Below are 142,692 nucleotides of genomic sequence, written 5' to 3' on the forward strand. Positions count from 1 at the left end.
TTTGGGCAAGTAATTCAATGATCAAGATATTTATTTATTTATGTTTGCATTTTTAATCCTGACAGAAATGGTTTATCGTACAACCAGAGAAGATTTTTTAACCTTTCTGTAAGAAAATTAGATTCATTTAGATAAAAGAGGATTTCAGATATATATTACAATATTTTTATCCTTTTTCTTATTCTCTACAATCAAGCACAATAAAAAAGGTTGTAGCTGTAATATTAAAAATAGTAATAATTCAAAGAACTTGATTGAATGTCCTGATTGGCTGAAATCATGTCTTACATTTGTTCAGATTTTTACCTGTTATGTGTTTTTATTTTCAATCTCTGCTCATCAAAAACTCATATTTAAGCTGCGATAAACGAAGCAGAAGCTAAAGAACCAAATCTACAGTAAACAAGCAGAGAAAACGTCTTTGTAGAGGAAGAATCCTGATATTTATTTGTTTTCCAGGTGAAACTGGACCCATGGACCGACTGCCGACCTTTACGATGATTCCTGACATCAGTCCTGGAAATCTGAAATTATTTCTCACTTTTTGATGCTTCATCATCTCATATATTGAGAGGAAATTGATTTTTAGTGCAGTTAATGTGGGGACTGGGTGAAAGTCAACCTGAGCTTAATCCTGAAATGTCATAGTTTTGATTTAATTAGCTGAAGGGAAGCATTTGATTAATGAAACTGAATTGCCTTCTTTAAAATAAAATACAGATATGAATCTTTTTTCTTTCACTTTTCTAGCAATAAAAATACAACAAAAAAAATAAAATGTGGTATAAAAATGTTGTTTTTCATCTTTTCTTTCGACTAAACTGGTCTGATGTTGTTGATTTTTCTTGATCTAGATTACAGATCAACAAACACAACAGGTGCATATTTAACCTGTAATTTATACAATAAGGTTCTTCAGTGAAATTCACCTTAATGTCTGAAAAGTTGTACTAAATGTTTTCAGTTTTTGAAATCTGTTTGTGGATTACCAGGCACATCTACAAATACTCAGCTATGTTTTAACAAATAACATTTATTTATAAACACACACTTAATAAATGATGTAATGCACATCTGTGACCAGTAGGAGTCCAAATTCTCCCTTCAGCATCAGATATGTAATTATAATGGCAATGAAAACAGCTGCAGCCTGATTTCACATTTTTACACTGTCAAACAGTCAAGTTATTATTACCACCATATAAATATAATATGTGCTTCATTTTAATAAACCTAATGATCCATTATGAATATCAGAATATAGAGAAATACATATAGTAGGGATTGATTATGTGCTATTAAGATGAGTTTAGAGCACAGGTGACCTGCAGTGTTTAGATGAGCCACAGGTACAAAACACTGGAATGAAATCACCATAATTACCTCCTCCTTGTGTGGATCAGATAATTATGACCTAATTACTCTTATCAGGTGGTGCAGCAGAGGCTCAGCTAAAGGTTGCAGGTCATCGACCCTCCAGAGTTTGACTCTCCTGGTTTAGAAGTTTAGATTCCTGCTGTTTCTTTGCAGTTGGTTTCACAAGTTCAGTTTTTAACTCTGTGTTTGGACTGGAAACTTTCAACTCTACCAACAACGGCGAATGGCACCATTTTTTGTTATTAATGAGCGTCATGCTAGATAGAAATATGAAGCAACTGTTTCTAATTGTGTGAACAACCAAACAGATTGTATGGAGTCATTAATTCTGGCAGTTGCTCCTTCTGACCAGCAGAGGGCGACAGTTAAAAACTTGTGTTGAGTTGTTGACTGTACAGCAGTCCCTCATGCAGAGTATGCATGGAGTGACAGTGGAGAAGAAGAACTCTCTTCTAACAGGACGAAGCCTCCAGCAGAACCAGAACCGGGCTCAGTACCAGCAGCCATCTGCCACGATGGACTGGAGCTGAAAGAGCACCAGAGACACGACGGGTCGACTGATCAGGAGAACTTTCTGTGTTTGTGGAAGTGAAAAGGAGAGGGAGAACGGTTAGACGATGGCAGCATCATGTCAGCCAATCCCCGCCTCCAGGAAGCAACCGCAGCCAATCAGAACACCGGGTCAGATCAGGTGTAGCGTCTACAGAGAGAAAAATAACTGAGGACGAAAAGTTTAGTTTCTAATTAAACAAGAACTAAACTTCTAGTTTAGTTATTGACACCAGAGCGCCACCTTCTGGCCTCTCCAGATCAGTTCAGGTCAGAGAATGGAACCGTTTCTGGTTTTGTTTTTCCCCTCTGTGGGCTGCCACCTCATCGTGGTGGAGGGTTTGAGTGTCCCAGTGACCCGGCTGTCAGAGGCTTCATGCCTCTATTTGGGTCGGGTCTGCCGGGGCAAACGGGTCCTAGGTGAGGGATGAGACAAAGAGTGGCCCAAAGACACTGCTACTGTTACCACCTTTGACCTTGAACAATTTCCATTTGCCTGATTGTTTCTGTTGCTACCAAAACCTGATTGAGTAAAGTCTTCAGTCTGGTGCTTTGTAAACTTCATTTTTCATTTTATTTTGTAGTTTCTGTTTATTTATTTAGGATATTTTAATGCCTTACAGTTCCAGTGTTAAATGTTCTCCATTCAGCTGCTTCCTTCTTTTCAGTTGGGTTTTTATTTTCCATCACAACATAATAAATGTTGATGAACATAATTTATCTGAGTTCCTGTTTCCTCTTTCTGTTTGTCTGAGTATTGGGAGAGTTTCATCAGGCGTCAGACTCCGGTACCGTCAGTACTGAGCCGAACGGGTCGCTGGACCTGCTCATCTGAGGCGCCATTGATCAGACGGCCTGAAACTGGCCTCACACTCTGAGTTTGAGTCGCCAGTGATGTCACACTGAGCCGATGGAGGCCGGAAGAGACGGAGCTAGCTCCTCCTGCTGGGCAGGTCTGAGAGACAAAAACGAGGATTTAACTATACCGTTCTGACGAGAAGCTGCTTTCAGACCCACATGAACTCCATTCATCCATTCCTGGGAATTTTATGACCGTTTTCATTTCTTCACAGGGAGGTTCTCACAATCTGTTAAAATAAAAATAAAACCAGAAAATCCTTGGAGTTTGAATGTGGGGACTGGAGTGCACAGTCAGCAACTTATCCAACAAGAACATCATTTAAAATTAAAGTTTCATTTTTGTGGTTTGACTCCTGAATTTTTTAAACCTGCTTAACTGAAACTGAATGTCATTCAGCTGTGAAGAGAAGTATAACTCTGAAAAAGTTATGTTCATTTCCTATTCTAATTTAACATTTTGTGAATTTTGCCATCATGGGTCCTCCATAGAAAAGCTGAAGATGATATTTGTGGTCAGTAGTTTCACAGCAACCACTGGTGTGAAAGATTGAAGACAAATTATTTACTTTTACTGCCTAACATATCAAACATTTTCTAAAGTTAAGTAGATATTTTATGAAAAATAAGTTTTGTTTTTCTTTTTGCTTGCGTTGGCATTTATCTGACACATAACAGTTTTATGGCTTCATTTAATCGGACAACTTCTTGATAATGTCATATTGTCTCGTTAGCAGTGAGTCATGAAAGCAAAACTTAAAGCTGTCAGACAGGAAATGGACTCTGATGATGATCAGCCCCATAATTAACTAGTTATGTGGTTTAAATGTACATATTAAATGTCTGAATACCGTTCTGATCAGTCAGAAGCAGATCGGTTTAAAGATTCTCACGTTTGAGAGCAAAAAAAAAAAAAAATCTACGTCAAATAAAATGGACTAAATAATTCAATAACTTACAGTTTTTGACTGGTAATTTACTTAGCAACTTTATTTCTGAAATGTTTGCAGATTCAGATGCACGGCGCTCTGCAGTTGCAGTTTTAGATTCACTTTAGGATGAACTGGCCTGTCATTATTAAAAGGATTTAAGCAATTAGACAGTTTTTTTCTATACAATTGCTGCACTTATAACTTTAAATTTGAATGAATAGGATCACCAGAGTAAAATGCAAATGATGTGGCATAAAGTTTATCCAAGTTGCAAAAATGCATCACATTTTTTGATAATTATTAGCTTAAAAGACTCAAAAACAGCAGCCATCTTGAAATTTCAGTGTCTAATGGGAAATATGGGAAAAAAGGGGCGACACATGTCCGGAGGGGCAAGAATGCAAATTTTTATGCTTGTTTCCACATTTGAAATATTTCACAGCAACATCTGCAGCACAATTTTCATAACTTCTTTGAACTGTCAGTCATTTCTGCAGAAACGTCCGACTCTTCTCTCCTTGTAAGACGAGACTTCATGCCAAAGACTCAAGTTTACAGGTTTTCAGTGGACATGCTAAGTTACAGATTTAAATTACCACTCATAGAAATTCTGCTCTCTGAAACATTGATACTGTTTTTTACAAGCCGGTGTGAGTCACGAGGATCAGTGAATATCCGGTTATGACAGATTTTCTGATGGGAAAACAGACAGATGGACGTTCACAGGTTAGTTTGACCCACTTTAACCAACATCTTCTGCAAAACATCATTCACAATCTGAAAAAAAGAAATAATAATAGAAATACTAAACACAGCAAGTGGGACAACAGTGAGCTGATATACAAAAATAAATTAAAAGTATTTTTTTTTCTGCAAACTCCTAAAAGAAAATGGTGCAAAGACTTTGATAGTCATTATCTGTATGGTAATGTCCAGTTTTATCTAATGTTAGCTTTAAATTTGTGTATTTCTATGTATAGATACATAATGGCACCATGTATCTGTCATAGATCAGATAATAAAATATTCCACCTGTTGGATGTTTTTTTAATAAATTCTTCTTTTTTGAAAAATTTGCACTTTCTCTCTCATTCTGTCCAAAATTTAAAACATTTTTGCCAAAAAGCGTGTGAATGTGATGTTTGACGATTTAAAGGAACCGATTAAACACGGTAATAACTTGCATTTCTGTGTGTCTTTGAACGTCACGCGATATTGTTCATGTATAGGTGTTTCCAGGGGTCTGTTGTTGTAATAAGATGCTAAGGAGGCTTTCAGGGAGAGATTGTCATCAGGAAGTGTCATCTTTCCTGCACCGCTTTCTTTATTTCAGGGTGTGGACGGCACTGAGGATGGATATAAAAAGACACAGAAACGCACCGAGGGACAGAGCAGAGACGACGCGTCTGGAGAGCCGCCATCGCTGTCATCCTTCACTGCAGCTGGAAAGAGTAACTTAAATCTTTAAATTTCTTTTACAATTAAAAAACAGATTTTAGCAGAGAAGAAGTGAATTGTGCTGAAAAACTTTTGTTTGTTTCCAGGAGGACGAGGAGCAACGTTTTGACCCACAGCTCAGGTCAGTTTCACACAGAAAATGTATTTACTCAGGATCAGAACTGCAGACCTGCAGCTTTTAGTTGCATCTTTACTCCAACCAGACCAGGATCGGCTCTGATCAGACCAGGATCGGCTCTGATCAGACCAGGATCGGCTCTGATCAGACCAGGATCGGCTCTGATCAGACCAGGATCAGGATCGGCTCTGATCAGACCAGGATCGGGATCAGCTCTGATCAGACCTGGATCGGCTCTGATCAGACCTGGATCGGCTCTGATCAGACCTGGATCGGCTCTGATCAGACCAGGATCGGCTCTGATCAGACCTGGATCGGCTCTGATCAGACCTGGATCGGCTCTGATCAGACCTGGATTGGCTCTGATCAGACCAGGATCAGGATCGGCTCTGATCAGACCAGGATCGGGATCAGCTCTGATCAGACCAGGATCAGGATCGGCTCTGATCAGACCAGGATCAGCTCTGATCAGACCAGGATCAGGATCGGCTCTGATCAGACCAGGATCAGCGCTGATCAGAGCTGATAACGATTATCAGGTGTGTTGGAGCAGGAAGCATCTGAAACGTAGCATCCAGCACTGCACTGATTTACAGAATCGTTTTATGTGTTGCACGGATTTAGCAAAAGAAGAATATGAGCTAAAGGTTACATGACATCTACAGACAGAACCATGTGACCCAGACTCTGATTTTTATTTTATTTCCTGAAGGTAAAACAAAGCAACTGAACCTTCTTCTTACTTTTAGCTTTGTCAGCTGTTTCTCCACTTTCCAAGATGCTCCGCCCCCTGCTGTTCCTGTGCACCATCATGGCACTGACAGGTAAATCAGACCTCAATGTTTACAATATTGCAGTTTATAAGTTCTGTGTGGAAAATAACCAATAAAACATTTAATCACGGAAAAATATTCAAACATTTTAGATCCCTACAGTTAAACCAATTCTTTAAAAAAAAAAAAAAAGATCTTTAGAGTTATGTGAAATAAATTAAAATTTACATTGAAAATTTAGATTGAACTTTTTATAGAATTGAAATCCTAAATGATAATGACATTTTTATGAAGGAGCTGCATGGTGGTGGTTTTGTTTAGTTGCACGTTTTTCTGCACAGCAAATAGTTTTGCATTGAAAAACTCATTTAAAGTCGTTTATTTAGCTTCTCTGCCCAAACAAATCGTCCATACATACAGAAATAGAAATAACTAGATGTACAAATGGCCTTTCATAAAGTAAACTTTAACTTTTCTTTGCTCTCCGGCTACGTTTTGTGTCTCCATACCTGCAGGTGCTGCTGAAGTCGACATCTGCACTGTGACCGGCCCCGCCGTCATCGACTTTCAAGGCCGATTCGCTCCTGTGACGGATCGGTGTGTGTACTCCATGCTCTCAGATCCATCAGCGGGCTTGGAAGTGTTTGCCACCTTCAGGGAGCGCCGTCGCAGAGACGTGAGCTTTCTGGACAGCGTCACCCTGAAGCTGCAGGATCCAGCTGTTCAGTTTCACCTGGAGCAGGGAGGGAGAGTCCAGGTGAGCCAACCTGACAACAGCTGTGTTTGCATTGCAAACGTCTCCAAAACTTCAATATTTTGCTAATGTTTTGCTTCCATTTGTTAAGAAACGCAGGTAAAATCACACATTTGTTCATGCGATTAGTCATAAAGTCACTTCCTGTCGTCTTCTTTGTGGTTTGCACCAGCAGCAACATCCAGTTGTTGATCTGATGCAAAACAAACTAATTTCAATATGGCCAAAAAAGATCCACCAAAACTTTATCAGTTTTTTGAAATTGGTGTTTCTATTAAGCAGATTTATTCTTGAAATGTCAAATTGCTGTAAACTCAGATTGTGATGATTGATTTGTCGTTACCACCAACGTTTCTGTTCTCGGCTGCAGGTGAACGACACGCAGCTGAACCTCAGCAGCTCAGGCCAGAAGCTTCACAGCGTTTGGATTTCCAAAGACAAAACCGGAGTCATGGCGAACGTCACAACCTCCAACCACACAGTTTATTTGTTCTTTGACGGCTCCACAGCACAGATCCACGTAGAAAGTGAGATTAGGATGACAAGTTTTGCATTTCAGCAGAAGAGAGAGAAACTATCTGACCCGCGTTCTGTCCTGCATGTTTTCAGCTCCAGTTTGGTCGTCTGCTGCTGGTCTGTGTGCAAACGCCAGCAGTATCTCGACCCAGAGGCTGAATCACTACAGCTCCTCCAGGTAGATGCTCAACAAACACTTTTTTTTTTTTTTTTTTTGAGAAACATTTCAGAAATTTTCTGGAAAAGAAGAAAGAGTGGGGAATATGGCAGACAAACCTCAGACATTTTGACAATAACCTCAGACATAGAGCAGAAAAATGTCTGAGTTTCAGGAGTAAAAGATTTTTGAAACAAGAAGATTTCATGTTTTTTCTAGTCAATTTGAAATTAATATTAATTTCTGAACTTTTTGGTGGAAATTTACACTTTTTTTCTCCTATGCATAATCCTCCTAATACACCATCGTGGAGGTAGTATTACTCTTACTTTAGTAAAACCTTTGGGTTGTTACTCATATCTGCCCAAATGTCATAAATTTGTTCAAGGACAAGTCAAAGAAAGAAAAGCATATTTTATAATCATGTGGTTTGTCTCCCCCTAGCTGTCAAATTCAGTACAACGACTCTATTGACACTTCAATCAACTGCAGCGTGATAACAGACCAGTGAGTAGATTTAATCACACTAAAGAAAATATTTACATGTGTTTCTTTACAGTTTATTTTATTAAAACAAAATTAGACAAATCTAATGCATTTTTAATCCTTCATTTTCTTCCGTCTGATGAGAAGCTGCAACATCCTGAAGGAATCTCCCTTCTCCACTTGTAACCCTGACGTTGCCCCGACTCCCTACATCAACGCCTGCAGTGACACTTTGTGCAAATATCCCTCAGTGGACGGTGTGAGGTGTCACTTCCTGTGGGCGTACGCCAGAGCCTGCAGCCTGAACAGCAGAGCCTCACTGGGAGCCTGGAGACCTGCTGACTGCTGTAAGAACTCATCCACTTTGTATAAAACTTTCATGTATTTATGCTGATTTTCCACCATGTTTCTCTGCAGCCTCAGCTGAAGCTTTTTGCCAGGATAAAGTTTGCAGCGATCATGAGTTTTGTGGAGAGACGTTCAGTGGGGGAACCGGCTGCCTCTGCAGAGCCGTGTTTGCCCACGACTACAGACAGTCAAACACTCTGAGTGAGACAGCTGTCGTCCACAGTAAGACTGAATCACTGCAAGATGAAAACCATGAAACTCATTTTCCTTTTGCAATTCAACTTTTAGGTGAGCCAACAGTCTGCAGGCAGAACTCTGGTTCAATCACTCTGATCGGATGCCTGCTGGAGGAAAAAGGCATCGACTTCTCTACTTTACATCTGAACAACCGGAGCTGCAGGGGCGAGATGGACGAGCAGAACCACATGGTGACCTTCAGCTTCGACAGCAGCAACACCTGCGGGACGGAGATCACAGTGGGTTCATCGCTCCACCTCCACCGCAAAAACACTAAATATTAACAAGCACTTTGGTTCAGTTTCTGGTGCAAATATTCTATCACACTGGAATTAAAACGACTAACTTATTAGCAAGATATAGAAGCTTGTTTTAAGTAAATTATTTCTTTAATATTGATGAAAAAGTTCTAGTTCCACTGCCAGTTTATTTCACTTATAACTTGGGAAAAAAGTTAATCTAGAACTTGTTCAGCAATAATAGTGAATTGACTTAAAACAAGCTGAAAAATCATTTTTGTCTTATTTTAAGTGTAATAAAATATTTTCGACCGAAAATATTTGGTGAGGTTTTGAACCCACGCGTTCCCACAGGATAACGAAGATGAGGTCTCATTTTTGTACTTTACCTGCAGAATAATGGAAGCCAAATCACCTACAAGAACACCATCAGGTACCAGAACAGCTCTGACGTCATCACCCGCCAGGACCAGTTCTACATCGACTTCTCCTGCCAGCACAGCCAACCCCAAACGAAGGTTGTTGCCTTCAACATCAAGGACAGGTGTGAGCTGCCATCCGTCTCTTCCAGTGGGAAGCTTGTCGAGGCCTTGAGTCTGAATTATATTACTGTAAAAATCTGTCAGGTTTTGAGACAAGCAGGAAAAAATTGCCCTTTCGCCGCTTCAGTATCAGGATGAAGTCTATTTTTCAAGATGGCCGCTGGTTTTGAGCCTTTTAAACAATGTGTTACCTGTTTGCATGAGGAGATCAGAATGTGTGTGTTTCACTTTGGTCGTCCTATTTATACAGCTTTAAAGTATTAATATGTAGCAACGTCAGAAACTGGGGAGTTTTCTGTTTCCAGTCGTCAACTGGAAGGAGATGAAGATGTGAGATGCAGATTCTCAGTGGTTAGCGTTAGCTTCTGCTAATTTTTAAAATCTGTTAAGCATTTCAGTGTTAGCGTCTGCTCCATTCTGTATGTCTTTAGCAATTTAGCGTTAGCTTCTGTTATTTTTTGTACTTGTTTAGCAATAGTTTCATATATTTATCCATTTAATGTTTGTTTCTGTTAATATTTGTTTCTCTTTAGTGGTTTTTAGTGTTAGCTTCTGCTACATTTTTATCTATTTAGCGGATTAGTGTTAGCTTCTGCTAAATTTTGCACTTGCTTCATGTTATAGCGTTAGCTTCTGCTAATTATTATTTATACATTCAGTGGTTTCATATGTTGGTTAGTTGTGACCGTCAATGGCAACAATTATTGCTGATTTTAGTACCAACTATTCTCTGTTACAATCATGGCGGCCATCTTGGAAAATCATAATAATTATCAGTAAATGTGATTTTTTTTTGTGTGTGAATCCAATTATGTGTGATCAGACGCAAAAGTATTTTATCTGGATAAATGTTGACAAATTTAGTGCAGAACAAATTTAGTGCCAAGTTACATTCCAGTGAAAGGTTCTGCTGCCATGTTGCGCTAACGGCGCCGTCGGCGTTTCTGCGTCCGAAGCTCTGTGGTCGTCATCGTGAAGTCTGGAGAGTGGAATTACTCCGTGGCCATGAAGGCCTACACCGACCCGGGCCTCACACACGCTGTGGACTCAACCGTCGGCGTGGTTCTCAACCAGAAGATCTGGGTGGAGCTGACCACCACCGGACTGGACGCAGACGTGATCGCTGTGGAGACGGAGTCATGCTGGGCGACCAGTCGAGATTCTCCCAGCAGCCAGCCGAGATACGACCTGATCAAGAACGGGTGAGCTGATGTTCCCAGCTACTTAAGAAAGAAAACCAGAAACGTATTTTTGAGTGTAAAAATGTTTCCTCTTGTTCTGCAGCTGTGCCGACCCCGGCGACCAGACGGTGCAGGTGGAAGGAAACGGAGAAGGAACCTCCAACCACTTCTCCTTCAACATGTTCCAGTTCACTGGGAGCTCTGGGGACGTTTACCTGCACTGCAAGCTGCAGCTGTGTGTCAAACAGGGGAACCGCTGCGTTCCGGTACGCCTGTGTATTCACAGTGATCTCTGAGGATCTGAATAATTATTTTATATTTTTGCTGCTGTGGTTGCATCCTTAGAAGTTCTATAAAATAAATAATCCTCTCCATCTTTAATGAACCTCCCAGGACTGCAGTGGCGGCTCCAACAGGCGACGCAGATCCACCGGGTTCGGACGTGCAGCCGTCATCAGCCTGGCCTGGACTCAGTAGGTGAGACTGTTTATTTCAACGTTTAACAGTTTAATAACTATCAGCTGTCCGTTTCAAGAATAATGGTCACATCTCTTCAAGATGATTTCAGTGAATTGCAGCAGCCATGTATATAATTGGTTTTAAATACTTTGAGTGAAACAATGTTATGAATGACCAAAACTCTGCAAACCAGAAATTAGAGCTAAAACTTATCCAAGAAACAACTAAAGGGTAAAAATGAACTTCAGGAACAGAAAACATCACAACTTCATCTTAACGTTCCTCCAGATGGTTTCCACAGCGACTCGGATGGATTACAGATTATCGTAATCTGAATCCTGAACATGGAGATAAATCACTGCTGAAATCTTTTGTCTTGTTTCTTCACAGTTTGAAGGAGGAATGTTTTAGTTACAGACGTGAAGAAGAAGAAGAAAAACTGGACTAAACTGTTCCAACATTTTTAATTTTATTGAGTTTGGGGGAAATGATGTGGGTTACATCTTCTTTAATAAAACCTATAAATGTAATCAGATATCCTGAAGTTTATAATCTAAATGAATAATTTCCTTAACAAATGTTCATTTATGTTTTATCATTTGAGATTTCAATGATTTTTTCAGCTAATAAGAGTCAACAATATAATTAACTTTGTGTAAAAGAAGATGAATAAAAAACTGATGAGATTATTTTTATGGTCAGTCTGTGAAGCTGTAATATCTCAGGCTTTTGATGGTTTCATGTTATTGTTGTTTTCAGGGAACTTTTCTTTACATATCAGTGATTATGTTCTTTTTTTCACCAACTCTTATACAAGCATATAAAAGACAAAAAAACTGTGTGAATAAATGATGTGGGTTTAAAGGATCGTGACTGTGAGTTAATTTTGGTTTCAAAACAACAACCTCAATCTGTTGTTGAAGATGAAGATGTATTTTAATCTAAGTGAAAAGTATTTTTATCACGAGAATGCAAAGATAATATGAATCAAAGATGCTTTTTTGTTTTGTTTTGTATTTTCATATTCCAAAAGTAATAAAATATTAATGTTGTTTCTTGATAGATCACCAGAGGGCGCTAATTTTCAATATTTTCTATAGTGTGAAAACTTTGATTTTTGTTTTAAAGATTAAAAAAAGAAAAAATCTGAAAAACAAAGAACTTTAATAACTTAAAGCTTGTGAAACTTTGATTATAATTGTAATAAATATTTAATTATTCATGCATTAATACTCGGAAATCTGGGAATTCAGCTTTAAATCAAATTAAAATGTCACATTTTCTTGTGCTGATGTTTATTTATGTTCCTCAGTGGAAATCTCACAAAATTAATAAATTAGCTTTAACTTTTGCCATCTAGTCAAATAAAAGATTTCTACAGGTTATTTTATTCACACTGAAGCTGATTCTCATAAATCATGACACCAATATAAATTCTGCTACTGCAGCAAATCTGGGGAATAATTAATATATTTTTTTTAAGTCTGGCAGCATCATGTTGGGTTTCACTGCCAGGTTAATTGATTCACCACAAAAAGACGCATCAAATTATTAAAACAGGAAACAGAAATACAAAGGATGTCATAAAATAACATTAAAATATAAAATCGTTTCTCTTCCACTGACTGAACCAAGCAGAAAAAAATTAATAAATCAACCAAAGACAATATGATACATTTCTGTTTTATCTGAAGCTTTTTAATACTGTTTAGGATACCAGTTAAAAATTACATATTTAAATCACAGAAAATAAGAATAGATATTATCAATATTAAATACTGAGAAATGATTGGGAGTCAGTCATAAAAAGAGGAAGCTAACGATTTCAGAGAACATCTAATCTTCACGATGGAGAAGATTTCTGCTGAAGAATTTTATCTTGATGAAATCAAAATTCCCCAGAAAATCCAGAAGGATAAACGATGTGAAGAAAGATCTGATCTGGAGCAGCGAACGATTCACTGATTCAGTTCACTGATTCAGTTCACTGATTCAGTTCAGGTTCCAGTTCAGTTCAGGTCCAAATACTCAGACGTCACAGCAGGAAGTCGCCCAGAAGACGATACCAACTCCAGGAAGCGACAGCCGGTCGTCATCCTTCATGCTGACAGTGGAGGTCATGAGGTCAACGGAGCCTAGAAATGAAGTCAAATCCACATTTAAATAAAACCAAGCAGCATTCAGCTTCTATGCACCACAAATCTGGAATAAACATCCAGAAAACTGCAAAACAGCCGAAACACTGAGTTCCTCTAAATCCAGACCAATAACCTGATCAGAGCTGATTTAGAAACATAATCAATGAAATGTAATAAATATCGTCAGCATGAGACGTTTGGAGATTGAACTCATCAGGATGCGATGTTTATTTCTGTTCTTCTCAATTGTTAAATGTTTCTTATTACTTCTTTGTATTTCTGTGTTGCTGAAATGCGCTAAACCAATAAAATGAATGTGAAGCTGCAGGAAATAAATGATTTAAAATGAATTTAGAATCTTGAAGGTTTTTAGACTGAGAATAAAACCTTAAAAAGTTTAACTAAATCAAACCTCTTTTGCTGATAAACTGTTGAAATGTTATTTAATATTTCTGTGTGAATTTTGACATTCTGTTTACTCTTGTTTCAGAGGCGTCCATCGTCACTCTGGTCTCGTCCTGTGCATTGTTCCTCCAGAATCTTTGTAACAGTTGGTTAAAGTGTATTTTTTGTTTTTTACAGTACATAGCTGCTCCTGCTGCTGCTGCTGCTAACAGCAGCAGAACGAAGAAAGCAATCAATCCTCCATTTTCTCTTGGAGGATTCGCAGTTGGACTCTCAGGTTGTTTGTCATCAGCTGATGGAAAGAAGAATAAAAAAAAGACAATCATTCATAGAAATATAAATGATGACAAGTCATTTACAATCCATCCTTTATCTGGATATAAAACTGATTTTCCTGGTGCATTTTTGAAAAAACATAATTACTATTAAATAATTACTTTCACATAAATAGTGGACACATTTTTACCATATTTTTACCATATTTTAACACCCTAATATATAGCCTTATATTAGTGTGTATTTGTGTGAAATAAAACAGTTCAATGTGTTTTGTAAACTCACCTCTGACTATCAGCCGACATGCTGCAGAGCCGAAGCCACAATCTGCCTGGATTTCACACAAATACAGTCCAGAGTCGTTGATCCTCAGCCTGGACACATGCAGTTTAATCCGACCGTCTTTGAGGAGTTCTTTATCACTCTGGACTCGTCCTGCAAAGCGTTGATCCTGAGACTGCGACACCTCCTCTCCACCGTGCTCATGGAACAAGACGGACACTTTTTTGTTGTCGTTTATAAATGTGAAGATCATGAACTCGAAGCTCAAGCAGGAGTCGGGTTCGGTGGTGAAGGTCCACTCCAGAGTGATGCTCTGCTTCTCCTCTGCCTGATAGCTGCTCTGTGTCACATTCACTACAAATGTTGCTGCTGAGGAGACAGAGAGGGAAAGAGAGGAGCAGACACACTGAGAACTGGAACATGGGAGTCTTTCAGCTCCATCTAGAGAGCTTTCTGTCACAAAGACAAGATGGAGACTGACCACAGAGACATGAGCTGAGGATGAGGAGCAGCAGGATGCTGGACATCATCTTCATCCTGAGAGAGGAAGAGGAGGAGAGACAGCTGAACAATGTCTCTGTTTAGATAAATCACTTCATTTTACCAATATAATATCTGAAGATGTTCATTAATGTGAGAAAAAATCCTAGAATCTACAACAGAAATATTAAACTTTCTTTAATCTCTTAGGTTAGATGTTAATCTGGCGCTGCAGAAATGTTAATTATTTAAAACCTGACATATTATTAACTGTAATTTTATAAATGTCTTGGAGGGACTTTAGGTTAATATCTAGCAGGAAAGTCTCAATAAATAATATTTCCATCCTTTTTCTGTACAACTTTCCTGTTGCCTTGTTTTTGTTTTTCACTTGTTAAGTTTTCAGTCTGAATCCTTTCAGCAGAAAACAGATTTACAGACAAAACTCATGGAAAACAGGGAAAAAAATATCAAATAATTAACGAAGGTTTTATTTTGTCTCCCTTAATGTTTAATTTATGCCTCAGTTCCAGTGCAGTTCAGCCTCTTCTTGATAATTAATAGGAGGAATAATTAAGATACCGAGACTATTAAAAGCAAAACACAACAACAAGGAACAAAACAATTACAATGAGAATATTTTAGATTCGCTTTCATAAACTTCCCCTGGATTTCCCCACGATTATTTTTATACTTTATGTTCTGCTTTAAGGAACAACCTGCTTGGGGGAAAAAGACGGGAAGGATGTCAAAGGAAAATAAAAATAAAAATATGTAAATGTGGTTTTGGTGTCAGATGACGCGTTTGGATCCGATTCTCAGCCTGTTTCCATCTTCAGTGGATCATCATGAATTAAAGCGTCTAAAACGTATTTATTTACAGTAACAGTCGATCAAAATGTGAACCGTCTGAGATGAGAACGTCTCAGGATAAAGGATTTATTTCTATTATTAAATAAACTGAACAGATATATAACTATATGTGCATAAAGAGATGGTGAAAATGTTAATTACTTTAACGTTAAATCTCTCAGGGTTATGAATAATTATGTTGTTTTTCCTGCTGCTGAAAAGAAAACAAAGCAGGGCAGGAAGAGCGACGCAGAACGAAGGTTTGTTTTGTTCCTTTAAGTTCCTCAAAGAAAACATTAAAAACCACAAACCTGGAACCTTCAGGCTTGTTGTTCGCTTCCATCCGTTTCCCTCAAGAAGCGGGAAAACAAAGTTATGAAATCTTCAACAAATCAGATTCAATTTCACTTCAGGAGGAACAAGGTTGAAGAAATGACATAAATTCACAGCTGATCTGTAAATATCAGATGCAAAAAGGTTTTAATTATTCATCCAGTTGAATTGAGATCACAAAATATTAATGCTGACAAAAACAGAAAGTAAAGATTTAAGATCAGAAGAGTAAAAATCTGATATTTACTCACATGGTTTTCGCAGGTTGCCTGATTGTTTCACGCAGACAGAAAAACAGACTGACTGACTGACTGACTGACTGACGCACCGACTGTTGTTCAGTTTCTTTCGACTTTCTGACGCAACAAGCCTCTTCCCTCAGGCTTAAAGAATCTGAACTCTTTGTTGTCTTTGAGCCAGAAGTCTCACGCGTCTGAATCTGATCAGGTTTTTATTCTCACTGAACAAAAAGAAACATGTAATGAACCTTTGACTCTGATTTTACATCTGCAGTCATGTTCATCAGAAACCTTCATCTGACTGATAATGATCCATTTGTTTATTCTAAAGAGATTTAATCCAGATTTAAATCTTGATTTAATCCAGCCAGAACTCTGTTTGTTGTTGGGAATATTGGCTGGGATTGAGCCAACACAGATTATACAATCTGAAAAGATATGTTGCATTTTACTAAAAAGGCATCAGCTCTGCAACGTCAAAAAACAAATTATATGTTCATAGAAATCATGAATTATACAAATGTGTACCCAATCAAAGAACAGATAGATTAATCAGGGATTAAGATTAGAGGATCATCACATGGATGAACAGTGAATAAAGCAGCTGCAGGTCGGGACTTTCTGAGCAAACTGTCAGAAATATTTTGGTGAGGCGGGAACCGAGTCAGAGAAGAAAACTTGTCAGACAAGTTTAACTCACAACAGCTAATTAGAAACAGTCTGACTCGTTAACCAAGGATTATCTGAGTTTATTTTTAACTGAAGCTGCGTTACAGAATCACTGGCTTAACGCAGGAACTTTCTTATTTCAAACATGTTTTATGTTGCATATTTTGAATTAAATGATGAATGATTCTTCTGTTCATCAGCAGTTAGTCATGAGGTTCTCATGTCACAGATAAACAACCTGGTTCTGTGCTGCAGCATAAATAATAGAAGATGATCAATGAGAGAAAATATGGATCATTTGAGACGTGGCTGCAGATCTCAAATGTCTTTATCGTGACTAAAATGTCATTATGTTTCTATCACTGAGGAGGTTAAGAGTCTGAAATCTAAAACATAAATAACACAATATATTTAAAACAAATATACATATGTTAGCATGTCAACACTTCCACAGAAAGAACATGAGAAAGGAAGACGAGATTTAAAACTCAAGCATTTTATTTTACAAACACAGCAAACATCTGGCAGAAAGTGCTTTTCATTTTTAGCTTATATATGCAGATAAACTTCAAACAGCCTGGAGGAACCATGAAGGTAATGTGTTCACATCAAAATATCTATCGAACCGTTTCACATTTTACCACATCACAACTCCAAACTTCTTGTTTCACTGGGATTTTATGTGTCAAACCAAAACAAAGTGGCTTATAAAGCTTTATAATACAGTCAGATCCATAATGGACCAGATTTATGGCACAAAGGTCTTGAAAATCCCTTTTATTCCGTATTTGAGTTTACGTAAAGACGGGAATATTTTAATGAAAGAGTCAGACAAGGTCCGTCTGAGGAGGAAGTGCTAGTGCCAGACTCCCCCTGCTGGTTGCATCCGGCCACTACATCAATCAAATCACACCAGACATATTTAGCCCAAACTGCCCTCAAAACATTGAAAATGTGAATAATAACATTAGCAAAAGGAGTAAATGTTCATCTGAAGGGTAAAGAAACATCCATGTCATGTGCAGTGACTCGGTTTGAGCTGCTCTGTTCAGAACAAAGGGCAGAAAGGTCAGAGTCTGGGTGTGGATCTCAAACATACCGTAAAACCTCAGCAACAACAAAGTATCCACTCAGGGGAGCTAAACACAAAACCCGGCCACACTTTTCAGATTCCTTTTTTAATTTACAACCACATGTCCCTTTGTGTTGACCTAAAACATAAAGAAAATAAAAAATTAGTATGAATATTTTTACAGGCACTAAACCTACATTAAAACTGGTTTGGTTAGATTGAAACTTGATTAATAGACTGTGGTAAACTCGATTTTTGACCAGTGTGTTTCCTTCTCCACATGAGTAAAGATGCTGCTGCTGCTGCTGCTGCTGCTATCAGCATCAGGACGACATAAAGACCGAATCTACTTCGATTTTCGGTTTGGCGTTTCAGTCTCGTTCTCTGAACCTGCAGAGGCTCAGGAGCCGCTGCAAAACACAAGAAATTAAGATTTTATGCAGTCATATTTATTTCACCAGAACTATTTTTATATCCAGGAGTGATTTAAGAGCAACAAAAATTACAGCAGAAATTATAATTACAGATGATGAGAATTGTGTATTTGAGGAAAGTGATGTAAATAATGTAAAAGAAGGATAAAAATCGTGATGAAATCTAACATTTTAAAGACAATTTCAAGCTTAAAGCAGCTAAACAAATAAATTACAATAAATTCTAAAATAAATAAAGTTTGTCTTAAAAGATATATTAGCTTTTTTTAATATAAATTAAAATAGCACAGAAAAAACATTTCACTCATTATCAGAAGCTTCATGTTTGCCCTCTGAGAAATTTCTCCTGATTTTGCTTGTGATCTCAGGTTGAAACATTTCTCTTTATATAATCAGTTGTAAAAATAAAACGGCTGATTCTCAAGTGTTGTTTTGTTTTTCACAGATGCTGATTGATCTGTTAGAGGAGCTGAAATCTGCTTACCAGATACGACCAGTTCAGCTGCTGCAGAGCTGAAGTCATCAAACGTTTTCATTTCACACAGATACAGACCAGAGTCCTCAGTCCTCAGTCCGGACACACGGAGTCTGGTCCGTCCCTCTGGGAGGACGTCTTTGTCGCTCTGGACTCGACCTACAAACTTTACATCCTGAGACATTGGCACCTCGACTCCGTCATGTTCGTGGAACAAGACTGACAATTTGTCATCGGTGATCAGAGTATAAATTATAAACTTGAACTTTATGCAGGAGTCGGGTCTGCAGGTGAAGGTCCACTCCAGAGTGATGTTCTGCTTCTCCTCTGCCTGATAGCTGCTCTGTGTCACATTCACTACAAATGTTGCTGCTGAGGAGACAGAGAGGGAAAGAGAGGAGCAGACACACTGAGAACTGGAACATGGGAGTCTTTCAGCTCCATCTAGAGAGCTTTCTGTCACAAAGACAAGATGGAGACTGACCACAGAGACATGAGCTGAGGATGAGGAGCAGCAGGATGCTGGACATCATCTTCATCCTGAGAGAGGAAGAGGAGGAGAGGCAGCAGAACGTCAATAAACATCCACAGCATCTGATGCTGATCATTATCTTACATATTCTACTTCATTACCTGCAGCTTGTCTGTAACTGAGGACATCAAACATGTTGGATCAAAGATGGAAGACATTTTGTCAAAGTGACCCTTGACCTGGAGAAGCTTGACTTTAACTCTGCTTTAAAGGGGCGGTATTATGTGTTTTCCAGGCACAAATGCAGTATATATCAAATATGATTTAAGATCAATTTTATTTCTTAATTTAACACATTAATATTTGGCCTAATATTAGTTATGCCTAATACTAATTAGGCTAATTATCATTAAGTGTGGCATTAAATAATCAAAGTAACACTCCAGGTATGTTTTTAATAAAAATGATGAGAAAAGGTCAAAAAGTTGATTTTACATATTTCTGCCCCTTTAATTCTATATATATACAGAGTTCAGTTTAAGTCAAACTTCTTTGATTCACTTATTTCCTACACTTAATAAATCCATTGTTTCTATCACACCAATTACATAAACCAGGAAGCTGTTTCTCCATCTAAAACAAAGAACCATGACCGATCGGTTCTGATTCTGTTGATAATTATCTCCTCCCTCCTGTTTATTCCTCCAACTCCAATAACATCAACTGGATTTTACATCCTATATAAATGAACAGGTGTTTCATGTATATTTAGCATCCTGATCCACACTCTGTAACAGTACATGGCGGTTATGTACATCTGAAGGAATAAGGAAATAGATCCAAAAGAAAAACAAAAACGGGGGAAATCCTGAAACTAACATGAACAGCAACATAAAACAATAATCAAAAGGAGCTTAAGCCCAAATGAATCAAATGAATTTGTTCCCTCACCAGCATTTAGTCATGTCAGGTTTTTATTTGACTTATGTGGGTTGAAAAGAAAAGCAACTTTTGAAAAAGAAGCAAACTAAAGAAATCAAATATTTTTTTTGTTCTCTTCCTGAAAGACCAAACCGTCTGGATTCCTTTCTCTGCAAATCTGAAACCGAACTTCAATCACATCCACTTTGCATGAAAGTCTCTGTGTTGAACATCAACTTTTATGTGACTGTGTCAATAAATACATGAAAGAGTTTTTACTAATTACAGAACAAGAAGTAAATAAAAGAAAAGTCTAATTTGAGAAGTTTATTAAGCAAACGTTTTACTCATTTGATCACATGAGGATTTACTTGGATTACATTTTTATAACTGATTAGATGTAACTATTTTTGCAGCTTTTACAATACTTTGTCACACTGTGTAAAACCAGCTATAATATTGGTCAAAATGATTATGAAAGCAAACAATCTTCATAAAATCAGACTATCAAAATGCAGTAAAAATGGCCAAAAGACAAGAAGTTAACATAGAAATATAAAAGCAGAATTTCAGTTGCATGTAATAAAAGACAGCAGACCTGCTCAGGTGTTTGTGTCTCTTGGAGTCCAGATGAACTCAGAGCTCCTTGCAGGTGCAGAGCTTTTCTGACTGACAGAAAATCAGGACAGTCGGGTTTTACAAACTCCTTCCTCTAAACACTCACGTAATCTTTCATGCATACGTATTCCCCGGACTGTAAAGCGCATCTCACTAGAAGCTGCATAAAAACAAAACTGGAAACGTAAATATATTGGACTGTATTCTGAAATCAAATATTTGCACCACCAAAGGTAAAAAAAAAAAAAACTCTCCTCTGGCTGTTTTGAGTGACAATATTCATTTAAAGTTTTTGTTCAAATCATAATTCCCACATTTAAAAATGCTGATTAGTGGTTCCATCTGGTTTGCTGCAGATTATAAAAATACTTTTATTGCATTTAATTGAGCCTGACAGACATCATAACCAAACACAAACGAGTTTAAAAGTTATGCAACTGGACTCAAAGCTGATAGAAAACAAATCTATTCATTTTCACTTTTCACCAGATGGTGGCGCTCTAAGATCATTGGAGGAAATCTGCTGGTCCTCCATCAAACATCTCAGATCAGTTGAAATGTTTTCATGGATGTGTGGTAACATTTCAGAACAACTGGCTGAACTGGTTAAACTGGTTAAACTGGCGCTCTCCATAAAAACAGGAATGGTTGAACGATGCTGATCATGAGGAAAATAATTTTAACGCTGTGAATGTTCCTGTCAGTGGTTTGATCACAAAGTTCCACACATCTATTGATCCATGATCAGTCGTACCTCCTGGTTGGCCGAAGTGTTTCCCTGGACATTAACGTCGTCTGCAGAGGGAGCCACGGTGTTTTTGTCACCTTGGGTTGTGACATTGCAGGTTTCTGTCACTAATAATTTAAGAGCTCTGGTCTGGTCTACCGTTGGTCTCCATACAATCCACAGGAGAATAGTTTGCGTTTCACAGGTCATTAGAAGTTGTGCTCCTTCCTGCTTTGACCAGTGGAAACCGAGCAGAACGTCTCTTTGGTCTTCGGTTCCATGGCTAAAGTTTATTCTGCCTGCTTCACATTTTTTCACATAATGCATTTTGGTTGATGCTTTTAGATTACTTTCTCTTTACTCCTTAAAAATATGTTTCTTTTCTAAAACTAAAAAAAAAAAATTAGACCTTGATTGGTGAATGATTCTATTGAAATAAGCAACAATTTCAATCGTTGCTTATTGAAATAGCAACTATTGATTTATCATGTGATTAAATGAGGTATTGTTTATCGCGACAGGCCTATGAGTGGAAAGTAAAGGAAAATACTGGCTTAGATACAAGACAGATGCTTGGGAGAGATGATGAGAGAAACTTTTACGTGGGTCCCAATCCACCGCTGAACAGAAAAAATGACAAAGACCATCATTAGTATAAAAAACAAACTTTAAGAATGAAATAGAAACAGTTTTTGCAAATCACATTTTGATCTGAAATTGAATCGATATCCAAAACATTTTCTAATATAAAATTTTTTTTAAAAAACTTCTCAAAAAAAAAAAAACTTCTCAAAAGTAAAAATAACTTCAGTATAGAATAAAATTAACAACAATAAAGTCAATGCAGCTGTATTAGCAAAAAAAAGGGAAAACATCAGGTTTCCTTTAACTTAGAAAATTCAGCAACATCTGTATTGTTCCCATCATACAGAGAACAGTATTTTCTTCCTGAATCAGAAATTCAGGGGAAAAAAATGAAAAAGTATATTAATATTTCACTTAAAAACATTTTACATGAAAGGGCAAAACTGACAGAATAAAATGAAAGTTTGGTGTTTTATTTATTTTTCTTCTCCAAGCTGCTACATTATAGAAATGTTACCCAGCCGTAATTACTCTGCTGAAATGTGCTTTACAAATAAAATTTGATCGATTGATTGATTGACTGATGGTCAGATTATGCTGTTCCTCCTGTATGAGTCTTCATGTGACCAAATAAACCACTCCTATAACAGAAACTTTTTCCACAAGTCCCACAAATGAAAGACCTCGCATCGGTATGACTTATCATGTGAGATGTTAAAGATTCTCTCCTGCTAAATTTGTTTTCACAACTCTGACATGAGAAAGGCTTCTCACCAGTGTGAATTCTCATGTGACAAACTAACATACTTTTGGTTCTGAAACGTCTTCCACATGTCACACATGAGAAAGGTTTCTCATTAGTGTGAATCTTCATGTGAACACGAAAATATCTTTGGCATTTGAAGCTTTTTCCACAGGTCACACATGTGAAAGGTTTCTCATCTGTGTGAATATTCATATGTTGGAGCAAATCATATTTTTTTGGAAGCCATTTCCACAGGTCACACATGAGAAAGGTTTCTCAGCTGTGTGAATCTTCATGTGACCACGAAAATATCTTTGGCATTTGAAGCTTTTTCCACAGGTCACACATGAGAAAGGTTTCTCATCTGTGTGAATCTTCATGTGACAACGGAAAGATGATTGGCATTTGAAGCTCTTTCCACAGGTCGCACATGAGAAAGGCTTCTCACTTGTGTGAATCTTCATGTGGCGGTGCAAATCAGATTTGAATTTGAAGCTTTTTGCACAGGTCACACATGAGAAAGGCTTCTCACCAGTGTGAATTCTCATGTGACCAACTAAAATACTTTTGATTCTGAAACGTTTTCCACATGTCACACATGAGAAAGGTTTCTCACCTGTGTGAATATTCATATGTTGGAGCAAATCGTATTTTTTTTGGAAGCCATTTCCACAGGTCACACATGAGAAAGGTTTCTCACCTGTGTGGATCTTCATGTGACGACAGAAATATGATTGGCATTTGAAGCTCTTTCCACAGGTCGGACATGAGAAAGGCTTCTCATCTGTGTGAATCTTCATGTGACAACGGAAATTTGATTGGCGTTTGAAGCTCTTTCCACAGGTTGCACATGAGAAAGGCTTTTCACCTGTGTGAATTCTCATGTGACAAAGCAAGACATTTTTTATTTTAAAGCTTTTTCCACAGGTCACACACGAGAAAGGTCTCTCATCTGTGTGAATCTTCATGTGACGACGGAAATATGATTGGCATTTGAAGCTCTTTCCACAGGTCGCACATGAGAAAGGCTTCTCACTTGTGTGAATCTTCATGTGGCGGTGCAACTCAGATTTGACTTTGAAGCTTTTTGCACAGGTCACACATGAGAAAGGCTTCTCACTTGTGTGAATTCTCATGTGACAAAGCAAGTCATTTTTTCTTTTAAAGCTTTTTCCACAGGTCACACACGAGAAAGGCTTCTCACCTGTGTGAATTCTCATGTGACAAAGCAAGACATTTTTTATTTTAAAGCTTTTTCCACAGGTCACACACGAGAAAGGTCTCTCATCTGTGTGAATTTTTATGTGACGACGGAAATATGATTGGCATTTGAAGCTCTTTCCACAGGTCGCACATGAGAAAGGCTTCTCACTTGTGTGAATCTTCATGTGGCGGTGCAACTCAGATTTGACTTTGAAGCTTTTTGCACAGGTCGCACATGAGAAAGGCTTCTCACTTGTGTGAATCTTCATGTGGCGGTGCAACTCAGATTTGACTTTGAAGCTTTTTGCACAGGTCACACATGAGAAAGGCTTCTCACTTGTGTGAATTCTCATGTGACAAAGCAAGTCATTTTTTCTTTTAAAGCTTTTTCCACAGGTCACACGCGAGAAAGGCTTCTCACCTGTGTGAATTCTCATGTGACAAATCAATTTATATTTGCGATTGTAGCTTTTTCCACAGGTCACACATGAGAAAAGTTTCTCACCTCTGTGAATTCTCATGTGACGAAGTAATTCAGACTTGCATCCGACACTTTTTCCACAAGCTGAACATGTTAGAGGGTTCTCCTCAGTGTGAATTCTCGTGTGTGTGGTCAACAAACCACTTTGAGAAAAGGCTTCATCACAGATTTTACAAGAGAATTGTTTCTGGTGTGTTTTTTGTTTTGAACTCTCAGTTCTACCGTTATGCTGTTTGGTTTTCTGATATTTCTGACGTTTCTGTTTTTCATCTCTCTTTTCTCCTGAGTCCTCAGAATTGCTTCCTTCCTGATCCTGGTTCTCATCCTCAGCAGAGCCATGAGAGATGAGTTGGTTCCTCTGTGGTTCTGTTTCATTGTGGATTATTTGCACATTAAGAGGATTCACCAAAATGTCATCAGTCTCCTGTTTCAGCACCAGATGCTCTTCATCCTGACTGATGCAGAGTTGCTTCTCTTCCTCTTTGAGCTGTTGATGTTCTGGTTCTGGTTCCAGTTTCATCTGCAGAGGTTCTGGTTCCTGTTTCATCTGCAGAGGTTCTGGTTCCTGTTTTATCTGCTGAGGTTCGGGCTCCTCTTGTTTTAAAGTGGAGTTGCCCTCCTGGTTGCTGAGGTCATTGAGAACCCCGTCCTCTTTCCACACGCAGCACTGACGGAGATCTAGACAAAAATACAAAACAAAAACTTTAAATTTTGAGCCCAATAATCAATCTTTAACTTTAATCCGTTGATGCATCTAAGTAGCTTTTTCTTGGATTATTCTAAAATGTGAATTTTTTAATTTTGTCAAATTTTATTTGTATAGTACATTTCAGCAACAAGCATTTCAAAGTGCTTCAGATCATAAAAACACAAAAAACACAAAGTCAGGTAACAGAATCACCGATTCGAATGACATTTTGTCAAATTCCATCGTCATATTTTTTGTTGATCACGTTTCGAGAGCAACTCCACACAGCTGGGTTTTCAGTCTAGATTTGAAAGCACAGATTTTTTAGGCAGAGCTGTGAAGATACTGTTGCAGTAATTAATGCGACCAAAGACAAACAGCATGGCTGAGTTTTTCTAGCTCTTTTTGAGACAGACACTAATCCTCTAATTCTGGAAATGTTCTCCAGGTGATGGAAGGCCAACTTTGTAACTGTCTCTGTGTGGCTCTGAAGGTTCAGGTCAGAGTCCAGCACTAATCCCAGATTCCAGGCCTGTAATAGTACCGGCAGTCAATTTTTTCCTTCAGTTTCTTAGTACTCCAAATGCATTTTTCTACTCAGTGTGTTGCCAGAAAAGAGCAGAGAAAATTTAATCTCATTATGGATAAATGTAGCTCACCACAAATCCACCTTTGAATAGAAAAGGATGGGGTTTTTGAAAGCCAGTTCCTCAAAAGAATGACACTTAAATGTAATTGCATTCTTCAAATATATAGAAAATATATTGCAAAATAAGAAAGTGCATACCATAAATAGCTTACTTTTAAAATGAACATTCTATTAAAAAAATACTTTTTTCAAATAAAACAAATTTCAATATTGATCCTAAATGCAAACATGGCATTTGTGGGATACCATATTTAAAAAATATGTTGGAAGCAAATCCCAAAAGCCATTTCCCCAGCCTGATATGTGATCTTAAGTAATTTACTTTGTAGATTTTAAAGTTTAGTGATGGTAGAAGGTAATAATAAAAACTGGAAGAATTTTTTCTGGACTCTAAGTTCGTTCTAACTCCTTTCTGGGTTGCAGCAATAGGAGTCTATCAGCATTATAATACAAAACATATAATATTGGTCTACATATTAGACACTGTGTTTCCCAGTTTCATTGAGTTTCAGTGCTATGAATGGCATATAACAGAACTGTCTTTGTGCCCTAAAGCGTTGTCTGCATGCGTGAAATTTCCTCATGTAAACATGGAGGAGGTCTACATGTATACATCTGATAATGATTAAGTCAGTCCCTTGCCTCACCCAATATTCCTGAGCCTCTGCCCTCCATAACCTCCCAAAGTCCAACCACTCCTCTGTTCCTGTCATTTTTATCTATTTCTTTAATTTTGTAGAACATTCATCCCATTCCGTCTCACTCGCGTTTCAAACGGTCCCACACATTGATTCCTCTAATCCGGGGCTTCTTATCCGTTTCGTGGCCCAATTTCTCCAGTCCAAAGGGACCCAGGATATAGTTAGAGATTAACCATTTAACCTCCTGACTTCTGTTCAATATGACAATCAAATCAATGGATGGTTTACCAAACAAATTACAAATTATATTATCACACAATTACATTAGAATGTGATAATCACAAGTAGATTTATTAATCATTTACACGCATGCCTGCACATAAAGCAACTTTCTGAACAGCCCAGCAATTCATTGAATGGTTCAAACTGCAACAAGAGTAAAATGAAAGATTTTGTGAGGCCTATAACCACCAGACCCTGGCGCTATCATGGCTGGGGTACAATCCCAGACATTGTGACTGGGTTTGTGAACCAGTTACCCAATGACTGGATCACACTTGAAATCTCTCGTGCATTTCATCCAGCTTCATATCATCAGTGAAGGTGAAGCTGTTTCGTACCTATCCGCCGTAGGATGATCTTCGGGATCCGGGTGAAACCCAGCAGTCTGCGCTGATCCTCCATCTCTTCCTCCATCTTGACGCTCATGTCTTCACACTCTGTGAATGTTGATATTTCAGCAGGAGTTACCAGCTGGTTGATAAACTCTCTCTGAGGCTCAACTGAACACATTTTACAGCAAATATTCACATATTGACCTAAAGCTATCGACGTGTTTCTGTCGCTGGTTTACATGTGTCCAGTAAACCAAGTTTTATAAGGATTCTTATAAAACTTCTGTTTGTGGAGCAGGAAGTGACGTTTTAAAGCCGAGCTAGCGAGCCGAACCACGTGACCGATACCGGAAGTGATTCCTCTGTTTGCAGTAGATATGGCACTAAAATGTTGCTGTTTCACCCGCGTTACATTTACTTGTTTTAGGATTTTATTTCGTGTTTGCAATTTATCTGAGCTCCTTTTTAAGACCATAAATCACATATAATGTAAAAAACCAACACAGTGGATCCGGTGTTGTAATGTCTAATGTTTTAAAAGGTTAAGATTGTTGTCCAAATGAACTTATAAACACACTGAGCCTCCTGGACTGAGTAATTATTTAGTTCTGCAGAGCTCTATATATCTTAAAGACATATTTTGCCTTGTCAAAATCAGTATTATATTGTTTAAACATATCTAGTAGGAAACTAATTTCGGCCCATTTAATGACAGAACGGCCTGCCATGTCGATGCTGATGCACTTTGTTTGCTTCAATTGTCTCGTGCATTTCCTGCAGCTTTTATCTGTTTCGCGCCTCATATCATCAGTAAACCGTGAAGCTGTTTCGTACCTATGCTGTGTAAGATGATGCTCGGCATCCGGGTGAAACCCAGCGGTCTGCGCTGATCCTCCATCTTGACGCTCATTTCTTCCAACCCTGTGAATGTTTGGTCAGCAGGAATCAACAGCTGGTTGATAAATTCTCTCTTTGGCGGAACTGAAGACATTTTACTGTAAACATCACATATTTACCTGATATTAGCGACACGTTTCTGTCCCGAGGCCCCGTAGCGTGAGGAGAAAACCAGGAAAGTTTTTGAGAAGAGAGCATGGAGGCTTTTGTTGCTGGAGCAGGATGTGACGTCAGAACCCGGTTCCTCAGTTTGCTTCCGGATCAAAGTTCATGTGGGCAAAACGCTGCTGTTTAAAAACCTTCACATTTTTTTTGTCACCTGGGTAAAACTGACATCTTAAAAACACTTTTTTGATTCTAAAGGAAAATTAAATGTTGTAACTCAAATCAATTCAGATTCATCAAAGATACTGAAGTTACTGTTCTTGTTGCAAACCTTAAAGAATCTCATCGTCCTCGAAATGGATTTTAAATGTTTTTTGAGACACTTATCCTTTTTTTCATGTTGTTGTATCATTTATGTGCACATATGTGTACATAGATGTATATATGCAGGTTTCATAATAATGCACACTTTTAAAAAAAGAATGTTGAAAAAAAGAAAGTTGCTTGAGAGAAATTATGAGAAAAAAGACTCAAGAAGCTGGAACTTTTACATGGGTCCCAATCCACTAGTGAACTGAAGAAAGACAAACCATCATTATGGTTAAAAAAAAACTTTATTATATAAAAATGATTTAGAAACAGTTTTTGCTAGTCACATTTCTATCTGAAATTGAGTCTATATCAACAATACATTTTCTAACATTCTAAATAATAAAAACCTTCTCAAACAAATACTGTTACAGATTTTTTAAAAAGTCAAATGAATGAAAAAAATAATTTCAATTTACAGTATGCTTAGCAAGAATAAAGTCGATGCAGATGTTTTAACAAAAAGGAAAATATCTCAGGTTTCATCATAACTTGGCAAAACGTAGAAACGTCAGGATTGTTGCCATCATATGATCAACAGTATGAATCAAAAACTCAAGAGTGAGTAATGAAAAAGTAAAGTATATTTAGATTCAACTTTAGAATGAACAATTTAATCTAAATATACCTACACCAACAGTTCTTTTAGTGACAGCTAACATGCATCCTCTGAACAAAATTAATGAAATAAAACAAAGTATAAGTACAAAGAAAAGACATAATAGGGTAAAAGCTTTTCAAGTCTAAATCTGAAGACATTCAAATCCATTGTTCCTTTAAGATACTGACTATTAACATCTCACTAGACAAAGAAAAAACATTAAAAATGCAGGCATAACTTTGTCAGACTTAATATCTCACTTAAAAATCACTTTAAATGAAAAGATAAAACTGACAGAATAAACTGAAAGTCTTGTGTTTTGGATAAACTTCCTATTTTAAATGCTTTTCTTCTCCAGGCAGCTATATTATAAAAATGTTACCCAAATGTAATTACTCTGCTTCCAAACTGTGAGTTATTGTGTCTTGGTATCCTCAAGTACCAAGTCACTTGAGGGTACCAAAGGTACCAAGTCACTTGAGGGTACCAAAGGTACCAAGCCACTTGAGGGTACCAAAGGTACCAAGCCACTTGAGGGTACCAAACCACTTGAGGGTACCAAAGGTACCAAACCACTTGAGGGTACCAAACCACTTGAGGGTACCAAAGGTACCAAGCCACTTGAGGGTACCAAAGGTACCAAGCCACTTGAGGGTACAAAAGGTACCAAGGCATGATAATTGAGTCGGTCCTCCCTCAAGGCATTGGTACTCACACAGGCCGTTCTTCTTTTATGAGTGTGATGAGTTAAATTACTTTTGTAACGAAAACTTTTGCCACAGGTCGCACATGAGAAAGGCCTTTCATCTGTATGAGTCTTCATGTGATCAGTTAAACTACTTTTGTAACGAAAACTTTTGCCACAGGTCGCACATGAGAAAGGCCTTTCATCTGTGTGAGTCTTCATGTGATGAGTTAAACTACGTTTACAACGGAAACTTTTGGCACAGGTCGCACATGAGAAAGGCCTTTCATCTGTATGAGTCTTCATGTGATCAGTTAAACTACGTTTACAACGGAAACTTTTGGCACAGGTCGCACATGAGAAAGGCCTTTCATCTGTATGAGTCTTCATGTGATGAGTTAAATTGATTTTACAACGGAAACTTTTGCCACAGGTTGCACATGAGAAAGACCTTTCATCTGTATGAGTCTTCATGTGAGAAATTAAATTGCTCTGATCACTGAAGCCTTTTCCACAAGTCCCACATAAAAAAGGTTTCTGACCTGTGTGAGTCCTCATGTGACCAGTTAAATTGCTTTGCCAATGGAAACGTTTTCCACAAGTCTCACAAGAAAATGCTTTCTCATTTGTATGAATCCTCATGTGAGAAGTTAAATACTGTTTCTGGATGAACCTTTTTCCACAGGTCCCACAAGTGAAAAGTTTCTCATTTGTATGTGTCCATATGTGGCCAATTAAATTTGTTTTGTCTTTGTAACTTTTTCCACAGGTCTCACATGAGAAAGGTTTCTCATCTGTATGAATTCTCATGTGTCTAGTTAAATTGCTTTGAAAATGGAAACTTTTTCCACAACTCTCACAAGAAAACGCCTTCTCATTTGTATGAATCCTCATGTGAAAAGTGAAATCATTTTTTTGACTGAACATTTTTTCACAGGTCCTACATGAGAAAGGCTTCTCACCTGTGTGAATCATCATGTGACAAAGCAAAACAGATTTCAATCGAAAGCTTTTCCCACAGGTCCCACATGAGAAAGGCTTCTCACCTGTGTGAATCCTCATGTGAACAAGTAAATGAGATTTAGTCATAAAAAATTTTCCACAGGTCACACATGAGAAAGGCTTCTCACCAGTGTGAATCATCGTGTGAACAAGTAACTTAGATTTAGTTATAAAACCTTTTCCACAAGTTTCACATGAAAAAGGCTTCTCACCTGTGTGAATCCTCATGTGAACAAGTAACTGCGATTTAGTCATAAAAACTTTTCCACAGGTCACACATGAGAAAGGCTTCTCACCTGTGTGAATCATCATGTGAACAAGTAACTGACATTTAGTTCTAAAATCTTTTCCACAGGTTTCACATGAGAAAGGTTTTTCACCTGTGTGAATCTTCATGTGAACAAGCAAATCACGTTTGGCTCGAAAGCTTTTTCCACAGGTCTCACATGGGAAAGGTTTCTCACCTGTGTGAATCATCATGTGAACAAGCAAAACAGATTTCTTTCGAAATCTTTTTCCACAGGTTTCACATGAGAAAGGCTTCTCACCTGTGTGAATCATCGTGTGAACAAGTAACTTATATTTAGTTATAAAACCTTTTCCACAGGTTTCACATGAAAAAGGCTTTTCACCTGTGTGAATCTTCATGTGAACAAGCAAATCACGTTTGGCTCGAAAGCTTTTTCCACAGGTCTCACATGAGAAAGGCTTCCCACCTGTGTGAATCCTCATGTGAATAAGTAACTGAGATTTGGTCATAAAAACTTTTCCACAGGTCACACATGAGAAAGGCTTCTCACCTGTGTGAATTCTCATGTGTGTCATCAAGGGACTGCTTTGAGAAAAGGCTTCATCACAGATTTTACAAAAATATTGTTTTTGGTCTGAATGAGCGTCCCTGTGTGTTTTTTGTTTTGAACTGACAGTTTTACCTTTCCGTTGTTTGGTTTTCTGATATCTCTGTTTCTGTTTTTCATCTCTCTCTTTTCCTGAGTCCTCAGAATTGCTTCCTTCCGGATCCTGGTTCTCATCTTCAGAAGAGATGAGTTGGTTCCTCTGTGGTTCTGTTTCATTGTAGATTCTTTGCACATTTAGAGGATTCACCAAAATGTCATCAGTCTCCTGTTTCAGCACAAGATGCTCTTCATCCTGCCTCATGCCGAGTTGCTTCTCTTCCTCTTTGAACTGTTGATGTTCTGGTCCTTCTTGCTCCTGTTTTATCTGCAAAAGTTCTGGTTCCTCTTGTTTTAAGGTGGAATTTCCCTCCTTGTTGCTGAGGTCATTTAAAATCCCGTCGTCTTTACACACAGAAAAATGTTGGCGATCTGGATAAAAACACAAAACAAAAACTTTCCATTTTGAGTAAGACAATGAATCCTTCACTTCAATCCCTTGAGGCATCTAATCAGACTTTTATTAGATTATTCTAAAAATAAATTGTTTTGTGTGAAAATCAGTAAAAATATTATTTTTATGGAGAAATTTAAAGGTGCCTTAACTCATGGGATATATAAACAAAGAAATACACGAGACTCTGACTTCCTTCTGTTCATAGCCAAACAGGAAGAGATTTTAATCTGCAGAACCAAAACATTACATTCACATCAATACAGAAATCCAAAATCTCTTGCCTTCTGACATCAGTTTTTAATACCAGCTCTACTGGTGTGCATTGAGAAGCTTCGAGCAATGGTGTTACTCCCCTTCATTTACGTAGCACTTAAATGCTACGTAAATTTTACACTGGATGTGTATTGGAAATTCCGAGAATTAGGAGTTGACTTCCTGGAATAATTTGAGACCTCTTGACTTCAACATCTGCTCCACTTCAGACGAACTATTAGTCAACTTGTTTGTTCCTTATCTGTCCAAACAGTGATCCTTTCCCAAGTCTTGGGCTCCGGCCCAGTTCCTTTGCAGGCGAGCAGGAGAAAAGTCAGGCACCAGAACTTTCCTGCACAACAGCCCAACACTAACAATTTTCTCTCTTTAATGATTGTTACTCCACATCTCTCCACATCTGAATTCCTTCCTGACTTCTAGGTCAGATTAACCCAGTTCATTTGACACAGTACATTTCTTTTAGGTAAAAACATATTTTTTAACTATTAACATAATTATATTTTGCTACAATTTCTGGGATTCAACACATAAAAGATGTTGGTAATTCTAAGTCCAGCTCCAATTTATCTTCAGATCATGAGAAAAAATGTGCTTGTGTTTTTCCCCTAATCCCTCATATGTAGATATCTCACTTTAACTCCAAGTTTGGGAAAATAACTCAACAAAACTGTTATTCTGACCAGAATGAACATAGCATTGATTTTTGGGTGAGCAGATAAAATGGCAATAGCTTAACCTAATGGCTCCCTGACAAACACAGCAGCTTGATTTGAGGCTGTTGCAGTTTCCTTAGGTCAGGGGTCACCAACACGGTGCGCAGGCACCCCAGCCCGAAGGGATCAAGTTCTAAAAACAGACATCGTCATTAGGGAGCACTGCCAAAAAAATATTTAATTAAATGTTTTTACCTTGAAATAATTGTTTATTTTTAAAAAATAAAAATATAAACAAATATATAAAATAATTTAAAATAAATTGCTTTGTGTATAAAACTCTTTTCTAGGGTTAAAGTTCAGAATTTATTGCAGACGCTTACAGGATGTTTTCAGAGGGCAGCAGCACCTGCAGCTGTACGGCTGAAAAAAGAAAATAATAATTTCTGGAATTTTTATTATTGAACCTTTTTTACTATTAACAAAATTGTGCAGAAAAAATATATATTTTGTGTCGAAACATCTTGTAAGTAGGGCACATCAGTGTGAGTCTGTGGGGGTCAAAGGGCACGCCAAAGCTCATTGGTCAGTTTGCTTTTGTTTATTTTGAATCTTAGAACTGGGGGGATTCAAACTCTGCTCATTCAGTTTTAGGGCTTCGATTAAAGTCTAGAAAGTAGATCCACCCTTATGCCGCATGGAGGTTTGAATTCAAGACATCTAAAGTGAATTACTGCCTGAAACATATTGCAGATAATTAATCGAACATTTTATTCATAGGCACATTTCTTAAGGCTCAAGGACATTTAGCTAAAATAGATAAAATCAATTAAAAGATGTGTTAGAAAAACTCATGGTCAAAAAGAATCACTGAGATAAGAGTGAATTGAAACCACCATACATGTCCATGGTAAATCTGATGTCATTTATAATAGTTAGGATGTAATAAAATATTAGTCTTGTCAAAACATAATAATACTGTTTAAACATATCTAGTAGGAAACTAATTTCAGATATAAATCAGAATGAAACTGACAGAACGACCTGCCATAGAAATGTGATGCACTTTATGGAATAATAATATTTGCTGTAATCGATCTGCCCTCTCCAAGCAGCTGTTTCTGTCTTATCAAATCATTTAATCCTGTAAAACGTTCATCCTAATTCCGACTCTCACATCGTTTCCTTTAATCCGTTTCGTGCTTTTCATCCAGCTTCATATTATCAGTGAAGGTGAAGCTGTTTCGTACCTATCCGCCGTAGGATGATCTTCGGGATCCGGGTGAAACCCAGCAGTCTGCGCTGATCCTCCATCTCTTCCTCCATCTTGACGCTCATGTCTTCACACTCTGTGAATGTTGATATTTCAGCAGGAGTTACCAGCTGGTTGATAAACTCTCTCTGAGGCTCAACTGAACACATTTTACAGCAAATATTCACATGTTGACCTGAAACTAGGGACGTGTTTCTGTCGCTGGTTTACATGTGTCCAATAAACCAGGAGGATTCTTATAAAACTTCTGTTTGTGGAGCAGGAAGTGACGTTTAAAGCCGCGCTAGCGAGCCGAACCACGTGACCGATACCGGAAGTGATTCCTCTGTTTGCAGTAGATATGGCACTAAAATGTTGCTGTTTCACCCGCGTTACATTTACTTGTTTTAGGATTTTATTGCGTGGGTTTGTAATTCATCTGAGCTCCTTTTTAAGACCATAAATTATATATAATGTAAAAAACCAACACAGTGGATCCGGTGCTGTAATGTCTAATGTTTTAAAAGGTTAAGATTGTTGTCCAAATGAACTTATAAACACACTGAGCCTCCTGGACTGAGTAATTATTTAGTTCTGCAGAGCTCTATATATCTTAAAGACATATTTTGCCTGGTCAAAATCATAATTATATTGTTTATGTTGTAAAACATTCATCCTAATTCCGTCTCTCACATTGTTTCCTTTAATCTGTTTCGTGCATTTCATCCAGTTTGTAGGTTATTACGCAATAGCCAGCCCCGCCCTAATCCTCCCAACTCCTCTGGGCTGATACTGACCAGCTCTCGGTCTAACGGGTCCGGAAAGTTCCTGAAACCTGAAACCCTGCAGAAGGTCTGAGAGGAACAATCTGTCTAAGCTGGTGTCGAGAGAGACGAGTCTAGCTCTAACTACCTACTATCCAGAAGTTATGACCCTTTTCAGCTAAGAAGCAACCAGCTGAGTAGCCCTCGCAGCATAACTCCAATAACCACTCCTGTTAACGGCAGCCCCCTCTCTAAGAATAACCAGCACTTGTTATCGGCTAGAATATTTTTAGTGACTTTATGAGTCCCAGGGTCATTATTTTATGTCAACTAAAGGAAAGTCAGAAGCCACCACTTTTCTAGAACCATGTACATAGATTTTACATTAAGTAGAAGAACCAATATTAATAAGATGACTCAATTAATTTCAATGTCCACAAATCTCATTAGAATTTTTATATATATATATATTTATTTGAGTAAGCTTTAAGCAGGGGTAAATGGCAAACAGATTAATATTCAATGATTGTAAGTTTTAAAGATTAAAATTTAAAATTTGTATAAAGTCAACATAAACCTCTCCTAACACCTCTCTCTAACATTGCCATCAATTTACTAAAAAGACTTTTTGGGTGCAGGCAACTCATACCCAGATGACAGGGGAGCTCAGCAACAGAAGTGTTAATGTTCTTGGGCAGAATCTTGTCTTGACATGACAAATCCTCATCCGAACAGGAACAAAGCAGAGTTGGTAGTTATCTTTCAAACATCCCAAATCTTCATCACTTTTGTGATCTTTGTCCAGTCCCCAAGTCCGTTGTAGTGATTCTTGAGATCTTTTGGGTTGAGTGTGGAGCTTCAGTCAAATTAGGAACCAGAGTTGTTGGGCGTCGGGTCCCGTCTTTCTTCCAGCGAAGTGCAGATTGTCCTCCCTCTGGGTCTGGGGTGAAGCTCCCTCGTTGATTCCTTGGCCCGCTGTTGCTCGTTCCACTTGCTGAAGATGAAGAACCCCCAGCTCTGTTTCTCAGTTTATTTATACTCTTTTCTTCCACAGTTGTGTATGGGGAGCAGATTACATGATTTCCCAAGCATGTGATTACCTCATACCAGACTCCTTGCCCCTCCATATTTGGTCATCAGTTGCTCCCTTTGCTCTGGTGTGATTACATTAAAGGTTCCTGGCTGATTTCCCAGAATACATTCAGACCAGGCCTCTCCTCCCATTACCAGAACATGTCGGTTTGTCTCTGCACCCAAAGATTGTCCCTATACTCTTTACTTATTTGCTTATATGCTTATACAGACATACAACTCATCAACATAATTATTTTTTATATATTTCTTCAATCATTACTTCTTAGTACTCATTACTTTTGATTCAGTGTGATTATACTTCATTGTTTAACTGGTTTATATATTTTTCAACAATCAACTTCAGAACTTACTTCATAATCATTAATACTTTGATATGATACATTTTTCCATAATCAACAAGATCACTTCAGTCTCTCAGGCCCATTATGATCTGTTTTCTGCGTGAACCTGGACAGATCTCACCTCCTCAGACCAGTTTTCACGACAAGCTTCATATTATCAGTGAAGGTGAAGCTGTTTCGTACCTATCCGCTGTAAGATGATCTTCGGGATCCGAGTGAAACCCAGCAGTCTGCGCTGATCCTCCATCTCTCCCTCCATCTTGACGCTCATGTCTTCACACCCTGAATGTTTCTTGTTACCAGCTGGTTTCTAACTGTGTCTCGACGATTTCGCTGCTGGAGCAGGATGTGACGTACAGCGTGTCTGAGTCAGGAGCTGTTTCCTCAGTTTGCTGGTTCTCTATGCAGCAGTTATGTTGAATTGATTCCAACATTTCTAGATGCATTTGGTAAATGTGAATAGGGTGCCATCTGCTGGCCAATCTGCAACATTACATCAGATTACAACAATAAAGGAAAAGTAGTTATTAATCACACATACCTTCACAAAATAGTGCAATGCACTTGATGAATTATTTTCTACTTCTGCTTGATCCTTGCAGAGCTGCAGCAACGCTTCGTCTCTCCATCGTTCACTGAGAGCCGGTTGGAGAAAACCTGGACTGGTCAGACTCAACTTTCAGCTTCAAATTGAACTCTTCTGAAAACTGCTGCACTCAAACATGTAAATTTAAACTAACCTTCGATTCAGATTCTTTCTTGACATTTGTTCCAAACATAAAATACCAGCTTTAAAACAACCACAGGCGAAACAAAGGCCTGAATACAATTACCATCTAGAAACATAAATTTAAAATGTAACATAGGAACGATAAAAAACACACAAATCAAACTTCAAGTGTCCGGGACTGCAGACACAGCAGTTCAACTCAACCTTAAAGTACAAAGATGTTTTTGAAAAGATGTTCTGTGATATTTTAGGAATAAAAGCTGACATATCCGTTAGCTTTTAGGAAGATAGTTCTACAATTTATGCATTTAAAGCACATGCCTCCTTTCACACAAACTGGACACAGGCTGACCTGGATATTTACATCAACCCCCTGTGAGAAATGATGTTTCTTTCCAGAGTTTTTGATCAAGGTAAGAGTTTAAAGCAAACCGCGTTAGCTGTGGTTGCACAGCTCTATATGAACCGCAGGCATAATTTGTGGTGGCGCTTTCATTATGTTTGATAGAAACTTTTCCCACAAGTCCCACATGAGAAAAGCTTCTCACTTGTGTGAATCTTCATGTGACAAAGCAAATCAATTTTCTTTCTGAAACTTTTTCCACAGGTCACACATGAAAAAGGCCTCTCACCTGTATGAATGATCAAGTGACGAACTAAGTTTGATTTGCGTGTGAAACTTTTTCCACAGGCTGAACATGTGAAAGGGTTCTTGTCAGTGTGAGTTTGTAATTTATATAGATTGATCACAGGCTGGAACTGTAACCTTGAGGTGAAATCAAGCTTTTGTAATCTTCTCAATGCTTCAAAAATAAAGAATTACAAATGAAAAGACACAATTTTTGCTAGTCACATTTATAACTGGAATTTAATCAATATAACCAATACATTTTCCAACATCATAAACACCAAAACAATTATCAAACAAATACAGATAAATGAAAACACATGCTCAACTAATCGTGGATTCTTTAAAGAGACAATAATTAGACTATTAAAATCTCACTAGACAAAAACAAAAAACTTTGCAAGAATTAATGTCACTTAAAAACCATTCTACATAAAAAGAAAAAAGTGAAATGATCGGCATTTTAGATGAATGTCCTATATGAGATGATTTCATATTTAAGCTGCTACACTGTGAAAATGTGATCCTGTTGTAATTACTCTGCTTTCAAACAATATCTCACTGAAAATCTTGGTACGTGAGGTTCTGTTTATGCCGTTCCACCTCTATGAGTTCCCATGTTAACACTTGGAACTTAGAAGGAAGCCTTTTCCAAAGGTTGCACATGAGAAACACCACGTGTATGAGTTGTCATGTGAACAGATAATTTGCCTTTTTGAGAGAAACCTTTTCCACATATCCCACACAAGAACGGCTTTCACCTGTATGAGTCCTGGCGTGGCTAGTTAAATGACTTTTTTGACAGAAACTTTTTCCACAAGTCCCACATGAGAAAGGATTCTCATGTGTATGAATCATCATGTGTCTGGTTAAATTACTCTTACAAAGGAAGCTTTTGCCACAAGTCCCACATGACAAATGTTTCTCACCTGTATGAGTCCTCATGTGACTAATTAAACTGCTTTTATAACGGAAATGTTTTCCACAAGTCCCACATGAGAAAGGTTTCTCATCTGTATGAATCTTCATATGACTACTTAAATGGAATTTTTGATAGAAACCTTTCCCACAAGTACTACATGAGAAAGCCTTCTCACCTGTATGAACTATCATGTGTCTAGTTAAATGTCTCTTTTGATAGAAACATTTTCCACAAGTCCCACATGAGAAAGGTTTCTCTCCTGTATGAATCTTCACATGACTACTTAAATGGAATTTTTGATAGAAACCTTTCCCACAAGTACTACATGAGAAAGCCTTCTCACCTGTATGAACTATCATGTGTCTAGCTAAACTGCTTTTACTTTGGAAACTTTTTCCACAAGTCCTGCACGAAAAAGGCCTCTCACCTGTATGAATGATCATGTGACGAACTAAGTTTGATTTGCGTGTGAAACTTTTTCCACAGGCTGAACATGTGAAAGGGTTCTTGTCAGTGTGAGTTCTCATGTGTGTGGTCAACAAACCGCTTTGAGAAAAGGCTTCATCACAGATTTGACAAGAATATAGTTTTTGTTGTAGGTGATCTTTCTTGTATTTTTTTTGTTTTGAACTTTTAGTTTTACCTTTCCGCTGCTTGGTTTTCAAATTTCTCATTTTGTTTCTGTTCTTCATCTCTCTTTTTTCCTGGGTCTTCAGAATTTCTTCCTTCCTGATTCTGGTTCTCATCCTCAGCAGAGCCATGAGAGATGAGTTGGTTCCTCTGTGGTTCTGTTTCATTGTGGATCATTAGAAAATTAAGAGGATTCACCAAAATGTGATCAGTCTCCTGATTCAGAAAAAGCTGCTCTTGATCATGACTGATGCCAAGTTGCTTCTCTTCCTCTTTGAGCTGTTGATGTTCTGGTTCTGGTTCCTGTTTTATCTCCAGAGGTTCTGTTTCCTGTTTTATCTGCAGAAGTTCTGGTTCCTGTTTTGTCTCCAGAGGTTCTGGTTCCTGTTTTATCTCCAGAGGTTCTGGTTCCTGTTTAATCTCCAGAGGTTCTGGTTCCTGTTTTATCTCCAGAGGTTCTGATTCCTGTTTTATCTGCAGAGGTTCTGGTTCCTGTTTTATCTCCAGAGGTTCTGATTCCTGTTTTATCTGCAGAGGTTCTGGTTCCTGTTTTATCTGCAGAGGTTCTGGTTCCTGTTTTATCTGCAGAGGTTCTGATTCCTGTTTTATCTGCAGAGGTTCTGGTTCCTGTTTTATCTCCAGAGGTTCTGGTTCCTGTTTAAGCTCCAGAGGTTCTGGTTCCTCTTGTTCTAAAGTGAAGTTCCCCTCCTGGTTGCTGAGGTCTTTGAAAATCCTGTTGTCTTTACACGCAGAACAATGTTGGAGATCTGGACCAAAACACAAAACACAAACTTTTAATTTTGAGTCAATGAATCTTACACTTTAGTCTCTTGACGCATCTGATCAGCCTTTTCTTTGATTAATCTAAAATTACATGTTAATATGTATGAAAATCAGTGAGAATATATTATGAACATTCTCCATATGAATGCATGGAAATTATTTAGGTAATTCTAAGCTCAGGTCAGATTTATCTTCAGACCATATGGGAAAAAATGTGCTCATGTTTTTTTTTGAGTGTTTTTTCCTGTGGATCTTCTGACCAGAATGAACTTGATGTCATTCAAAACATATTGTGGATATTCAGGTGAGCAAACAAAACGGCAACATCTGAACCTGGCGGCTCCCAGACTAATATTCCACGCAGCAGCTGTTGCAGTTACTTTAGAGTCTTACACACAGCTCTACCAACTTGGTGTGCCGAGTTTCCATGTCATTCCTCCTTTACATTAACAGCTGTTCTTTCTTACTGGAAATATAAAAAAATTAGGTTTCAAGAAGCCTCTAACGGCCTTTGCACCTCAGCATTGCTCTGGGTAGTTAAGATTCCACCTTTGCTTCACAGTAAAGAGTTGGCCGATCACCAGTTTTCCCAAAGTAAGCAAATCGAGGCCAATTTTATAGTCTACTATTTTCCAGACACCAAAAAAACATCAACCTGGCTGGGTGGTTTCAACTAATTGCTTTAAGAGTCAGTAGAGACTCCAAGTGAAGCACAACAAAAATGTGCAAAATGGAAATTATCCACAATGGTTCCCTTAAATAAAATAATTTGCTGATGCAGGAAAACTTGGATCTTTTCCGATTCTGACAGTGAGGACAAGAAAAGCCAAAGATCCAGAGAAAACAAATCTCTCCAGACTGTGTGGCTCCTCACAGCCGCATCTTTTACTAATTTCAGTTACATAGACGCAAAGGGTTAAATCCCATTTAATGACAGAACGGCCTGCCATATAAACGCTGATGCACTGTGTTTCCTTCAATCTGTCTCGTGCATTTCCTGCAGCTTTAATCCGTTTCGCGCCTAATATAATGAGTAAACCGTGAAGCTGTTTCGTACCTATGCTGTGTAAGATTATCTTCGGGATCCGGGTGAAACTCAGCGGTCTGCGCTGATCCTCCATCTTGACGCTCATTTCTTCCAACCCTGTGAATGTTTGGTCAGCAGGAATTACCAACTGGTTGATAAATTCTCTCTTTGGCGGAACTGAAGACATTTTACTGTAAACATCACATATTTACCTGATATTAGCGACACGTTTCTGTGCCGAGGCTCCGCAGCGTGAGGAGAAACCAGGAGAGTTTTTGTGAAGAGAGCACGGAGGCTTTTGTCGCTGGACAGGATGTGACGTCAGAAGCCGTACCACGTGACTGAGTCAGAACCTGGTTCCACAGTTTGCTTCCGGATCAAAGTTCATGTGAGCAAAACGCTGCTGTTTAAAAACCTTCACATTTTTTTTGTTTTAGGATTTTATTATTTTTTGCAGTTTATGGACCAAATTCTCCTGTTTCTGGAAACTTTGTTGATCTTTAATAATAAATACTTTCACACAGTGAAGATAAATCACAGCAGAAAAAACAACACTGGATACTGTGGTCTAATTTATGTTTTAAAAGAAAAATGTCTCCTCTTTGTGTTGTTTTTGTAAATGTGAATGGTAAAGAGGAGGAATTTTGTAATTGATCACAGGCTGGAACTGAAACCTCGAGATGAAATCAAGCTTTTGTAATCTTCTCAATGCTTCAAAAATAAAGAATTAAAAATAAAAAGAAACTGTTTCTGCAAGTCACATTTACAACTGAATTTAATCAATAAACCAATACATTTCTGACATAAATAGTAAAACAATTATCAAACAAATACAGATAAATGAAAAAACACATATGGGTAAAAATAAATTTTCAGTTCAGAATAAAAAACATGAATAAAGTCAATGCAGATGTTTTATCAAAACATCTCAGGTTTCAACATAACTTAGCGAAACTTCTGCCTGCTTTGTTGCCATCATAGAATCAACAGTATTTCCTCCAAAAACAGAACCTGAAGAGCAAAACATGAAAAAATAAAGCATATGCAGATACAAATTTAGAATAAAAAAATCATTACAGGTAATTAATTTGCAACCTAACAGCTAATATGCATCCTGTGACTACAATTAATGAGGTATAAGTACAACAAAGAATAGACATACAATGACTACAACAACTTTACAAGGCCACTCTCTTTTTTCATCTTTTTTGGGGGGTCTTGACGTTTTGGATTTTTCTTTTCAGGATTTAGACTGGATTAATACGGCCAACTGCTTCCAAGACATTTTGATTATCGAAGATATGGGACTCTTTTACGGACAAAAAAAGAACAGGATTAGTTGGACATTAATTATTTAAGTTTGGTTTCTGACTCAAGCCAAATAATTGGAATCTGACCTATAATTATTTTTGAGTGTTTTTTGGTTTACTGGTCTACATATCAGGATAACTATTAGTAATTCTTAATATTCTGGTTTTCTGAATAAATCATTTTACTAAAAATCTCTAAATATATTTTTGAGTTGTTGGATATTTATGTTTCTTATCAATTTAAATTATGTAACACATTTTACCTGATTTTCTGTGACAAGTTCCTCCTTCACTGTATTTGTGAGTTCCACTTTAATCAAGCCAAATTTTACAGGCTTCTCACCTGCATGAATCATCATGTGTCTCGTAAAATTGCTTTTAGATAGGAACCTTTTTTCACAAGTCCCACATGAGAAAGGCTTCTCACCTGTGTGAGTCCTCATATGACTAATTAAACTGCTTTTATAACAAAAAATTTTCCCACAAGTCCTACATGAGAAAGGCTTCTCACCTGTATGAGTTTTCATGTGACTAGAAAAATTGCTTTTATATCGGAACGTTTTTCCACAAGTCCCACATGGGAAAGGCTTCTCACCTGTGTGTGTCATCATGTGACAAATCAAACTGCTTTTTGACTAAAACTTTCCCACAAGTCCTACATGAGAAAGGATTCTCACCTGTGTGAGTCCTCATGTGGCTAATTAAACTGCTTTTATAACAAAAACTTTTCCCACAAGTCCTACATGAGAAAGGCTTCTCTCCTGTATGAATTTTCATGTGACAAGTAAAATTGCTTTTATATAGGAACCTTTTTCCACATGTCCTACATGAGAAAGCCTTCTCACCTGTATGAACTATCATGTGTCTAGCTAAACTGCTTTTACTTTGGAAACTTTTTCCACAAGTCCTGCACGAAAAAGGCCTCTCACCTGTATGAATGATCATGTGACGAACTAAGTTTGATTTGCGTGTGAAACTTTTTCCACAGGCTGAACATGTGAAAGGGTTCTTGTCAGTGTGAGTTCTCATGTGTGTGGTCAACAAACCGCTTTGAGAAAAGGCTTCATCACAGATTTGACAAGAATATAGTTTTTGTTGTAGGTGATCTTTCTTGTATTTTTTTTGTTTTGAACTTTTAGTTTTACCTTTCCGCTGCTTGGTTTTCTCAAATTTCTCATTTTGTTTCTGTTCTTCATCTCTCTTTTTTCCTGGGTCTTCAGAATTTCTTCCTTCCTGATTCTGGTTCTCATCCTCAGCAGAGCCATGAGAGATGAGTTGGTTCCTCTGTGGTTCTGTTTCATTGTGGATCATTAGAAAATTAAGAGGATTCACCAAAATGTGACCAGTCTCCTGATTCAGAAAAAGCTGCTCTTGATCATGACTGATGCCAAGTTGCTTCTCTTCCTCTTTGAGCTGTTGATGTTCTGGTTCCTGTTTTATCTCCAGAGGTTCTGGTTCCTGTTTTATCTCCAGAGGTTCTGGTTCCTGTTTTATCTCCAGAGGTTCTGGTTCCTGTTTTATCTCCAGAGGTTCTGGTTCCTGTTTTATCTCCAGAGGTTCTGGTTCCTGTTTTATCTCCAGAGGTTCTGGTTCCTGTTTAATCTCCAGAGGTTCTGGTTCCTGTTTAATCTCCAGAGGTTCTGGTTCCTGTTTTATCTCCAGAGGTTCTGGTTCCTGTTTAATCTCCAGAGGTTCTGGTTCCTGTTTAATCTCCAGAGGTTCTGGTTCCTCTTGTTCTAAAGTGAAGTTCCCCTCCTGGTTGCTGAGGTCTTTGAAAATCCTGTTGTCTTTACACGCAGAACAATGTTGGAGATCTGGACCAAAACACAAAACACAAACTTTTAATTTTGAGTCAATGAATCTTACACTTTAGTCTCTTGACGCATCTGATCAGCCTTTTCTTTGATTAATCTAAAATTATATGTTAATATGTATGAAAATCACTGAGAATATATTACGAACATTCCCATATGAATGCATGGAAATTATTTAGGTAATTCTAAGCTCAGGTCAGATTTATCTTCAGACCATATGGGAAAAAATGTGCTCATGTTTTTTTGAGTGTTTTTTCCTGTGGATCTTCTGACCAGAATGAACTTGATGTCATTCAAAACATATTGTGGACATCCAGGTGAGCAAACAAACCGGCAACATCTGAACCTGGCGGCTCCCAGACTAATATTCCACGCAGCAGCTGTTGCAGTTACTTTAGAGTCTTACACAAAGCTCTACCAACTTGGTGTGCCGAGTTTCCATGTCATTCCTCCTTTACATTAACAGCTGTTCTTTCTTACTGGAAATATAAAAAATTAGGTTTCAAGAAGCCTCTAACGGCCTTTGCACCTCAGCATTGCTCTGGGTAGTTAAGATTCCACCTTTGCTTCACAGTAAAGAGTTGGCCGATCACCAGTTTCCCAAAGTAAGCAAATCGAGGCCAATTTTATAGTCTACTATTTTCCAGACACCAAAAAACATCAACCTGGCTGGGTGGTTTCAACTAATTGCTTTAAGAGTCAGTAGAGACTCCAAGTGAAGCACAACAAAAATGTGCAAAATGGAAATTATCCACAATGGTTCCCTTAAATAAAATAATTTGCTGATGCAGGGAAACTTGGATCTTTTCCGATTCTGACAGTGAGGACAAGAAAAGCCAAAGATCCAGAGAAAACAAATCTCTCCAGACTGTGTGGCTCCTCACAGCCGCATCTTTTACTAATTTCAGTTACATAGACGCAAAGGGTTAAATCCCATTTAATGACAGAACGGCCTGCCATATAAACGCTGATGCACTGTGTTTCCTTCAATCTTCTTGTGCATTTAATCCGTTTCGCGCCTCATATCAGTAAACCGTGAAGCTGTTTCGTACCTATGCTGTGTAAGATGATCTTCGGGATCCGGGTGAAACTCAGCGGTCTGCGCTGATCCTCCATCTTGACGCTCATTTCTTCCAACCCTGTGAATGTTTGGTCAGCAGGAATTACCAACTGGTTGATAAATTCTCTCTTTGGCGGAACTGAAGACATTTACTGTAAACATCACATATTTACCTGATATTAGCGACACGTTTCTGTGCCGAGGCTCCGCAGCGTGAGGAGAAACCAGGAGAGTTTTTGTGAAGAGAGCACGGAGGCTTTTGTCGCTGGACAGGATGTGACGTCAGAAGCCGTACCACGTGACTGAGTCAGAACCTGGTTCCACAGTTTGCTTCCGGATCAAAGTTCATGTGAGCAAAACGCTGCTGTTTAAAAACCTTCACATTTTTTTTGTTTTAGGATTTTATTGCGTTTGTTTGCAGTTTATGGACCAAATTCTCCTGTTTCTGGAAACTTTGTTGATCTTTAATAATAAATACTTTCACACAGTGAAGATAAATCACAGCAGAAAAAAACAACACTGGATACTGTGGTCTAATTTATGTTTTAAAAGAAAAATGTCTCCTCTTTGTGTTGTTTTTGTAAATGTGAATGGTAAAGAGGAGGAATTTTGTAATTGATCACAGGCTGGAACTGAAACCTCGAGATGAAATCAAGCTTTTGTAATCTTCTCAATGCTTCAAAAATAAAGAATTAAAAATAAAAAGAAACTGTTTCTGCAAGTCACATTTACAACTGAAATTTAATCAATATAACCAATACATTTCTGACATAAATAGTAAAACAATTATCAAACAAATACAGATAAATGAAAAAACACATATGGGTAAAAATAAATTTTCAGTTCAGAATAAAAATAACATGAATAAAGTCAATGCAGATGTTTTATCAAAACATCTCAGGTTTCAACATAACTTAGCGAAACTTCTGCCTGCTTTGTTGCCATCATAGAATCAACAGTATTTCCTCCAAAAACAGAACCTGAAGAGCAAAACATGAAAAAATAAAGCATATGCAGATACAAATTTAGAATAAAAAAATTATTACAGGTAATTAATTTGCAACCTAACAGCTAAATATGCATCCTGTGACTACAATTAATGAGGTATAAGTACAACAAAGAATAGACATACAATGACTACAACAACTTTACAAGGCCACTCTCTTTTTTCATCTTTTTTGGGGGGTCTTGACGTTTTGGATTTTTCTTTTCAGGATTTAGACTGGATTAATACGGCCAACTGCTTCCAAGACATTTTGATTATCGAAGATATGGGACTCTTTTACGGACAAAAAAAGAACAGGATTAGTTGGACAATTAATTATTTAAGTTTGGTTTCTGACTCAAGCCAAATAATTGGAATCTGACCTATAATTATTTTTGAGTGTTTTTTGGTTTACTGGTCTACATATCAGGATAACTATTAGTAATTCTTCATATTCTGGTTTTCTGAATAAATCATTTTACTAAAAATCTCTAAATATATTTTTGAGTTGTTGGATATTTATGTTTTCTTATCAATTTAAATTATGTAACACATTTTACCTGATTTTCTGTGACAAGATCCTCCTTCACTGTATTTGTGAGTTCCACTTTAATCAAGCCAAATTTTACAGGCTTCTCACCTGCATGAATCATCATGTGTCTCGTAAAATTGCTTTTAGATAGGAACCTTTTTCACAAGTCCCACATGAGAAAGGCTTCTCACCTGTGTGAGTCCTCATATGACTAATTAAACTGCTTTTATAACAAAAACTTTTCCCACAAGTCTTACATGAGAAAGGCTTCTCACCTGTATGAGTTTTCATGTGACTAGAAAAATTGCTTTTATATCGGAACGTTTTTCCACAAGTCCCACATGGGAAAGGCTTCTCACCTGTGTGTGTCATCATGTGACAAATCAAACTGCTTTTTTGACTAAAACTTTTCCCACAAGTCCTACATGAGAAAGGATTCTCACCTGTGTGAGTCCTCATGTGGCTAATTAAACTGCTTTTATAACAAAAACTTTTCCCACAAGTCCTACATGAGAAAGGCTTCTCTCCTGTATGAATTTTCATGTGACAAGTAAAATTGCTTTTATATAGGAACCTTTTTCCACATGTCCCACATGAGAAAGGCTTCTCACCTGTATGAGTCCGTATGTGACAAATTAAACTGCCTTTTTGACAAAAACTTTTCCCACAAGTCCTACATGAGAAAGGATTGTCATCTGTGTGAATTGTCATGTGTCTAGTTAAACTGCATTTCTGATAGAAACATTTTCCACAAGTCCCACACGAGAAAGGTTTCTCTCCTGTATGAGTCCTCATATGACTAGTTAAACTGCTTTTGTGATGGAAACTTTTCCCACAACTCCTACATGAGAAGTGATTCTCATCTGTATGAATTATCATGTGTCTACTTAAATGTCTCTTTTGATAGAAACATTTTCCACAAGTCCCACACGAGAAAGGTTTCTCTCCTGTATGGGTTCTCATGTGACTAGTTAAACTTCTTTTTAGATTGAAACATTTTCCACAAGTCGCACACAAAAAAGGCTTCTCATCTGTATGAATCCTCATGTGACCAATTAAATTGATTTTTTGACAGAAACCTTTCCCACAAGTCCTACATGAGAAAGCCTTCTCACCTGTATGAACTATCATGTGTCTAGTTAAATTGCTTTTACCTTGGAAAGTTTTTCCACAAGTCCTGCACGAAAAAGGCCTCTCACCTGTATGAATGATCATGTGACGAACTAAGTTTGATTTGCGTGTGAAACTTTTTCCACAGGCTGAACATGTGAAAGGGTTCTTGTCAGTGTGAGTTCTCATGTGTGTGGTCAACAAACCACTTTGAGAAAAGGCTTCATCACAGATTTGACAAGAATATAGTTTTTGTTGTGGGTGATCTTTCTTGTATTTTTTTTGCTTTGAACTTTTAGTTTTACCTTTCCGCTGCTTGGTTTTCTCAAATTTCTCCTTTTGTTTCTGTTTTTCATCTCTCTTTTTTCCTGGGTCTTCAGAATTGCTTTCTTCCTGATCCTGGTTCTCATCCTCAGCAGAGCCATGAGAAATGAGTTGGTTCCTCTGTGGTTCTGTTTCATTGTGGATTCTTTGCACATTAAGAGGATTCACCAAAATGTAATCAGTCTCCTGTTTCAGCACAAGATGTTCTTCATCCTGACTGATGCAGAGTTGCTTCTCTTCCTCTTTGAGCTGTTGATGTTCTGGTTCTGGTTCCTGTTTTATCTCCAGAGGTTCTGGTTGCTGTTTTATCTGCAGAGGTTCTGGTTCCTGTTTTATCTGCAGAGGTTCTGATTCCTGTTTTATCTGCAGAGGTTCTGGTTCCTGTTTTATCTCCAGAGGTTCTGGTTCCTGTTTTATCTCCAGAGGTTCTGGTTCCTCTTGTTCTAAAGTGAAGTTCCCCTCCTGGTTGCTGAGGTCTTTGAAAATCCTGTTGTCTTTACACACAGAACAATGTTGGAGATCTGGACCAAAACACAAAACACAAACTTTTAATTTTGAGTCAATGAATCTTACACTTTAATCTCTTGATGCATCTAATCATCCTTTTCTTTGATTAATCTAAAATTATATGTTAATATGTATGAAAATCAGTGAGAATATATTATGAACATTCTCCATATGAATGCATGGAAATTATTTAGGTAATTCTAAGCTCAGGTCAGATTTATCTTCAGACCATATGGGAAAAATGTGGTCATGTTTTTTTTTTTTTAGTGTTTTTTCCTGTGGATCTTCTGACCAGAATGAACTTGATGTCATCCAAAACATATTGTGGATATTCAGGTGAGCAAACAAAACGGCAACATCTGAACCTGGCGGCTCCCAGACTAATATTCCACGCAGCAGCTGTTGCAGTTACTTTAGAGTCTTACACAAAGCTCTACCAACTTGATGTGCCGAGTTTCCATGTCATTCCTCCTTTACATTAACAGCTGTTCTTTCTTACTGGAAATATAAAAAATTAGGTTTCAAGAAGCCTCTAACATCCTTTGCTCTGGGTAGTTAAGATTCCACCTTTGCTTGTGGGGTTTATTTGTTGTGACACACCAAGACGTCACAAACAAATGACCCACTGAGTCAAAACTAATATCATATTCAACCCTAAATCAAAGACGTACTTGTTTGTCAAGGGTTATTTTTTAAATCATAAAGTGTTAAAACCTCCAATCAGATGGTAAAATAGCGAATTAATTATAAAAAATGGGTATCAAGATAAAGATTAGTTTGTGAGCTTTGATTGGTTCCAAACCTGCAAAATCAATGTGTGTGAAGGCCTATGAACACATGAACGGACCACACCCTCCAAGCTTTCTGTAAACTAAATGCAGCTTCGGAGCAAAGCCAGCAAAAGATAAATGTGTTTTTATCTGATGCAGTCGCCTAACTGACATTTAGCAAGGAAGTTTCAATACAATGCATTAAAAAATAATGGATGCTTTTCTGTTTGCAGCAGCCCTAAATTACCTGTGGTAAAAACGTTCACTGACCTATTTATACAGATTTTCCTGGAAGTTTAATAAAAACTACAGACAGATGGGACTTAACACTCTTTGGGTCTCAAAGTGAAATATTTGATGATCGATCATGTTATTGAAAAGCTTGACTGGCTTGTGGCTTTTATTTTAGGGCCTCTTATTTACGGATGGGTTTGTTAAAACCTCCCAGTCGTTTTCATCTAATTATTCATTTTGTAAAACATTGATCCTAATCAGGTCTCGCATATCATTTCCTTCAATCTGTCTCGTGCATTTCCTGCAGCTTTTGTCCGTTTCGCGCCTCAGATCATCAGTAAACCGTGAAGCTGTTTCGTACCTATCCGGTGCAAGATGATCTTGGGTATCCGGGTAAAATCCATCAGTCTGCGCTGATCGTCCATCTCTTCCTCCATCTTAACGTTGATTTCTTTCCACTCTGTGAATGTTTCTTCAGCAGGAGTTTCCTGCTGCTTGATAAACTCTCTGAGGCTGAACTGAAGACATTTTTACATTAAACACTCACATCTTTACCTAAAACTAGCGACGTCCTTCTCGACCAGGAGGCTTTTTGTGAAGAAAGCATCGAGGCTTTTGTTGCTGGAGCAGGATGTGACGTCAGAAGCTGTACCACGTGACTGAGTCTGAACCCGGTTCCTCAGTTTGCTTCCGGATCAAAATTCAATTTCTTGATTTAGGATTTTATTTTTGTGATGGACCAAATTCTCCTTTTCCTGAAAACGTTTTTGATATTTTCCGATAAATACTTTCATACAATTAAACCACATTAAGCATCTATTAATTCTAACATGTATTAAATTAATAAAATATCAAAACCACAGCAGAGAATGTCAAAATAAAACTCGATCATGTGGACTAATTTATGTTTAAAAGGTTAAAACATTCACTATATAGATATAGTTTTTGTGCTTCAGTGAGTAAATATTGTAACTTGTTAGTATCACCTGGGCAATACTAACTTCAGTTCAAATTCTTAAAGACACTGAAGTTACTGTTTTCCCAACACCGTCTCATGCAGTGGATGGTCAGTGTTGTCCATACTTAATTTCATGAAGAATCCTTCTTTGCATTATCATCTCCAGTCATCCCAGAACCAAGTTGTTGAGCCATTATGATGCTGCTGCTCCAGCAGAACCGATTAGGTTCTCAACATCAGACTTATAGAAGATCTGCAGCATCTGGTTGCAAAACTTAAAGAATCTCATCTTTCTCGGTTTATTCTGACCCTTCTGATAGTCTGTTTCACTAATAGCAGAAATGTTGAATTGATTCCAGCATTTTGATTCGTTTGAATAGGGCGACATCTGCTGGTCAATCTGTAACTTTGCATTAGATTACAATAATAAAGGACAAGATGTCATTAAACATTATTAATTCTAACATGTATTATATAAAATAATAAATAATAAAATAAATACAATAATAAAATTAATAAACTATCATACAGACTGTAAGTGCATCTAGTTTAGATTGGACCTTCATAAATATTGTAAATTTATCTTGCATTGCTTCCTCTATTCCTATTCCTGCCATTTCTTCTTAATATTCATTTGTGGCTCGGACTTTTGGTTCTGCTTTGACTTTTCCTCTTTGTTCCTTCGCCTTCAATATTCACTACTATCGAATATTGTGATAAAAAGTAAATTAGAATGTTATTGAGAGGTTCGTTGTTAGTGTCGTTTTAGAAATTTGTTTCTTTAGTTTGTATAATTTTATGATTGTATTTTCACTCTACTGGAACTCAGTGAGAAACTTTGCATTAACTAAAGTTTCAGTAGGTAGTGAGTGACTGTAAAAGAACAAATCAGACTGAAACACTGAGCATGTCTTCTTACTGTCCTTATTCTTGCAATAGAAAGAGCTGAGAGGAAAACCACCTTCCTTTTCTTGATAAATAACTTTTCATTCAGAAAGATAAGTTCTTTTCTTCATTTTAATTTTCAAAGTAAACTGTAAAACATATCTTACATCAAATATGAGCAGTAACATAAAACATAACTTTGCTAATCAAAATTAAGCAAACCCTAAAAGTTGATCAATGAAACCCTAAGAACATTAATATTTAGTTAAATGATTCAATGCCATCTAGGCTATATATATATATATATATATATATATATATATATATATATATATATATATATATATATATATATATATATATATATATATATATATATATATATATATATATATATATATATATATATATATATATATATATATATATATATATACATATATACATACACACACATAACTGCTTTGATGGGTTGAGTAAATACATTTCAGTTTTGCAAAATTCCACTTTTTGTCAGAAACGCCATTAAAATTGATCAGAGAAGAAGGAAATTGTCAGGATAAATAAATACACTCAGGCAGTTTCTATTCCATAAACTGATGGTGATTTGTTAGAAGAGTCTCTGGAGCCAAAAATCAAAGAGATGATTGGTGAACATCTGGAGCAGATGTGGATGGAAGATGATCAGCTCAGAGGCTGATCATAAGGTTCATCTCTTCAAAATCATTCCCGTTTATTTGTATGTCCTTTAATTCATCCATATTTCCGTTTACACCTGTAGGATTGGAAACACACTGGAGTCAATGTGGACCAACAAAACACAGAACAGGTCCATCAGAGACAGTGAACAACACCCACCTGTGCATTGTCGTCCAAAAAGTCTACAGGCCAGAATCGCAACGCCAAGCAGCAAGAAAACTAGCAGAACTGTGACAAGTATAACCATGACTATTTGACGATTTGATTTTCTGAAAGAAGACACAAAGTGTTTTTTATACAACATGTGCTGCATTTGAAATATTGCTGACAAGATGAACGTTGACTCTAATGCAGATGATCACATTTCAACCTGATTAATAACGTTTCTTGAAGTTATTGTTTTTGCAAATGCCTCCCCATAAACCAAATTTCTTCAGATCATTGATAAGGCTGCAGTCTGCATGGGGATAATGTGGCCATGGTCACAGCCCACCCACCTGGAGTAGCGGTGAGGCGAGGCTTTGTTGTGTTCAGAGATGCAGGCGTTCTCCACGAGAGGTTTTGGTCACGTTCAGGACAAACGTTACTGTAGGAGAAAACAGTTTTACCCACGATGACCGACGGAGATCAGGATTTATGAGCTGCAAGCAGAGAGTAAAATCCGCTGAGTTACCTGAAGTCTGCAGCTCCCATTTCCTCAACAGCTGGTTATAGGCAGCCAGGTCACAGCGGTAACATCCAGAGTCTTCGGTCCTCAGTCTGGACAGGTGGAGTCTGAGTCGTCCTTCTGTCCCATCACTCTGAACTCGTCCTGAAAACTGTCCATCCTGAGACTCAGCGCCACTTATCTTTCGATACAGGACTTTAGGAGGACTCAGCAGGAGAAAACAGATCATTTTGGTGAGGGTCGTGTTGGTTTGGGTCAGGTTGTCCCAGTTGAGGGTGAAGTTGTCGTCTTCTTCTGTTTCGTAAACAGATGGAGGGTTTTCGCCTGTAAATATTCCTGCAGAGAAACGTCAACTATGTTAACTGTGTCACCACAAGAAAGATGTGACTCTGAGAGCAGCAACAAGAAAAACCTGAGTTTGCATGAAATGTAGAAACTCACCCTGCACAGTGCAGGTCAGGTGAAGGAGGAAGAAGAATAAACTCATTTTCTCAGGGTCAGAAGAACAAAAACCAAAGAGACGTTTCTGCAAAACAAAGAGGAACTTTTCAGTGTTTTAGTAACAGAAAAGTTTAATTTATGGTTGTTGAATAATTGTTAGGAAGCTATCGATCTTTCAGCTATAAGAGCTAAAGCCCAAAAGGGAAAATTAATTACTAAAAAATGAATATCTCATTACATTAAAATCATGTAATTAACCAGGAATCAGAAAATGTCAATTAATTAATGATGTATAATTTCACAGGCCTTTACCACATAAAGTTCAGTTTCATTTTAACAATAAGGTCAATAATATCTTTTTCAGTAAAAAGACTGTTTACCTAATTTCTGTAAATTAATTAACTGAAAACAAATTCAAACACAGAATAAACTTTTAAAAGTAAAAATCGGCTTCGTTGCTGGATATTTTAACTATTACAGTCGGTAGCATTACTGGTTCTTATTCTCACTTCTTGATGTGTTTTGAAAGGAGAATCTTTATTTATTTACTTTATTTGTTTCCAATAAACTGATGAAAACAGGAAATGATTTTATTATTGGATCTGCTGAAACGCAGCAACAAATAAAAACCAGAGAAGTTTCTCTCAGCAGGAACAAACTCAGAACATTCATTCTCATAGTGACTCGAATAAAAAACTTTCCACTGAGTTGGAAGATGACGGTGAAATGTTGGTGTCAGATGTTTTGAATTCTCCACCTGCAGTTTGTCCAGGAACCGTCAGAGCAGTTGGTTTGTTTCTGTTTATCAGCTGTAGCCGATGTCCAAGAACTCGTGGTAACGTGATGCAAACCAGAGAAACAGGTGTGACTGTGGCTCTTCCTCTGGATTCATCGCTCTCAATTGACCTGAAATGATACCAGAACATTTGAACTTTAAACCTCATTCAGGTTAATGTTTGTTTTAGAGAACATAAAAATGAACTCTCTCAGCTTTTTACACAGATTATAAAACCGTTTAGTTGCTAATCAGGTTATTGTGAAAGAACAAGAGAGAGAAAAATGAAACTTTAGTTCAATAAAAACCATGTAGAAAGTTTAATTTAATGTATTATAGCAGTCACATTAACATATTAAACATCTTAATTATTTCACTGCATGATTATTAATTTCTGTAAATGTAGAACAAATTGGAAAGATATTAAACATAAAAAACTGAATGCCAGTGGAAACAAAGCACATTTTCGTAGAGCGCTTAAGTTCATCTTTTATTTACACATTTCTTTCCTAATTTTCTTTTTAGAACATACAGAATAATTTCTCTTAAGATGAAGAAACATTTTTCAATATTTACATCAAACAAGCATCTGAAAATCACCAAGTTTGTTTTCTACTGAACAGAAATAGCAGCGACTGCATTAAATCTGTTTTACAGTAAAATGGATTAACTCTCTGATCTGTGCGGGTGATACTGCATCAGCCACTGCTTTAAACAATAATAGTGTGACAATTAAAAATATAAAGACACAGACTGTGAAGTTTCAGATACTTACTTTGTAGTCGAGTCGTGAGCTGATCCTCCTCACTGTGATTGTTATTTTCAGTAAGAGAGACAAACAGGCAGTGACTGAGAGTGAGGAAAGTCCCATAAATTATTTCATTTTCTGCATCTGTTGCATCAGATTCACTCGTGACTGGAACCTGGGAGGAGCTTTGCTTGTGTTGACAACATGAAGGTTTAACTCTCAGGTTACAAACTGGTTTTTCTGCTCAAGTTAAATTAAACAAAGACTCAAACCTGTTAACTAAAAATGATTAAACATAAAATGAAAATGTTTTAACACCAAATACATGTGTAAAAAACATTTGAAATAAATATTTGCCAACATTGTAAAGAGTATTTTCTATTTTGTATATTTGACAGGATTATTTTGGTACAAATTAAGAACCAAAGAGTTTTTTTTTTTTTTTTGTGAAACGTTAATTAACAAGATAGTAAAAACTGCAACTGTGATGTTTTTATGAATGAAACTGAAAGTCACAGCGTTATAGTTCAATTCATGCACAAACTATTGTAGCAAATGTTTTAGTATATTTTAACATTTAAAGAGTTATTTCAGCCTTTGAGGAAGAATAAACTTCTTATTGTCAAAAATCTAAGAAGGAAATTCGATTAGTTTAATAAAATAGTTCATTATAATAAAACTATATAATTCAGCTGCAGATTGGATGATATATTTAATCCCATGATGAGTCTTGTGTATCATCATAATGCTTCATTCTAATGCAGATGTGAAGAACAGAGACTCAAAATGACTCTTCTTTCAACAGCAGGACTAAAGAAACAAATTTCACATCTTTATCCACATGATGACCAACAGGTTGAATTTTACTAGTGGAAAAATACTAGCAAAAAAAAATACGAGCCGTAATAAATCATTTCAATCAGAGCACAAACATTAAGCATCGATGAGACTCCAAAATCACTTTCCAATAGAAAATGCCACAGAATATTTGACAGAAGAAAACGTTGCACAAATGAGGCGAAAACTGAAAGAGTGAAGGAAAAATCTGCCTTTAATCCACATGACAAGTTTCATTAGAACAAACTAATTGGAGTCGAGATTAAATGTTAAGATAAATAACGTAAATAATCCACATTTATTGTGTTAGAAACTATTCTTCCAGTGCAGAAATGAGAATAAAAACCGTAAAAAAAAAAAAAACAAAAAACAGATGATGTTATACAGAATCACAAATAAAAACTAAAGATTGATAAAATAGCATCCTGTTCTGGGAAATTTACAACATATTATAATAATCTGTTATAAAGCAGCAGCTTTAAAATTTTAAAACAAATATAGTGCAACGTAACTCTAACTTTGTCAAATAATCAGTAAGAAGGCAAAATAATGAAATAATGAACGTTCAGCCGAATAGAATAAAATTTTACTTTATTGTCATTCCACTTTCACATGTACAAAGCAACAAAATGTAGTTTACATCTATCCAGAAGTGCTATACAGGATATGAATATTTATAAATAGCTGTACAAAGATATTGTGTATAAACAGAAAATAATAGTGATGTGCTATAAAATAAAATGTTTTGTACAAATATAAAGATAGAGCACAGAAAAAGGAGATTTTACATATTTCTATATATAATTTTTGATTAATAAGATTCAACCACAAAATGAAATAAGTATGTATTATATTCTCCCGGGCTTGTATTTTAACTTATTTTAAAAAGTTGAGGAAAAACCGTCTGTTATTCTGTTCCAGCCAAAGCCTGAAGAGTCTTGGACTTAAACTTTTGTTGGTTCAGATTAAAACTGACGTCACACAGGATTAAAGTCCTCAAGGTCTGTGGATCTGATGATGTTCAACCTCATCAGAATTTTTCGTTTCCTCTTTCTGATAAAGTAAATAATACTAATACCAAAGATCAGAACAAATACAACCACAAGAATGAATATCAGTCCAAGGTGGGAGGTTTCTTTCCTCTCGGGTTCAGTTGTCGCTGTGGGTCCAACATCAGGAGCTTCTGAAACAAGTCAGCAAAAGGTTCAGTTGTAGTTGCTACCAATTTGGTAGCAACTAAATATGTCTCTTTCTAAATCCAATTATATTTTTTTCACTTTTTTTTCCAAAAAGTGAAATAACAAATGACAGCAAATATTTGATCTGAATTCAAAGACCTGATACATGTTAACATTATCAAGGCACTAGTGAAAAAAAAAATCCAGATTCTTCACTAATTAAATGTTCAGAAAAAGAGAATCAATAATCCACATTGATCTATCACCCAGTTGAAACATAGCAGGGAACATAACACTGAAAATAATCTTATGAAGTCATTTCTCTGTGATTCAAATGCTTTTTGGGAATGTTTTCATAAACCTTAAAGATTTTAAAAGTTTCCTCCAACTAAACATTCTCCACAAATAATAAATAAGGACAAACTAAATGTTTCATGACTGCAGTCACGGTTTTGGCCAGAAACCATAACTTGACAGAAAAAGAGATAAACCACCATGTCATGATTTAAAATTTGCTTTGAAATCATGTTTTTTAAACAATGTTTCTGTTATCCAGTTGCATTATTTCTAAATGAGCCAAACTCTTGGTACAATGTTCGTCCTGATTTCTGGTTTGACTAATTAAAAATTGAACAAACGTTGTCATCTCTGTAGTAGTTTTAAGTTCCTAAATTCCTGGTGATTTGTTCACTTGTTGGTAAATCAGGAAGTTAAAGGATATTTGTTTATTGTCATAAATCTTTTAAAAACACTGAGTATGACTTACTATTTGAGTTAAACTTACTGGTAACGTTCAGTTGAAGGCTGGCAGAGCCCCATCCATATTCTGTGTTGACTTGACATTGGTAAAGACCAGAGTCTTCAGTCCTCAGTCTGGACACATGGAGTCTGATTTGTTCTTCTCTGAGGACGTCTTTGTCGCTCTGGACTCGTCCTGCAAATCTTTTGTCCAGGTATAAAGAAGCTTCAACACCCATAAATACATGATAGATGACAAATCCGTCTGATTCTGTCGTAGTTTACAGTAGATAAAGAGGACTGAGGAGACGAGTTCGTCTTGGTGGTGAAGGTCCACTCCAGAGTGATGTTCTGCTTCTCCTCTGCCTGATAGCTGCTCTGTGTCACATTCACTACAAATGTTGCTGCTGAGGAGACAGAGAGGGAAAGAGAGGAGCAGACACACTGAGAACTGGAACATGGGAGTCTTTCAGCTCCATCTAGAGAGCTTTCTGTCACAAAGACAAGATGGAGACTGACCACAGAGACATGAGCTGAGGATGAGGAGCAGCAGGATGCTGGACATAATCTTCATCCTGAGAGAGGAAGAGGAGGAGAGACAGCACAACATAATCACTCACTACGTTAAACTAATTTTATGAGTATAATAACATATTGAGTATTTACCTGGTTCCCGGCTTAAACATTCCTCCATTTCTTCTGTCCTCCTTTTGATTGTTAGTTGTTTATTTTATTAACAAAGCTGCAGTTTAAAAAAGTAAAATAAAAGATTCAAGTTAGACAACAAAACTAAACCATATATTTCTATATTACAGTGATTATTTTCAATCTCTCATTACACAGAGACACTAAAACATGTTACAAATGAAAATATTTATCCTTCCAAATAAATGTTAATAATATTAATGTAAATGGAAGAGTCACTGAGATGCAGTTAGAAACAAATCATCTACATTCTGATGTCGTCTAGTTAATCTAATCCTCAAGATTAATCTGATTATCAGTGATAAAAATACACTGTCTGCACAATAACTGAGCAAGTTTTAGTTTGAACCATTATCAGAAACTACAGATTCTCATGTAATCTTTAATATTAATTTACTTCAAACATGAATGTTCAAGATTGAATGTGTAAGTAGAGCCATGATTTGGAGGAATATCTATGTTCACAATTATTGATCTGTTCAGGCCAAAGCCACACATCACCTGATATTAAGATTCAGCTTGGAGTTAGAAAATAAGCCTAAAATAATGTTATGGTCAAAATATTCACCTGAATAATAATTATGCAAAAAGGTTGACTGTCTCAAGTCTCATTTATTATCACAAACTAGCTAAAGTCTCTACTTTAGAATAAAAGTTTCAACATAAATCCTGATTTTCTCTGCAACATGCAGTAACATCTTTCTGTCACTAGGTGGCACCAGCTGTCCGATAACGTTTGATCTTTTCCGATTCTTTTGTTTTATTCCTAAACTTTCTAACCAAGTGAATTAATAATGTTCATGTTAGATCAACTAGAAGTCCTTTGGTTCAGATTCTGAATTAAGCAGCTCAAATTTATTTCTGACGTTACATATGAAACATTTTGTTCATCAAGATAATATTTTCATTTCCTGGTTTTCTGCACAAAACATCTGTTGACTTTTAACTTTGTGTCTGAGCTGCAAACTCACATCTACCCGAACACGATTCAAATGCATAATGTGCATCAAATAAAGTATTTATTTGAACATTTTAGTTTCTGAACACAAAGCAACATTTTAATCTGCTGTCTTGATCAGCAACGTAACAAAAGCTGAAAACCTAAAAACATTAAGAATATGATTATATTTGAGCTGCTCACCTTTTTATGATTATTCAGACGAAATTATGTTTCCAGAAAGGAAAAAAAAAACAACTGAATCAGAAGTAAAAGCTTCTCTTCAACCAGCCTGATGAAAAGAGACAACATAAAAATAAACCACAGTGAAGTGAAAGTGAAAGAAAACAGGATGTCAATAAACCACAGTGAAGGGAGGAGCTGTTTGAAACCTGACTAAACATGAATTGAGAATATTTTAGCAAGACAATCTTCATTTTGTTTCCCACTGAATGTTTTGGGAAATCATTAACATTTCTAAAATTACTGGACTCATGACATCATGTAAAACAAGAGATTTTATCAAAAATGCTGAAAGGATGAAGCAAAAACAGAAACTGTTTCAAATCCCCAATCTGAATATTTATCACTTTGTCTAATACAAGCCTCAGACAACAAGGTTGTAAATATAGATTTATTGAGAAATATTGAAATATTATTTACAGCTCATGAAAATGATAAAGTACTTTTTAACAATATGTGAAAGTTTGATCATCAGGAAATAACAGAAAAATACAAAACAATCATGCAAAATTACAAAACCTTCAGAATTTCACCTGAAAAAATTAATGCCACTTTTTACAAGTTTAATAAAAAAAACTGTTAGAAATGCAAAGCAACAAACAAAATCACTTAAATATGGAACAGAAGTGTTGAAAAATCATCTTTGAATGAGTTCAAAGTCATCATTAAATAGATCCACCTCTGAAAATATTGAACACCTGATTGGTCCCAGCAAATTCACTAGAAGTTCAGACTCTGATATTTATCAGATGAATTATCTTCACTTTGCTGCTCAGGCCTCAGTGAACATGAGAAACGATGGAGAGGAAAAGCCTGAATAAGTAAATGGAGTCGTTTGAACCAAGACATAAAAGAAACACTGATGTTTCTCCATGGAGATTATTTGATCTCAATCTGAACTATCAGGCAAACTAATTAATCCCAATTAAAAACCATTACACTACTGTGAGACAATGTGCAACCTCAGCACTTTAAAAAATGATTTATGTTTCAAATTGAGGTCAATGAAGAACAGTTCAACATGAAACTGACTTCCTGTCAGCGTTTATCATTGAGCCCAGTGATGTATTGTTACCAGCTGAGCAGAAACCAGCTGAGCAAAATGAGTCAGAAACAGATCAGATTCTTTGGAAAGTTTCTTTGCGAAGGGAAAAAAGGCCAGAGAAGAGACAGGAGAATGGATTTATCCCGGTAGGTGATTCACAGTCCAAGCTGCTCTGCATAATATGGTGACCAGATGTTAATGAGGCAATGAAGCTTCAAACTGTAGAGACCAAACACCCTGTGCATAAGCATCACTTCTGTGTTTTGTTGCAGAGAAACAACCTCAGGGCATTATTATTATCCTCAGTTAAAATTTTCACAAAAGTAAAATGTTCGTTTTTGTAGAGGATCTGTATCTTATTTTGAAAGGATGTGTAAACGTTACCATAGCATGAACAATCCTCTTATCTCCCTCTGCAGCAGAACCTGACTGGTTCACCTTCCCAGAGCTCCATCTCATTCAGTTTAGTCAAATTCTGCTGCTTGACTTGGACTGGACGGCTAGATTACCTTTCTTGACATGCTTGTCCTCAGAACTGACAACATTTTGGTTTTGAAAACACGACTCCCTCCGCTGAGGAGACAGTGTGGAAGCGGCATGGACGAATGAAAAACTTACACAAAAGTGTTTCGCTGTAAAGATGTTTTGTAGTTTGTTTTGTTGAAACCTGATGTGTGAAATAAACTTCAGCGGAGTTTGAAAACATAATATGTGTGAAGGTTTATGTCTGGTTGAACGATGTGTGTCCAGTTGATTTTTTTTTTCTTTTTGGGGGGATTTTATTTTAATCCATAGGGAGGGACCAGGAAATCTTTGGGAACCTCTGCTGCAACCTTAGCAGCTCAATCTGGAGGAAAGAATTGTGAAGAGGTTTTATTCGTATTAAATGATGTTCCTTTATGTATCATATAAATGTAATGTTTTTTGAATCACAGTCAAGGTGTTTCTCTGTGCAGCTGGAAACGGTGTACAAACTAATGAACCAAGATGTGTCTATTGCAGTAAGTTTTCCAGAGTTGCTGAACTTCCCCAGACAGTTATTTGGGAACTCGCTGTTTTTCCCGTGGCCTTCCCTGCATGAAGATAAGTGTTTAGTTTTCACCTCCCATAGACATTACAGTGAATGAGCATACAAGGTTTCGTATGTTTTCCTTTGTTTCTTTTGTTTGGTCTTCGAAGATCGAGTCTCCGCCTCGGTAGTAAAGAGAGATGAATAAAGTAACTATGCAACTCTGGGTTCCTCAGAGCGGATCCTAATTTGTGCCTAATGCAGTATATTTCTTGCTCTCCGTCTGCAGACGTATTAAAGATTGTTTTTGCTCCCTAACTTTTGTCTGGATCTCAGTCTCTGAATTGTGCACTTCACAATTTGGTGCATTGGCCGGGAACCTTCGCTGGTTCATCCAAGTCGGTGGACCTCAGGAGAGGGCTGATCACCAAACCTTCAAACTGGTTTTCCTCCAAACCGCTGGCAGGTCTGTCTGAGAAAAAGAGGACTCTTCTGGTGCTCCACCGGGTTGGATCAGCCACGACAGGATAAAAACAGAGCTGAGAGGGGCTGCAAAACATCTTAAGGTTTGTAGGTCTATTTATTTAGACTGAGTTGTAGGTCTGTCAATTTTAGACCGAGTCCTGTAGGTCTGTCAATTCAGACTGAGTTCCCCTAGGTCTATTAATTTAGACTGAATTTGTAGGTCTATTAATTTAGACTGAGTTGTAGGTCTATCAAATTAGACTGAGGATTGAAGTCAACGTTTCAAATAAACGTTTTAAATTGTAAGAGGTTTGTAAAATTAGAGAATGGGACTTTTCTCTTCTAAAGAGCCTAGTGATGGATTTAGTAATTATGTTCCTCTTGGGCCGATTGTAGAAGAGATGTTAGAAAACATGGGGAATCATGTTTCAGTATTTGCCACAATGGCATCTTAAATTTGGATTTCCTAAACATGGGTCATTTGAACCCGAGCATTTGATGGAATTGGAAGAAAAATTAGTGCTACAGAAACAACAGCTGCTGAAACAAAAAAAAAAAAAAAAGAAACAAAAAAAAAAATCTCACTTGACCATTTACAAATAATATGCACACACGGACACACTTAGAGTTTGGAAACAGGAATCACAAAACAAACAAGAGCAGAAAAATGAGAAAGCTAATGATTGTTTTTCTCTCTTCCCAACATGTAAACCTGCTGCGATGAGCTTGCTTCCAGCGGCACCAACAGGTCCACCTGGCATCGCTAGACGCTATCCAGCTCTTCCTCCTTACCAACCATCAGCCTCACTGAGGAAAGACTTTTTTTTTGGACATTGATGACCATTATCCCTACGGCCCGAAGACTGAGGAGGAAGACACTATGCCTCCCCTGGAGGGGAAGAAGAAAAGACTGTTTTTACTGCAGTTGCTGAGAACACCCGGATGAGAAAGAAACAGCAAGAAACTCTACAACACCAGCCTAAGCCTTCACCAGGTGCTTCGACTGATCTTCAGTGTCCCATGTATGGACCGTGAGGTTGAAGAGACCCAACTACACAATTCTGCCAACTCACCATGCTTCATCAGGCTGCCCTGAACATCCACAGCCACAGCAAGGACAGTATGGGCAGTCACAAAGCAACACACTGCCTGATGTTTGTTTAATCCATGGACAACAAGGACATTGGGCCAGAGAGTGCTTCCAGAGACAATTCAGAAACAACCAGGAGGTTGCACAGAGCCCGAGGAGGAAGATTTGATGTCAACCATAGAGGCTTCCCCAGATGGGTCAAGTTTTTCCTTTAAGAGGTGGATTTACAGGACATCGTGGAGGGTATTCCAGCTAACTAGACCTGGTGCCGTTGGAGCAACCTCTGGTTCAGCAAATCGCAAGTACCAACACACACAACACATATATAAAATATACAACTGAAATACACAAAGTCCTTCCCATGCTCACTATTTCTGTCTATTGAATGTTCAGACACGGGGCTCCGTGTCCAAAACAAACTCCAACTGATTTAGTTTGTTCAAAACACCAAGTCTGCTCTACATTTTTAAATGGTTGATTACAGACCGACAATCTGAGGCCATTTTGCAAATGGCTCGTGAAAGAGTCCCTCCCACTTCCACTGTGATGTAGATAGATCCAGCTGATGAGCTGGGTGACTCCTCCCTTCTGACACGCCCATCTTTGCTGCATGCAACTCAAATATGCTGGTCCGCTGAGACCTGCTTTTTTTTTGCTGATTGTCACCTGAGCAACTGAGCTTCTTCACACTGACTGATTTTTTAAAAAAAATTATTTCCTTATGTCTCTTTGGCAAAACATCCAGGAGACGGGTGGAAAACTTTTGGCCCTCTAGCAAAAGCAACATATGAAACAACTGATTGTATATGTCACTCAGAAAGTATTTATTTTTTGCCATCACCATGATTTGCTTCTTACAAATATGATGTGGGCTTAATAATAAAAAAATAATAATAAATGAAAAACCAATTCACATAATGCCCAAATCAAATTGTTACTATCCCAATCAAAAACAATACCCTTTCAAACCAGAAGCTGTGAAGAAACTCAGTGCTCCTGATCAACCTGTTGAGTGGAGGTTTGTTCAAGATCTTAGAGAAGTTAACAGGTCTGTCATTGCCAGAGCAGCTATTGTTCCAAATCCATACACTATTTTATCACAAATTCCAACAGGCAGCATGTTTTTTTCACAGTCATTGATTTAGCAAATGCTTTTTTCAGTGTTCCAATTCACCCAGAAAGCCAGTTCTGGTTCACTTTTCAATTTAACGATAAACTTTACACATTCACCAGACTTTGTCAGGGCTACTGTGAGAGTCCAACCATTTTTCACCAAGCATTAAATGAAAATCTTTCACATTTGAAACTCGCACCACAGACAGTTCTTTTGCAGTATGTTGATTTATTATTGGCAGCTCCCAATCAAAATCTGTGTGTTTCTGAAAGCATGAAATTACTTCATTTTCCTAGCAGAAAATGGTCATAAAGTTAAAAGAAGCAAATTGCAGTTTGTGCAGCCTTCTGTCTTTCTGGGTCATGTGATTTCCTCCGAAGGCAGAGCTATCTCCAGCAACCGCATTGAAGCGATTGTGAACATACCTCTCCCTCAAACGAAGAAACAACTGATGTCCTTTTTAGGACTCTGTGGCTATTGTAGGCATTTCATACCGGGTTATGCTGAGATTGAGAAACCTCTGAGAGAAGTATGTCATGACAAGGGATTTGGATTATTAATGAGCTCACACATTTTACATAGGATTGAAGTAAAATGTGAATTGAAGTTGGTTTGACGTCATTCAAAGCGCTGAAAAACAGCTGCAGACACCTCAAACTCTGGGATTTTTCCCGATCTTTCCTGAATGTTTTATAGAGATGGTTAGATGAGAAGAGGGTTTTTTGTTTTGCTCCAAAAACATGGTGATAAATTGAAATTGGTCACCTATTTTCCAAATTAGATCCTGTAGCAGCCGCATTGCTACAAAGTTTGCGCGCAGTGGCAAGTGCAGAAAGGGCTGTTATGGCATCTCCAGACATCGTGGTATTCTAATCTGATTTTGTACGTTTCCTACGATGTCGCACTAATTTTGAGCACCTATCTGCTGTCAGATAGGTTGCATTATATACGCGTTGGTATACCATATCATATTTTGGTTACATTTCAATTGACCAGAGGTAATTCCTATACATACAGCTGTGATAAATTTGAACTTAGACAGATTAAAATACCTTTAGTTGTCCAGGGACTATTAGTTTATAACAAAACTGTTTTTTTTATTAATGAAGTGCTTCAGCAGAAACATGATAAATTAGGTACTGCAATTCTATATTATATTGAGATCTCTTCTGTATGTGTACACAAAGCTGAACTTTAAAACAGAATCCTGTCCATTAGAGTTGAATTTAAACATTAATATATGTTGTTAAAAGTAATTTTCTCTATTTGAAGCTTCATGTAAATTTGGCCATTTCAATTTAAGAAAATATGCACATAAAATGAGCACTGACTGTAAGTATTTGACTGTAATGCAAATTTGACTGACTGACTTCTGATGGCGTTCAACGTTTGTTTGTGTCTGTTACATGTTGGAGTGAATGTTTGTTTACATGTAATGTTTGTCTACATGTTCTGTGTTTAATAAACATTGAACTAATATGCGCATGCGAAGAAGTTAAAAACACAATCTTATTTGCAGGATTTCTCAAACACCGGAATGGGACCGCTGATGAAACCTGGAATTGTTTTAATAACATGTAATGACAACATGATTAACTACTGAATTTCTCTAACAGATCGATTAAAGACGACAGGCCCAAGGAGGATGACTTGGGCCAGCGAGCAAACCATTACATCATGTCCAGCCTGGAGATTTTTTGTTTACTAAAAATTTCAGGAGGAAGAACTGGCGTTCCCACAGCTGGCTGGCACCGTTTCAAGTGCTTTTGACTACACACACCACTCTTAAGGTCGCGGAGGGGTCGACCTGGGTTCACACCAGCCACTGTAAGAAGTTCACATCCTGCGGGTTCCATCGTCACATCCTGCGGGACCAGTCCAGAGCCCAGAGAACGAGGCTCCACCAAGCATCTCTGAAAAAATAGAGTTGCCAACACAGCTCACTCAGTAGGTTGGACCACGCCTAGCTGAGGCAGCATTAAGAACATGGATGGGCCGAGGCAGCGTCACAGAACACCGACGTAGATTAAGGATGCCATACTATGCTGATCACATGCATGCAGTTCCAGTAGGCCCAGCAGAACTCAACAGGAGCAGACGCTCTACCAACCGTGAGATACAATTGTGTGGACAAAAGCAGGCTTCAAAAGGGGGCCTTCAGGTGTGTGTGCCCCCTGATTCTTCAGTTGGCCTCATGATTCCCTGGTCAGCCTTGAACACCAATACTGGATCAGGTAACGGACAGAACTACAAAAAATGTAAGTGGTACATGACGAATGAGGTTAGGATCACGTCTGCACTCGTAGCAGATGAGGGAAACATCTGGACGCCGAAATGGGGAACAACTCCCTACGCCAGACAACATATGAAACTTTTTACGATGGGTAAAACGACGCAAAGACTACACATCACGGTAAACACAGTGAAAGGTTCAATCATACCACCCTCATCTTTGCCCATATTATCTAACTGTTGGAGGTTTTACCTATACTCATTCATCAGGAAAGGATCCACAATTTCTTTTTGTTCTTTGTGAGGGGGGTGATGTTACTGTTGTCTCACCATATTCTCCCACAGGTATTACTGTTTTAGACAAACTCACGGCTGATGACTGGTTCAGAGTAACGACAGGTATATCATTTTCTACAAATAATTGGTTATTATTGGCTGAAAGTGCTGCGAATGTATCTAATACTGACTGTGTTGTCTGCATGGGACCACGTCCTGTGCTTAGGATAATCCTGGCCCTTCTTTCTTTTCTTCTTTCTTTCTCGATGTCATGTCTAAAACTAATCCATCTTCCCATTGTAACCAGTGGGACAGTGTTTACCCTCTCACTAAAACTGATCTTAGAAAACCGGTGTTTTCAAAAACTAGCCGAAGCTAATTTCACATGCATTATTATGACCAGAACTCTTAAATTAGGAAATCTCTATTCACAAAATTGTTCAAATATAATTCGGGTGCCAGCAGATTTTAAACCAATTTCCAGAAGCGATGTTTGGTGGTGTGGTGATTATTACAGATTATTTGATGGGTTACCAAAAAACTCAGCTGGTCTGTGTGCACTCGTAACACTCTTGTTACCAGTTTCTATTTATAGGATGCAGGTTAAAGATGCGACTAATGGTCTGGACCGTTTCCAGTTTCTCTTATCTAACTGGCAACGTACAACAAAAAAACCCTCCTTAGAAATTTATGTAAGTTCCGAGAGACACCAGTTAAATTAGTTTTGGATCTTTATCTAAGTTTCCCTAACTTGGAATCTACTCTAAATGTTCATGCTATATCTAATATTTTATACGTCTAAAGGTTAACTATCTCTATAGTTATGCTAACTAGACTTACTCAACACCCCCTTGCAAAAAACTGTGCATACTTATGCCGGGTTGGATAATAATCCTGTGCAGTCGTCCGTTTCTGATTCTGTCTCAAATGCTTTGTTGACTACAACTGTGGCCCAGTTCCATGGGCCTCCTAACTCGCCTGATGTTGAGGTTGAATTTGTTTTCTCCAGCGACCAAGATTTTCTCATTATCCCAAGTACAAGTAAATTGACACTTTCTTTTGATTTTTATCTTTAATGTGAAATTTTTGCTTCCAGGTTTTTGCTTTGCTTAATGTCACAAGAGGTCAAAATACTTGCTGAAACACTCCTATGATGTTCATATTTTCAACCATTATTTGATGGTGAAAGATTTATGGATTTCATTCACTTGATTGTTTTTTGCTCCCTAAAAAAAAAAAAAAAAAAAAAAAAGGGTGAAATTGTGAAGAGGTTTTATTCATATTAAATGATGTTCCTTTATGTGTCATATAAATGTAATGTTTTTTGAATCACAGTCAAGGTGTTTTTCTGTGCAGCTGTAAACGGTGTACAAACTAATGACCCAAGATGTGTCTACTGGAGTAAGTTTTCCAGAGTGGCTGAACTTCCCCAGACAGTTATTTGGGAACTCGCTGTTTTTCCCGTGGCCTTCCCTGCATGAAGATAAAGTGTTTAGTTTTCACCTCCCATAGACATTACAGTGAATGAGCATACAAGGTTTCGTATGTTTTCCTTTGTTTCTTTTGTTTGGTCTTCGAAGATTGAGTCTCCGATTATGTAGTAAAGAGATGAATAAAGTAACTATGCAACTCTGGGTTCCTCAGAGCGGATCCTAATTTGTGCCTAATGCAGTGTATTTCTTGCTCTCCGTCTGCAGACGTATTAAAGATTGTTTTTGCTCCCTAACTTTTGTCTGGATCTCAGTCTCTGAATTGTGCACTTCACAGAATAAAAGGAGGAAGCAGGTTTGTTTCTGTGGGGTTTTTCCTCTGAGCACCAAGGAAGTTTTAGGTTTAGACTCCACTGTACACTGCAAACAGTCATCTCTCACCCTGGGGCACAGATTTAACTGTCAACATCACTGCAGATGGGGATTTTTTTTTTTTTGTTTCAGTTTCAATAATTAAACTGAGTCTCATTGTCAGTGTGAAAGAGTAGCAGAACATTTCTCTATTTAAAAAACAATAGAGGATCAGATAAATGTGCTATTGATTGATGTAACGGCAGCAGCAGGCTGGACTTTTACATGGACTTCCATAATTCTCTTCGATATGATGCGCCATTTTGTTTTTCATTCAGTTTTATTTTATCCTATTAAATATTCTCTTTAATTGGCTACAGCATTATTTTGATTTCTATTATTATTAAAATGTTATGTTCTATTTCTGTTTTTTATATCAGTTAAATTTTACTCAACTAATGTAAGATTTTTAATTTTTATTTTAGTCTCTTGTTTCACAGCATGAAGTTTTTGTGCATTAATGGTCCATCAGCTCTTATTCTCCCTTATTTGGATGATTTCTGTTTGTTATTGATTTGAATCTTCTAAACCTGTTTGCATCATTAACTGGTTATTTTTCACATTATTAGATTGAAGGATTCTGAGTTATTTTTGTTTTCTAACATCTGGACTTTAATCATGTTCACCTTCATGTTCATATTAAAGTTCAGAGAAAAATCAAAGTGGAAAATCAGCTTTAGTGGCTGAAAATGTGTTTAGAATTGTATAAAATAATTAATTGTAGAAAGATAAAAACAGTTCAAGGAAGTGGATTTAATATAAAGGGCTGGAACATGTTTGTGAAGCACGAGGCTGTTTTATTAACCAGAGCAAGACAAGATGAAACAAGTACAGGAAGGTAGCCTGACAGGACTAGCAGAACCAAGTCAAAGTTTCTATTGCGATCTTCACCCTTGTTCTGCCTTCACTGTGACGTAAAGCCAAACAGAAACTCTCCGGTGAACAGCAAAGATCACAACTTAACGCTCCACATGTTTTATCCACCAGGTTACAGGTGAGTCTGTTTTAGTTTATTGTTGTTCAGTTTTTATTCTGACTCTTTTAAGATGAACTTTGTTAAAATATTTAACAGCTTGATAATCATTAGTGTTGTTGACTCACTAGAACTTGTTAAAATGATAAAAATCTTTTTTCTATTGTTTATCAGATGCATTTAAAATAATCAGTTGACTTTCTGGTTTCTGACACTTTTAGAGAATCTGAACCACAGACAATAATAGAAACAAAGATTTTCTATCATTTATTGAGACGAGCTGCTGAAGAACATGGTGGAAATTTTAAGATGAGCCAAACTGAACCTTGAACCAAAACTGTAAACATGATAAAGAAGGAATCAGGTTAAATAAGTTGCTCATCATTTATTGATTAGCTGTGAAAAAAGGTTTTAGGTCCATAGAATGACTGCAGCATTAAAACATGTAGATGAAAATGAAATCTCTGAATCATAATGTCATTTATTTTGCACAAAATTGATTTAATGGAAATCTGAGTTCATATTAAACAATAAAAGGCTGAATGCAGGAAGGTTCAACACAAACACAAGGTTTCCACATATTAGACCTGTGAAAGTTAGAGGCAGTGGGCGACTTTGTACTGTAAAACTGTTGAAACTAGTCCATGCAGCACATTTTCTCTACTGCTACTATCACGATAATGGTAACATAAGCAGGACTCAGCGTATATGTAATCATGCCTATTGTCCATTTCTCAGGTCTCCAACTGGGACACACCCTTTCCATTTTGTTAATGTTGTTTTTGAATTTGTTGAAGTGGTCTGCACCTCAGGGCCACCGTAGTAACGGCTTTAATTATAATATAGACTATTTGATTCAGAAAGAAAAGGAGAAAAAGAAACCAAACTTCTTGACAAAGAACAGATTTATTTGAACTTGTTCTGTTTGACATATTAGATTATAATAAACTTTAAGTCGTTTATTGCTTTGCTTCAGATTCATGTTTTAAATCATTTCCAAATGATTTCTGGACCAGAAACAAAGATCTGCTATTATGTTACTCAGATGAATTTATTCTGTTTCACTTTATGTGTTTAGAGAGACCAGTGGTGACGACAATATTAGGAGTTTGTCCTGAAATTAGCATGTTGCTGGGGCAATCTGCTTCTTTCTTAGTGTCCTTGAGCAAGGCACTTCACCTGCCAGTGGCACCGGTCCACAGTCGCCTCTGCCAAATTGCTCCAGGGCAGCTGAGGCTGTTATTGTCATGTATTTATCACCATCAGTGTGTGAATGGATGAGTGACTGAATGCAGTGTGAAGCAAATTGGATTCAACTGGACTTGAAACAGAGTCATAAAAGTATGAGCCATTTATAATGTTTTATGGAAATGTTTTAAACTGAACTTTAACTCAGAGCATGAAGGACGTCTCAGGTTTCTAGGAATAATTAGCAGATCTGATATCACTGGATCTATTTCCTGTCAGTGTTTTGATCAGAACTTTTCATCTGAGCCGTTAAATAAACTTTTACCTGAAGCTTCATGAGAAAATGTTTTTAATTGTCAGTGAGCGTCTGAAACGTGTGTAAACTCTTTTATACCTCTCTCACATTGTCAGTGAAGAGAGGATGTCATATTGGGTGTTAAGTTTCTAGCCCACATGCAGAACACAATACAGGAGAAGTTGAGTTATAGTGTAAAGTGAGTTTATTATAACAATAAATGTTTTCAGTGATGACAGTGAAGGTTCAGTCTGGTCCAGGAAGGTTCACAGAATGGTCTGCACACTGAGGGAGAAACAGCAGAGAAATGGTGCGTTCACTGATAGTCCTCCTCTTCCTCTCTCAGGATGAAGATGATGTCCAGCATCCTGCTGCTCCTCATCCTCAGCTCATGTCTCTGTGGTCAGTCTCCATCTTGTCTTTGTGACAGAAAGCTCTCTAGATGGAGCTGAAAGACTCCCATGTTCCAGTTCTCAGTGTGTCTGCTCCTCTCTTTCCCTCTCTGTCTCCTCAGCAGCAACATTTGTAGTGAATGTGACACAGAGCAGCTATCAGGCAGAGGAGAAGCAGAACATCACTCTGGAGTGGACCTTCACCACCAAGACTCAGGGAACATGGAGGAATCTGTTCATCTACTGCATTTTGTTAACTCTTAGAAAAGAACGAGTTCTCTATCAGGTCCATAATGGACTTGAGATTTCAGAGTCTCAGGATGATCAGTTTTCAGGACGAGTCCAGAGCGACAAAGACGTCCTCAGAGAAGGACGAATCAGACTCCATGTGTCCAGACTGAGGACTGAAGACTCTGGTCTGTATCAGTGTGACGTGAAAACTGAAGATGGATTCAACAATGCAGATTGTCGACTCAACAGTGTTATTCGGTCAGAGTTTTTTTTTTTTTTTTCATGTTTCTTTTAACTTTTTAGGTCTTTGTTGAGTATAAGTAGAAACTATTTAGTAGATTCATCCTGAGTACGGCCATGTAAAGGACTGGACTGATGTAACAACACATTTCCACAGGCTGATGAAAGTAAAGGGTTCAGTGGATTTTCTGCTGAGAGCAAAACATGCAGCACTTCTATGTTCATCTGTAAGCAAATAAAACTCAACCAACCAGAGTCAGGAGTTAGGAAATAGTGATAAATTTTAGAAATAAGATGTTTTGGGTTTTTTTAGAAACAAACATATCTTATAGATCCAAGATTACTTAATCAAAAAGGGATTTAAACCAACTGAAAAGTTTGAATAACTGAATAAAATACATTCATCAACAAATAACAAAAATATTTGTTAGATAATTTGAAGCAAATTATTTCTGATTCTAACAACAGTTCTTGTGTTGAGGTCCAGGGGCCTCATGTATAAAGCGAGCAGCACTAAAAATATGTAAACATTTTCCCTGGCATGAAAATGTGCTACGCAACGTTTTCTGTGAAAGATATCAAATTACATAGTGTCAAAACTCACCTAAATCCACTGAAATCCGACTTCATTCAGTTATTTAGACCAAGAAGAATCAAACATGATGTTAGTTTTATGATTTTAATGTTTCATTGTTTAAACATAAACGATGAAACTGATCAACATTTATCTTCAGAGCTAACGTGCAAACAAAATAAGAAAATAAAAGTATGTGAAAACCTCACTAAAATGTAAATATTACGTCTCCTCAGGTTTTGTCTCATAAAGACTTTGGTCGAAATGCATCTATGGATAAATTCATTCTCACTAAAACAGAAAACAGGCTTTGATCAGCAGATTAACTCCAAACAGGTTGGATTATTTTTAAGATGATCAAGGTGTGTTCACAATGAATGTGAGCTGCAAATTGTGGATCTTTGGTTCTGATGGAGAACGTCACCAATGGAAGGATTCAGAGGGAGCGATTGATCAGAGATCATATACCAGCATCCATCTTTTAGGAAACGGGTGGATCTGCAGGACAGACGGGGAAATATTGATGATGGTTTATTAGTGTTTACATTAATCCAGACTGATCATCCTGGAGCTCTGAGCAAAAGGAGCCTTCTGGTATGGTACCAGTACCGGTACCGGTCCAGCTGCAGACTCCCGCTTTATGAAAGCACCTTTAGGGACAAACAGCATCTCTATTCTGTAAATGTAAACTTGTAAATATGATTTCTCTATTTAGAATAAACGTCCACATTTCCACTCAATGGACTCTCTGATTCTCTGTCTGAACAATCTGCTGCTCAGGCTTTTGCTCTTTATTTTCTTTTTTTTAGTATTTGGAGTTGTTCTTCATTTAAAATGTATTATTTTTATTTTTGTGAGGCTACCTTAAGAGCCCTGAAAGCACCTTTTAAATAAAATATGTTATTATTATAAATACTTATAACAACAATTGTCCTGCGACAGACTGGCGAACTGTCCAGGGTGAACCCGCCTCTCGCCCAGAACGTAGCTGGAGAGGAACCAGCAACTCCCGACCCCATTAGGGAGAAGGGTGTAAGAAAATGGATGGATGGATGGATGGATGGATGGATGGATGGATGGATGGATGGATGGATGGATGGATGGATGGATGGATGGATGGATGGATGGATGGATGGATGGATGGATGGATGGATGGATGGATACTAACAATCAAGGACGTTGCCATGTATTGGTTCACGTGGTGGCAGATTTCTGGGTGTTTCTATTCATTTACATTTGCATTTATGGAGACGACGAGGCGACCAGCAGCTGCTGTCTATTTCCTGCAAATTGGGATTTATAAAGGAAAGACGCACGACTTTATGCATCCAAAGTTTTGTGCAGCACACTTTCATGAATTTGTACTACGCCAACTTTTAGTGTGGAAACTGCGCCCTGATCCGTTTTTCCTTGAAGCTATGTAATTCCTTTGCCAGAGATGGTTGTGTTTTTTTATTTTTTTTTTTTACTCTTAGTCTTTTTTTTCTATGATATTACCAGAGTGTTCCAATCCAGGTCATAGTCCAGTGTCTCTGCTGCTGCTGTAGAAGTGGACCGGTTCACTTTGACCTCTGACCTTTCTGCTCTGTTTTCTCTGTCCTGTAGTTCATAAAAACATCTCAGCTGTTCCTGGACAGAACGTCTCTCTGCCATGCCGACTCCCCAACAACAAACCTGTTGTGTTTGTGAAGTGGACCCGATCGGACCTGGAACCAGAATATGTCCTCCGGTTCAGAGATGAGCAGCTGGATCCAGAGAACCAGCATCCATCTTTTAGGAACCGGGTGGATCTGCAGGACAGACGGATGGAGGACGGAGACGTGACTTTGCTTCTGAGCAACGTGGAAACCAGCGACACAGGAAAATACGAGTGTCGAGTTTTACAGAGAGAAGCAACCGGAAGAAAGATATACAATTTGACCTCTGACCCCATTGGGATCGTCTTCCTGGTTGTGGCGCCTCCTACAGGTAAGTTTTCCTGGTTTCTATATTCCAGTGAAAGAAGGAAGCTGCATAAAGTGTTTTAATGTTCAGATCAGTGAATCTTCTTACAGGTGAAAATGTCTTTAGAGTCTCTGTGTGGCTGCGGCTAATCTGAGGGGGAATATCCCTTTAAGGCCAGATGTGGTTCTGGTTCTGACCAGATGATTGTGTTTCCTAAAGCTGCTGCAGAAAGCAGCTGGTCTGAGAGCAGCAGATGAAGAGAAATGGATTCTGACCTTCAGCTCTGATTCTGTTTTACAGAAAACAAAGAGGAAAGAAACGAAGATGGAAGCAAAAACAAACATATTGGACTGATGATTGGAGGCCTACTGATCATTGCACTGATTATTGGTTTGGTTCTTGGTTTCTATTTAAGGAAGCAGAAGATGAACGGATCTCCAGACCTTAAAGAAGAACCAAACTCAGTGAGGCTTGTGGATCGTTCTGGTCCAGATCCCCAACCTTCATCCTCAGAGCCCAACATCCTCCATGATGTGAATGTGACTTTGCTCTAACACTTGATTGCAATGGTTGCATGAGCAACCATCTGTGTTGCATCTGTATTTTCACATCAGAACTGAATAAAGATAGAAAGGAGGAGAAATATTAACTTTCACTGCTGAGCAGCTTTTAGTCAGAGCTTAGAGCGCCACCATGTGGACAAAACAGCAGCTCTGCTTTCTTCCATCCATTTTCTATTCAGCTACAGATGAGAGGCAGGGGTCACCTGGACAGGTAGCCAGTCTGTCGCAGGGTCCAGACAAGACAAACAACCATACACACACACACACACACACACACACACACACACACACACACACACACACACACACACACACACACGCAACCCCCCCCCCACACACACACACCGAGGGAGAATTTAGAGAGACGAATTAACCTGAGGAAGCCCGTGACCCTGGAGGGAACCCACCATGCACAGGGAGAACATGCAAACTCAGAATATACAAACTCCAAGCAGAAAGACAACGGGAATCAAACCCAGGACCTTCTTGCTGCAAGGCAACAGAGCTACCAACTGCTCCACTGTGCAGCCGTCCGCTTTTATTTCCTGAAGCTCTAAATCACTAAAAATGACTGTTTCTTTGTTCTAATGAAATGGGAAAAGATGAAACTATGAATTAGAAAATAGTTTTGATCAACTTTGCTGAGAAAATGTGAAAACATAAAACTATGACAGACAAATTAGCAAAAATGTTTATTTTGAAAATTTCAATAAAATTTCAGAAAAAAACTCTGAACTAAATGATTATATTTAGTTCATGTCTTAATTACAATGTCTTGACGTTTCTTTAAAACTTACACATTTATATACATCTATATTTCAAATATAATAAAGTGCAAAAAACGAAAACGGGCTGCAAATTTCTGAGGAAAGTTTTAACAGCTACATTAGAACTTAAGGAACTTTAAAACTAAAATGTCACAATTATTTACACACAAATATTATTTTGTCACTGGAGTTTAACAATAATAGACTTTAAAACTTTATGGGGGTTTTCCCCTCATAAAGACTCTAGAAAGAAAAAAAACTTCTTTCTGGTTTCTTTAAAAACATAACACTGTTATCAGGACAGATGCATGGACTTTTACCCATGTTCAATTAATACTAATATATTTGCTTTGATGTAATAAATCAAAGGTTTGTAACTGAACTTAGTCTCAAATCAATGAACCATAAATTAATGAAAGTGCAATCTAGTGTTAAAAACAAAAGTGAAAAATTAATTATGTTAATTTGATGTCTTTTTTTTCACAAGATTGGAAAGTATAAATAGATTTTGTGTTTTGTTTTACTCAAATATAAATATAAAAGTGCTAAAAATCTTTAAAAACTGTGAAATAGGCCTTTAGTGATTGTTGTGCTAATGGTTTGGAGAACCAATGTCTGGCGTGGTCTGATATTACATCAGCCAATGGGGTTGATTGTCCCGCCTTTCACTACTGCACTGTGATTCTGCTCAGAACGCATCAGACTAGGTTGAGAGCTCATACCTAACCGTTGGTTCCGTTGGAGCCTGAAAGAGCTTCTAAAATCTGGACAAACGGTAAGAAAAACAATATTGGTATCGTTTCGCAAAATATATAATTGAAAATAGTAAATTATTTTTTTATCTGTGAAAGTCGTTTGAGAGCAGCTGCTACTGGGAAAAAAATCCCCGTTAGCATCATAGCATCGGTGAGTGACCGCACGCGCTCAGCAGTTGGCTCAGTAAAATACGTAATATTTGACCTAATTTAACAAAAATAACATAATACAGTAAGATTTTGTATTATTGTTCTGTATATTATATTTCAGTTAAGTGCTTTTTACGTTGGCATTACAAGAAATTTATAGTGTTGAAGAGGTACCGGCACTTTTAGAGTAAAATATATATTATTATAATTATTATAATTTTATTTTTTTTCTTTACCACATATTAAGCTAATTTCTTTAGTTTTACTGATGTCTAAGTAACGTTGTATCCTGATAAACTGATGATTTTTGTACAACGTGAACAGAAAAACTTGAGCAATGATGGAAACTCTCTGAATTATAATTTATTGATGCATAGGTTTAATTGATATTGGCATCTTATATTCTAAGATGTTTTACTTTGGCCTTGATCCAGGTCAGGTTTGTATTGTTTTTTCTTCTTTCGCATGTTTCGGTGCACTTTTGGCCTGGAGTGCCCAGAGACTTCAAGACCCAGTTCTCCTGAATTGGGATGGCGAGTCCCAGTCCAGAAAACCCAGTGAGATGGTAGATAGTGACCCGACTGGTCACTGTCCTTGAAATACTGAAGAGAATTGACTGACACATTGGAAGAGACTGTTTAAAAAAAAAAAAACGTGCAATTTTGTTACCATTGTACATGTGGATCCACAATTGTTTATATTATTAAATTTTACTCTTTCTTATTAACACTTTGTGCACTCCCTTGTTATTCACACCTAGGCTCCCGAGAATTCAGAGTCTTTTGATCCGGCCCAACTAAGTAAATTGAATTACCTGTCTTTTACTATTTCTTGCATTTTACTAAATGCAAGAAATAAAAAAACTAAAATAAATAGAAAATGTGCAGAAAAATAAAAACGTTTTAATGATCACTACTGCCCCCTGTGGTGATAATGACGAAGTGAGACTAGAGGACGTTTTGTTTCTCTGCAGCTCATAAAATGTCATTATAAAACATTTTCAGAATAAGTGTTATAATTCATGAGGAGAAAATATCAGTGAGTGAATTCTACAAATTACAGTAATTCATTCTTTCTTTATATTTTGAGATTTACAAAGTTTATTTGTAGATTTTTCTAAGTGTGAGAGGAAGAACTGTTGGTCCGTTTTCTATAACTACAGGGAGTGGTTCAGGAGCACTGAGTTGGGTTGTTTTTTTGGGTTTTTTTCCACCAGAACAGGAGAAGAAGCAGAAAACATTTGATTTTCCAGTAAACAGAAAAATAAACTAAAAACAACCTTCAAGTTTTGGGAATTGGATTTATTTTGCCTGCATACAAAACATCACCTCAGTGCAGTAAAGACACATGGATTTAACTTTTTCCTTTCTTTCAAAATATGTTATTGCTATTTGGTACATTTGTTAAAACATGGCATTGTGCAGTTATATAGACATTTGTCACTTTTCTTTTAATACATACAATCTCTCAATTACATTAAACTAAAGATGATAAGAACAAGGATATTAAAACAAAGTCTCTGGATGTTTAAAAGTTGACTCTCTTCCGGTTCTTCCCCGCCCTGCAGCTCCTGCCTCACCCGGAGAGCCAGGTCACTGCTGGGACCTCCGTCCGTGCAGCGTTTGCTCCTCTGTCCAATGTCCTCAGATTGTCTCAATAAATAACCAACAATTAAATAAAACAGGTTTCTGCTGCTCATCTGATCAACTGTGAATGTTAGGCCAAATTGGCCCACAGTCCGTCTTCAACACAAGGGGGAGCAAACAACTCGAAAAACCCAAACAGCGGAGCAATCAGGTGCAAGGTATTTTAATCAAAAGAGTCACAAGTAGTGGCACAATAAAAACTGTTCTTTATAAAATCCAGTGTTCCATAAAAAAAGTCATCCGTTGAAGGCCACAGGTTGGGCTCCGCTTATTTTCTTGTTCGTGGCGGTGATCTATGTGTAGCGCACACTACAGCCGGCCGCACAGCGCTCCACCACCGCTTCACTCCTCGGCGTGCCACGCCCCCTTATGTTTCGGTCCAACTAGAAGGAAAGAACAGGAAAGCGCCAGCATCCCCGCACCAGAACTCCGTCGGAAGACGTGCTTTTTGCCAGCTCTCTGCAGGATCAGCTCGACCAGAAAGGAACTTTACGTACAGGCGCGGGCAGAGGTTACCCTCTGCCCTGATCCTCTGTTCTGGGCCGTCTGTCCAACTCTCGCTCGCTTGTGCCGGATGAGCGGGCTCCGTCTGCTCCCCACAGCGTGTCAGTTCCCGTGGCTGGAGAACCAGTTCTTCTCAGTCTTCTTCCCAGCCAGGCTCCTTTTATTTTGGCTCTAATCAGCCTCTGCTGACATCTGTCCGGGTGGCCAATTAGTGCGCCCCGCCTCCCGAGACAACCACCTTCAGTCCAGGGTGTTTGGATTGTCAAAAGGGGAAAAGGAAAAAGAAAAGCAACAACCCAAAAAACAATATACATGCAAAGCAAACAAAAAAAGAGCAATAATAATCAACCATAAAAGAAAACAATCATTTTCCCCTGTTCAACATGAACGTACCGTCTGCTAAACACTGATGTTGGCTGGTTTTCTTGACACAGAATGCAAATGATGGCTTTCTGTGTAAAGAACACCTATTGGATAGCATTCAATAGGCATTCTTTACACAGACAGCTTGTGTTCATAGGCACTATTGGGCTCACAGAACCAGTGCCTATGAACACATTACCTGTGTCTAAGATGACATGGTTTGTGTCTTTCTGTGTGAAGAAAGCCTATTGGATGGCATTAAATGGGCGTTTTTGACACTGAAGGCACAGCTACTGTCAGCCGAGGTCTGGGCTGACAGTAGCTGTGAGCACAGAAACAGGAACTGTGAGCAATGGTTCCTCTGACCAGTTACCTGTGCTCACAGGCTTTCTATGTAAAGAACGCCTATTGAATGCCATCCAATAGGTATTATTTATACAGAAAGTCATCATTTGCATTCTGTCAAGAAAACCAGGAAATTTAGTTCACTTGTCCAGCCGACATCAGTGTTTAGCAGACGTACGTTCACAGTTGATCAGGTTTACCTGTGACTATGAGCACTGGTACCTGTGATCACACCGTTTGTGTCATTCTGTGTAAAGATGGGCGGTCCTTACACAGAATGCAAATGACGGCTTTCTGTGTAAAAACTGCCCATTGGATGGTATTCAATAGGGTAAGGTTGTCCGTCCAATCGGTGAATTTTACACAGAAACCCGATCTGTGTAAAGAAGTTGGACCAGTATATAAAGTCTCGGCCTGTCAGTTCAGTTCACTGCTGTTTCTGCCAGCAGGCTGATCAGAGCAGAGCAGCAACAGACTCAGTGCAGGAGCTGCATTCACAGTTGATCATGTGAGAATCATAATGATTACAATTATTATGTTGGAAAATAATAGATTGTAAAATATATGATATTGAAAACAAAAACAAATAGAAACTAATGTGCCTGAGGAAAGACCAGATATTTTAGTTGTTCCTTGTATTGTTCTAGATGTTCCTGATGTTCCGCTGCCTCTCCTCCTCTTCCTCTCTCAGGATGAAGATGATGTCCAGCATCCTGCTGCTCCTCATCCTCAGCTCATGTCTCTGTGGTCAGTCTCCATCTTGTCTTTGTGACAGAAAGCTCTCTAGATGGAGCTGAAAGACTCCCATGTTCCAGTTCTCAGTGTGTCTGCTCCTCTCTTTCCCTCTCTGTCTCCTCAGCAGCAACATTTGTAGTGAATGTGACACAGAGCAGCTATCAGGCAGAGGAGAAGCAGAACATCACTCTGGAGTGGACCTTCACCACCAAGACTCAGGGAACCTGGAAGCAACTGTTCATCTTCTGCAGCTTGGAGACTCTTGATACAGAACTAGTTCTCTATGAGGTTAATGAAGGAGTTGAGATTCCAGAGTCTCAGGATAAACAGTTTTCAGGACGAGTCCAGAGCGACAAAGACGTCCTCAGAGAAGGACGAATCAGACTCCATGTGTCCAGACTGAGGACTGAAGACTCTGGTCGGTATCTGTGTGACGTGAAAACTGAAGATGGATCCAACAAGGCAGGATGTCGACTCAGCGGTGAGTTATTTGGTCAGAGTTTTTTTTAACTTTCTTTAAAACTTTTTAGGTCTTTATTGAGCATAAATTAATCTATTCATTAGTTAAATGTTTTAGCTTCTCTGTATTAAAGCTCATGTTTGATCAACATCTCTAAGCTCTAGAGGTCAGAAGGTCGACCTCAGCATAGAGTGATGATTCTAGAACAAAATCCACCTGGGAATTCAGCTGATTTGTAGAAGTGGACCGGTTCACTTTGACCTCTGACCTTTCTGCTCTCTTTTCTCTGTCCTGTAGTTTATAAAAACATCTCAGCTGTTCCTGGACAGAAAGTCTCTCTGCCATGCCGACTCCCCAACAACAAACCTGCTGTGTTTGTGCAGTGGACCCGACCGGACCTGGAACCAGAATATGTTCTGCTGTTCAGAGATGAGCAGCTGGATCCAGAGAACCAGCATCCATCTTTTAGGAACCGGGTGGATCTGCAGGACAGACGGATGGAGGACGGAGACGTGTCTTTGCTTCTGAGCAACGTGAAAACCAGCGACTCGGGAAAATACGAGTGTCGAGTTTCCCAGAGAGAAGAAAGCAAGAAGATGAAACTCATCCAGATCGTCTTCCTGGTTGTAGCGCCTCCTACAGGTGAGTTTTCCTGGTTTCTATATTCCAGTGAAAGAAGGAAGCTGCATAAAGTGTTTTAATGTTCAGATCAGTGAATCTTCTTACAGGTGAAAATGTCTTTAGAGTCTCTGTGTGGCTGTGGCTAATCTGAGGGGGAATATCCCTTTAAGGCCAGATGTGGTTCTGGTTCTGACCAGATGATTGTGTTTCCTAAAGCTGCTGCAGAAAGCAGCTGGTCTGAGAGCAGCAGATGAAGAGAAATGGATTCTGACCTTCAGCTCTGATTCTGTTTTTCAGAAAACAAGGAGGAAAGAAAACGAAGATCGAAGCAAAAACAAACATATTGGACCGATGATTGGAGGCCTACTGATCGTTGCACTGATTATTGGTTTGGTTCTTGGTTTCTATTTAAGGAAGCAGAAGATGAACGGATCTCCAGACCTTAAAGAAGAACCAAACTCAGTGAGGCTTGTGGATCGTTCTGGTCCAGATCCCCAACCTTCATCCTCAGAGCCCAACATCCTCCATGATGTGAATGTGACTTTGCTCTAACACTTGATTGCAATGGTTGCATGAGCTCCTCTGCAGCCCATCAGGTTCTGCAGAGGATTTTAATCACTGAATCATTCATGTGGCTACAGGGAAAGTCCTAAAGCCTGCAGGACTTTGGGCTCTGAGGACCAGGGTTGGGATCACTGCTCCAGTTGACCCAACATTGGTTTCTTCAGCTGTTACAGTTTATATCTTGATGCTCTGAATGTGAATTTCTTTATTTTGAACAAATCAATTTAAAGAAGCAGAAACACATTTATTAAACATTTATGAATAAAAAAAAACATTTTTGCAGCTTAAGAATAAATAATTTTAGCCTCTGAATTTGTTCAAAAGACGTAAGAAAAAATTTACATTGTTATTGTTCTTCAATATAAAACATGTAAATATGAATTAAGAGTAATATATACCATTTTATTTTATTAAAAAATAGTTTTATTTTTGTATAACTTTGATTATATTGTTATATAAATATATTTATGCTTGTATATTGTTTCCTTTCTTTAGTTGAAGTTTCACAAAGGTTGATGTTCACATGCATTTCAATGTTCTTATTTTATTCATATCTAACCTTAAATTCATTCATTCATTTATTTTATTTTGGTAAACTGTTCACATCACCAGAAACAACAAAGAAATAACAATAAACAATAAATAACCCACAATTTACCAAAAAAGGAATAGACTGAATTACTCCCTCCTTCTCTTTCTGGGGATTATTATTGAATATTTTTGCATTATGTGAACATTATCTGATGGGTTTATTTCATGTACATCAGATGTTTGTTTCTAAAAACAAGCATCAGATGTAGACTGAATAAAATGTCTCCACATTTTATTCAGTCTCTCAGATTGTCTCTTCCTGATAACAGCAGCTTTTATTTCATTTTTAATCTGTGTGTCAGGAGGTCTGTTTGTGCCCCTCGGCAATAATATTTAGCAAAATATGATAATTTAGCAAAAATGAATTAGTCTGGCTGCCCTCAGTCTAAGAAAGACCCTCAGTTTCTGCCTCCATGTTGTTCAGACTCTGGGTCCTTGGTGAGGAAGAGGGGGGCTGATCTGAGCCTCTAACTATCAAAATATGGGCAAGAATATTTTTCATACAATGGTTTGTAAATAAAAATGTTGGTCTGATGTTGACGTTAGAAAAACTTTCTATTTATAATTCAAAATTCACCTGCAATATCAATTGCAGAGAAAAACCCTCCTCACCTCTAAACACAGAAAAGCTTCGGCTGCAGAGAAACTTCTGACTTTAACTTAACCATTCTGCTAAAAGCCCGGTTCTACAAGCTGTTTGGGTCGGAACCACTGACAGGTAGAAAGAATGTCTGTCTGTACTCCGACTGTCACCACCCGGTACCACCTCGTACCAGCCTGTACCACCCGGTACCACCTGGTACCACCCGGTACCACCCGGTACCACCTCGTACCAGCCTGTACCACCCGGTACCACCTGGTACCACCCGGTACCACCCGGTACCACCTCGTACCAGCCTGTACCACCCGGTACCACCTGGTACCACCCGGTACCACCCGGTACCACCCGGTACCACCCGGTACCACCCGGTACCACCTGGTACCACCCGGTACCACCCGATACCACCTGCTCTCTGTTGGCTCTGCTTCTCCTTAACGTTTCTTCCAGGCGGGTTAAAGCTGCTGCTGACGGGATCTGGGCTGGAGGTTCGCGGCTGTAAATAGAAGTTACTGCAGAACCTCAAGTGTTGAAGGAAGATTCGGCCCATTTAGAGTCTGAATGTCTGGACGGGCCCTGAATGGCCCAACCAGCAGCTCTGAGTTTTCAGTCTTACAGTTCTAGATCTCAGAGTTGCTAACATCAAAAATTATGTAGAATTGACACCTTTGAGCTTTTTGATCTGTAAATAAGTCTGCAGCCAAGTTGTTGTTGAGGTTAAATAGATATTATTAGGGCTAAATTAGTAAAAGGGCAGCAAATTTGCTGATTTCATAACTTCATAACCTTTGACCTTCTCTCCTGTGGTCTGTTATACAGTCTCAGATCAACTCAGCCCTCCAGGACTGTCAGCAGCAGAAACAGAAAGTTTATTCCTGTTGGGGAAATTATATTACATTTGCTCTACATTGTCCCCACATGATGGGAATAATATAGTAGAATCCAATTTGATTATTGATTAATATGTTGTGCATTGTTTTAACATCTTGTTCAATGTGCCCATTTTGATCTTTGAGCCCCTGGCCCTCCAAAGGTCTCTGCACGGCCCTGAGATTGACTCATAATTAGACATTAAAGTGGAAACAAGTAAACAGAAAAAATTTCACTGAGGCTCATTAAATACACAAAAATGAAGAAAAACACATTTAATCAATCATACACTTTTGCAAAATTAAGTTTAAAGAAACAAGTTTGGATACTTTGAATAAATAACAGTTTTCTAATAAAACCTCAATATTTTATAACTTTTCTACAATCAATGATCCAACACACACTGATTATGAGATAAACGATGAAACAGCAAAACCAAACAGGCCTTAATGTACAAAATAACAAGAATGTTTAAATAATAAATTAGAGCTCTAATTCACTATTTCCATAAAACATTAAATATGGCTTGTACTTTTTAGGCTCTGTTTAAGTCCAGTTGAATCCAAAATGCTTCACTCTGCATTCAGTCATTCATCCATTCATACTCATCCATTCATACACTGATGGTGACCAATACTGGATAACAGCCTCTGCTGCCCTGCAGCAATTTGTCAGCAGCTGCTGTGAGTCGATGCCACTGGCAAGTAAGGCAGGTGAAGTGCCTTGCTCAAGGACACTAAGAAAGAGGCAGATTTGAACCAACAACATGTTAATTTCAGGACAAACTGTTGTCACCATAAAGTGAAAAGGAATAAATTCATCTGAGTAACAGAACAACAGATCATTGTTTCTGGTTATAGACCAGAAATGATTTAAAACATGAATCTGAAGATATTCAATAAACAACTCAAAGTCATTATTAAAATATGTCAAACAAAACAAGTTCAAACAAAAATGTTCTTTGTCAAAAAGTTTGGTTTCTTCTTCTCCTTTTCTTCCTAAAACAAATAATCAAAATTATTATTAGAATCATCAGAGCTGCTGTCAGTCCCACAGTGATGATGATGATGCTCCTTCCTCGTCTCTCTGGTTCTGGAGTCAATCTTGGTCTCGAGTTTGGATCTGATCAGCAGCTGCTGGGAGAGAAATCAGAAATATTTATTAATATTTGATGAAAACTGAGATCCAGGAGGATTCATGGAGAAGATGAAGAAATTCAACAACTCAGGATTTTATCAGAGTAAAATATTTCTTCTCACCAGTAACGCTGAGTCGACATCTTCCATAGTTGATTCCATCTTCAGTTTTCACTTCACACAGATACAGACCAGAGTCTTCAGTCCTCAGTCTGGACACATGGAGTCTGATTCGTCCTTCTCTGAGGACGTCTTTGTCGCTCTGGACTCGTCCTGAAAACTGATCATCCTGAGACTCTGGAATCTCAACTCCTTCATGAACCTGATAGAGAACTAAGACTCCATGATCCGTGTTCGCTTCACAGATGATGAACAGATTCCTCCAGGTTCCCTGAGTCTTGGTGGTGAAGGTCCACTCCAGAGTGATGCTCTGCTTCTCCTCTGCCTGATAGCTGCTCTGTGTCACATTCACTACAAATGTTGCTGCTGAGGAGACAGAGAGGGAAAGAGAGGAGCAGACACACTGAGAACTGGAACATGGGAGTCTTTCAGCTCCATCTAGAGAGCTTCTGTCACAAAGACAAGATGGAGACTGACCACAGAGACATGAGCTGAGGATGAGGAGCAGCAGGATGCTGGACATCATCTTCATCCTGAGAGAGGAAGAGGAGGAGAGGCAGCAGGACATCAGGATCATCATCACTAACAATATGAGGAACAACTGGATTCATAACAATGAATTATGGATTTCCTTCTTGTAATCTAAAATAATCCCACATGTTAAATAAATAAATTCTCACTGAGTTTCTCATGATAAATAATCTGCATCAATCTGTTCCTGGTAATTCGTCTGTTTAATCTCTAATTGACTGAATTAGTTCAGTCAGGATATCAGATGTTTGTCATCAACATTTCCTGCTGGTGGCAAATAGAAAAACAAAGAGAAACAGAGAAATGGCTCCACCTGCTGGAGAACTAGGAGAACTACAGCTCCTCTCAGTATTTACATTTAACCTGCATTTCTGCCACTTTATGATCAGCAACTTAAATTCATTATTCAAACTTTACTGAGATAAAATATTGATCATATTTGTGTGGAATATTAGTGTTTATACTTTTAAAAGTTAAAGGAAACAAAAATCAGCTGATTTACTTTAAATTGTGACTGAAATTTGAATCCTGTGGGAGAGAAACAGGTTTAAGGCTTTTATTCTGAAAGAATAACTTTCACATTAAATGGTTGATTTACTAAGATTAGTTTTGTTTTCTAACACAACAGTTGAATAATAATCTGAATTAAGAGAGAAAATGTATTTAATCTGCATAAAGAACAAACACCATTATTTACCAAGTTTGACTTTAATTTAATTTAGAAAGAAAATCTGTTTAGATCTTTAATTTTCAACATCCAGACATAAATTTGTTTTTCTGAAACTTTCTTTAAACAGAAGAACCTCAAAAAGATTAAAATTCACATTTGATCAAATAAAACTTATTTATCTGTTGAGACTTTAAGTCCAAATATCTTCATAATTCTCTAAATTAAATCAATGAGATTTGATCAAATATTAATTTATTTTTGTTAATTGTTCCAGCACTTGAACATTTTACAATTCAATAATGAAACAGGAATGAAAATAATTTGTTGTAGATAAAAATCACTTTGATTCCACTGATTTATTGATCTGTTATCAGATACAATAACATTTATTATTAATGTTATTGTCTCAGTTAACAGACAAATTTAGAAAAATATCAATAAAACTATTGACTGAACTGAAGTCTAAACAATGTAAACCAAACTAATATTTACTTACTAATCTGGTTGGATTGTTTTCATTGATCCTCAGAGTTTGTAGAGCTGATATGTAGATGTAAGATTGTTGAAATGGGAAGGAATGACTCAAGATGTACACTTAACTTCGTTTTCACTTCCTGATGTTGTTACTGTCAGTCTCATGAAAAACCAAAATGATTCATAAAACCACCATCAGTTTGTTCCTGTTTCCAGCATGTCTTGTTTGTTCACTGTTGAGCATTTTCAGTTTGATCTCATTTTTATAAATTCTCTGATCATTGAAAACTGAATCTGGATTCTGATTAGAATCAGTTTGATTCACTTCAGATCAATAAAATCTATTCCAGAGGTTTTTAGAGCTAGAATCAGTAGATCAGCTGCTATAAACCAGATGTTTGCTCCAGTTGTGCTTCATTGAACAGTTTTCTTCCTCTAACAGAGATCAGTTGATCTATTGATCCTCAGAGGAATCAGAGTTTTTCTGATTCATTGAACTGAATGAGTTCAGTCAGAATCTCAGCTGTTTGTCAAGGAAACATGAGATCACTTTCTATGCTGCAGATTTTAGTTTAACAGTAACAATAAATAAAGTTACATTAAAATTAATCACACAAGTGACATTTAGACCCAACAGCAGATTTAAACTTCAATAACTTAAATCTGGTTGTTTGTGTTATTTTTGCAAACTTTGCTTTAATTCTGCTTCTTTTTCTGTCTAATCATAATAAATCATAGTCAGAGAGAGAGATGAGACAGGAAGAGAAGGTTTCCTGGATTAAAGATCAAGTCAGTTTCCAGCCTGCAGATTTAGAAAAATAGTTCAGATTATTCCTCATTTCATAGCATCAAAGTTTTAAATCATGAAATTTAAACATTTTGAGTATTTGGATAAGATTCAAAGTAAAATAATTATATTAATATTGGTTTACTGGAAGAATACTTACAATAACATTTGTGTGGAAACTTAAAAGTAAGTCTTTGTAATTTGTGGTATCACATCAGGAAGTTTAACTTCCTGTTCAGATCCTTCATGTTTTCACATGTTTGATGTCCAAAGATATTTATTGCATCTCTTTGTAACAGAAAACCAGAATTTTCTCTCATGTCTCCAATTACAATAAATTATTCTTTTATTTTAATTTACTCTCATCTCTGAGTCAAAAGCATCGATAGATCTATCGATCTATTATCAGTGACATCCAGAGTTAAATCATCCATATATGTAATGAATTTGATCTCTGACATTATAACCAGGAAAGGTTAATTATTTGTATTTTAATTTTATCCTGAAGAGCATGCTGAAGTTAATCTGACAAGAAAGAAATAATCTTATCTAACATTAAAGTTTTGAATCTACAACCTGCAGATGAAACACAGTCATGAGCCACAAATTTCCCTGATATTATGTGAGACATGAAACGAGATGAAGAGCTGACTGAACTCAAACTGACTGAACTATTAAAAAAGAAGAAGTGAAACTGTCTTTGTTCATCACTTCTTCTTTTACAGCTTTAAAAAAAGGAAACGCCACATAAATCCATAACATTTCGTCTTCATGTCCTTCATCACTGCAGTTCAAGTTTCTCAGCAGCAGCTTCAGTTCAGTTTTGTCACTACATTTCCCAGCAAAAGTCAGAATGAGGATCTTCATTAGAGTTTTGAAAGTGAACTGAACAGAGAAAGAATTAAATACTTTACTATTATTCTCCCTACTTACATGATTTTTGTTTATTGTTGATTTGAATCTTCTAAACCTGTTTGCACATTTAACTAGTTATTTGTCATAATATTAGAGCAAAAGTTTATTAATTCTGATTAATTTTCATTTCTGACATCTGGGCTTTAATCATGTTTATCTTCAGTGGTTCATATTAAAGTTCAGAGACAAAGTGAAAATCTGCTACAGTGGCTGAAAATGTGTTTAGAAATGTTTAAAATGTTATTCTGAAATGAATCAACTAATGTAAAAATAATTGGAGGCTTTGACAAAACTGTGACAAATTACATTAAATATGAAACGTGTGGGATTTGCTTTTGCTGTGTAAAGCGATTTTCATCAACCAGGGAGAGGAAAGATAAAATGCATGAAAGTTGAGTTTGTTGTAATGACATCAAAAAAGAAAGGACACTGACAGAACTCCATGTTCACTGAAATCCTGTTTGAGTCTCCAATCTGACTCCACCCACTGGCAACATTGTATTTAAAGCCTCTTCAAGCTGAAACTCTTCAGTGATCAACAAGGAATAGATCTGGAAAAATGTTGATCAGTTTTTATTCTGCCTCTTTTTACTGTTTAAGATGAAAATGAAAATATTTAACAGCTTGATAATAATTAGTGTTGTTGATATGTTACAACCTGTAAAAATGGTAAAAAAGTTTTTTTTTGTTTTACCAAAGATTTAAAATAATAAATTGACTTTCTGATTTCTGACAGACGTTTAGAGAATCTGTTTCTGAACCACAAACAATAATAGAAACAAAGATTTTATATCATTTTCTGCTGAATGGTGGAGATTTTAATTCGACTCAAGCTGAATAATGAACCTGAACTGCAAACATGAGTTCAATCTGGAGAGACTCTCACAGAGAAAAGCAGCAGTTAGAAAGTTTAGTTAACCTGAAGTTCTTTGGCTCTCAGACCAGCAGAAGACGTGCATGTTGAGAATCACCGTGATCTTGGATGATCGACTCCAAGTAGTTCACTTCTTTGGGGCGAAGCTCAAAGTACCGTTTCTTGGCGCCGCTCACTTGCAGAGGCGTGGCCTCATTTATCATCAGTCCTCCTCCTCTAACTGAGGAGGAGGACTGATGGTAAATGAACCTGAACTGCAGGTTGAACTGATGCTGATTGGCTGAAGAGAGTCTCCCAGCTTGAATTTACGCCTTGGCTTACATTAGTTAAAGAAGAAATCAGGTTAAATGTATTTGTGACATTAATTGCTTAGTGCAGTGAGAATTCGTTCATTTTAGATGGAAAAAGGTTTTGACAACCAGAAAGTTTTGTTTTCTTAATTCAGTGAAATTTAATATGAATCAGTTTCTGTAATCAGAATCTTTCTGCACTTTGAACGTTTAAGTAATAAAAAATAACAGCTGAGAATCAGCAAAGATTTAAAATAAACATTGATTAAGTTTCTACACTTTTACTAGTTTTTAGATGTGCTGTCTAAAAAGCCCATCGAAGGAAAAGTTCTGTGATTTAGTTTGTGCTATAATCTCTGTTGGAGTTCAATCATCTTGTCTCTGAGCTCCAGCAGGTCCATTAACCAGTTTCAGAACCCGATCAGAACCACTGAGTGTAAATGACCTTGAGAAATAAGGAGATTTGGTTAAATATAAAAAAAGGTTTTAATGCAGAAAAATGATCAAATGTTATAATGTTATACAGATGAAACAGATACAGAGTTTGATTCTCCGTCCAGCGCTGCACCACACTGAGCTCAGCTTATGAATGACACCAAGAGAGACGAAGAATGAAGGACGAGTTTAACTTTCATTTCTCTCTGCAAACTGTTTCCTCCTTAAAGGAGTTTAACCAGTTTCAGTCTGTTTATGTCTGACTGATGGGAGTCACACATAAACATGGTTATGCAGCTGCAGCTTGTGAATGTCAGCAGATAAGAGAATAAAAGAGGAAAACAAAGAGGCTGCAGCAGCACTAGGATGCAAACATGGGACTGCAGTTCTGTTCAGTTTGTCTTTATTGAAGTGTTTCTGAAAACATCAAATAAACTCAAATTAAATATTTGACTCTGCTAAATGATGAAAATAACCAAATAATTTCCTAAATAACAGTTTTACCTAACCTGAACTCAGTGATCAGATATGAAGTCTCTCCATATGAATGATGACAAAATGAGAGAAAAAACTAAAGTTCTCTCAATTATTTTGTGCAGATTTTCTGTTCACTAGTTCAATATAAAAATACATTATGTTTATATTTCTATTTAACAGTAGAATGAGAAAACTAAATTATTTCATGACGTTTTCAGATTTCACTGACCCATGTTGTTGTTGTTGTTGTTTTTGTCTTCAGACTGATTTTACTAAGAAGCTTCAAGAACCTGAAACATCCTGGTGTTTTTCTGCTGCTGCATTGATTTGTCACCACAAGGTGGCAGTAGAGATCTGATTTAAAACAATATTTTCTCTGTTTTGTTTTTCAGTATTAAAATCAACTTTTCTACCATGTGGATGAAATACGACAGAAAGTTTATGAACCAGCAGATCAACATCTGATGATCTTCATCACTTCACTGATGTTTATTCCAAGCCAGATGATGTCCAGCATCCTGCTGCTCCTCATCCTCAGCTCATGTCTCTGTGGTCAGTCTCCATCTTGTCTTTGTGACAGAAAGCTCTCTAGATGGAGCTGAAAGACTCCCATGTTCCAGTTCTCAGTGTGTCTGCTCCTCTCTTTCCCTCTCTGTCTCCTCAGCAGCAACATTTGTAGTGAATGTGACACAGAGCAGCTATCAGGCAGAGGAGAAGCAGAACATCACTCTGGAGTGGACCTTCACCACCAAGACTCAGGGAACCTGGAAGAATCTGTTCATCTACTGTGAAGCGAACACGGATCATGGAGTCTTAGTTCTCTATCAGGTTCATGAAGGAGTTGAGATTCCAGAGTCTCAGGATGATCAGTTTTCAGGACGAGTCCAGAGCGACAAAGACGTCCTCAGAGAAGGACGAATCAGACTCCATGTGTCCAGACTGAGGACTGAAGACTCTGGTCAGTATCTGTGTGACGTTATGACAGATTATGGATTCATCTCTGAAGATGCCGACTCAGCGTCTGGTGATCAATGCAGTGGCGGAGCCAGAGGGGTGGCCGGGGTGGCACTTGCCCCCCCAACAGAGCCCTTGCCACCCCTACTGCCACCCCACTGGAAATGGTAATTTTAAAATATAATACTTATGAGATTGGCAAAGATTTGCCAGGAAAAGTGTAATTTCCTGGCAAATCTGTCCCTGAAGGCAGCTCGATGCCCGACGCTGTTCATTGGTTAAACTGACATGTTGGTTCCTGTTTGATCAAAAACACATCAACGGCTTTAGAGTTACACCGTTGAGGAGTTTTGCAGGTATTTACAACATTTACCGCTCAGCAGTAACCGCTGTTACCTTCCTAATGAGAGGCGGCTCTTGTCATACATTTCTAAAAAGAAAAAAAAATGGTTGTGCACCGCTGCATAGTGCCTCGTTTATTATATTAGCCATGCTAGTGCTGATAGATCGTGTTTTAGACAGATTCTTTTAACATGTTTTAGTGACATGCTGCCCTCTAATGTTTTATTTCTCCCAGCTCTTGCTTGAAATGTGTTTGGTAAGAATATGTGAAAAACCATTAAGTTTTATAATGACTGAAATGTAAGTAGGCTATGTCATATGAAAGCTTTGAATTATAACCTCACTACTTATATTAATTAATTTTGAACGAAAGGAAACAAATATTTTTTCCTTTTGTTCCATGGAACGGTCCATTTGTACATGGACCCTCTGATAAAGACTTGCTCACCCTTTGGCCACCCCTTGAAAAAAAGTGTAGCTCCGCCCCTGGATCAGTGATCACTTTTTTATTCAATAATTTAACATCAACATACAAAAACATGAAGAAAACCTTTGAACATCTCGAAAACTTCCTGACTTACATCGTTTAGTTTATAAAAGTTGCATGGAAAACGTCATGTAAACTCAAATAACTTTAAAGTAAATATTAATGAGAGCAGACAATAATGGTCAGAAGTATCAAATCATTAATATGTGAAAGAATGTATGATTGAATCTTTTTCACTTCCTTCATATTTCAAAACAAAAGAAAACAAGAATTTCATTCAATAATAAATAAAAGAAATCTGGTTTGTTCTTCATTAAATGTTACTATAAACAGAATGACAAATACCTTTAAATTATGGCTTCTACAATTATCCCCAAAATTATTATTCAGGCATAAAGTTCAGTTCATTTTCAATTAACTCAAATTATTAGAATAGCTGCATGACGTTGTTTTTACAAAGTTACTTCAAACAGAACCACAAAAGCACCACAAAAGTCCAGGGGACAAATAACAGAAAGTCGGGAAGTTTTAACTTTAAACAACAACAACTTATTTACAGACTCATAAAACATGAGCAGAAACTTCAACAGCAGCTGTGAAGCACAGTGGTGGAGGAATCATGATGTGGGATTGTTTTGCTGTCACAACTGGAGATCATGATCTCTTCTGTTACCAAAGTAGAATCTAAAGTGAGTTCAGGATCCATCAGCTGCTTCCTGAAGCTTCAGGGTTCAATTAAACAACTGATATAAAATTCATCATCAACCGATTCTCTGGAAAAGTTCTGGATTTATGTTTGATCAGTAAAACTATGATTGTTGTTGCTGCTGCTGCTGCTGTCAGTCCCAGTGAAACATAAATACCGTCCCGTCCTCGACTTTCTGACGTTGAATCTTCTTTCTGATGATGGAAAATTTCAGAAGAAGCTGCAAAAAACCAAAAGATAAAAACTGATCAGAGAAACTGATGTTTGCTTTACTGTCTGTGGCTTTAAATTTTAGACAAAGCAACAAACAGACAAAATGCAGTGAAAACACAATAAACATCAAATAAACACTGTTGGTTATTAACATGTTATAATCCCAACTGGATAAACTGAGCTGCTTCACACATTATTCTCTTGTTTGGAATAAAAATCTTCTGACTGAAACTTGAAGCAAACAGTTAAAATATTAACAGAAATTAAAGAAGAAAATAATTCTGAGCAAAACGACACAAGAACAACAAATTCTTAACTGATTAACAGAAAAACCTGAAACTTTTTTTGTACCTCAGACTCACCAGAGACGCTGAGTCGACATCTTCCAGAGTTGAATCCATCTTCAGTTTTCACGTCACACAGATACAGACCAGAGTCTTCAGTCCTCAGTCTGGACACATGGAGTCTGATTCGTCCTTCTCTGAGGACGTCTTTGTCGCTCTGGACTCGTCCTGAAAACTGATCATCCTGAGACTCTGGAATCTCAACTCCTTCATGGACCTGATAGAGAACTAAGACTCCATGATCCGTGTTCACTTCACAGTAGATGAACAGATTCTTCCAGGTTCCCTGAGTCTTGGTGGTGAAGGTCCACTCCAGAGTGATGTTCTGCTTCTCCTCTGCCTGATAGCTGCTCTGTGTCACATTCACTACAAATGTTGCTGCTGAGGAGACAGAGAGGGAAAGAGAGGAGCAGACACACTGAGAACTGGAACATGGGAGTCTTTCAGCTCCATCTAGAGAGCTTTCTGTCACAAAGACAAGATGGAGACTGACCACAGAGACATGAGCTGAGGATGAGGAGCAGCAGGATGCTGGACATCATCTTCATCCTGAGAGAGGAAGAGGAGGAGAGGCAGCAGAACATCAGGAGCATCATCACTAACAATATGAGGAACAACTGGACTCATAACAATGAATTATGGCTTTTCTTCTTGTAATCTAAAATAATCCCACATGTTAAATAAATAAATTCTCACTGAGTTTCTCATGATAAATAATCTGCATCAATCTGTTCCTGGTAATTCGTCTGTTTAATCTCTAATTGACTGAATTAGTTCAGTCAGGATATCAGATGTTTGTCATCAACATTTCCTGCTGGTGGCAAATAGAAAAACAAAGAGAAGCAGAGAAATGTCTCCACCTGCTGGAGAACTAGGAGAACTACAGCTCCTCTCAGTATTTACATTTAACCTGCATTTCTGCCACTTTATGATCAGCAACTTAAATTCATTATTCAAACTTTACTGAGATAAAATATTGATCATATTTGTGTGGAATATTAGTGTTTATACTTTTAAAAGTTAAAGGAAACAAAAATCAGCTGATTTATTTTAAATTGTGACTGAAATTTGAATCCTGTGGGAGAGAAACAGGTTTAAGGCTTTTATTCTGAAAGAATGACTTTCACATTAAATGGTTGATTTATTAAGATTAGTTTTGTTTTCTAACACAACAGTAAAATAATAATCTGGATTAAGAGAGAAAATGTATTTAATCTGCATATAGAACAAACACCATTATTTACCAAATTTGACTTTAATTTGATTTAGATGGAAAATCTGTTTAGATCTTTAATTTTCAACATTCAGACATAAATTTGTTTTTCTGAAACTTTCTTTAAACAGAAGAATCTCAAACAGATTAAAATTTACATTTGATCAAATAAAACTTATTTATCTGTTGAGACTTTAAGTCCAAATATCTTCATAATTCTCTAAATTAAATCAATGAGATTTGATCTAATATTGATTTAATTTTATTAATTGGTCCAGCACTTGAACATTTTACAATCCAATAATGAAACAGGAATGAAAATAATTTTTTGTAGATAAAAATCACTTTGATTCCACTGATTTATTGATCTGTTATCAGATACAATAACATTTATTATTAATGTTATTGTCTTAGTTAAAAGGCAAATTTACAAAAATATCAATAAAACTATTGACTGAACTGAAGTCTAAACAATGTAAACCAAACTAATATTTACTTACTAATCTGGTTGGATTGTTTTCATTGATCCTCAGAGTTTGTAGAGCCGATCTCTAGTTGATTGATTCATGAAGCAAAGTGAGAGAAAAACTACTGACTGTTTCTAGTCTACAGTTTTAGTTCCTCATTCTCAGAAAAAAACAACATGTGACCTAAAACCATCAGTTTGTTTCTGTTTTTATAATGTCTTGTTGATCAGTTTTTATTATTTTTTAAATGAGTTTGATCTCATTTTTATAAATTCTCTGATCATTGAAAACTGAATCTGGATTCTGATTAGAATCAGTTTGATTCACTTCAGATCAATAAAATCTATTCCAGAGGTTTATAGAGCTAGAATCAGTAGATCAGCTGCTATAAACCAGATGTTTGCTCCAGTTGTTGCTTCATTGATCACTTTTCTTCCTCTAACAGAGATCAGTTGATCTATTGATCCTCAGAGGAATCAGAGTTTTTCTGATTCATTGAACTGAATGAGTTCAGTCAGAATCTCAGCTGTTTGTCAAGGAAACCTGAGATCATCACTTTCTATGCTGCAGATTTTAGTTTAACAGTAACAATAAATAAAGTTACATTAAAATTAATCACACAAGTGACATTTAGACCCAACAGCAGATTTAAACTTCAATAACTTAAATCTGGTTGTTTGTGTTATTTTTGCAAACTTTGCTTTAATTCTGCTTCTTTTTTCTATCTAATCATAATAAATCATAGTCAGAGAGAGAGATGAGACAGGAAGAGAAGGTTTCCTGGATTAAAGATCAAGTCAGTTTCCAGCCTGCAGATTTAGAAAAATAGTTGAGATTATTCCTCATTTCATAGCATCAAAGTTTTAAATCATGAAATCTAAACATTTTGAGTATTTGGATAAGATTCAAAGTAAAATAATTATATTAATATTGGTTTACTGGAAGAATACTTACAATAACATTTGTGGGGATATTACAAGTAAATCAAGTAACTTTGGTATCACATCAGGAAGTTTAACTTCCTGTTCAGATCCTTCATGTTTTCACATGTTGCAATATAAAATATATTTATTTTGTCTGTTTGTAGCAGAAATCCAGAGTTTTCTCTCATGTCTCCAATTACAATAAATTATTCTTTTATTTTAATTTACTCTCATCTCTGAGTCAAATGCAAACTGTTCACACAGTTAGTGGATCTATAGATCTATAGATCTATCAATAGATAGATCTATAGATCTATAGATCTATAGATAGATCTGTAGATCTATCGATAGATCTATAGATCTATCGATCTATTATCATTGGCATCCAGAGTTAAATCATCCATGTGATGAATTTGATCTCTGACATTATAACCAGGAAAGGTTAATTATTTGTATTTTAATTTTATCCTGAAGAGCATGCTGAAGTTAATCTGACAAGAAAAGAAATAATCTTATCTAACTTCTAATTTTACATTAAAGTTTTCAAACTACAACCTGCAGATGAAACACAGTTATGAGCCACAAACTTCCCCAAAAATCATGGTGGTTTTGTCTGATGTTTAAGAGAGTAAACAAAGTTTGTACCATGTAGATCTGACTCAGCTCAAACTGACTGAACTGGAACCAAAGAAGTGAAACTGTCTTTGTTCATCACTTCTTCTTTTAAAGTCACTGCTGAAGAAGTTGGTTGTTCACAGAACTCTGTATTAAATTATATTGTAAATGAGTTTCCATTAAACTTAGTGCCACAGGCTGATCACCTCCATGTCACGATGCATTGATGCAGTAATTCAAGAAAGACAAAGTTCAGCCAAATACTGAAGGCATTTAAATGTACTGAACCTTACAGAAGCTCAAAGACATTTATGCTCAAAATCAAATCAAATCAAACTTTATTTGTATAGCACATTTCAGCAGCAAGTCATTTCAAAGTGCTTTACATCAAAAACACAAAAACACAAAGTTATGCAACATAGCATCAACAATCAAAAACTACATTAAGTCAAAATATCTGTTTTTGATCCAGTTACATTTTATCATTTCCTCAGTTCCTGGATTTTGGGGTTTATTTGATTGAAAGTCATAGTTATAAACATTTCCAAAAATAAAAAACTACTGTAATAATTTGACTCTGTACGGCAAATGTCTATAAAATGAGAGTTTAATTTCTGACATTACTGGCAAGAAATATTGAACTTTTATTCCATATTCTAGTTTATGTGCAAGCTAAATAAATATAGAATAAATTAAGGACGAATTGATTGGAGTGAAACTTTGTTGGTTTAGTCATAAGCAGATTGAATTGATCTTTATGTTTCTAGATTTTCACACAGTAAATCATTAATCAATCAATGAGTAAAAAATGATGATAAATTATTTTCTACCAAAATCTTCTGTAAATAAAATATTGAATTTGTATGACTGTTTATTTTTTCAGAATCTAATTATTTATCAGTAAAATATGAATCAGAATAGAGCTGAGCTGTTATTATTATATTATTCACAGGTTGTTCGATTTCCTGTAATCTGAATAACTCAAAGTAACAAGAAGTTTCTGAACAAAAACCTGCAGAACAAAAAGCATCAACCAAGATCAAACTGTTCAGTCTGAAGAGAGACTGAATATATTCACTTCTGCTTATTCAAATGACTTCAGTTTAAGCAAAGTGTGTTATTGCTGGAAAAAACCCAATGCCTGCAGGCAGCGTTGAAGAACAGAGAAACATTGAACCTCACAGTAAAAGGCTGAAAAAGGCTAATACAATTGAGTCATAGCTTCAGAACCGGTATTAGTGGAAATGAATGAAATTCTTTGATATATGACAAACCTTACTAAAATACTCAATACATACAGTTGAAACTTCTTGTGTCCAAATTATTATTGATGTTCCAATCTATGCTTAAAGTGCTAAATAAAGTTATTTTAAAGTGTTGTACAGTGACTTCAGTCAAATATTTCCAGTAATAAAAAGTAAAAACCTGTTTAAAGAAACACGTTGACATGTTGTGGGAGAAAGGTCTGTTTGTTTCTGACTTATTGAACTTTTGTTCAATATTCAAAATTTTTACTTTTTAAAATCAATATTGAATAAATTATGGATGATTTGATTCATGCTAAAGTTTGTTGGTTTAGTAACAAACAGACTGAGTTCACATTTATGTGAAAAATGTCTGCTGTGCAGACAGTCTGCACCTGAAAGCTGAAAGGTTTAATGAAACCTACAAAATCTTTCAATTTGCTCGTGGAGAAACAACAAACCTCACCTGAGACTCACCTGAGACTCACCTGAGACTCACCTGAGACCTCCCTACGTCTCGCTGCTTTACATGAAGAAACTTAACTCATTCACTTTCAGAAAAATAAAACCTCAATAAAATTAAAACCTGTGTTGCTTGAACTGATCAGTTTTTCTGACATGTCAACATGGATCCTCCTGTTTCTGACTTTAGCCTCAGTTTTCATTTACAGCAGATTTACAACAATTTCCAGTTTCGATAACTGGAATGAAAACTCAGAACAAACAGACCAGTTTGTTTATCAGAACAGTTTGTTGGCCTGTGGTCCAACAAACTGGTCCAACCAGTTTTAAATTAAATTACAGACCTACTGGACCTACTGGTCTGTAATTTCAATAAAGTTTTGCATTACAGGAAAATTTGCATGTTGGAAAAGGAGAAAACAGAGGATGTAAGAAACCTTCTACAAAATTTACTCCAACAGATAGATTTAGCCAAGGACAAACCAACTTCTGCTTCAGGTTAGCAGATCGATCAAGATTTTCTCTTGATTGATCTGAGAATGTGATCACGTCTCATTAATTTCTGCTCTTTGCATATAAATATAAACTATAATCTATAAAAATATAAATCTTATTTTAGCTGAGTTGAGTTGAAGAGATGATGAATTTACAGAAACTTTTAATGATAAAAACAAAGACATTAAACTCTATGTTGGTTCTTTGTTTATGATTTTAATCAATTATTAACTAATTATCAAAGTGTTTTAATTAAATATTGATAAATTATGAATGAGCTGATCTAAGGTTTATTGATTAAAGTTTGTTTGGTAATAAACAAACGGAGTTGATTTTTGTTTCTAGTTTTTCTGTAAATTATGAATAATTTATTAATGAGTTAGATTAGTTTCAAAAATACTTTTCACTCAAATTTTCCTTCAAAGTTATCAGTGTCTGTTTGCTCTCCCAGCTTCCCTGACAAGCAATAATAATGTTTCTGTTGTTTATTGACTAATTAGAAGATTTAAGTCTCCTGGTTGCAAACTTTTCTTTTAGGGGGAAATATTTGCTTTAGTTTCATATTTTAAATCTTTTTGGTTCAGTTGGTGCCTTTAGTGAACAATATGTGTCACTTTGGTCACTATATGGGTTTATGTGGTAATTGTTCTGAAAATGTTGAGTTTAAGTTGATAACTGTATGGAAGCAATAAAGAAAAAACTTCAAAGAAGTGCAGCTTGTGTAGGCAGGAAATGTTGCTTAACACAAATACCCACAATAAGACATGGACAGCATGAGCTGGAAAACCATTCCTGAAATAAAATGTGAGGCGTGGCTTTCAGCTATGAGAACCGAAAGTTGTTTCTCTTGTCAGAAGCTTCAGCTAAAAGCCAGGTGAGTTCTCTGTTTTTCCTCTGTAATATTTAATTAATACATTAGACTTTATAAATATTAATTATTAGTAACTGTGTTGATTTTTACCTTCAGGTTTAAAGTTTCATGTATTTTTTGATAGAAGAAAATAATCTGTCTCTAATCAACCTGATATGATCCAGAACATTAAGGAATAAAATTATGTTGGTAAATTATATCTTATTATAACATTTCTCTAATTCACACATCGATATATAATGTAGTAAAGTTTTCTTTACTGTTCGTTAGTAAAGGAAAGTCATGACGTTGTGGATTTAATGTAGGTTGTGATGGCGCCCCCTACCGTTACATGACCGTATGGCGTTGAAATAACAGCCTCAAGTCGTGGCTGATGAGTCATATCTTTGGTAGAGCCGTGTTTTATCAGTCTGATTTAAAGCTGAGATTTTTACCACCTCTGGCTTTAAATCAAACTGAACCGCGGGCCTATTGTTCATGACTGCGCTGCTTTTTGCATGAAGGTTTCGGTTCAAAGGTCATTTCAGCTTTTAGTTATTAAATATTTGATATAAATGCATATTTTCTGTGCGTCATGTTTGCAGAAAAACGTCAGTTTCTGTAACAGCGATCATTAGAGAAACACTCAGTGAACTAAGATGTTTAGTTTCACTTTGATCAAACATGTTTTTATCAGTTTTATCATAATTAAAACTTCTCTCTGTTTTCTGCCTGACTTTTAAACTAAAACTAAACTTTAAACTTATTAAGCGTCTGCAGATCTGATCAAAGCGAAACATTTTATTTTCCTCCATTTTGTGTTTCATCTGGACGCCATATTGAAATGATGATCCTCTGTAATCATCACGTGATCAGAGATCAATAGTAACTAGTTACATTTACTCAGTTACATTAACTTGAGTAACTTTTTAGAACAAATGTACCTTTAGTTGTTTTTATTACTTTTTACTTTTACTTGAGTTTTTTTTATGAAGTTTTTCTAACTTCAGTCAAATTTCTGGATTTTCTACCCACTGAATAAAAACCAAACATGTTTTAACCAAGAATTAAACACAGACCTGCAGTTTTTTTTCAAGTTTTATAAGTTTTTTATGGAAAGAAACTGATTTGGAAAAAAATAATACATTCTTAATTTTGTTATTTTGTTGTTATATAAATTATTGTCATTTTTCTCCTTAAAATATCAAAAGTTTCTCAAAACTTTATATTTTGGTTTGTCTGATTTTAAATATTAAATGATGATAATTTAATCAGTTACTTGTCATGTTCCGTGTTTTTCTGAGTTCTCCTCGTTGTCCTGTCTTCCCCTTGATTGTTCCCAGGTGTGTCTTATTGCCTTGATTACCATCAGTGTATTTAGTCCCTCCTGGTTTGTTCCTTGTTGGGTCCATGTTGCTGTTGTTGTTGTCTGTCGTTTGTTTTGCTCTCCGCCTGTTTGACCTGTTGCTACCGGTGTGAGCCCTGGCTTCTACTCAGCTGTGCTTCCTGCCCGCAGACTTATTTGTTAACTATTTGTTTCTGGACATTTTCACCATTGAATCTCCTCTTCACCTCCAAGCGCCTGCCTCACCACCACCACACCATTCTATGACATTACTCAGTAACTTTTTACCAATTACTATTTCACTCTTACTTGAGTATAAATATGTTTGAAGTAGTGCTACTGCTACTTCAGTACAATTTATGGGTCTCTGCATGTGATAACTTAGAGAAATAATGTCTATAATTATTGTGTTTTATCATTTCTAACAATGTATTTTACCTGAAGCTTCTAGACAAAATGTTTTAAATCACCAGAAACATGAAAACTGGGTTCTGTTTTATACATGAGGCCCCTGGAGAGGAAGGGCCCATCTCTCACGTCATCAATGAAGAGAGGAAGAATTTCCCTTCATGAAACTCAGTTACTCTGCTTATCCTGCAGAGGAGAAATGCATCGACAAGAAGACAAAAAGAATAACAAGCAAATGTTTTAGAGAAGGAGATGATTTGTACTGTGATTAATAAAATTTTGTTTTAGAAAAGCTACTGATTTTTATTTTTTTATGCCATGAGAGAGAAATTATCTAAATGAAGGCAGGCTGAGTTAGTTATAAGTTGTACTTTGTATTGTTCCAGATGTTCTGCTGCCTCTCCTCCTCTTCCTCTCTCAGGATGAAGATGATGTCCAGCATCCTGCTGCTCCTCATCCTCAGCTCATGTCTCTGTGGTCAGTCTCCATCTTGTCTTTGTGACAGAAAGCTCTCTAGATGGAGCTGAAAGACTCCCATGTTCCAGTTCTCAGTGTGTCTGCTCCTCTCTTTCCCTCTCTGTCTCCTCAGCAGCAACATTTGTAGTGAATGTGACACAGAGCAGCTATCAGGCAGAGGAGAAGCAGAGCATCACTCTGGAGTGGACCTTCACCACCAAGACTCAGGGAACCTGGAGGCAACTGTCTATCTACTGCAGCTTGATAAAGAACTATAAAGAACCTGATAAAGAACTAGTTCTGTATCAGGTTCATGATGGAGTTGAGATTCCAGAGTCTCAGGATGATCAGTTTTCAGGACGAGTCCAGAGCGACAAAGACGTCCTCAGAGAAGGACGAATCAGACTCCATGTGTCCAGACTGAGGACTGAAGACTCTGGTCTGTATGGGTGTGACGTGAAAACTGAAGATGAATTCAACCATGCAGAATGTCAACTCAGCGTTTCTGGTGAGTTATTTGCAGTGTTGTATACTAACGAAGTAAAAATACTTCACTACTTTACTTAAGTATATTTTAGAATACTTCATACTTTCCTCGAGTAAGAAATTTTTTGATAACTTTCACTTTTACTTCTCTACATTTCCGAACTTAATTTCATATTTTTACTCCGATACATTTTCAATGTGTGGTTTAGTTACTCTATTAAATTAGATTTAACTATTTCACAATGTGAAAAAATAAAATATTTTACATTGTCTAACATTTCAATTTACTTTGTAAAAGTGCATAAAATACTCTTTATTGTTGTATTAATCAATCAATCTATCAATTAAATCAAATTTTATTTGTATAGCACATTTCAGCAAGGCATTTCAAAGTGCTTTACATCATAAACACAAGAACACAAAGTCATGCAACATATAATAGACAATACATTGTTTCATATTACATTTCAAAAACAATTCTAAACAGGTGTGTTTTTAATTGCGATTTAAAAGAAGTCAGGGTTTCTGCTGTTTTACAGTTGTCTGGAAGTTTGTTCCAAATTTTTGGTTCATAGATGCTGAAAGCTGCTTCTCCTCTCTTGGTTCTGGTTCTGGGGATGCAAAGCAGACCAGAACCAGAACCTGAGAGTCTGGAAGGTTGATACAACAACAGCAGATCTTTAATGTATTGTGGTGCTAAACCGTTCAGTGATTTATAAACTAACAACAGTATTTTAAAATCTATTCTTTGAGCTACAGGGAGCCAGTGGAGGGACTTTAAAACTGGTGTTATGTGCTCTATCTTCCTGGTTTTAGTGAGAACGCGAGCAGCAGCTTCTGGATCAGCTGCAGCTGTTTGATTGATTTGTTGGACAGGCCTGTGAAGATGCTGTTGCAATAATCAATGCGACTAAAGACAAACGCATGAATGAGTTTCTCTAGATCTGGCTGAGACATTAGTCCTCTAATCCTGGAGATGTTCTTCAGGTGATAGAAGGCTGACTTTGTAACTGTCTTTATGTGGCTCTGGAGGTTCAGGTCAGAGGTCATCACTACTCCCAGGTTTCGGGCCTGATCACTAGGTTTTAGTTGTAATAACTGAAGCTGTGCATTGACTCTAGATCGTTCCTCTTTAGGTCCAAAGATAATGACTTCAGTTTTTTTTTTTGTTCAGATGGAGAAAGTTTTGGCACATCCACATATTAATCTGTTCTAAACATTTATTCAGTGATTGGATGGGGTCAAAGGTCACCTGGTGACATCTTAATGTAGAGCTCTGTGTCATCCGCATAGTTATAGTAGCTAATATTATTTCCTGTTATAACCTGAGCTAGTGGGAGAATATAAATATTTAATAAGAGGAGTCCTAAGACTCTGAATGGTTGTTTCTGACAGAGCAGTGTATTTCTGCAGATTGTAGTAGAACCATAGAGCTGGATGTTTTCACAGATTGTCTCATGTTATGCTGTCAGGAAATAGTGATAGATTTTGGAAATAAGATGGGTTTATTTTTTAGAAAAACATATCTTATATCTCTAAGACGACTTAAGATTAAAATAATTAAATCATAAAAGTATTTAAACGAACTGAAAAGTTTGAATAATTGCATAAAATACATTTATCAACAAATAACAATAATCTTTGTTAGATAATTTGAAGCAAATTATTTCTGATTCTAACAACAGTTCTTGTGTTCATGTCCAGGAGCCTCATGTATAAAGCGAGCAGCAAAAAATTTGTGCTGCACCATATTTTGCACTCAAGTCGGCATGAATAAAAACTAACTTTGTGTCAAAGTTTGCATAAATAAATGCTCACATCTTATCTGACATGAAAATATGTGGCTGCCACAAAAACCTTTTCTGTGACCAATAAGAGAAAAATTTTATCCTTAGACCAGGAATGAATCAATAAACGGACACAACTCAGGACTTCCTGGTTCTGCAGAGTAACTTGCTCAGTACTGGATGGTTCAGTGAAAACCTCTGGGTCAGGAGCTGGATCTCCTCTATGGACAGGGTCTCATTATCGTTATCAGGTTCAGTCTAGGAAACATAAATGTGTTCAGAGAAAGAAAAGGTAGAATATAAAATGTTTTATTACAGAAAGAAGGTTTTACAAACAACCTGTAACCCAAATAAAACTCAAAACTAGAACTAACAAAGCTAAAGCAGGTCAAGTGTAACTTAATTAAATGACCAAAAATAATGAACATGTTCATTTAAACTCAAAACAACGCAAAAGAAAAAATGAACTCTAAGAAAATAGCAAACTCCTCAAACACAATCTTCTACCAGAACAAAAGATTTCAAATCTTCAAAAGTCTTTAAAAACACTAACAAGCAGCAAAGTGGTCAGTTTTACAAAGTCTCTTCATACAAGCTGCCCCACTGGAGGAAAAGCTGCAGAGTCTTTTATAGATGGACCTCATCAGCATCTCATTGGTCATCATCTGCTGGTCCGATATCTTTGCTGCTCCACAGCCAATCAGCATCTGAACCTGCATAATGACTAGAGACTGGACTGGACCAGCCTCTAGAGACCGGGCCGAATCAGACCCACTGCGGCTGCATCATCTGCAACCTTAGAACCCTGTTAGAGACATGAATGGCTGCACAGTCATGAGTCAACAGTACAAACAGAACCGGACTGAACACACAGCCCTGTGGTGTTTCTGCACTGAGAACCAGGCTGGAGAACCATTATCACCACCTGAGAATGGTTGGTGGGAAAGTCCTGGTCCAAACACACATTGATGTTGAAAGTCCCATGTATGGCTGACATGGTAAAGAAAAGAGACTCACTATGACAATAGATAAAAAGGTCCAAGAGTTTCACATTTCACAGGTCAGGAAAAGATTCAGTTTAGAAAAAAGGGAGCAGGAAGTATGCTAGTCATGCTAGCTTGACTTTGAAAACCTGAACATGTAGATGTGCTGAGGAATTTATGTTCATTTCTGTTAAAAACAAAAGATAATCAGTAGTGAAAGTGTTTAAACTAACCAACTAATCAATCACTGCTGTGTTCAGATAATCACTTATTAATGATCATAAATAAAACATGAAGCCTGAAGACATAATACTCCATGTATGGGAATAGTTTGCAGGTTTTTTGGTGTTGCTTCCTGACACAGTGAAGCTGTTGTCAGTCAGTTGCTATGACAACGGGTCTGTATCTAGCGCAGCCAACAGATGAAGAAGAAAAAAGAAAATGAGTCTTTTTGAGTTTTTCTTCAACGGTTGTTCTGCGTTATTTTAACCTTTGCTGTGGCGCTGCACTAATTTAATAATACCCACATTTCCTGGTTCAAGTTTCAACAGTTTTTATGCTGCAGCATCACAGCTATGGATGGCAGATCAAAGAATCATCTTTCTGCCATCCAGCATCGAACACATCTGGAAAATATGAGGATAATAATATGCAACATGTCTACAGACAAACTGATGATTTTATCAATTCATTCAGTACTTTGAGGACATTCATGATCTTTATATTGTCCTAAATGAAAATGAGTTTGACACCCATGGGATAAGATCATTTTATCTTTTTCATTTGGACTTTCTGGGCTTCCATACAAAGATAAATAGCACAACATGCTGGGGTTTGTTAAGAATTAAAGAGGAATAACTTCTCGTACCAGCCTCCTGGCCAGACCGTGATTTACGGCGTGCATCTGGAGCCTTATCTCTGCCTCAAAATGATTCAACAAGAAACTAGTTGGTATTTTTAAACAAGCTTGCACAAAATCTAATGCTAAATAATGACTATAAGTTTGGATCTAAGAAGTAACTAATTCAAAACAATTTTAAAGAAATATATTTAATTCTAGTATGGATAAAATTATTTATAAAAAGTTTTAAGATCCTAGTGAACTTTTGAACCACGCTTAGGAATTTGTTACTTGTCTGGCAGATAGATGCCCTGTCTAAAGAGATTTATGGAAGTCTCAATCTGTCTTTCTTTAAGATCCTTCCTATACAATTTATGTAAAAGTTTGAGAGTGGCCAGTTGTTTTAGTTTGGATCTTTATCTAAGTTTGTCTTAACGTAAAGGTTAGCCTGTGTACTATTGTGCTACTTTAAAATTCTATTTCAACAGGAGACAGGACAACGAGGAGATAACAAGACTCAGGGAAACACTGGACATGACACTTATGTTGCATTAAAGACAGAAATTATACTGTAGAAAGTAAAGAAGCAGAAATATCTTTTGGGTTTTCTGAAGGTTAAAAAGGCAGAAAAACAGAAACAGCAGCTCTGATCCTCCTCTTGTTCTGCTTCACACAGCAGGCCTTTTTAGTAACCTCACAGTTTTCATGTTGTCTTGATGCAGACAGAAAGCAGCCAATCAGAACATCCCAAGTCATCCCAGCACTTTTCATCTAGAAAACAAATCAGTCACACATCACATCATAAAAACTATTTTATCACAAGAATAATAATAGAAGCTCCTGCTGTAAATTCAGTAAATATTTATGCAGGTCAACTAAAAAGTTCACATGCACAGTAAATTAGTTTTCCCCATGAGTCATCATCTGACCAGCTGAAAGACAAACTGCTGTGATATTTTCCTGTACCTGAATAGTTCATCTGTAATCAGTGCTGGTTGCCTCCATGATTATCAGGCTCTCCAGAAAACCAGTCTGAGGAGACGAAACGGTTCCCATCGCTCCACAACCAAATGCTCAGCTGGAAGACAATAAACAGCAGATGATACATTTCATTCAATGTTTCCCAACAAATAAAATGTAGTGGCATCAAAACCTGCTGTGCATCAGAGCCTCCAGTCCAGGCTGGTTTGGTTTAGTGACCTGCTGCAGTTATTATAATCTGAATCTGATGATATTCATTCATGTCCTGAACTGATGCAAAGTTTCCCCCCATGGACAGACAGTTTCTCTACAGACATAACAATTAGAAGTAGCTGGATTTCTTCAGTAAAGAATAAAATAAATTAAGATCACAATGTTACTGGAAATCACCTCGACTCTTGACCAAGTCATGGGTTTCTGAACATATTGAAAGCAGCAACATTAGGTGGCGCTCTTGCACCGTTTCTGTTGGGATTTTTGTGACAATCATAAAATATGTAAATTTCTCGAAGGTTTGATGCGTCTGCCAAGTTTGGTGAGTTTTCAATATAGTAAAACCAAATCAACTAAAAGACTGTTAAAGGGAGTCCTAACTATTTTCTCCAGTAAAATATCTGGTTTTATTTTTTATGAGTTAAACATGAGTAATTTTACAGAAGTAAATAAAAAATTAGTAGATTTACATTTATAAACAAATTAAAAACAAAACATTTATTTTGAAAAACCTCTATTAATGGGATAGATTCATTGTTTCACAATTGTAAAGATCCTACAGGAGAATAAGTTTGAATGTTATCTGAACAACAAACAGGAATATTAGTGTTTATTTATCATTATCTTTGTTTATTCTTCCAGTTCAAGCGAAGGTTGTTGGTCATGATTTGATTCATGCAAAGGTTGGAGACGACGTCATTCTGCCATGTCATCTGGAGCCTCCATATTATTTGACCACATTTACAATCGTATGGAGATTCAAGGATGAAATAATCCATGTGCATCGCAGCCAAACTAAAGATGATGGAGCTTCAGATCCAAAGTACAATAACCGAGCCTTCATGTTCCCTGATGAGTTTATAAAAGGCAACATTTCCCTCAAATTGACCAAAGTAACCAAGGAGGATGAAGGGAATTATATTTGCTTTGTTCCCAAACTGCAAAGTCAAGTCAGGAAGGGAAACGTTATTCTAATACTTGGTGAGTTTAATAAAGTTAAGATCATTTAAGACAAACTAGATAAATATATTAATGTCTTTAACTCTTAATGTAATTATTCAACAGATGAAAGTGTATTCCGAGACAACGTTATTCTTTCTGGAGGTAAATATGTTTAACTAGGTAACCAGTGGTTAGTGGCCCTCTGACTCAGTTTCAGACTTTCTTTGTTACCTGCAGCCATTGAGGCTCATTGGGTTGAATATTCATCTTCAGGCTTTTCCTGTTATAACATGTTGATGTTCAGCTGGGCAGATAAAACCTGAAGACCTGTGTGTGTGTGTGTGTGTGTGTGTGTGTGTGTGTGTGTGTGTGTGTGTGTGTGTGTGTGTGTGTGTGTGTGTGTGTGTGTGTGTGTGTGTGTGTGGTGCATTAACTGTGACACCTGAATGATGAGGTGACTGTTGGTTCTTTGATCTCATTAATAAAACAAAAATATGCAAAATTGAATTCAAAATATTCAAAAGCGGATTGTTAGAAACACGTTTTTCTTTCTTGCCTCAGGACCTGCTGGAGTTATTTTTGTTGTTGCACTCATCATCATCATCATCATCAAAATCAAGCGACGTCAAATCCAGCGTGTTGTACATCGCTGCAGAGGTGAACCAAGTAAGTCAGTCATTGTCGTTTTAAGTTTTGCAGGATTTTGTTAAATTAATGATTATCTCCATACATGCATATTTCCAATTGATAGAAAATATAGTTTTTAATAGTTTCCAAAAACTGATCTGAAGCTGAAGAAAAGTAAAACTCTTGATAAACATGTTTGAGAAAAGTTATGCAGCTTTCATATATTAATCAATATCTATTGATGTTTGATGGAAAAGAAAAGAAAACAAGAAACTAAACCATTATGAGTTTCCTTTTCTCTTTAGGTCTTTGTTATTTATTGTAGCTTTTCTGTCTGATCAGGTTGATTAATCATTTCTACCAGTTAAAAACTGATAAGGAGAATTAAATATTGTCGCCTCATTTATATTGTGTGTTAAGATAAATATTCACTGTTTACAGTTCTTCCATGCTGAAGTAAAAACTCTCAACATGAACCAGAGAGAAATGATGGAGGTATGGAAATGGATCAATTCCAGATTAATAACTTATGTTAATTATTTTCTGTTTTATTTTCCTGCTCAGTGATAAACTAAGCAGTTACTTCATATAGATGTATGAATGTGTTTGTGTTGCTGCAGTCACTGAACATCACAGCTGAGCATCAAACCAGGAAGCTGAACTTCCTTGTTAGTGACTGAATGTGACTGACTAGATATTAGATCATTGATGTAGCAGCAATGAACTGGTGACCTGACTGGGTTCATCATGGCTCACCAGTATTCCCACTGACCTGAACAGGATATGAAGGTTTAGACCAGAGGGTCCAACCTGTGGATCCAGACGCACTAAAGAGAAACAGCCAGAAAACAACAACATTCATTCATAAAATGCTACAAATTAAACTATTATTTACTGCACATAACTCAGATTTTCTCTTCTTTGTTGTGTTTTCTTCAACAGAGAAGCTGATAGCTAATAAATCATGTTTAAGATTATAATTAGAGCTTAATGAGAGACATTTCTTCTGCCTTCATTAAAGTTATATTCTTTTAATCTGACATCTGAATATACATTAAATATTCAGTTTAATATGACCATGTTTACATTTTATTGTAATATGCTTTGGTTTATGGATTGTTTTATTTTTGTCAACAAGGAAACAAATAAGAGACAAATAATTTCAGAAAAAGTCAAAACTTTAATGCTTTACTTTCATTTATTTTTTGCTGATTGATGATCATTTTATTTATAAAAACTAAAAATGACAGAATTTTGTTTTTATTCAAGTCATCTTAATAATAATGTAACTAATCAGATGATGTTATTGAAAAAAATGTGTTTTGTGTTTTATAGATCATAGAGAAAATGTCAATCTAGACGATGAAGCTGAAGGAAAATCTTTACAGGATCAAGGAAAACAAAACCAAAGTGAATCTTCCAGATGATCTAAAGTCTATTCAACCATTTGTTGGTATGAAAACTGTTACATGTTTATAACTGTGAATTATAATATAAAAAATTGTATGTCTTAAACCCAGAAGGAAGCCGTTCATATTAATATTTTTTTAGATTGAAATAAACGATGTAAGAATCATGTAAGTTAAAGAACATCTCAAGTCCAAAGATGTTTCTGTAGTTCAGTTTCTTACTCAGCTTTTGATAAATTATTTGTCTTGAAAAGTTTTTTTTAATTCATTCAAAAGTTGACAGATTTGATCCCCAGCTTGAGCCTTCAAAAGGTTTTTAATTTAATTTCTGTCAGCGAATCTTATTTTTAATGCTCTTATTACATGAATAACCCAATATTTATGTATTTTATTATGACTTGTTTGGAGACATAAGGGGTAATAATAAATTTGTTTTAGAAAATCACGAAACTGTTTTATGAGTTTATATTTTGATTCGTATTTTTGTGAATCTTGTGGTTTTATATCAAGTAATGTGGGATTGTGTTACTGTGAGCTGCTGAACTGAATTTATCTTACTGTAAATATTGTAAAGTGCAGAAGATAAATATAACTAATGAGATTTAAAGAAGATTTATTAGAACAATTAGATAATAACCTGTCTGTTTTGTTGTTCTGCTGCAGGAAGATAAAATCTAATAAATCCTCTGTGTTGTGATAGAAACTATCTGGTCTTTATGTGAGCCACTTTCTGCAGATGAAAAATCATTTATTAAAGTTATTGAAGCTCATTTTAACAGAAGAAAATGAAAACATTTTAGAAAATTACTTTGACTCATTGTTTTTTACAAACTGCAGAAACATAAATGGTTTTAGTTAAAAATGTTCAGCAGTAAGAACATATTGAAAAGTGAAAAAGTTTTAACTGTATTTTACTGAAAATAAAATTTATTAAAAGCATAAAATCTGAGTTTTCTCATTATTCTCATTATTAACAAACTAATTAAAAGTCTTTGATCTGATGACAGTGAACGTGTTTTTATCTGCAACATGTTTCATGAAGCTCCCTTTTCTTACTTATTAGGAAATGTATTTTACTAATATAACAGTGATTATTACAGCACCACCAAGACTCAGGGAACCTGGAAGAATCTGTTCATCTACTGTGAAGTGATCACGGATCATGGAGTCTTAGTTCTCTATCAGGTCCATGAAGGAGTTGAGATTCCAGAGTCTCAGGATGATCAGTTTTCAGGACGAGTCCAGAGCGACAAAGACGTCCTCAGAGAAGGACGAATCAGACTCCATGTGTCCAGACTGAGGACTGAAGACTCTGGTCTGTATCTTTGTGACGTGAAAACTGAAGATGGATTCAACTCTGGAAGATGTCGACTCAGCGTTTCTGGTGAGAAGAAATATTTTACTCTGATAAAATCCTGAGTTGTTGAATTTCTTCATCTTCTCCATGAATCCTCCTGGATCTCAGTTTCCATCAAACATTAATAAATATTTCTGATTTCTCTCCCAGCAGCTGCTGATCAGATCCAAACTCAGAGACCAAGATTGACTCCAGAACCAGAGAGACGAGGAAGGAACATCATCATCATCACTGTGGGACTGATAGTAACTCTAAAGGCTCTAATTATAATATTGATTCTTTGTTTTAGGAAGAAAATGAGAAGAAGAAACCAAACATTTTGACCAAGAACATTTTTGTTTGAACTTTTTCTGTTTGACATATTTTAATAATGACTTTGAGTCGTTTATTGCTTTGCTTCAGATTCATATTTTAAATCATTTCTGGTCTATAACCAGAAACAATGATCTGTTGTTCTGTTACTCAGATGAATTTATTCCGTTTCACTTCATGTGTTTAGAGAGACCAGTGGTGACAACAGTATTAAGAGTTTGTCCTGAAATCAACATGTTGCTGGTTCAAATCTGCCTCTTTCTTATTGTCCTTGAGCAAGGCACTTCACCTGCCTTACTTGCCAGTGGCATCGACTCACAGCAGCTGCTGCCAAATTGCTCCAGGGCAGCTGAGGCTGTTATTGTCACCATCAGTGTGTGAATGGATGAATGACTGAATGCAGAGTGAAGCATTTTGGATTCAACTGGACTTGAAACAGAGCCTTAAAAGTACAAGCCATTTATAATGTTTTATGGAAATAGTGAATTAGAGCTCTAATTTATTATTTAAACATTCTTGTTATTTTGAGCATTAAGGCCTGTGTGGTTTTGCTGTTTCATCATGCATCTCATAATCAGTGTGTATTGGATCATTGATTGTAGAAAAGTTACAAATGTACATATTGAGGTTTTATTAGAAAACTATTATTTATTCAAAGTGTCAAAACTTGTTTCTTTAAACTTAGTTTTGCATAAGTTCATATTTTTGATTAAATGTGTTTTTCTTCATTTTTGTGTATTTAATGAGCCTCAGTGAAATTCTCACTACTTGTTTCCACTTTAATGTCTAATTATGAGTCAATCTGCTCTTTATTTGGGCCGCAGGTCAAATTTATGAAACTGGGAAAATATAACAAACTAGTTTGTCTTTAAATTAATATAAAACTGTTTGTTGTATTTACATATTTTTACATGTTGTGTTTACTACTGATTACAACAGGTAATCAGTAGTTATTATGACATTATGTTGGCTTTGTATCTAATAAAGTTCTGCATTTTATTTAAGATCAGCTTCATTCATATTTTTTTACCAGGTCAAACTAATCCTGCCCCCTAGTGGCGACAGATGGTTCTGTAGGTTAGAAACATTCTGTGGGTTTATTTGCCCATTTTGTCTGAAAGTTGCTTTTAATCAACGTATAATAATTAGTTATGATTTAAAACAACCCAGCAAAAATACAGAAACTGATCCCGTGGAATAAACAGGTGGCTGAACGTGTGTCTGCCCCTTTAAGAGACACAGGCATGATGATGACGTCACAAGGTGGGCTGATCTTCTCAGAAATTTCAGGAAGATTTTCTCTGATCTTCAACTCGGTTCATCTGAAACGGTCAGTTTTAATTAATGTTTTCAGATTTAAAGAGTTTTTAAAATTCACGCATTAAATGAAGGTTTAGTTAAAGTTGGAACAAAGTTTCAGCAGCAATATTATCACAATTCTTCATGTTTCTGTTCCAGTTTGTTTCTTGTTGCATAAAATATTTTTATTTTAATGACAAACGGAATAAACTCTGTAGAGGTTTTGACTAGACAGATTAAATAAAGCAGAATGCGTTGATTTTTGTAATACGGGCCTATTGTTCATAACTGCGCTGCTTTTTGCACGAAGGTTTCGGTTCAAAGGTCATTTCAGCTTTTAGTTATTAAATATTTGATATAAATGCATATTTTCTCTGCGTCATGTTTGCAGAAAAACGTCCGTTTGTGTAACAGCGATCATTAGAGAAACACTCAGTGAACTAAGATGTTTAGTTTCACTTTGATCAAACATGTTTTTAACAGTTTTATCATAATTAAAACTTCTCTCTGTTTTCTGCATGACTTTTAAACTAAAACTAAACTTTAAACTTATTAAGCGTCTGCAGATCTGATCAAAGTGAAACATTTTATTTTCCTCCATTTTGTGTTTCATCTGGACGCCATATTGAAATGATGATCCTCTGTAATTATCACGTGATCAGAGATCAATAGTAACTAGTTACATTTACTCAGTTACATTAACTTGAGTAACTTTTTAGAACAAATGTACCTTTAGTTGTTTTCATTACTTTTTACTTTTACTTCAGTTTTTTTATTATAAAGTTTTTCTAACTTGAGTCAAATTTCTGGATTTTCTACCCACTGAATAAAAACCAAAAATGTTTTAACCAAGAATTAAACACAAACCTGCAGTTTTTGTTAAAGTTTTATAAGTTTTTTATGGAAAGAAACTGATTTGGAAAAAAATAATAAATTCTTAATTTTGTTATTTTGTTGTTATTTAAATTATTGTCATTTTTCTCCTTAAAATATAAAAAAATTCCTCAAATCTTTATGTTTTGGTTTGTCTGATTATGTAATTTTAAATATTAAATGATTGATAATTTGATCAGTAACTTTTTACCAAACATTATTTTATTCTGACTGGAGTATAAATATGTTGAAGTAGTGCTACTGCTATTGGAGTAAAATGTTTTGGTCTCTGCATGTGATAACTTGTAGAAATAATGTCTATAATCAATGTGTTTTATTATTTCTAACAGAGCATCAATGCTGAACCGGACCTCCTCGTCTCTCCTGGTTCTGATTCTGAGTTCTGCTGCTCTGGGTGAGAAAATATGACTGAATGTTTTAAACTGAACTTTAACTCAGAGCATGAAGGACGTCTCAGGTTTCTAGGAATAATTAGCAGATCTGATATCACTGGATCTATTTCCTGTCTGTGTTTTGATCACAACTTTTCATCTGAGCCGTTAAATAAACTTTTACCTGAAGCTTCGTGAGAAAATGTTTTAAATCGTCCGTCAGCGTCTGAAACATCAAATCCTGGATATTTGGAGGTGTGATGATGCATCAGATTATCAGAACTACTTCATCAAAGTGTTTCTGAGGATTTGTGTTGTGATTTCTTGCTTCTGTCTCTTTCTGACTCCTGCAGGAAAATCTCTGCCCACCGTGAATGAAACTCTGGACGTCTACGAGGCCGAGGAGAACTCCAACGTCACGCTGAAATGGATCCGTCCGGATCCGAACGCCACGCCGCCTGACCGGCTCTACGTCGATCTGATGAGCATGGAGCCGCTGAGGAGGATTTATCGGTTCGACAGCAGAGATGAGACGTACACAGATGATGAGTTCAAAGGTCGACTGCACTGTGACCCCCAGCTGGTCAGGAATGGAGGGATCCGGTGTCTCCTGGCTGAAGTGAGGCTCAGCGATGCGGGTCGGTACCGGTGCTACGTCGTCATTGACGGAAGAAGAGACCATAGAGACTGGGAGCTTGTAGTCAGAGGTGAGTTTTTACTGATAAAAATGGTTTAATCTTTATTTTCTGGTCTTTTTTATGTTTTCCACTTTATTTTTGGGTCTGAAAAGCTGCATTTTCATTACAAATGTTTATTACAAATTGTCTTTGATATTTCACAAATGTAAAAAATGAAGAAAAAAAAGAAAAAATTTTACAGATACAGTGTTTCCATTGAATAAGAAATACAATTAAAATCACATGTGAATAATTTTATTCATGCAATAAGTCATTAAAAACATGGATGAGTCAAATGTTAAGACCCAGAAAATTCTTCTTCTTCTTCTTAAATGCGTTTTTCCAAAATCGGGTTGTTTCCATGAAGCAAATTTTCTTTCATAATTTCATTTTACAGAGTTTTAACATCAATGGAGACGCAGCTACTGATTTATTCTTGATTCTTTCTTTGCAGCTTCCATTCCTCAGACTCAGGAGGAAACCCAAGAGCTGGTGGATCGCGGGAGGTTTGGACTTTATGTTGGTTTGGGTTTGTTCCTGCTGGCAGCAGGACGACTCGCCCTCCACTCTGCTGCTGGTTCAGGTTTCAGGTTCAGCTCATCAAACTCCAGGACATAGATTCACCAAAAATCCACAATCAGAATCACTCCCAATATTTTTTATTTTTTTTATCATGACCCGATTTTGTGTTAGAGGAGGCCTTATGACCTTATGACCTTATGACCTCCCCAAAGATTGCCCCGTCTTCAGTCCCTATTGGACTTGGAGCTCCAGCTGCTGTGTGTTTTATGGTTTCCAGAAACTGAGTTCTGCAGAATGAGCAGAACTTGTTCTGGAAATATTTTGGTTCGTTACAAATGCACTTTGCACTTTGCACTTTGCCGACAGCGCTACAGAAACGGTGCTGCTATCAGTGGAATCACGGGAGGGAAATATTACACTGAGAAAACAGTTTCTACCTCATAGAAGTAGCGCATAAACATGGCCGACCGTCGTTCTTCCTTTGGCCAAAAGGTTGGTGGGACGATTTACGGCCATGTCACAGGTTGTGGTGTCGTTGAGCCAGACACCAAATCCCTGAACTAGCTACCTCGACGGCTCGGATGTAGGAATGTAGACTGAGGTCTTATTTTAAATAAGCTTGTTTACAAAAATGCTATGCATGGAACAAGGTCAGATGTTACTGATGTTTAACTGTGATGTGATTCGTCTAATTTTGAGACGACAATCAACAAAGTGTCAATAAGCAACAAACTGAATCCTTGAATAGCTACCTCCATGGAGGAAAAGGTATTAACCGGTTTCCATGGCTGTAAAGCAGGAAACATGGCGGACCATGTATGGCTCATCCTTCAGTTCAGAGGTTTGAGGCCAAAGAAACTCTGAGTCTCTTTGGCCTCAAACAGAAAACTAGATCACGTCTGAATGGCTTTAAGCTGTTAAAGTGGTCACAGAGGAGAAGTGCATTGTGGGAAATGGTGTTTTGTAGAAGAAAACTCTAAATACCAGGAATGCAAAGATGCATGATGATCATTTTGGTAAAGAATACTGCTGCCCCCTTGTGGTCAGAGACTGGAAAACGACCCAAACTGGAAACACAGCCATAAATAAGATTTTTAGTTCAGCCTCAGTTTGAAGATCTGAACTGCAGATGTTACAGTTTCTTTGTTTTTATCTGTAATATTGAGACAATAATTATTGATGATGTTGTTTCAAGTCACTGAAATGACGACTCAGCTGCATTGATGTTCAGTTTCAGTTCAAAGCAGCAGAACAAATAAAAATGCTGAATGAATTTGAGACGATGAAAGTTTCTAAATCAAAGAATCTCATCTTTAAATCTTTAAACTGAGTTTTCAACATGATGACGATCTGCTGGCCTGATGCACAACTGGCTTCATAAAAATGAACAAAAACAAACAAATTGTCATTTCTGGCTGTTAAAACATATAAAAAATATTCAGTAGGATCAAATGTTGACCTGAATGGTTTAATTATTCTATATAATCTGTTGGTGGTTCAATCCAACGACTTTAAATCTCCAGATTCTCTCATTAAACTTTATTGATCACTGATGTGAAAAACAGCATCAAACCAGCAGCTTTGCTCTCATATTGAATGAAACATTTTCTCTTTCTGTCATTTATTCTCATGTTCCAGTTCATTTGCTAGAAGAAAACGTTCAGGGTTAAAAAATAGGACAAGTCATCATTGTATCTATATAATCACATCTGATCTATATGAGAAATTCAAAGAAATATTCCCAAATTGAAAATATTTCCTTCATGTTTTTCTGTAACTTTAATGTCAGTAAATCAATAAACTGATTGCAAATGTCTGTCTGTGTGAACATGTGGAGTTTAAAGGTTAATTTCTACATACAGTCTGCAGAAATCTCAGAGCAGCTGGAAAATATTTTAGTTTCTAAGTTTTGAAAAAAAATGTTGAGACATTAAGAACTAAAAATACATTTAAATATTTTCTCATATTTTTCTCACTCAGGAGAAAATGAAATATTAATAAATGAGTAATTAGTGTTTTAACTCTGGTGGTTATGATGCATCTGAGAGTCTGTTGGATTGTAAAGACTCTGATATTATTATTATAAAGCTTCTGTGTTGATGCTCATATAAGAAACAAACAGCAAATGAATCATTTTAATTAATAAGTTTTATAAAGTAACAAAAATTAAATACAAAAATTGATCAGCTGATCGACGTCCAGATATTGATCATTTCTGAAGCAGCAGCTCCTCTTCATCACTTTCTATAAATAAACTCATTTGGCCTTAATGTGGGTTTTACCGTTTTGTTTTTGTCCAGCATTTTGTTATATAATCAATAAAACAAACAATTTATCATAAATGTTAGAAAATAAAACTTAACGGTGAATATTAATGATGGACAAAATATAAAAACAGAACAAATCAAACTGAACCGATCCAGTCGGTCCATCACTCAGACCTTCAGCTCTATAAGCTCACAGTTCCTAACTCCACCACCAGGTGGCGCTCCAGTAGAACCCTTGATGGTAGAACTGGTCTGAGGTCAGATCCAGCAGCTGGATTGGTTCTGCTGAGGTCCAAACGGCTGCAGCTCATGTTGGATGTTAAAAGGTTCTGCAGAGAATCAGGTTCTGACAACATGAGGGAAGAAATCTGGATTTATTTACAGCAGAACCTTCAGAACCAGAACCAGTGGAGCAGATCCAGAACTTCACTGGTTCATCAGCTGCTGCAGCTTAAAGCATCTAAGATCAGGTTCTGGTTCTGGTTGAGTCCAGAATATCTGTCTCCAGCAGTCAGCGGGTCAGAACCAGAACCAGAACATCACTTTGCTGCTGGTTCATGAACAGAAGAAAGAAAATCAGATAAAACCTGAAAAACTGATCTTAACAATAAATTATAATCTTAGATTAAATTATCTTTAAGGCTCATTTATGTTGAGTTTTAGATTTAAAATCTTTCAGCTGCTGAAAATAATCAACCAAATAAATAAATTTGTTGTTTGATGCTGAAAATTTATATTCCTCTAAATCTGATCAAATTGTTTCTAATGATAAAGTGACTGAACTATCTCTTCTCTCTTTATAATTATTAAAATTAACATCTACTGGTTTACAACATTTCACTAAAAATAATAAAGAAAAAAAATCAGAGCTGCTGCTGTCAGTCCCACAGTGATGATGATGCTGATGATGACGATGATGATGATGAAGATGATGTTCATCCATTCTTGTTCTTCTGGTTCTGGAGTCAAAGTTGGTCTCTGAGTTTGGATCTGATCAGCAGCTGCTGGGAGAGAAATCAGAAATATTTATTAATATTTGATGGAAACTGAGATCCAGGAGGATTCATGGAGAAGATGAAGATGTTGGTTCATCAATACAGGAATCAGAATTTATTAAAGTTTCTAAAAATGTTTGTTTACATATTAATGATTTCTTCTCATCAGTAACGCTGAGTCGACATCTTCCAGAGTTGAATCCATCTTCAGTTTCCACGTCACACAGATACAGACCAGAGTCTTCAGTCCTCAGTCTGGACACATGGAGTCTGATTCGTCCTTCTCTGAGGACGTCTTTGTTGCTCTGGACTCGTCCTGAAAACTGTTTATCCTGAGACTCTGGAATCTCAACTCCTTCATGAACCTGATAGAGAACTAGTTCTTTATCACGAGTCTCCAAGATGCAGACGATGAACAGATTCTTCCAGGTTCCCTGAGTCTTGGTGGTGAAGGTCCACTCCAGAGTGATGCTCTGCTTCTCCTCTGCCTGATAGCTGCTCTGTGTCACATTCACTACAAATGTTGCTGCTGAGGAGACAGAGAGGGAAAGAGAGGAGCAGACACACTGAGAACTGGAACATGGGAGTCTTTCAGCTCCATCTAGAGAGCTTTCTGTCACAAAGACAAGATGGAGACTGACCACAGAGACATGAGCTGAGGATGAGGAGCAGCAGGATGCTGGACATCATCTTCATCCTGAAGAGGAAGAGGAGGAGTGTTAATCACAATACAAAGAAACTGGATTCCTGCTACAGAATTAACTTTATATAGAAACAGATCATTACTGCTACCTTGTGGTAATAAAACTATACAGCAGTAAGACAACAGGACATGTTTTCATTCTCTGCAGCTTCTGAATCTTTCATTATTAAATATTCTTATTTAGATCCATTAGATTCAAATAAAAATATTTAGATTATATTCTCTGAGCCTTCTTGTAATTTTGATGATTATTATTTACAGACAAACTTTATAAAACCAATAAAACATAAATATCCTAAACAGAGATATCAGGTTCCTGAAAAGACTTTTCATTTCACTTTGGACTTTAATCAACTTGGTTTCTGGTTCTCTTCATTCTTCCTCTAAACTCCAGAACCTTCATGTCTGAATGAAATACAAACTTTACTTTCCTCTGGAAACAGGACTTTACGGTCCAGTTCTTCTCTTCAGGTAAGATGTTTGTATCTGGGATTGTCTCTGTGAATCCTGTGTGAAGGAGTGAACTGAGTCTGCTCTGAATCCAGCATCAGTTCACTCCTTCATCCTTGTGAAACGCATCAAAATGAGAGAGTGATTTTCTGACAATCCTCTCCAGGCTGCAGTTTAATCCCTGCTGAACATTTTCCACATGTGGTGGTGAGGAGAACAGGATGGAGACCAATCCTGTCTGAGTTTGAAACCTGAGACATGCTGGACAAAAGTGTCAAACCAGAGACACAAAACTTTCAGCCGCAAGAAATAAAAACAAGTTACAGAAGATTAAAAGTTATTATTACAGATATATAAACTGCAAAACCTGGTTTCAGGATTTAACTGTTGTGTTTTACATTTATTCACAGGAAACGTGTATTTCAGTAAAATGTTTTTCAACTAACTCTAAATTATAGACAAACATGTAATAAACTTACTGTTAGTTTTCTTCTTTATCAGCCTCAACATTTTGCTGCTTTGTCAGCCTTTGTGTCCAGGTCTCTGCATGACGTTGATACTGTTAGACTAGACATGGACACACCAGATCTAGACTAACAGACTGAAAAACTGTTTCAGTTATGCTGTTTCTTTTATTCTCTTCTAGTTTGAGGCGGTCGAGGGAACAAATTTCTATTGAAGTTAAGAGTTTCTCCTCCTCTTCGTCCTACTGTCAGACATTCCTCACATTCTCCCTCCTCGTATTGCAGAGCATAAAGCTGGACTCGCCCTGTGACAGGAAATTTCCCTTCCTGCTTCGTTAGACTCATCGGAATCAGTTCCAGTGGGAGGAACAAAGCAAAGCATTCAGAGCTGAATGCTCCTGTTTGCTGTTGGTCATGAAAGTTGCCAACAAACTTCATTTGATTCCTCGACTCTCTGCAACTGGAAGCACATAGAAATAATTAGTCTGTTATTTCAGATCTGAGCTGCAGAGATCAGCAGCAAAGCTTTGCATTTCTCTGAAATGATAAGATTTCAACGCTGGAGAATCATGAAGGTTCAGAGGCAGAAAAGTTTCTAGGCTTTTCTCCGAGCAGACCTTCACTCCGGCGGCGTGGGAGGAGTTAAACACGTGACTCCGCCCACAGTTCAAATACTACCAGCAGTTTTACTAAATATAAACCGGAAAGTCAAGTTCCTGAATTATTTCATTTGACACATTCAACAGTGATGATTCACTGAATGGTGATGAATGTATGTTGAGACATTAAATGTTTTCTCATCAGAAACTTTGTTTATATATTATTTTTATTCCACTGTAGAAATAAACAAGAGCAAAAAATAATTATAATTTAGTTAAAAAGTTCAACACTTAATTCAGAAAGTGAAACTATCATATATTATATCGACTCACATATTCAGATAATAAACTCTAGTGTCTCTGAAAAATTTTTAATGTTCTAGAATATACAGTAAAATATTGATTCCAAAGTTTTCTGGACTCATTGATCAGTTCTGATGTTTGGTCTTAAAGCTGTTTAATTGATGCTCTTTGTTGCTGAGCATAAAGTTTATTATCTGCTCCAGTTGGTATTTTCATATTGTTCTCATGTTATTAATAAATCCATATTCATGCAGACTTGCTGTCAGGAAGGTGATTCACTGTTGAGATGTTTGTTTCCAGAACTGAGATCAGCTCTATCTGAGCTTTTCACTAAACGTTGCTTCTCCCTCTAGTGCTGAAAAGTCGCCAAGACAAACAATATAATAAATTGTCTCCAAATAATCAAGAAAAATAGAAAAATAAATCTTGGAACGATTGAAAACGTGAAATCTGAATTCACGTTTCTTTATGTGGCTTCAAAGAACAAAACAATCAATCAATGAATCAATCAATCAATCATCTCCGCCCACTCAGAGGATGAATCAGACTCCAGGTGTTCAGACTGAAGACGGTTTCGTCTCTGAAGATGCCGACTCAGCGTCTGGTGATCTCAGCTGAAGGTAAAATGTTTTCCAGGATTTTCTGTGAAATGATTCCTGCTAGAGTTTGAACCATAAGAACTGATATTGTTGTTTCACTGCAACTTGAACAGCAGCTGGACTGAGAAAATGATTCAGGTGGGATTTGAACCCTCATATTTTTGCCAATAAGAACCAAAACATGAAGAGGAGAAATTAAAAGTCCAGATCAGGATCAGCAAAAACAGCCTGGAAAACATTTTAGTTTCTGAAAGTAGAGTTTGAATTATAATAATAAGTAAATATGTAATGAGACATTTACTGATATTTTTGTTATTCTGGACATTTTAAAGAAGATAAAATGACTGTGAGCTGCAGCTGGACGGGTCAGCAGCCAGACACAACAGAACAAGGATTTATGGAAATAATCAATATTTCCCTTGTTGGAGCCGTCAGTAATCCTTTATTGATCCTCATCATTTTCTTTATGATTTTACATCAGAAAAAAGCAAAAAACATCTGGAAAACTTCCTGACTCACCTCATTTAGTTTATAAAAGTTACCAAGAAAATGTCACATAAAGTCGCATAAATTTACAGTAAATTCATAAATATTCATGAATAAATAGTCAAAGTGAACTACAAATCTACAGCAACAGGAAAAGTAAAACCAAAGCAGGAAAGTTTTAGCTTTAAACAACAACAACTTATTTACAGACTCATAATACATGAGCAGAAACTTCAACAGCAGCTGTGAAGCACAGTGGTGGAGGAATCATGATGTGGGATTGTTTTGCTGTCACACTGGAGATCATGATCTCTTCTGTTACCAAAGTAGAATCTAAAGTGAGTTCAGGATCCATCAGCTGCTTCCTGAAGCTTCAGGGTTCAATTAAACAACTGATATAAAATTCATCATCAGCTGATTCTCTAGAAAAGTTCTGGATTCATGTTTGATCAGTAAAACTATGATTGTTGCTGCTGCTGCTGCTGCTGCTGCTGCTGCTGCTGCTGCTGCTGCTGCTGCTGCTGCTGCTGCTGCTGTCAGTCCCAGTGAAACATAAAGACCGTCCCGTCCTCGACTTTCTGACGCTGAATCTTCTTTCTGATGATGGAAAATTCCAGAAGAAGCTGCAAAAAACCAAAAGATAAAAACTGATCAGAGAAACTGATGTTTGCTTTACTGTCTGTGGCTTTTCTGGAGTTTGAAATCATTCAGTAACATTTTAAAGATGAGTTGCAACGTTTTGCACAGCTCATGTTGATCCTTGTTGTTCTTTCAGTCTGCCAGGTGGAGGTGGTAGAGGGGGCGGAGTCTGTCCTGCTGCCATTCAGGACGACACGCCAGCTGCCGGGAGATTCCCATGTGGAATGGAGTTTTTTGGACAAGATGGTCCATATAAACATAAACGGTTCTGACAAGCCTGAAGAACAGGCCCAGTTCTTCAGAAGCAGAACCATGATGAATGAAGACCTGCTGGATTCTGGAGACCTCAGCCTGACTCTGAAGCAACCCACAGAGGCAGACAGTGGAGACTATAAATGCATATTCGACAGCAGGACTATCTGGAGAGTGAAAACAGTCCGTCTCAAAGTGAAAGGTTGCTTTACTTTCTGGCTCTCTTGTTCGTCTGACTGTTTGTCTGACTGACTGTTCTGTGTCCTCAACAGGAAGATCTCAAGTTCAGGATCACAGAGAAGACATGAGAAGAAGAGGAAGCTCCTCTGATCCAACTCCTCTGATGGTTGATCCGTCACTCTAATCATTGCATTGTTGCTAAATTACTGATCCAGTTCTATGTTGGATCACAGACAAAATCCCCTAAAATTGACAAAGAGTAATCTTTACCTCCTGATTCTTGTGCCAATATGCAGAATGGATATTTATTTGCACTTTTGCCAGGCAGTAAGAAGGTCCTGGGTTCAATTCCAGATCTTCTGCATGGAGTTTGCATGTTCTCCCTGTGACTGTGTGGGTTCTGCATCATGGTTGTTTGTCCTGTTTGTCTCTGAGTTGCCCTGCGACGGATGGGCAATCTGTCTGGGGTGACACCACCTGACCCCTAGTGGAGAGGCACCAGAACTCCACTAGGGACAAGCATGTCAGAAAATAGATGGATGTCATTCATTGTACTTTTCAAGATCTTAGATAATCATTGATCTGTTCTGTTATTAAAATGCTGAATCAGCTCATGGAGATTGTTACCAAGATAAAAGATCTTCATCTGATGTATTTATTCTGATGAGGATTTTCAGATGTTGAAAATCACTAATAGCATCATATAAATATTAATTATTCATACAGCCATAATATCTGCCATCTGATCAGCCTGATCACCATAAACATTCACTCATTAATGCACTTTTGATACAAGATTTCCACAGATGAACCAGACAATGTGTTTCTTTACTTCAAGCTGCTTCAGTCAGTTGATTAAACCAACATCTGGTTCAACAAGTTGGTTCAAATGATTCTTTTCCTGCTGCTTTTTTCATCTTATTGTAAGTAAATTTGTTTACCAGAAATAAATCAATAAAGTTGAGAAGACAAGGCTGCAGAATAATAATGTTCACCAGAATCAGACAAATCCATGAAGATCCAAGCAGGAAGTAAAATGATGTTACCTCAGCAGAGATCAGCTGCAATGTGTGTTTTGTCCACATGGTGGCGCTCTAAGCTCTGACTACAAGCTGCTCAGCAGTGAAATTTAATATTTCTCCTCCTTTCTGTCTTTATTCAATTCTGATGTAAAAACACAGATGTAGAAATGTTTCCTTTAATGAAATGTGTTTTAAGCTTTAAGACGTGATTATTGAATATTGATCTGATCAGCTGATCAGCAGCTTCATCCTGATGCTTCACTCACTGATCTTCACTTCAGTTTACAGGAAACAGAATCAGGAAACAACATAAAATAGTTTAGTAACATTTGTCGATTTAATTTATTTTTATGCATTTTATCAGATTCTATGTTTCTACTTCCTGTTTATTTATTTAACTTTAAAGATAAAGATCCAAATGAGGGAAAAGTTTGAAAAACTGAAAACAAAGAAACAAGAAAAGTTTAATATTTTATTAGCTCAGTAACAAAATATCAAAATACAGAAATTATTGTTGAAAACAGTTTAAATGTTGATGTGATCAGAAATTCAACAGTCCAAACTAGAACTGAAATTTAACAGAAATAAATTCTCACTAAACCTGAATAATAAAGTTTATAATGTTTGGAAGGAATAATGTACAATTAATGTGGAATCAATTAAAAATAAAGAAAGAGAGAATTAAATAAAATCTGTTGGAAACCTAATATAACCTGTCAGATGAAATGAGAGCTGCTGAACCAGAACAGAACTGAGCTGTTATTATTATTAAATTCTTTACAGTTTGACTTCCTGCAAAGTGAGGAAGATGTGAATATCTGAAGGTAACAATCAGAGGAGGCAGCAAACTGTGCAGAATCTGCAGTACGATCCTGCAGGATTGTTGTTGTTTCAGTGTAAAAATATCTGCTGTACCTGAAAGCTGTTTCCGGTTTAAGACCCGTTTGAGCGAAAAGAGCCAAAATGTTTCTGACAGCAGGAAACAGACCAGGAAGTCCAGAGAGCGGGAGAAATGAATCATGCGTTCAGGTAACCTCGGACGTTGAATTTATTAGAGACAAATTAAACTGATTATAACAACAACAAAAATATGCAAGCGAAAATAAAAAGTTTCATTGTGAATATCAGATGCATCTCATCAAGCATATTCTTAAAAACCGCAGTAAGAAGTTCAGTCTGTGTGTTTCTCATTAAATCAGTCTGTCCGAGGCGTCCTTAAATGCATCATCGTTCTTATTCCAGTTTATCCTGTTACTTGCAGTCAGATCTCTGGACTGCAGCAGATGGGTGGAGTTCATGTCTCGGAGATTCTGGTATGTCTGATTTATTTCATTTGTTGTCTCAGTTTTTCAGTGTGACGTGTTTCATTGAGGAGCATCAATAACTCAGCAGGAAAACAGAAAAGTTTCTACAACAGACAATCATCCTGGCTCTGATCAAACCTGCAGCCTGTTTCTAAATGCAGCATAGAGCTTAAATACTAGAACATGATCATAGATCTACTTCTTGTTTTCTTCCTCAAACTGATCAGCGGACTCGGATGATGAAGACTTCTGATGAAGATGATCAAACTTCTTAAGGTTTTTGTTCAGAGAGACTGAAAAATAACATTTTTATCATTCACTGGTAGAGCTTTGCTGCAGGTGGAACTGAGTTTAATTTAAATGTTCTGCAGATAAATGAAGCCAATAATCAATAAGGATTAAACGTTGATCTGCGGATGGGAAAAGCTACAAAGTGATTGATTGGTTTTGTTTAGAAGGTGGGAAATGTTGCCTTTTGTTCAGAAGGTTTCAGATTAACTAGTGAATTCAATAAAGACTGGAGACAAACTGAACGTTCTCATGTTTTTATTGAGAACAAATAAGAGCCAAAAACTAACACAAAGTTTCTCCTTCAGCAAAACTCACAAACATGTCGACACGTGTCTCCGTCATGTGGTGAACATGAACATGACACCAAACAACACAGGAAATGTATTGGTCACGTGGTTTTCCTAACACACCGACTCGGGGTTTCATCTTGTTCGCTCTGCGCATGTGCCGAGGTTTCTGTTATCTGGTCCATCACTACTGTCTTCTAGAGAACTACGGACACCGTGAAGGCTCAAACAAAGTGTTTCAGCAAAGTTATCCCACTTTTTTCACAACTGCGGCTAATCAGACGCACATAGTGCGGGTTTTCCATCAATATCTGGGGAAACGCTGCTGTGTTTATTTATGGCCACCAGGTGGCAGTATCACTGTCTATTTATAATACTGACTTTACCATAACGTATTCAAAACAGATTAGAACCAGAAATTTCAAGAGTTTCAATGTGAAGAAGTTGAGGTCAAAGGTCAGACTGAGTTACTATGAGTCCAATTGTTCCTTGTATTGTTCCAGATGTTCCTGATGTTCTGCTGTCTCTCCTCCTCTTCCTCTCAGGATGAAGATGATGTCCAGCATCCTGCTGCTCCTCATCCTCAGCTCATGTCTCTGTGGTCAGTCTCCATCTTGTCTTTGTGACAGAAAGCTCTCTAGATGGAGCTGAAAGACTCCCATGTTCCAGTTCTCAGTGTGTCCCTCTCTGTCTCCTCAGCAGCAACATTTGTAGTGAATGTGACACAGAGCAGCTATCAGGCAGAGGAGAAGCAGAACATCACTCTGGAGTGGACCTTCACCACCAAGACTCAGGGAACCTGGAAGAATCTGTTCATCTCCTGTGAAGTGAACACGGATCATGGAGTCTTAGTTCTCTATCAGGTTCATGAAGGAGTTGAGATTCCAGAGTCTCAGGATGATCAGTTTTCAGGACGAGTCCAGAGCGACAAAGACGTCCTCAGAGAAGGACGAATCAGACTCCATGTGTCCAGACTGAGGACTGAAGACTCTGGTCTGTATCTGTGTGACGTGAAAACTGAAGATGGATCCAACAAGGCAGGATGTCGACTCAGCGTTTCTGGTGAGTTATTTGGGGTTTATTTTACTTTCTTTTAACTTTTTATGTCTTTATTGAGCATAAATTAAACTATTTATTAGTGAAATGTTTTAGCTTCTCTTTATTAAAGCTCATGTTTGATCACGGCTCTAAGCTCTAGAGGTCAGAAGGTCGACCTCAGCATAGTGTGATGATTCTAGACCAAATCCACCTGTGAATTCAACTGATCTAATAGATGAAAACTGATTCTATCATAATTCTTCTGAAGCCAAAAGTGCAACATCTTAATTTTATTTTATTATTAAAGTGAAACTGTGAAGGTAAAAGTTAAATTGGTACAAGGGATAAATTATCTACAGTTTCTGTGCCAGCTTATATCATCAGTAGAAACATATTTAGTATCTTCAATACTTGGGCCAGTTCCAGTCTATGGGGCCACTGGCCCCTTTAGATTCATCCTGAGTACGGCCATGTAAAGGACTGGACTGATGTAACAACACATTTCCACAGGATGATGAAAGTAAAGGGTTCAGTGGATTTTCTGCTGAGAGCAAAACATGCAGCACTTCTATGTTCATCTGTAAGCAAATAAAACTCAACCAACCAGAGTCAGGAGAAGGCTCTTAGTGCTGACAATCACCATCTTGTACGTGCTGCTCATACCTTTTCCTTGCTCTTGGCTTCAGCTCCTCCTCCACAGTAAAACTGCTGTGATTGAGCTTTGAGTGCATAAATATTAGAAATGTAAATAAAGGACGACGACCAGAGCTTCTCAGGGCCATGATCACCACGGTCCGAGTCTCTCTCAGGGAGGGGAACTCGCAGCAATGGCCCACTTTACTTTATGTGGCTGTTTTTTCCACACTATCTGGGAGAGGAGGAAGAGGTTAATTGGCCAGGCTTAAAATGAATCAGTGATAATTGGTGACTATTTTGTGAGACACACAAATTGTAGCATAAAACTCATAGAATCAGATTTAGCCGCAATAAAATAAAGATATTTGCTTTGTTCCCAACCTTTTACAAAGTAAATTGAAGTAAATTGAAGTAAATTGAAATGTTAAACAATGTAAAATCTTTTTTTTTCCATTGTAAAATATTTCAATCACATTTAATAGTGTTGCTATTCAAACTCCCAAAACAATCAAATTTTAATATTCCTAAACAGATGCTAACATCTAAATCTATGGTTTGTGCTAAAACTGAAGCATTATGGGGTTTGGACCCGTTACTATTGGACCAGGTCTGGTTAGAGTAACCAAAAATTGAAGTCCAGTCCAGAACTACTTTGTTGTGTGGAGAACCTCAAGGGTCAGTACTGAGACCAGTTTTATTTAATTCGTATATAAACAACAGAAGCAAAGTGTCTAATGTGTTAAATTTGTGTTATTTGCTGACGACACAAATATTCTAGTCTGGTGAAAACTTACAACTTCTTTCCATAGAAATCAGTAAATGAAAGAAAAGGTTTGACAATAACAAATTATCACTTAATTGGGACAAAACTAAAATTATGTTTTTGGAAACTGCTACCAAAACAATTCAAGTTCAGATAGAGTTCACATGTACAGTAAATTAGTTTTCCCCATGAGTCATCATCTGACCAGCTGAAAGACAAACTGCTGTGATATTTTCCTGTACCTGAATAGTTCATCTGTAATCAGTGCTGGTTGCCTCCATGATTATCAGGCTCTCCAGAAAACCAGTCTGAGGAGAAGAAACGGTTCCCATCGCTCCACAACCAAATGCTCAGCTGGAAGACAATAAACAGCAGATGATACATTTCATTCAATGTTTCCCAACAAATAAAATGTAGTGGCATCAAAACCTGCTGTGCATCAGAGCCTCCAGTCCAGGCTGGTTTGGTTTAGTGACCTGCTGCAGTTATTATAATCTGAATCTGATGATATTCATTCATGTCCTGAACTGATGCAAAGTTTCCCCCCATGGACAGACAGTTTCTCTACAGACATAACAATTAGAAGTAGCTGGATTTCTTCAGTAAAGAATAAAATAAATTAAGATCACAATGTTACTGGAAATCACCTCGACTCTTGACCAAGTCATGGGTTTCTGAACATATTGAAAGCAGCAACATTAGGTGGCGCTCTTGCACCGTTTCTGTTGGGATTTTTGTGACAATCTTAAAATATGTAAATTTCCTGAAGGTTTGATGCGTCTGCCAAGTTTGGTGAGTTTTCAATATAGTAAAACCAAATCAACTAAAAGACTGTTAAAGGGAGTCCTGACTATTTTCTCCAGTAAAATATCTGGTTTGTTATTTTTCTTGAGTTAAACATCAGTAATTTTACAGATGTAAATAAAAAATTAATATATTTACATTTATAAACAAAATAAAAACAAAACCTTTATTTTGAAAAACCTCTATTAATGGGATAGATTCATTGTTTCACAATTGTAAAAATCCTACAGGAGAATATATTTGAATGTTATCTGAACAACAAACAGGAATATTAATGTTGATTTATTAAAATCTTTGTTTATTCTTCCAGATGAAGTGAAGGTTGTTGGTCATTATTTGATTCATGCAAAGGTTGGAGACGACGTCATTCTGCCATGTTATCTGGAGCCTCCATTTGATTTGACCACATTTACAATCGTATGGAGATTCAAGGATGAAATAATCCATGTTCAACACAACCAAACTAAAGATGATGGAGCTTCAGATCCAAAGTACAATAACCGAGCCTTCATGTTCCCTGATGAGTTTAAAAAAGGCAACATTTCCCTCAAATTGACCAAAGTAACCAAGGAGGATGAAGGGAATTATATTTGCTTTGTTCCCAACCTGCAAAGTCAAGCCAGGAAGGGAAACGTTACTCTAATACTTGGTGAGTTTTATAAAGTTAAGATCATTAAGACAAACTAGATAAATATATTAATGTCTTTAACACTTAATGTAATTTTTCAACAGTTGAAAATGCAGCGCAACGCGACTCGACTGCTACTAGAGGTAAATATGTTTAACTAGGTAACCAGTGAGGTTAAGACAGAGGGAAGAAGGAGTAGTGATCCCTTGTATTTTTCTGTAAATGTCTACATACTTATTTGACCAAACCTTATAGTGCAATACCATATTACTGGTCGATTGTCAAATTTTTATATTTCCTTTTGTGCTGCATTTATTTATATTCTTATTCCTTGTTTAATTTAGGTTTTGGCGACGTACATTTAGTGTGTATCTGTATTTAATCTGTGTTTTTTAGTATTTTGCTTACTGTGTGTTACTATTTTCTGTGAGCTGCTGGTAACTTCAATTTCCTGAGGGAGTCTTCCCAAGGGATCAATAAAGTACAAGCGTAAGTCAGTGGTTAGTGACCCTCTGACTCAGTTTCAGACTTTCTTTGTTACCTGCAGCCATTGAGGCTCATTGGGTTGAATATTCATCTTCAGGCTTTTCCTGTTATAACATGTTGATGTTCAGCTGGGCAGATAAAACCTGAAGACCTGTGTGTGTGTGTGTGTGTGTGGTGTGTGTGTGTGTGTGTGTGTGTGTGTGTGTGTGTGTGTGTGGTGTGTGTGTGTGTGTGTGTGTGTGTGTGTGTGTGTGTGATTCACAACTTTGATCTCATTAGTAAAACAAAATGCGAAATCTAATTCAAAATATTCAAAAGCGGATTGTTAAAAACACGTTTTTCTTTTTGTCACAGTACCTGATGCTGGAGTTATTGTTGGTACTTTTGTTGGTGGGGCTGTTCTAGCAGCACTCATCATCATCATGATATTCTGTGTTGTACGTTGCTGCAGAAGTGAACCAAGTAAGTCAGTCATTGTCTTTCTAAGTCATGCAGGATTTTGGTGAATTAATGATTATCTCCATACATGTGGAAATGGATCAATTCCAGATTAATAACTTATGTTAATTATTTCCTGTTTTATTTTCCTGCTCAGTGATAAACTAAGCAGTTACTTCATATAGATGTATGAATGTGTTTGTGTTGCTGCAGTCACTGAACATCACAGCTGAGCATCAAACCAGGAAGCTGAACTTCCTTGTTAGTGACTGAATGTGACTGACTAGATATTAGATCATTGATGTAGCAGCAATGAACTGGTGACCTGACTGGGTTCATCATGGCTCACCAGTATTCCCACTGACCTGAACAGGATATGAAGGTTTAGACCAGAGGGTCCAACCTGTGGATCCAGACGCACTAAAGAGAAACAGCCAGAAAACAACAACATTCATTCATAAAATGCTACAAATTAAACTATTATTTACTGCACATAACTCAGATTTTCTCTTCTTTGTTGTGTTTTCTTCAACAGAGAAGCTGATAGCTAATAAATCATGTTTAAGATTATAATTAGAGCTTAATGAGAGACATTTCTTCTGCCTTCATTAAAGTTATATTCTTTTAATCTGACATCTGAATATACATTAAATATTCAGTTTAATATGACCATGTTTACATTTTATTGTAATATGCTTTGGTTTCTGGATTGTTTTTTTTTGTCAACAAACATCTGGAAACAAATGAGACAAATAATTTCAGAAAAAGTCAAAACTTTAATGCTTTACTTTATTTATTTTTTGTTGATTGATGATAATTTTATTTATAAAAACTAAAATGAGAGTTTGAGAAAAACTGAATGCTGTTTTTATTCAAGCCATCATAATAATAATGTAACTTTGGGAAATCAAACAATCAGATGATGTTATTAATGAAATGTTTTGTGTTTCATAGATCATAGAGAAAATGTCAACCGAGGAAATGAAGAAGAAGAAGAAGGAATATATTTACGGGACCGAGAACAACCAAACTAAAAAGTTAGAATCTTCCAGCTGATCTAAAGTGTCTTAAACCATTGATGGTATGAAAACTGTTACATATTTATAACTGTGAATAATAATAATATAAAAAACTGTATGTCTTAAACCCAGAAGGAAGCCGTTCATATTAGGTCTAAAATTTAATCATCTTTTTTCAGATTAAAATAAACGATGCAAGAATCATGTAAGTTTAAGTCCAAAGATGTTTCTGTAGTTTAGAGTTTCTTACTCAGATTTTGATAAATTATTTGTCTTAAAAAGTTTTTTTAATATCTGCAAAAGCTGACAGACTTGATCCCCAGCTTGTGCCTTCAAAAGGTTTTTATTTAATTTCTGTCAGTGAATCTTATTTTTTGTGTAGTTTTTAAAAAAAAAAAAACTACACAAGTCTGAACAACTGGTAAGTTGTTCATTTGTCCAAGACTCTATTAAACTGCTGTTGTCACATTAAATATGTAGAAGTCAAACTTTATACAAGTTTATGACAACATTATTCAAAGTGCTAAACAATAAGGAGCTCAAAACAAATCAGATTAAACAGTTAAAAAAATATAGTTGATAGTTGATGATTTTCAACATTTACAGAGTAAATAGTGTTTACTCTGTTTACTGAGTAAATCAAACAATCACTGGTCAATCTATCTGCCAAATTCTTATATTTTCTTTTGTGTTGTACTTATATTCTTATTCCTTGTTTCTTGCATAATTTAAGGTTTTGGTTACTCACATTTAGTGTGTACCTTAGTATTTAACTTGTATTTTTGTATTCTTTTGCACTTTGCTCACTGTGCGCTATCTTTTTTTTCTTTTTTGCCTGTAAGCTGCTGGTAATTTCCTGAGGGAGTCTTCCCAAGGGATCAATAAAGTGCAAGTCTAAGTCAATCTTTCTGCTATACATAGGTAAGGAGACCAACTTTGACTCCAGAACCAAAGAGACAAGGAAGGAACATCGTCATCATCATCGTCATCATCATCATCATCATCATCATCATCATCATCATCATCATCATCATCATCATCATCACTGTGGGACTGATAGCAGCTCTAAAGTCTCTAATTCTAATATTGATTATTTGGTTTAGGAAGAAAAGGAGAAAAAGAAACCAAAATTTTTGACAAAAAACATTTTTGTTTGAACTTTTTCTCTTTCACATATTATATTTTAATAATGACTTTGAGTCGTTTATTGAATATCTTCAGATTCATGTTTTAAATCATTTCTGGTCTATAACCAGAACAAAGATCTGCTATTATGTTACTCAGATGAATTTATTCCGTTTCACTTCATGTGTTTGGAGAGACCAGTGGTGACAACAGTATTAAGAGTTTGTCCTGAAATTGGCATGTTGTTGGTTCAAATCTGCCTCTTTCTTATGTCCTTGAGCAAGGCACTTCACCTGCCTTACCTACCAGTGGCATCGACCCGCAGCAACCGCTGCTAAATTGCTCCAGGGCAGCTGAGGCTGTTATTGTCACCATCAGTGTGTGAATCGTTGTGAAGAATTTAAAAGTACAAGCCATAGTTAATGTTTTATGAAAATAGTAAATTAGAGCTGTAATTTATTATTTAAACATTATTGTTATTTTGTAGCTTAAAGCCTGTGTGGTTTTGCTTTTTCATCATTGATCTCATAATTAGTGTGTGTTGGGTCATTGATTGTAGAAAAGTTATAAATGTACATATTGAGGTTTTATTAGAAAACTGTTATTTATTCAAAGTATCCAAACTTGTTTTGCATAAGTTTATATTTTTGATTAAATGTGTTTTTCTTCATTTTTGTGTATTTAATGAGCCTCAGTGAAATTCTCACTATTTACTTGTTTCAACTTTAATGTCTAATTATGAGTCAATCTGCTCTTTATTTGGGCTGCAGGTCAAATTTATGAAACTGGGAAAATAGTTTTCTTTGTTGTTACTGTTGTATTTACATATTTTACATGTTGTGTTTACTACTGATTACAACAGGTAATCAGTAGTTATTATGATATTATGTTGGCTTTGTATCTAATAAAGTTCTGCATTTTATTTAAGATCAGCTTCATTCATATTTTTTTACCAGGTCAAACTAATCCTGCCCCCTAGTGGCAACAGATGGTTCTGTAGGTTAGAAACATTCTGTTGGTTTATTTGCTCTTTTTGTCTGAAAGTTTCTTTTAATCAACGTATAATAATTAGTTATGATTAAAAACAATCCAGCAAAACTACAGAAACTGATTCCGTGGAATAAACAGGCGGCTGAACGTGTGTCTGCCCCTTTAAGAGACACAAGGAAGGACGATGACGTCACAAGTGGGCTGAAGACAATACCTTAACCCAGAATCAGGAAGTTCAGGAAGATTTTCTCTGATCTTCAACTCGGTTCATCTGAAACGGTCAGTTTTAATTCATGTTTTCAGATTTAAAGAGTTTTTAAAATTCACGCATTAAATGAAGGTTTAGTTAAAGTTGGAACAAAGTTTCAGCAGCAATATTATCACGACTCTTCATGTTTCTGTTCCACTTTGTTTCGCTCTTTCTTGTTGCATAAAATATTTTTCTTTAATAACAAACGAAATAAACTCTGTAGAGGTTTTGACTAGACAGATTAAATAAAGCAGAATGCGTTGATTTTTCTAATACGGGCCTATTGTTCATAACTGCGCTGCTTTTTGCATGAAGGTTTTGGTTCAAAGGTCATTTCAGCTTTTAGTTATTAAATATTTGATATAAATTCATATTTTCTCTGCGTCATGTTTGCAGAAAAACGTCAGTTTCTGTAACAGCGATCATTAGAGAAACACTCAGTGAACTAAGATGTTTAGTTTCACTTTGATCAAACATGTTTTTAACAGTTTTATCATAATTAAAACTTCTCTCTGTTTTCTGCATGACTTTTAAACTAAAACTAAACTTTAAACTTATTAAGCGTCTGCAGATCTGATCAAAGTGAAACATTTTATTTTCCTCCATTTTGTGTTTCATCTGGACGCCATATTGAAATGATGATCCTCTGTAATCATCACGTGATCAGAGATCAATAGTAACTAGTTACATTTACTCAGTTACATTAACTTGAGTAACTTTTTAGAACAAATGTACCTTTAGTTGTTTTTATTACTTTTTACTTTTACTTGAGTTTTTTTATTATGATGTTTTTCTAACTTGAGTCAAATTTCTGGATTTTCGACCCACTGAATAAAAACCAAACATGTTTTAACCAATAATTAAACACAAACCTGCAGTTTTTGTTAAAGTTTTATAAGTTTTTTATGGAAAGAAACTGATTTGGAAAAAAATAATAAATTCTTAATTTTGTTATTTTGTTGTTGCTTAAAAATTATTGTCATTTTTCTCCTTAAAGTATAAAAAAATTCCTCAAATCTTTATGTTTTGGTTTGTCTGATTATGTAATTTTAAATATTAAATGATTGATAATTTGATCAGTAACTTTTTACCAAACATTATTTTATTCTGACTGGAGTATAAATATGTTGAAGTAGTGCTACTGCTATTGGAGTAAAATGTTTGGTCTCTGCATGTGATAACTTGTAGAAATAATGTCTATAATCAATGTGTTTTATTATTTCTAACAGAGCATCAATGCTGAACCGGACCTCCTCGTCTCTCCTGGTTCTGATTCTGAGTTCTGCTGCTCTGGGTGAGAAAATATGACTGAATGTTTTAAACTGAACTTTAACTCAGAGCATGAAGGACGTCTCAGGTTTCTAGGAATAATTAGCAGATCTGATATCACTGGATCTATTTCCTGTCAGTGTTTTGATCACAACTTTTCATCTGAGCCGTTAAATAAACTTTTACCTGAAGCTTCGTGAGAAAATGTTTTAAATCGTCCGTCAGCGTCTGAAACATCAAATCCTGGATATTTGGAGGTGTGATGATGCATCAGATTATCAGAACTACTTCATCAAAGTGTTTCTGAGGATTTGTGTTGTGATTTCTTGCTTCTGTCTCTTTCTGACTCCTGCAGGAAAATCTCTGCCCACCGTGAATGAAACTCTGGACGTCTACGAGGCCGAGGAGAACTCCAACGTCACGCTGAAATGGATCCGTCCGGATCCGAACGCCACGCCGCCTGACCGGCTCTACGTCCATCTGATGAGCATGGAGCCGCTGAGGAGGATTTATCGGTTCGACAGCAGAGATGAGACGTACACAGATGATGAGTTCAAAGGTCGACTGCACTGTGACCCCCAGCTGGTCAGGAATGGAGGGATCCGGTGTCTCCTGGCTGAAGTGAGGCTCAGCGATGCGGGTCGGTACCGGTGCTACGTCGTCATTGACGGAAGAAGAGACCATAGAGACTGGGAGCTTGTAGTCAGAGGTGAGTTTTTACTGATAAAAATGGTTTAATCTTTATTTTCTGGTCTTTTTATGTTTTCCACTTTATTTTTGGGTCTGAAAAGCTGCATTTTCATTACAAATGTTTATTAGAAACTGTCTGATATTTCACAAATGTAAAAAATGAAGAAAAAAAAAACATTTACAGATACAGTGTTTCCATTAAATAAGAAATACATTTAAAATCACATGTGAATAATTTTATTCATGCAATAAGTCATTAAAAACATGAATGAGTCAAATGTTAAGACCCAGAAAATTCTTCTTCTTCTTCTTAAAACATGCGTTGTTCCAAAATCGGGGTTGTTTCCATGAAGCAAATTTTCTTTCATAATTTCATTTTACAGAGTTAACATCAATGGAGACGCAGCTACTGATTTATTCTTGATTCTTTCTTTGCAGCTTCCATTCCTCAGACTCAGGAGGAAACCCAAGAGCTGGTGGATCGCGGGAGGTTTGGACTTTATGTTGGTTTGGGTTTGTTCCTGCTGGCAGCAGGACGACTCGCCCTCCACTCTGCTGCTGGTTCAGGTTTCAGGTTCAGCTCAGCAAACTCCAGGACATAGATTCACCAAAAATCCACAATCAGAATCACTCCCAATATTTTTTATTTTTTTATCATGACCGATTTTGTGTTAGAGGAGGCCTTATGACCTTATGACCTTATGACCTCCCCAAAGATTGCCCCGTCTTCAGTCCCTATTGGACTTGGAGCTCCAGCTGCTGTGTGTTTTATGGTTTCCAGAAACTGAGTTCTGCAGAATGAGCAGAACTTGTTCTGGAAATATTTTGGTTCGTTACAAATGCACTTTGCACTTTGCACTTTGCCGACAGCGCTACAGAAACGGTGCTGCTATCAGTGGAATCACGGGAGGGAAATATTACACTGAGAAAACAGTTTCTACCTCATAGAAGTAGCGCATAAACATGGCCGACCGTCGTTCTTCCTTTGGCCAAAAGGTTGGTGGGACGATTTACGGCCATGTCACAGGTTGTGGTGTCGTTGAGCCAGACACCAAATCCCTGAACTAGCTACCTCGACGGCTCGGATGTAGGAATGTAGACTGAGGTCTTATTTTAAATAAGTTTACAAAAATGCTATGCATGGAACAAGGTCAGATGTTACTGATGTTTAACTGTGATGTGATTCGTCTAATTTTGAGACGACAATCAACAAAGTGTCAATAAGCAACAAACTGAATCCTTGAAATAAGCTACCTCCATGGAGGAAAAGGTATTAACCGGTTTCCATGGCTGTAAAGCAGGAAACATGGCGGACCATGTATGGCTCATCCTTCAGTTCAGAGGTTTGAGGCCAAAGAAACTCTGAGTCTCTTTGGCCTCAAACAGAAAACTAGATCACGTCTGAATGGCTTTAAGCTTAAAGTGGTCATAGAGGAGAAGTGCATTGTGGGAAATGGTGTTTTGTAGAGGAAAACTCTAAATACCAGGAATGCAAAGATGCATGATGATCATTTTGGTAAAGAATACTGCTGCCCCCTTGTGGTCAGAAACTGGAAAATGACCCAAACTGGAAACACAGCCGTAAATAAGATTTTTAGTTCAGCCTCAGTTTGAAGAACTGAACTGCAGATGTTACAGTTCTTTTCTTTATCTGTAATATTGAGACAATAATTATTGATGATGTTGTTTCAAGTCACTGAAATGACGACTCAGCTGCCTTGATGTTCAGTTTCAGTTCAAAGCAGCAGAACAGATAAAAATGCTGAATGAATTTGAGACGATGAAAGTTTCTAAATCAAAGAATCTCATCTTTAAATCTTTAAACTGAGTTTTCAACATGATGACGATCTGCTGGCCTGATGCACAACTGGCTTCATAAAAATGAACAAAAACAAACAAATTGTCATTTCTGGCTGTTAAAACATATAAAAAATATTCATTAGGATCAAATCTTGACCTGAATGGTTTAATTATTCTATATAATCTGTGGTGGTTCAATCCAACAACTTTAAATCTCCAGATTCTCTCATTAAACTTTATTGATCACTGATGTGAAAAACAGCATCAAACCAGCAGCTTTGCTCTCATATTGAATGAAACATTTTCTCTTTCTGTCATTTATTCTCATGTTCCAGTTCATTTGCTAGAAGAAAACGTTCAGGGTTAAAAAATAGGACAAGTCATCATTATCTATATAATCACATCTGATCTATATGAGAAATTAAAGAAATATTCACAAATTGAAAATATTTCCTTCATGTTTTTTCTGTAACTTTAATGTCAGTAAATCAATAAACTGATTGCAAACGTTGTCTGTGTGAACTTGTGTTGTTTTAACTATAAAGTTAATTTCTGCAGAAATATCAAAGCAAATACTTTAGTTTCTGATATCAGTTTTGAAAAAAGGTTAGAAGATTAAGAAGTAAATATTTACTTAGATATTTGTTCAGATTTTATTTTGTTTTTTTAATTATAGAAATATAAATAAATAAATTTCAAGAGGTGGTGATGTCATGATGTGGGCTGATAATAATCAAGGCTGACTAGTAAAGATTCACAAGTCAATATAATATTTACATTGAAAAGAAACAAAAAGCAGAATTAATCATTTGAAAATGTTAATTAACAGAAATGTTACAAAGCAGCAACATTTCCCAGTAAAGATGTTGATCAGCTGATCTCCAGATATTAAAATGATCCATTTCTGCTGGTTTTGGAGCTGCAGCTCCTCTTCATCATTCTCCATAAATAAGTTGATTTAAAGGCTATTTGATGTAAACTAAAGTAATGTGGGGTTTACTTTTCATTTCTGTCTAAAATGTAACATGATCTAGAAGTTTATGTATATAGAAACTGGTTCTGTTCATCATGAACAGACATGTTGACTCTTAGATCTGGCCAAGTGTCAACATGACAGCAGGTCTGGGTTTTAGTTCTGTTTAGACTTTGAACTGAGTCTCATTTTCAGAGTGAAAGAAAGAACATTTCTCTCTTTTTTAAAAGTACAGAAACAGATGAATGTGTTGTTACTGATGCAGCAGCACGAAGGCTGGACTTTTACCTGAACTTCAGTAATTATCTTTAATTTGTGTTCATTTTATTCCTTATTCAGTTTCATTTTCTCTTTAAATATTCTCACCGTTTGCATTCAGTGTTTCTTATTAAAGTTCAGAGATAAATCAAAGTGAAAACCTGCTTTATTGGATGAGAATGTATTTTATAATGTTGTAAAAATGATTAATTCTTAAATGCATAAAGTTTGATGAAAATAGTCTGAGGATTGAAAAAAGTGTCAGTAAACATTGCAGGTCTGGGCAGCACCAAGTAACCTGAGAGGATCCCTGTGAAATATCCTGATATTATTTGCCTTTTGGTGACTCCACCTATTAGCACAAATATATCTAAACTCTAGTGAACAGGGAATAGAGCTGGAAAGACCTCAGAACTCCACAGGTTTTATCCAGGCAGGTTACAGGTGAGTCAGTCTGTTCTAGTTTATTATTGGTCAGTTTTATGTTAAAATGAAGAGGAACTCTGATAAAACATTTAGCAGCTTGATAATGATTGGTGTTGTTAATGCACTAGAACCTGTTTATATTATAAAGATCTGGTTTCTGTTGTTTTACCGAAGATGTATTTAAAATAATAAATTGACTTTCTGCATTTTAACTTCTAGAGAATCTGTTTCAGAACCACAGACAATATTTTATTGACTTTTTGTCCAAAAACTAAAATTCCAAAATTGAAAAAACTCAAATCTCAAAAGTGATCAAACCAAAGTGAAATAAACTCAAATAGTTAAAACAATGCATCGTGGGTTCTGGTTTACGCAGTCCAAAGCAAAAAGGTCAAAACAGTCAAAGTGCAGCTCTTTGTTTACTTTATTCAGTTTTTAGCTAAAAACAAGTTACAGGTTTTGAATAAACCTGCCTGAACTCCTGCACCTTTTCTCACTGATAAAACTGACCTGACAGGTAAAAAACCATAAAACCACGTGACGAAAGACTTGTGTATAACTTTCATGAAGATGAAATTTAATCTTTTGACAACCAGAAAATACTTGAAATATTTATTTCTTAATTAACTCTAAACTTAACATGAACCAGTTCCTGTAATCAGAATCTTGTTGTTGGCTGTGTTCTATGATTTTGTATTTTTGTGTTTTTATGATGTAAAGTTCTTTGAAATGCCTTGTTGCTGAAAGGTGCTATAAAAATAAAATGTAATTGATACAATGTAGAAATAAAGTCATGTTTATTTTTTAATCTAACTGACATGTGATAATAAAACAGTAGAAAATAAAAACTAAAATATTTCTAGATTTTATAGCAGACTGATTTTACTAAAACTAATGTAAAACATGTCCTAATATTTTACTGCTGTGTCTATTGATCACCACAAGGTGGCAGTACTGATCTGTTTTCAAACATGAATCACATCGATGCTCTCTCTCTGTTTTGTCTTCCAGTATTAAACTCAACTTTTCCACCATGTTGATGAAATACGTCAGAATATTAAAGAAATAATTTAACAAAATCTGTCCTGATGATCTTCATCACTTCACTGATGTTGATCCATCCTGATTAGTTAAAGTCTGATGATTCTGAGCTAAAAGAGTAAAAGTGACATAAAGTTCAGAAAAATCCACCAGAAAACTATTCTTCACTTCGTCATTTGTAAATATTGGTGAATCATTCAATCATTATATGAAAGTTACAGCAATTCAGTTGTTCCTTGTACTGATGTTCTGCTGCCTCTCCTCCTCTTCCTCTCAGGATGAAGATGATGTCCAGCATCCTGCTGCTCCTCATCCTCAGCTCATGTCTCTGTGGTCAGTCTCCATCTTGTCTTTGTGACAGAAAGCTCTCTAGATGGAGCTGAAAGACTCCCATGTTCCAGTTCTCAGTGTGTCTGCTCCTCTCTTTCCCTCTCTGTCTCCTCAGCAGCAACATTTGTAGTGAATGTGACACAGAGCAGCTATCAGGCAGAGGAGAAGCAGAACATCACTCTGGAGTGGACCTTCACCACCAAGACTCAGGGAACCTGGAGGAATCTGTTCATCTACTGTGAAGTGATCACAGATCATGGAGTCTTAGTTCTCTATCAGGTTCATGAAGGAGTTGAGATTCCAGAGTCTCAGGATGATCAGTTTTCAGGACGAGTCCAGAGCGACAAAGACGTCCTCAGAGAAGGACGAATCAGACTCCATGTGTCCAGACTGAGGACTGAAGACTCTGGTCTGTATCTGTGTAACATGAAAACTGGAGATGGAATCAACTCTGGAAGATGTCGACTCAGCGTTTCTGGTGAGAAGAAATATTTTACTCTGATAAAATCCTGAGTTGTTGAATTTCTTCATCTTCTCCATGAATCCTCCTGGATCTCAGTTTCCATCAAATATTAATAAATATTTCTGATTTCTCTCCCAGCAGCTGCTGATCAGATCCAAACTCAGAGACCAAGATTGACTCCAGAACCAGAGAGACGAGGAAGGAACATCATCATCATCATCATCACTGTGGCACTGACATTTCTGGCGGTTCTAATTACAAACTTGATTTTCTGTGTCAAAAAAAAAAGTAAAGAAAAACAAAAAAATAATCATTTAACAAGTTTAGATGCAAAATATAATACAGATAAAAGTTTTGTTCGCTTGAGTTTGGTTGATGAAATTTTACCACCACAGAAACATCAGGTTAGATTTAATAACCTGATTATTGATTAGTAAAATGTTACATTGTAATGAATTATTCAGTCGTAATAAAAATGTTTATTGTTATATATATTGTATAT

At 36.8% G+C, this 142,692-nt stretch overlaps 10 protein-coding genes, 2 long non-coding RNA genes and 1 pseudogene across 20 annotated transcripts in view; 5 read left to right on the forward strand and 8 right to left on the reverse strand.

Moving 5' to 3' along the window:
* The window catches only part of LOC129379942 (uncharacterized), a 10,341-nt gene extending 9,564 nt beyond the window's left edge, over window positions 1-777 (forward strand). The window contains exon 22 of the mRNA XM_055060899.1: window positions 460-777. The gene's annotated coding sequence lies outside the window, so the exon portion shown is untranslated. The remainder of the gene's footprint in view (window positions 1-459) is intronic.
* Window positions 778-5,106: 4,329 nt separating this feature from the next.
* LOC129379921 (uromodulin-like) lies at window positions 5,107-11,848 on the forward strand. The gene is made up of 15 exons (XM_055060868.1): window positions 5,107-5,167; window positions 5,261-5,295; window positions 6,042-6,116; window positions 6,581-6,822; window positions 7,190-7,346; window positions 7,429-7,513; window positions 7,937-7,999; window positions 8,126-8,325; window positions 8,396-8,527; window positions 8,615-8,802; window positions 9,198-9,346; window positions 10,301-10,546; window positions 10,629-10,791; window positions 10,919-11,002; window positions 11,375-11,848. Exons 3-14 carry the CDS (start codon window positions 6,071-6,073, stop codon window positions 11,000-11,002), a joined length of 1,755 nt encoding a protein of 584 aa, XP_054916843.1. The 5' UTR covers window positions 5,107-5,167; window positions 5,261-5,295; window positions 6,042-6,070; the 3' UTR covers window positions 11,375-11,848.
* Window positions 11,849-12,656: 808 nt separating this feature from the next.
* Window positions 12,657-16,118, reverse strand: LOC129379923 (uncharacterized). 3 transcript variants are annotated; one of them, XM_055060873.1, is made up of 6 exons: window positions 16,002-16,110; window positions 15,729-15,871; window positions 14,567-14,622; window positions 14,089-14,454; window positions 13,602-13,819; window positions 12,657-13,119 (listed from the first exon to the last, which is right to left on the reverse strand). In XM_055060873.1, exons 2-6 carry the CDS (start codon window positions 15,758-15,760, stop codon window positions 13,102-13,104), a joined length of 690 nt encoding a protein of 229 aa, XP_054916848.1. In that variant the 5' UTR covers window positions 15,761-15,871; window positions 16,002-16,110; the 3' UTR covers window positions 12,657-13,101. The 3 variants fall into 3 exon arrangements, with proteins under 3 accessions (XP_054916848.1, XP_054916847.1, XP_054916846.1); XM_055060872.1 differs by having other exon boundaries at window positions 12,657-13,819; window positions 14,089-14,451; window positions 16,002-16,118; XM_055060871.1 differs by having other exon boundaries at window positions 12,657-13,819; window positions 16,002-16,114.
* A 1,020-nt stretch (window positions 16,119-17,138) lies between these two features.
* On the reverse strand, window positions 17,139-58,363 carry LOC129379904 (uncharacterized). Of its 3 annotated transcripts, none has more exons than XM_055060846.1 (4): window positions 58,329-58,363; window positions 19,124-19,179; window positions 18,649-19,011; window positions 17,139-18,140 (listed from the first exon to the last, which is right to left on the reverse strand). In XM_055060846.1, exons 1-4 carry the CDS (start codon window positions 58,346-58,348, stop codon window positions 17,944-17,946), a joined length of 636 nt encoding a protein of 211 aa, XP_054916821.1. In that variant the 5' UTR covers window positions 58,349-58,363; the 3' UTR covers window positions 17,139-17,943. The 3 variants fall into 3 exon arrangements, with proteins under 3 accessions (XP_054916821.1, XP_054916823.1, XP_054916822.1); XM_055060848.1 differs by lacking the exon at window positions 58,329-58,363 and adding an exon at window positions 20,631-20,695 and having other exon boundaries at window positions 18,649-19,008; XM_055060847.1 differs by lacking the exon at window positions 58,329-58,363 and adding an exon at window positions 20,631-20,695.
* On the reverse strand, window positions 22,189-28,083 carry LOC129379900 (zinc finger protein 260-like). The gene is made up of 4 exons (XM_055060839.1): window positions 28,000-28,083; window positions 27,818-27,904; window positions 26,990-27,088; window positions 22,189-25,069 (listed from the first exon to the last, which is right to left on the reverse strand). The coding sequence occupies exons 1-4, from the start codon at window positions 28,076-28,078 to the stop codon at window positions 22,917-22,919; spliced, it is 2,418 nt and encodes an 805-aa protein (XP_054916814.1). The 5' UTR covers window positions 28,079-28,083; the 3' UTR covers window positions 22,189-22,916.
* LOC129379899 (zinc finger protein 271-like) lies at window positions 29,259-36,702 on the reverse strand. 3 transcript variants are annotated; one of them, XM_055060836.1, is made up of 3 exons: window positions 36,554-36,702; window positions 34,169-34,267; window positions 29,259-31,967 (listed from the first exon to the last, which is right to left on the reverse strand). In XM_055060836.1, exons 1-3 carry the CDS (start codon window positions 36,639-36,641, stop codon window positions 29,371-29,373), a joined length of 2,784 nt encoding a protein of 927 aa, XP_054916811.1. In that variant the 5' UTR covers window positions 36,642-36,702; the 3' UTR covers window positions 29,259-29,370. The 3 variants fall into 3 exon arrangements, with proteins under 3 accessions (XP_054916811.1, XP_054916812.1, XP_054916813.1); XM_055060837.1 differs by having other exon boundaries at window positions 35,584-36,702; XM_055060838.1 differs by lacking the exon at window positions 34,169-34,267.
* Window positions 38,021-39,814, reverse strand: LOC129379903 (gastrula zinc finger protein XlCGF8.2DB-like). Its single transcript, XM_055060845.1, has one exon. It carries the CDS (start codon window positions 39,445-39,447, stop codon window positions 38,419-38,421), a length of 1,029 nt encoding a protein of 342 aa, XP_054916820.1. The 5' UTR covers window positions 39,448-39,814; the 3' UTR covers window positions 38,021-38,418.
* LOC129379902 (gastrula zinc finger protein XlCGF57.1-like) lies at window positions 41,955-45,530 on the reverse strand (annotated as a pseudogene).
* Window positions 45,690-50,379, reverse strand: LOC129379901 (gastrula zinc finger protein XlCGF57.1-like). 3 transcript variants are annotated; one of them, XM_055060844.1, is made up of 3 exons: window positions 50,098-50,379; window positions 48,207-48,746; window positions 45,690-46,254 (listed from the first exon to the last, which is right to left on the reverse strand). In XM_055060844.1, exons 1-3 carry the CDS (start codon window positions 50,171-50,173, stop codon window positions 46,172-46,174), a joined length of 699 nt encoding a protein of 232 aa, XP_054916819.1. In that variant the 5' UTR covers window positions 50,174-50,379; the 3' UTR covers window positions 45,690-46,171. The 3 variants fall into 3 exon arrangements, with proteins under 3 accessions (XP_054916819.1, XP_054916818.1, XP_054916817.1); XM_055060843.1 differs by having other exon boundaries at window positions 47,946-48,746; XM_055060842.1 differs by having other exon boundaries at window positions 45,690-46,899; window positions 46,983-48,746.
* A 21,606-nt stretch (window positions 58,364-79,969) lies between the features above and the next one.
* Window positions 79,970-82,248, forward strand: LOC129379941 (uncharacterized). Its single transcript, XM_055060898.1, has 5 exons — window positions 79,970-80,057; window positions 80,241-80,296; window positions 80,409-80,765; window positions 81,042-81,386; window positions 81,663-82,248. Coding segments are annotated over exons 1-5 (909 nt in total). The 5' UTR covers window positions 79,970-80,055; the 3' UTR covers window positions 81,812-82,248.
* Window positions 82,249-119,599: 37,351 nt separating this feature from the next.
* Window positions 119,600-121,243, reverse strand: LOC129379928 (uncharacterized). The gene is made up of 3 exons (XR_008608256.1): window positions 120,817-121,243; window positions 119,826-119,881; window positions 119,600-119,713 (listed from the first exon to the last, which is right to left on the reverse strand). It is a non-coding gene; the product is annotated as an uncharacterized LOC129379928 (long non-coding RNA).
* Window positions 121,244-123,621: 2,378 nt separating this feature from the next.
* LOC129379926 (butyrophilin-like protein 10) lies at window positions 123,622-124,052 on the forward strand. The gene is made up of 2 exons (XM_055060878.1): window positions 123,622-123,881; window positions 123,952-124,052. Exons 1-2 carry the CDS (start codon window positions 123,671-123,673, stop codon window positions 124,041-124,043), a joined length of 303 nt encoding a protein of 100 aa, XP_054916853.1. The 5' UTR covers window positions 123,622-123,670; the 3' UTR covers window positions 124,044-124,052.
* A 6,302-nt stretch (window positions 124,053-130,354) lies between these two features.
* LOC129379927 (uncharacterized) lies at window positions 130,355-134,627 on the forward strand. Its single transcript, XR_008608255.1, has 5 exons — window positions 130,355-130,653; window positions 130,737-130,775; window positions 131,473-131,580; window positions 132,511-132,637; window positions 133,497-134,627. It is a non-coding gene; the product is annotated as an uncharacterized LOC129379927 (long non-coding RNA).
* Window positions 134,628-142,692: the final 8,065 nt, after the last annotated feature.

Source organism: Poeciliopsis prolifica, unplaced genomic scaffold (assembly GCF_027474105.1).
Source record: "Poeciliopsis prolifica strain line A6 unplaced genomic scaffold, Auburn_PproV2 SCAFFOLD062, whole genome shotgun sequence".
Classification (NCBI taxonomy): Eukaryota; Metazoa; Chordata; class Actinopteri; order Cyprinodontiformes; family Poeciliidae; genus Poeciliopsis; species Poeciliopsis prolifica.

Bases quoted from the DNA above. Each gene is read 5' to 3' on its own strand.
- LOC129379921 (XM_055060868.1), top strand. From the start codon at position 6,071: ATGCTCCGCCCCCTGCTGTTCCTGTGCACCATCATGGCACTGACAG. The intron at 8,326-8,395 runs GTAAGAACTCAT...GTTTCTCTGCAG, and splicing joins CTGGAGACCTGCTGACTGCT to CCTCAGCTGAAGCTTTTTGC. The intron at 9,347-10,300 runs GTGTGAGCTGCC...CTGCGTCCGAAG, and splicing joins GCCTTCAACATCAAGGACAG to CTCTGTGGTCGTCATCGTGA.
- LOC129379923 (XM_055060871.1), bottom strand. From the start codon at position 15,760: ATGGAAGCGAACAACAAGCCTGAAGGTTCCAG. The intron at 14,623-15,728 runs GTTTGTGGTTTT...TTCCTCTCTCAG, and splicing joins AACAAGCCTGAAGGTTCCAG to GATGAAGATGATGTCCAGCA. The intron at 14,455-14,566 runs GTCAGTCTCCAT...CTGTCTCCTCAG, and splicing joins CCTCAGCTCATGTCTCTGTG to CAGCAACATTTGTAGTGAAT.
- LOC129379900 (XM_055060839.1), bottom strand. From the start codon at position 28,078: ATGCTCTCTTCTCAAAAACTTTCCTGGTTTTCTCCTCACGCTACGGGG. The intron at 27,905-27,999 runs GTAAATATGTGA...AAACATTCACAG, and splicing joins AAACGTGTCGCTAATATCAG to GGTTGGAAGAAATGAGCGTC. The intron at 27,089-27,817 runs GTACGAAACAGC...CAACATTCACAG, and splicing joins CATCATCTTACACAGCATAG to AGTGTGAAGACATGAGCGTC.
- LOC129379899 (XM_055060836.1), bottom strand. From the start codon at position 36,641: ATGAGCGTCAAGATGGAGGGAGAGATGGAGGATCAGCGCAGACTGCTG. The intron at 34,268-36,553 runs GTACGAAACAGC...CAACATTCACAG, and splicing joins GATCATCTTACAGCGGATAG to AGTGTGAAGACATGAGCGTC. The intron at 31,968-34,168 runs GTACGAAACAGC...GTTTTTATCCAG, and splicing joins GATCATCCTACGGCGGATAG to ATCGCCAACATTTTTCTGTG.
- LOC129379903 (XM_055060845.1), bottom strand. From the start codon at position 39,447: ATGAAACAGAACCACAGAGGAACCAACTCATCTCTCATGGCTCTGCTG.
- LOC129379901 (XM_055060842.1), bottom strand. From the start codon at position 50,173: ATGGAGGAAGAGATGGACGATCAGCGCAGACTGATGGATTTTACCCGG. The intron at 48,747-50,097 runs GTACGAAACAGC...GTTTTGGTCCAG, and splicing joins GATCATCTTGCACCGGATAG to ATCTCCAACATTGTTCTGTG. The intron at 46,900-46,982 runs GTGAGAAGCCTT...TGATTCATGCAG, and splicing joins TCATATGAGGACTCACACAG to GTGAGAAGCCTGTAAAATTT.
- LOC129379904 (XM_055060846.1), bottom strand. From the start codon at position 58,348: ATGTTTAAGCCGGGAACCAG. The intron at 19,180-58,328 runs GTAAATACTCAA...TTCCTCTCTCAG, and splicing joins ATGTTTAAGCCGGGAACCAG to GATGAAGATGATGTCCAGCA. The intron at 19,012-19,123 runs GTCAGTCTCCAT...CTGTCTCCTCAG, and splicing joins CCTCAGCTCATGTCTCTGTG to CAGCAACATTTGTAGTGAAT.
- LOC129379941 (XM_055060898.1), top strand. The intron at 80,297-80,408 runs GTCAGTCTCCAT...CTGTCTCCTCAG, and splicing joins CCTCAGCTCATGTCTCTGTG to CAGCAACATTTGTAGTGAAT. The intron at 80,766-81,041 runs GTGAGTTATTTG...TCTGTCCTGTAG, and splicing joins GGCAGGATGTCGACTCAGCG to TTTATAAAAACATCTCAGCT.
- LOC129379926 (XM_055060878.1), top strand. From the start codon at position 123,671: ATGGTCCATATAAACATAAACGGTTCTGACAAGCCTGAAGAACAGGCC. The intron at 123,882-123,951 runs GTTGCTTTACTT...TGTCCTCAACAG, and splicing joins AGTCCGTCTCAAAGTGAAAG to GAAGATCTCAAGTTCAGGAT.